The 142,509-nt window shown below is 32.4% G+C and overlaps 1 protein-coding gene across 1 annotated transcript; it reads right to left on the bottom strand.

Annotated features, from left to right (window-relative positions):
• Positions 1-57,420: 57,420 nt before the first annotated feature.
• SI (sucrase-isomaltase) lies at positions 57,421-141,773 on the bottom strand. Its single transcript, XM_073232134.1, has 48 exons — positions 141,709-141,773; positions 139,122-139,239; positions 137,774-137,910; positions 133,992-134,109; positions 133,587-133,696; positions 132,534-132,685; positions 131,260-131,431; positions 129,789-129,888; positions 128,741-128,853; positions 125,898-126,023; positions 125,176-125,307; positions 124,970-125,089; positions 122,684-122,797; positions 118,939-119,023; positions 117,885-118,002; positions 116,153-116,324; positions 113,324-113,440; positions 110,590-110,744; positions 109,679-109,763; positions 108,817-108,873; positions 107,754-107,878; positions 106,065-106,153; positions 103,552-103,601; positions 102,592-102,762; positions 100,298-100,453; positions 94,803-95,009; positions 90,118-90,272; positions 88,489-88,657; positions 87,144-87,240; positions 86,930-87,042; positions 86,720-86,845; positions 85,104-85,232; positions 84,224-84,334; positions 82,503-82,565; positions 80,366-80,482; positions 77,448-77,535; positions 76,525-76,663; positions 71,143-71,276; positions 70,164-70,198; positions 69,959-70,075; positions 68,875-69,023; positions 66,971-67,055; positions 66,832-66,888; positions 66,111-66,235; positions 63,656-63,744; positions 60,738-60,787; positions 60,303-60,470; positions 57,421-57,941 (listed from the first exon to the last, which is right to left on the bottom strand). The coding sequence occupies exons 2-48, from the start codon at positions 139,237-139,239 to the stop codon at positions 57,873-57,875; spliced, it is 5,484 nt and encodes a 1,827-aa protein (XP_073088235.1). The 5' UTR covers positions 141,709-141,773; the 3' UTR covers positions 57,421-57,872.
• Positions 141,774-142,509: the final 736 nt, after the last annotated feature.

Genomic DNA, 142,509 nt, shown 5'->3' with positions numbered 1-142,509 from the left:
TTATTTTTTCCTTTCAGCACACATATACTATTCTGATCCAGAATAGTATATGAAAGGTCTCATATAGGATGAACATTAATTTTCTATTTTTTTTTTAGAATGAGTGATCCATGAATTTTAGAGACTGAGTAGAAGTTCCAAATAACAACAAACCTTACCTTTAAAATATTTTTCTAGCAGTTTTATTGAGGTATCTAACATATAAAAAAATTGTATATATTTAAGGTGTACAAGTTGATGTTTTGTCACATGTAAGTATTGCAAAAGTACTACTACAATTAAGCTAATTAACATCCATCACTGTTGGCAGCCGCGCTCAGAAAATAGCGCCCAATGCAGGGCAGCCGGAAGGCCCCGAACTTCCTAATGACAAATCATCCCACACCACTAAACTACATGCTAATTGCGCCTTGGCATAAGGACCAATGAGACCCACCAAATGGTTATGCTAATAAGGCATATGGAGCCGCACCAACCAGGTCAGAGCATGAGAACTATATAAGCAAGCCTCTCCTTCCCCTCTGGGTCCTGCCCAACTCATTTGTTTCACAAAGAGCTGAAGAATAAAGCTTTCTGCAGAAGAATCCTGCTGTTGTTGCATGCTGTTCTTGCCGGCGAGGACAGGGCACGCGACAAGTGGTGCCGAATCCCGGGAACCAGAACATCACCGGCACAGGGAGGACCCTTCAGACATCTGGAGAGGATTCAGAACTGCAGGTCAGAAGAAAGCCCGGAGGGGTAAGTTCCGAGAGGCCCCTGCTTTTTAGGATGATGGTTGATGGTTCTCTGTAAATAAGGAGGCACCATGGGGAATGCACCGTCATTAGTCACGGCACTGCAGACAGCTCTCAAAGAGCGAAACTTGAAGGTCTCCAGCAAAGTCTTAGGATCTTTTGTGAAGGAGATAGACCGTGTGGCCCCCTGGTTCATTTGTTCAGGGTCCCTCTCAATCCCGAGCTGGGACAAACTGGGGAAAGATCTTGATAGAGAGGAGGAGGAGGGTAGCCTGAGGGGAGGCACCAGGCCCCTCTGGAAACTGATTAGAGCTTGTCTGCAAGATGAGAGATGTGAAAAGGTAATAAAAGAAGGTCAGAGAGCATTGACAGATATCCAAGAGAGCATGTCAGAAACGGAACGGGAAACAGAGAGCGCGCGCGGCCGAAAAAAGGCCACAAAAACGAAGGTAAAGAAACCTCAGAGTGAGGGAGAAAGCCCGCCTAGGGCAAAAGCGAAAGAGCCCCGAGAAGCGAGTGACAATCGCCTCGGAGAAAATAGTAAATACCCCTGGAAAGAGTTGAGGGACCTCCAACTCTCCAATAGGGAATCTGAGGAGGAATTAACGTCCGCAGAGGAAGGGGAAGAAAATAAAACCGCAGAGTGTAGAAGTAAGGGAACCAGCAAAGTTGAAAAGCGGACCAAGGAAAAAATGAAAGCAGGGTGTCCCCCGACGCCCTTTGCCCCGCCACCTTACGTGAGTGGCGCACTCTCCTTTTGCCACCCAGATACTCTTCAGGCAATTAGACAAATGTTTCCTGTATTTGAGGATAACGGTGTACGCTCTCACCAGCCCCTGAGCCATAAACAAGTTAAGGAGTTAGCAGAATCCGTTCGGGCTTATGGAGTCAGTGCTAACTATACCATAGCACAAGTTGAGAGATTAACAGAGACAGCCATGACACCCGCAGACTGGCAATATGTAACTAAGGCATGCCTTTCTAGTATGGGGCAATACATAGAATGGAAGGCATTGTGGCATGATATCAGCATGACCCAGGCACGCGCAAACGCGGCCGAAGGACAGCCTGCGTGGTCATATGATATGCTGACGGACCAAGGACAGTGGGTAGCCAACCAGACCGCCTTCCCCTTACAGGTATACGCACAAATAAACACGTGCGCCGCCAAGGCATGGAAAGCCCTCACCAACAAAGGAGAAGTATCAGGCAATTTGACAAAAATTATTCAGGGGCTGAGCGAGCCATTTTCTGACTTTGTCGCTCGTATGATGGAGGCCGCAGGCAGAATATTTGGAGATCAGGAACAAGCAATGCCCCTAGTGGAGCAATTAGTATTTGAACAATGTACCAAGGAATGCAGACAGGCGATAACACCCTGGAAACAAAAAGGGATACATGCCTGGTTGAAAGCCTGTAGAGAAATAGGAGGGCCACTCACCAATGCGGGCCTAGCCGCGGCCATATTACAGAGCCACAAACAAGCCAGGATCACTAACAGAAGTATCAAATGCTTTCAATGCGGGAAATTAGGACATATAAAGAGAGAGTGTAGGAGCCCAGCTTCAGAACAAACAACCCAAAAGACCCCTGAGTTGTGCCCTAAGTGTAAGAAAGGCAGGCATTGGGCTAATGAGTGCCGGTCTATTAAAGATATAGAAGGGAAACCCTTAGAGTTGCCAAAAAACGCCCAGAGGGGCCCCCGTCACCAGGGCCCGCAAATATATGGGGCAACCAGCACGCAAGTGTCATTCGGGAACAACCAGGCCCCCCAAGGAGAGCCACTTCAGGTTCCGCGGGATTGGACATCCGTGCCACCACCAGAATAGTGTTGACTCCACAGATGGGAGTTCAGCCTATCCCTTCAGACTTTAAAGGCCCCCTACCACCAAATACCATTGGGTTACTCCTAGGGCGCTCTTCTGCTGCATTGAAAGGCCTGGTAGTTCATCCCGGAGTCATAGATCAAGATTATGAAGGACAGGTAAAAATCATGTGTTCGGCTCCCAGAGGAATCTATCCTATATCCCCGGGAGACCGCATAGCCCAGCTCTTAGTTTTACCTAGTCTCCACGCCAATTATCCTGCTACCAACACGGAGAGGGGAGAAAGGGGCTTCGGCTCCTCTGACTGGGATTCAGCCTTCATAGTATTAGATTTAGCAGACAGACCAAAATTAACTCTTCAAATAGAGGGAAAGAGCTTTGAGGGAATCCTAGACACTGGAGCAGATAAAAGTATTATCTCTGCAACCTGGTGGCCCTCCAAGTGGCCTGTGACCCAATCCTCACATTCATTACAAGGTTTAGGATATGAGTCAAGCCCTTCAATTAGTGCCAAACCATTGAAATGGCGAGCCCCTGAAGGACAAGAGGGTACAGTCACCCCTTATGTACTCCCTCTACCGGTCAATTTATGGGGGAGGGATGTCATGAGAGACTTAGGCCTCAAACTCATTAATGAATACTCCACCCCCGCCCAAGGCATGATGATGGACATGGGATACATCCCTGGCAAGGGGCTGGGGAAACACCAACAGGGACACATAGAGCCCATCCTGCCCAAAGTAAAGAATGACCGTCACGGCCTGGGTTTTTCATAGGGGCCATTGAAGATGCCATGCCCATACCTTGGCTCACAGAGGAGGCCGTATGGGTTCCTCAGTGGCCACTATCCTCTGAAAAATTAGAAGCAGCTCATTGCTTAGTGCAAGAGCAGCTCCAAGTGGGACACCTAGAACCCTCTGTGTCCCCATGGAACACACCCATATTTGTAATCAGGAAAAAGTCAGGATCATGGAGGTTGCTTCATGATCTGAGAGCAGTAAATGCTCAAATGAGAATGCTTGGACCCGTACAACAGGGACTGCCACTCCTCTCTGCCTTACCCAAAGAATGGAAAGTGCTCATAATAGATATTAAAGATTGTTTCTTTTCTATACCTCTAAGCTCCAAGGACAGGGAAAGATTTGCTTTTACTTTGCCAGCTATTAACCATGAACAACCCGATGCCAGATTTCAGTGGAAGGTCCTCCCTCAAGGAATGGCAAATAGCCCCACCATATGTCAACTGTACGTTCAGCGAGCGCTAGACCCAATTCGTAAGACCTATCCCACGCTAAAGATCATCCATTACATGGATGACATCCTTCTTTGCTCCCCACAACCAGCGGAAATAGAAGAAGCATATATAGATCTCACTAGATCCCTAGAAAATTGGAGACTGAATATAGCAAGCGAGAAGGTCCAAAAATCTAGTGTTAGCAAATTCCTAGGAGCAACCATTTACACAGATGTAATTTGCCCCCAAAAGCTTGAGATAAGACATAATCAATTGCGAAATTTGAATGACTTCCAAAAACTCCTAGGGGATATTAATTGGTTGCGCCCATACTTAAAGATACCCACCACTGAATTGACTCCACTATTTAAAACCCTAGAAGGAGACCCACAACTAACGTCACCGCGCTCCCTCACACCTGAGGCATTACAAGCCATTCGCAAAGTAGAACAGGCTTTGATGACAGCACAATTAAATAGAGTGCAATCGAATGAACCCTTTGAGTTGTGTGTCCTTCCCACCCCAGAGCTGCCAACAGCAGTCTTATGGCAGCACGGCCCACTGATCTGGATTCATCCCCAAGCCTCTCAGGCTAGGACAATAGAGTACTATCCAGCAGCCGTGGCCAAACTTGCTTTGAGAGGAGTAAAAACCTCCATGACACATTTCGGAGAGGCTCCAGCTAAAATTATAACCCCTTACAGCGTAGAACAGATACAAGTATTATGTGCTATGAACGATGATTGGGCCATACTTGCTTACAGTTTCTCAGGAACCTTTGATAATCATTTCCCTAAACATCCCCTCATCAACTTCACCAAAAATCATCTCCTAGTATTTCCTCGGGTCACTAGCCTAACCCCGCTGCCTCATGGAAAAACAGTTTACACGGACGGGTCTAAGACAGGCACAGGTGCCTATGTCCATGATGGCAAAGTTGTGACAAAAGGCTACACGCCTGACACTCCACAAATAGTGGAATGTCGCATAGTCTTAGAGGTCCTACAAATCTTTCCTGAACCTTTAAATATTGTGTCTGACTCCTGTTATGTAGTTAATGCAGTCAAATCTCTAGAAGTGGCCGGGCTAATCAAAGCGTCCAGCCCAGTAGCCACTTTGTTCAAACAGATACAATCAGCACTACTTCATAGGCAATCTCCTTTGTATATAACTCATATCAGAGCACATTCAGGCCTTCCCGGGCCTATGACCCAAGGAAACCACCTGGCAGACCTCGCAACCAGAAATATAGCTTTTCCCCTGCTAGACCCTATCACCACAGCTTCAAAATTCCATACACAATTTCATGTCACTGCCGAAACACTGCGCAAGCGGTTTAGCATAACCAGGGCCGAAGCTAGGAACATTGTCCTTAGCTGCCAACATTGCTGCAGCTTCCTTCCCACACCTCATGTTGGGATCAACCCCAGAGGTATTAGGCCTTTACAAGTTTGGCAAATGGATGTGACGCATATTTCGTCTTTTGGGAAACTGAAATATGTACACGTATCCGTGGATACTTGTTCAGGAGTCATCTTTGCCTCCCCATTGTCAGGAGAGAAAGCTTCCCATGTCATCCAGCACTGCCTTGAAGCTTGGAGCGCATGGGGGTTACCACAGATTCTGAAAACAGACAATGGCCCAGCCTATACCTCTACAAAATTTGCTCAATTTTGTCATCACATGGGGATAAAACATATCACTGGCCTTCCCTACAACCCACAGGGTCAAGGGATTGTGGAACGCGCGAACCGCACGCTCAAATCCTATTTACTTAAACAAAAAGGGGGAATTGAAGATATACCCCCCACACCAAAAACTGCCATAGCCCTAGCACTTTTCACTATAAATTTTTTGAATCTGGATGCTCAAGGCCATACAGCAGCGGATCGCCATAATCAGTGGCCAAAAGACCCACAAGAACTAGTAAAATGGAAGGACGTGTTATCTAACCAATGGAAGGGCCCGGATCCAATCATAATCAGATCCAGGGGAGCTGTGTGTGTTTTCCCCCAGGGTGAAGAAAATCCCTTCTGGATCCTGGAGCGCCTAACGAGGAAAGTCCTAAACAAAGGAGATGACTTCGCTATACCTCCTGACCCTGCTCCTGACACTGGAGACCCCGACTCAGGGAGTATTGAGATGGGGAATCCTGTCTGCCTTTCCTAAGCCTATGCCTGTCCGTTTCAATGCAGCCGTTTTTCCGCGCTTTTTCACTACCAATACTAGTATGAACTTGCCCTACTTAGTTAAAGACACCCTAGTAGCTCCCCTGGGAGAAAACCGATCCTTCGTAACTAATGGGTCATTATGCTTCACCACTCAGAATCTAGCTGGCTGTATCTCCCTGAAACGGAGGAAATACGGATGGTTCAGTGACATAATTCTAGAGGCCAGTAGCCTCCCCGTTATGTCAGCTAAATTTGAAGGGCCTAATAAGGAAGGGAGCCCGTCCTATAAGAACATGACTATCCACCAGATGGTTCTCTGGATCAATGGCACATTTGTACACTCTCCCAGGAACAATTCCACCGACAGGCCTCGTCAACCCAAATATGCCTCCCATTGTGTGGGCGACTATGAGGGAGAGCTGTGGCCCTGGACTGACTGTCAGTCAACTGTAGTAACGTGGGCAACTGAGAGGCAGGAGTTTACCATCTCCCCAGATATGGAGGGACGGCCAGCCAATGAGGCTTGGTGGCCAGTAAAGGTGCTCGAAGGCGAGTTTCGTCAGCAGCTGAGCATGAACCCCTTCCATAAATGGATGCTGTGTGGAGTCAATGGCTCGTGTACCGACCTCTCCCCCTTTTCCGCCCTCCAGCGTGGGGGAATCGGTGTAAAAAATATCACCTTTTGGTGCGAGAATAACCACATGCACGCACACTAGAACATGATCATGACCCATAACAACGAGAACTACACGTGTTCAGCAAAATCAGGTCCAGAGTCACCTAATTCCCTTTTTCCACCTTCTCCAGTATGCGTATACCCCCCATTTCTGTTTATCTTATCCAATAGTAGCTTTGACTCCTGCTCCAATGAAACCTGCTTTCTGTCTCAGTGTTGGGATGCGCCTAACTTTACCAATGCTTTGGTAGTCCGCATCCCCCGTTGGGTCCCTGTTCCCGTAGACGCCCCTAACACCATGACTCTGTTTCGAGAAAGGCGCGATTTCAGTGTTACAGCCGCCATAGTGCTCCTGATCTCTGCGACCGCGGTCGCAGCCACCGCCGCTGGTATAGCTTTAGACACCTCCATCAAATCGGCTACAGAGCTCAATAACCTTGCAGCCTCAGTAGCTTCTGCCCTGGACCAACAGTCCACACTTGATGGCAAACTGAAAGGAGGAATAATGATCCTCAATCAACGCATAGATCTCGTGGAGGAACAAATAGAGGTGCTCTGGCAAATGGCCCAATTGGGATGTGAGCGGAAATATCGTGCCCTCTGCATCACTAGCATTCAATATAAAAATTTTACACGGGCAGCTAATCTGTCACGAGACCTGTCCCAGTATCTTTCAGGAAACTGGTCCCAAGACTTCGATGGGACACTAGAAGAGCTGCGGCGAGAAATTATCCACATCAACTCCACCCGTCTAGATATCTCCGTAGCGGAAGGACTCTCTTCCTGGTTCCTCAGAGCTCTCTCCCACGTCAAGGAGTGGGCGGGCATGGCTGGGATGGGCGTGTTCCTGCTTGGAGGTCTCATGCTCTTACTCTGGTTGTTATGCAGACTCCGCAACCAACATAAGCAGGACAAGGTGATCCTTGCTCAAGCCCTAATGGCGATAGACGTTGGCGCCTCTCCCCAAGTGTGGCTCAACATGCTTAAGAAGGAAGCTCGGCTTTAGCTTGAGGTAGCTCTTGCACCCTGAGCCCATGTGGCACTGCACCAGGCCCGAGTACCTCAATGCTTAATCACAGCTTTCTTTAAGAAGCTCATGGTGCAAGAGGGTTGAGAAAAAGGGTCCAAACCCTTTGTACCAAGCGGTCCCAACGCCAGCCAGAGGATGCGAGGCAAAGCACTGCAAGAGGTCTTGGACCCCTCTGAGAGGCATGCCTGACTGCATAGGGGTAGATGCCCAGAACCCCTCTCCAAAAAGGGGGCATCAGGAAGTATGATGGAGGTCAGGCCTCTGTCTCCGCCTCTGCTGGCAAGTTCCGCCTTGAGCTTCTGTTAGACAAAAAAGGGGGAGATGTTGGCAGCCGCGCTCAGAAAATAGCGCCCAATGCAGGGCAGCCAGAAGGCCCCGAACTTCCTAATGACAAATCATCCCACACCACTAAACTACATGCTAATTGCGCCTTGGCATAAGGACCAATGAGACCCACCAAATGGTTATGCTAATAAGGCATATGGAGCCGCACCAACCAGGTCAGAGCATGAGAACTATATAAGCAAGCCTCTCCTTCCCCTCTGGGTCCTGCCCAACTCATTTGTTTCACAAAGAGCTGAAGAATAAAGCTTTCTGCAGAAGAATCCTGCTGTTGTTGCATGCTGTTCTTGCCGGCGAGGACAGGGCACGCGACACATCACCCCTGCATAGTTACCATTTTGATGTGTGAATGTGTTTGTATAGATTGATTTCAACTCTACCTTTGCCATCTTCAGGTATACAAGACATTAACTATTATCACAAAAATATAGAATGCTTCATTAATTTGTGGGTCAATATTGACGACATGTAAGGTCCTGTTCCATACTTGGTTTCTGCATATTTTTAAAGGATAAAATATAATCTTTTTATATATTTATATATGTGCTAACAGTGATTAATAACCCATACTATTAATTCCAATCAGTGGTTCTCATCCCTTGCTGAACATTAGAATCTCCTAGGGAGCTTTTGAACACCACCATTCCAGCATATCATCCAGACCAAATCAATCAGAATCTCTGGGACTGGGTCCTCGGCAGTACTACTTTTTAAACCTCCCCAGGGGGTGATAATGCGCAGGCAGGGGTGAGAAATCCTACTTTAACTATTGATAGTGACTGCTAAGCAGAATTTTACTTTACATTTGTAGATTTTGCCAATATGTTTTTACATTATTTATTAATATCCCTAAGTACAAATGCTTTCTGATGAAAGATGAGTGCTGTGCATGTAAAACATTCAAAGACCTTAATTTGAAATTAATAATAAGTCCTGATTTGAACATTTGGGGCATCAGATTTATTCTTGCCATTTTCTTAATTTTGGTTTTGTTTTTTTAAACAGAACTTTCCCCATTACATATCTAATTATTCTTGGGTATAAGGCAATTTTGCATGATCAAATAGTTATTATAATTGAACAAAGGCAGTTAGCGTGTTTCAGATCCTCTGTTATTTTACCTGCATCGTCAATCTTCAACATGATAAAATGTATAAAAGTAGATATATTCAATAAAACAATCTTTCATAATGCTAAAATATGGTAGACCTCTTTTAGTATCTTTTATATAGGTAACTATTTTGTTCACTATTATCATTATGAAGTAAATATTGTGTGTAAGATTTGATTTCAACAATTCTGCCAGTATCTTTAATCCAGGTGATACAAAATATCTGATATCCAATAATTTCAGTTATCCCTTATTAGACATTTTTATCCAATACATTAAAATGATAAACATACTTTCTCCTAGTATTGTTCAGTGAAAAGCATGTTGCTAATCTGAGACTCCTTCATATGAATGAACTCTGAGGATTCTCCTTTTACCCTGAAATTTTTAATTTCAGAAAGACATACACAAGGAAGATTCAGTAATTCTGCTTAGGATTCCTAGAACTAAACTAAAATCTTTTGGGTTTTTTCAACTCAGAGAAATATTTTCTATTATTTTTTTATTTGTTTTCCTCTGTTCTCTCTGCTTTCCTTGTGGATGTTTATATTCACACAGAAATATAGCTTTTGAATTTTCTTTATTAATATTGAGTATTCATATCTTTGCCTTTGTGTGAAGGCATTCTGAGACTTTTTGAAAAGACATGTTTGAGAATTTTAGAGACTATTTTTCTCAAAAATGTACCACCTCTTCCCTAGCTTACTCATTCAATCGTTTCTGTCTCTCTTTTTAAAGACATTTGCCTTTAGAAAAGGTATCTCAATTCCCAAGTATTCCAGTTTGATTTTTTGCATATGGAAGAGATTCTTTCTGATAATTTGATAATCTTCTGTAGGTTTAATATCATTTAGATTAAAATCTTACTGCAGCTGATTGGTAATAATGGTCTTTAGAAACTATTCCTCTATTAAGTGTTTCATTGAGATCTTTTCTACACTTCTGAGAGTTTACTCTCTCTCCTCTTTGTATTGTTTTCTTCAAATGTTTGCTCAGTCTTGTTTATGTGTGAGGAATTTTTTTTTCATATTCATAGTCAGGGGCAGGGAATCAGAGCAGTCATGGACAACTGGAATATATGTTGTCACCCAAATGAAAACCCAGGTGTATCAGTAGTGAAAGAGCTCCTCATTTCAAGAGCACACAGCTGGTATGGATGTGTGGATAGTGGGGTGTGAGGTGAGGGGGCAGGTTATAAATGTAGCTGACTTATGGTTGTCAACGTCTATTACTGTCCAGGTGATCCTGTGGCTCCATCACTTTTCTCTTCCTACCTCACCACTACTTGTTTGGGCTACACCCTGTGTTACAATCACTTCATTATCCAAAGGGACAATATCTAGGCTAATCATTTTTCAATTTTCATTCTTCCCCCCATATACACAATGGAATGTTACTCAACCATAAAAAACAGTGAAATCTTGCCATTTTTAACAACATGAATTGTCCTAGAGAGTATTATGCTAAATGAAACAAGTCAGAGAACACCAAATGCTATATGATTCCACTTATATATGGAATCTAAGAAACAAAACAAATGAACAAGCAAACAAGCAAAAGAGAAATAGACTCATAAATACAGAGAAAAAACTGGTGGTTTCCACAGGGTTGTGGGGATGGAGGGGTGAAATAGGTAAAGGGAATAAGAAGGTAAAAACTTACAATTATTAAGTCATAGCTTCACAGTGAAAAAAAGCAAATTATGTCATTTTTAAAAGAAGGGTTCATTGACTCAGATTGATCTTATCTACAGGCAGATACTTTCAGTGCAGTTCCACTCAACAGATTCAAATCTGGAAGAACAAAGTTTAGGAATAAGGCAATTATTCAAGTTGATTCTACCTGAAAACCATTAATTGAGAACTTAGTATATATATATATATATATATATATATATATATATATATATATATAAAGTATAATTGTTAATGAAAGGAACTTCTATATGGAGATGAATATAGAAATAGATATAAGGTCAACAGAGTGAGAATAGTTCAAAAAAGATCAGGATCTAAGTTAAAAATGTGTCCACACTTCAAAGGAAGGGTAAAAGAAGAGAAACTATCAAAAAATACAAAGCAAAATTAAGCTAATTGCGAAAAGAATTTCAAGCTAACAGTCTTAGAGTCAAATGCAGTGGAAAGGCTCCCAGGAAAAAATCTTGAGAGGTTTGTGATTGATAAATCAATCTTTTCTGAGAAACATTTTAGGGAGGGCTATTGGCAGAGGCCACATTAGTTGATGGAATGGGTTGTAAAATAGTAAAGAGTATAGTCTGTGCTTTCAAAGCATTAAATATAGAAGGTCAAGAAAGGAGATCAGAGTCAAAGACTGAATTTCTCTTGGGTTCATGGAAGCTGAGTGGGAGGAATAAGAAGAAAAGGGAGAAGCTAAAGGGACAAAAGGACATCCTGGTAGGGGTGGGCAGAGATGAGACCAGTTGTCCGAATTGCTAAGACATACACGATGTTTCTCTGAAGAGTTCCTCTGAAGCTGGTGAGAATAAAATGATCTAAAATAAATCTAGATGAGAAAATCTAAAATAATCTAAAATAAAATAATCTAAAATAAGTAGAAATTTCAAAGAATTCTCATTGGACAGTTTCTATTATTTTATTGATGTAGGAAACCAATGCCACAGGATGAAAGCGAGGCCTTTATTTACTCCCTCACTAAACCAATCAACCTTGAGATTCAGTCATAGTGCTGATCACCGAGGATTTGTTGAAAATGAAATATGCATGATTTCTGCTTCAGAACAGAAGACCAAAGATAAGAAAACAGATAAACACCATAGCTATAAACCGAGATGATACGCTTTGGAAAAAAGATGTACTTGGCTGAGATAGCCAGTTGAAAGAAGGGATGAGGCTTTAGGATAAATTTCATTGTATATTTTCATCTCCTAAATTCTATATTTAAGTGTCAAATAACCTAAGCTTGATATCTGAATATGAAAAATAAGATAAATAGACATCTGGTAACTAACTACCTTTAGTGTCTTAACTCCTCCAACCAATCTTTGAATTGTATCTGGTCTCTTTGAATTGTTGTTCTAATTCCTTGAAAATCCTTCCTTTTCTTTTCTATTTAAATTCTATGTATTTTATAGTCTAGGGAAAAAAATCCTCATATGTGCATATCATATATCTTAATATTTGTTATGTGTTTATAGCATTAGATTCCATCTATTCATCTAACATTTATCTGTGGATCCATCTATTCATCATCTTTATATTCTCTTTATCTATATATAAAAATAAAAAGTAATTACCACCTAGAAATGATTTCAAGTGGTTATGGTATCACACTCCTACCAATATTACAATAAATCATACTATTTAAGAAAAATAACTTTGGAATCATTTAGTTCAAACACTTAATTTGGTAGAAGAGTAAAGCAAGACTGAAAATAAAGAAATAATTTGCTAATAGACATGTGATTACTGAGTTGTTTCCTAAATCATTTTAAGTAACTTTGGTGACCTGGAAAAAGTCACTTAGAAAAATTACATTTTAGAGGTCCTTGAATTACAACTAATAATTTAGTAACTAGACACTCCAGAAAATGGAATATGGCAACTAAAGGCATTAGAATTGTTTTCAAAACACCAGTGTTCTAGAAACAAATTTGACTTTCACTTGAAGTGGGGTTTACATAATATAATAAACAATAGAAAGCAAGTTATATATTTGCGGGTAAAATTGAAACATTTCCAGAATATCTCGCCTGGCTTTAGTATATCTGCATATCAATAGGCGTTCAGAGGTGGAAAGACTTATGGCTTTAGTGCATTTGCATCCTTCCTCAGGGGTGGAGAAGTTCATCTCCATATCAGTGGGTGATTACCTGGGCAACAGAGGGCTTATCTGTACCTGAGAGGTGAGGGGGAGGGCTGGTGTGTTGTTGCTGCTGGAGCAGAGAAGAAAGATGGCCTGGGACTGCAGTTTGTGAGAAATAAACGGCTTTTAAATTTTATTTCTCCCTCTGACTGATTTTGGTTTTTAGGGGTATTTTTCCCCGGGATTTCCTTTCCCCGGACTGACAATATTATAGATTTTACTGTGTTCTAAATGGACAGAAAGTGAATTAGGGTCCAGCAATTGTCCTTTACTGAGTGAAAATTACTCTGACTTAACCCTTCAGAAAAAAAATGTAATTAGCTATCTAATGGGCCTAGATGCAAACTCTGTCTCTGACAACTGTCACGACATGAGTTAGGGCTAGTTACCAATAGCTTTTTTCAATCTTAGTTTTCTCATCTATAATGTGAGGGTAATAGGCCTTTTTAAAAATATTTTTTGTACAGTTAAATAAGATAAGTATTGTGGAATATCTGGTATAAATAAGTAGTATGTGTTATAACTCCTACAACTATTACTATAGTTGTTGTCTGTCCTACATTATCCATGACTTACTAAATGGGGGGCTAAGTAAACAAGTACCACAAGTTTGCTCCTGACACATATTTTTGAAATGTTGGTTGGACATAATTCCAACATAATTCACTAGGATTTTTATACAGTAGAGATTTAGGGCTTCGAGGAGATTTTTTCACAAAGTGAATGATTTTACGAACTTAATACTTCAGAAAATATATCGAATGATACCAAACAAGATGGAGTATAGATTCAAAGAGACTGATTAGGATGCTATTGGTAGAGTCTAGGAGTGATTTAACAATTAATAGAAGGAGTATTGAAAGAAAGGATGACCATATTAACTGAACTGAATATAAATAAGTAGAAATTAGCTTAATTAAAACTGTAGAAACAAATACTTAGAGTATTCTTTATGTGTCTGTCTAAGCAGTGAATCTAGGCAGCCCAGGACTGTATTTTAGATATAAAATATTTAATTAGGTTTTAGTCACCTTTTTCATATCATTATAATTAAATGAAGAAGCAGGTGTGCTTTCTTGATTTTCATTGACTGCAATTGATATAAATCTGGTGTCTTTTCCAAGAACTTTAATATCAGAAGGGCTTAAATTTGTTCCTGTAGGTATTGTGAATGGGGTACAAGTCAATGGTAAGTGATTCCCAAAGAAAAGAAAAAAAAAGAATTTAAGCATTAGTTATTACATTATCTGTTGGGAACCTAAAGAAAAGGGAGAAATATTCCTTTAAGAAGTGGTGCTCCCCAATGTTAAAATGCTTAAATATTCTTAAACACACACATTCCCCTCAAAGTTCCCCTCAAAAATCGACAATGTTCTCATAAATATTTCAATCATGATACGTCTCTGCTCTTTATTTATCCAATTTCCTTGAGAGCTAACCCAAAGAGGTCTACACTTATTTTTGTTTGCTTTACCACAGTGAAGATAAAAGAATAGTTAGTTACTACCTATTAATTTACAAAAATGCATTGAGAATTTCATATATGTCTAAAAGTTGTTATATAATTTGTTTCATTATAAGCCTTTTCTTTTTACCTCCTTTTATAATCTTTGCCTCTCATGGATTAATCTTTTAAGAGCTCATCTTTTTCTAAGTATCAAGCTGAAAATACATAATGCCTTAAGGAATAAATAAAATCTATTAATAAAATGATAAGGAAAATGTTTACTGATTTTGCTTCAATGAACATAAATAACCCATCTTAATATTTATTTTATATGTGATTTGAAGAAAAATTTAGTATATTTTTAATAGCAAGGCAAACATAGCATGAAATATGAAACATTTCAATATAAGATTATACAATTTTATCCAAAGATAATTCTTACCTTAGATATTGAAAATTCATAGAAAATGTAGTTGCAGTTCTCTACACTATCTGGAAAAAAAACAACAACTACTTTTTTAAAAAATAGGGTTAGAGCATTTCTAGAAAACTTTTAATTTTTGTTTAATAAGATGTGTATTGCTTTATGAGGGAAGTTAACTGAAACAAGACAGGAAAGGTCTACTAAGTGCATTTTGTCCAAAACTAAAGCTACCCGATGGTAAAAGGAAACAACAGGCCCCAAATGGAGGCACTTTGCTAAGGCTCACAAAGACCTAATATCTTAGCTAACTGCAGCTTCAGCCTCTCCCAGGAGTGGAATAAACCAATCAGTCTGAAATTTCCTGATCAGCAGTAGCGAGTGCCTTTCTCCCGAATAGAATATAACTGCCTGAAGTAAACTTTTCTTTTCTTTTCCTAATAACTTCCTGCCCTGTTTCTGCCTATAAAATCCTTCCATTTTATACAACTCCTCAAACTCCTTTTTACTTGCTAAATGGGATGCTGCCAGATTCATGAATCCTTGAATAAAGCCAATTGGGTCTTCAAGTTTACTGAGTTGATTTTTTTTTAACAGTTGTTATTCTTAATCTAAATAAACTCACAGATCTTAGTTTCTTCCCCCTTTTCTCCTCAAGACAAAACTATGGTACTATGGTAGGTGAAGAAGAGTCAGGGTCTCCCTCTCTCTCCTCACATCATAACTAAGTATTTAAACAAACAATACTTCTATTGTTTAACTCTACTCAAAATAACCTCACAACCCTCAGTTTAACTCTTACTATACTAAAGATGATGATAATGGTTATAGCTATACCTTAGAGCATATTTACTACATATGCTAAGAGACTTCTTTGTAATAACTATGTGAGTCTTTTTTTAAAAAGCATTACATAGAAGAAAGATGAATAATGTAAAAGTTACAATTTACCAGTAGTCACCTAACTAGTTTGAATCAGATCTTGATTTTGTGACTCAGTCTGCTTGGTTCCAAAGTGGGTACCTAGAACTAAGCATTGTGCTGATGCATTTAATTATGGGAACCAGGCCAAAGCATGGAAAATAGAGGTGGGAATTCAATTGGGAAAAAAGAAAAAGAAAAAAAGGAATCCTTCATGTCTTATGCAGTTGACCACTTTTCCTGGCATTCATTTAAATGTGTCTTATATTCTGTTGAAAAAGAAGTTCTGAATCAGACCCTACATACATCTTGACTAGCAAATCACTTGTAAATTCAAAGACAAGTGCACCATTCATTAATTTTCAAAAAGTGTTACATTTTAGTAATATTATATGTAAATGATGAATTATGACAGTAATCCTTTCAACCTGTTTTCACAGTGTTTCTTATGTGACCTCTTAAATTGGCAATAGGATTTTTTAAAGATAGAGAGGAAATAACTTCTTAGTGAAAATTTTCCATTCAGCATACACTGTTTAATGAGGGATTTTTTTCATAATAACAGGCATATATAATAACTACTAATAGTTCTTACTTTCATTAAAATAACTATTAACAATTCTCACTATTAATATAACAACTTATTAAAAGTACTTGCTATTATTCTAACTACTTATACTACTATAGATTTTTTATAATAAAAATAAAAAATGTATGTTTACCACCACATTCATGTATCTTACATAAAGCAAATTAAATATATTTTATTCCTGAGTAGCCAATTTTGGTGAGTTGCCAATTGATATTACCCATGACACAAACTTTATAACAGCAAATGAACTGAATGCTAGAATACTTGGATAACTAACTTCGGTCATGATAATGACTAGTATTTTATTTCAGGTATATACTGTGAATTCTGGTTGAGTGGAAATTAAATCTTTATATGTTTATATGATTTTCTACCTCACAGATCATAATTCGAACAAACCTATTTTTAATAAATGTTTATTTAATAAATGACTCAACCAATAGATTAAATTGCTATGATATTGAAAATGATAGGTTAATAAAAAATGCTTAATTTGGTTTAAAAATCATTGAATATGAATTGCTTCCTACAATTTATTAGTCATGAGAGTCTGGAAAACCTCATCACTCTCTGATTCATTCTCATCTAACAAATGGGATCAACAATGCTGCATCTTGCTATGAGTATCAAATGAGACAATGAATACAAAATTATTTTACTAACTTTGAAATTATGATTGTGAATTCTTTTCTTCTGTGATAGAGTTTTTTTATTAAAGTATCGACATACAATATTATATTAGTTTCAGGTGTACAACACAGTGAGTCGACAATTAGTCCTCATTTATTTTGATAACGCACAGGAATAATGCAAGCTATTATATCACATATTATTGTCTAAATGAATGTGTCAGATTCTCCTGGTGCATACATAACAGTGATGGCATGATACAACAAAAACCAGAATTAAGGAATTTATGTTTTTGTTTGATTTTTTCATTGTAATTTTTATTTTTACTAACACTTACTATTCTGAAACTTAGGTTCTTCATTTGTAGAACAGAATGTACTACCACAATATTTCTTTATTTTCTCAGTTCTGCTAGGCTCATAAGGATTCTTCGGTGGCACAGTAATATTAAATTATGTGAAGTACATTCTTTTATAAATTTGCATACATATTTGTAAATGTATAATATTGAAAAGTTTTTTATAACATTAAAATACAAATATAACTAAATTGTTTTTCACCACAAAAACTTTCTTGCAGAACAGCACTTTTCTTCCTTCCTTCTTTTTTTTCTTTCTTTCTCTCTTTGTCTCTTCCTTTCTCTCATTCTCTCTCTCTTTCCTTCTGTTTCCTTAATAAATGGAAATTTCTTTTCTCACCATTCTGGAGGCTGAAAGTCTAAGTCCAATGCGCTGGTGGATTGGTTTCTTCTGAGGCATCTCTCCTAGGCTTGCAGAGGGACAGTTTGTAGCTGTGCCCTCACATGGTCTTTTTTTGTAGCCTTTCATCCTTGATGTATCATTGTCCAAATTTCTTCTGTCTTTTTTTAAATTGAGATATCTTTGACATATAACATTATATTAGTTTCAGGTGTACAACATAATGGTTCGATGTGCACATATATTGTGAAATAACCACCACAATAAGTCTAGTTAACATCCATCACCACACAGAGTTAACAAATTTTTCTTGTAATAAAGACATTATGATCTACTCTCTACAAATTTCTTTGGTTGCTACCACAATGGCCCAATGCTCTCACCTTTAATATGGGGCACTTTAAATGCCACCCACATGAAACTCATTGTGGTATTTACTGTGGTGATGCAACCAAATATATTGTCTTACACATCTTTCAATGTCCATTTTATGAGACACTATGTCTCCAGGGACAGGAAGAACTGCTTCTTATAAACAATTGACAATAATTTTTAAAACAATCTTATATCTGATAATGGACTCCCCTTTCCTTTAGCTGCTAAAACATCATAGTCAAATATTTAGTCTGCATTCAATAAATATAAGGAAAAAATGAAGCACATTTTTTAAAACAAATAGTTTCTTGTTTCCAGATTATTTTCTTTCCTTCTTTTTTCTTCTCTGTTTTTCTTCTTTTATCTTCGTGTATATGGATGTACTCACTATAAATTCTTCCTTAAGTTCTACTGCCTATTTATTCTCTGTTACTTTTATCTGCATTTCATGAATGTTTATACATGAAAACATGGTAAACTATCATTTCTCTTTTATGATTTTCCAACTTGACTTACATAAACCATATGTGAAAATCAGCCTTAGTTCTATTTAGTCTCCGTTAATTTTAGATCAAAACAAAGGGATTGTGCTTAGATACTAATTTTATTAAACTGTTTGGGAGTTTAACAACATATACCGCTCATCTATGGGTGTTTATATGTAATATGTCACCCTTTAGATGTTCCATAATCCCAACGGTCTCTTTTTGCTGAATTCTTGTCATTTACAACAATTATGAGTCCCATGGAATTCTGATGTTTAATAAATTTAAGTAGGCAAATTATTAAACATTTGTTTATGGCATCAAGTATTTTTAGAAAAAAATTTTATTTCCCTATTTGCTTAATTTTTTCTAAATGTAAGAATAAACTATTAAGTAAATACTATGGTTATACGGAGGACAGAAATGAGGTTTAGGAAACAGAAGTTACACTTCCTCAAATACAGTCTGTTTTGTGTATTTGACATTGGAATTATATAAAAAGTTTGCAACTAAAAAAGCAAACTGAAATCAAAGTAAGGGGAAAAAAGTAATACCGAAAAACCTTGAGCAAAATAGAACAAATAAGCTTGAGTTGTTGGATTCATCATGCAGAGAGGAAATATTTTAAGCAACCTTAAAGCACAGTAATTTGATTATGGATAAAAATAGCTGGGGGAGGGAAAATCCTTAAATTACATTTAGTAATACCATTAGAGGTGACATTAATATCTTTATTCTGAAATATGCATACCAAATAATTACATTAATGTTTAGGAACTAAAATTTTTAGTGTAGGGAGAAAAATTAGGAGGTATTTTAAGGAAGATAAGCAAAACCCTGCATTCCAAAAATTAAACTGAAATATCAATACAATTCCTTATATACTCCCTCTTTTCAATCATGTGTACTTCCTAGCTCTGTTCATTGCAAAAGCTTTGGAACAGTGACCAATTCTATGAGCAAATGAGCACCCTATCATCCATATGTCAGACTCTAAATATTATTTCTCACTAATAAGAATTATAAATACTACTACTTGGAGAAATGCAAAATTCCAGGTCCAGAGCAGAAAATGTAGAATGAGCCCAGCAGGATTTTTTTTGTTTTAAATCCCTAAAACCTAAGAATGTTATCAAGGTTTCTGGGGTGATGTCAAATAGATATACAAATCAAACTGAGGAGGATGACAGGAGAATTGTGGCAAACATTCATTGCAATGTGAACTTCATCATTAAGTACTTCATCCCAAACCTCTGTTCCCAGAAACCACATTCAGAAAACAAATACATATTAATCTGGCCAAATTTCCAATTTTTAGTCTTACTGTTGTTACAGTCCATTTATACCAGAACTGCGTGTGCTGTAATCACATATGAAATCTTACTTCACTGAAGAGCAATGTCTGTGATTATATTCAAATATAATTTTTAAGAACTCTTACAAGTGAAGTTTTATTTAGACATATTTTCAACCAATGACTCCCCGTAAAATTGTTATTCATTAAGAAAACATCAAATGAATTTCCACTATCATCTTCCAGACATAAGAAGACAATGTGATGAATTTATGAACTGGGATTATTCCATAAGGAATGCAGAGTTTTAGAAATACAAATATTCAAAAACATCATTTTTAGTTGAACATTTAAAAAAGTGGTCAGATTCTAGCACTCATGACTTTATATTTTTTATATAGTTTCTCTATTTCACACTATTCATGATATTCAATCATATAATGCATAAAACAAACTAAACTGTTTCAGAAAGTCATTTTAACAAGGCAATTCATTTTCTAATTGAATGTGTCCTAATGTGATTGTAATGATGTCTTCTTTGTCTACACTTACCCTAAACTTTGGTCCCCAAACATCTTTAAATGGTTTTAAAATATATAATAATACAAGATAAAATAAGGGCAAAACATTTAGCAAGTAAAAATCAAAATGGAGAGAAATTTCTGGAAGAATATGTGACATTATCATGAATGTGTAATACCTGATACAATCTATTCAATAAGTTCTACTATCTTTGAATTGTAATAGCAATTAATTTTTGTTACTGCTAATATTATATTAGATATTCAACATGCCTTACATTTGCAAAGTAATGTCAGAATAATTGTACTTTTAGGGCTTAAAAAAGCCCAATGTAATATGAAAAACAGAAGCAATCATCCAATGCTAATATTGATATTAACAACAAGTAATTTTTGACATATTCAAAAGAAGAAACTGCATATGAAGTTAATTGATTTGTTCAAAATCACTTGCCATTTAACAGAAAAAGTTTTGGAACAAATGATATTTGTCCTATTATTTATAATATCAGACAATGGGAACCATATGCAGCCACTAATAACAATGCTTATAGAAACCAAATAATTACATGGGAAAATTCTTAAGTCAATTTTAAGTGAAAAAATATCATGTTAAAAAATTAAGATGTATCATTATTACTCAATGTAGTGGACTAGTGGAAAAAGATATGAAATGCAACAAAATTTTTATAAAACCAAATAATGCTCCCCAAATTTATTTTTCTTAGAATAATAGTATCTATAGATATTTCATAATTTACTTTAATCAGAATGTTATTGTATGTAATAACAATATAATACATCTATACAGTGATTTCATATACTATTAATTTTAAGATAAAAAGGTCCTGATTACAAAATAAAGTGACTACTTAAAATATGTCAGACACTTATAAGTGCTTTTAATAATAACTTCATTAATATAATTAAATAATAATTTCATCAATTATTGACTTAAGATACTACATAGTTTTAATGGTAAACAAAACTGAAACTCGTGAAAAATCAGTATGTCTTATATCAATTACTTTTGTAGCAAATGTATTGTATTGTAGGTCATCAGCCAACTCATTTCCAATAAAGATGCACCAGTTTCCTCTTTGTGTCATGACAAAAAAAATTTGTGAATGTGTTTCCTAAAGTCATAAAAGTTATCATTGTGAAGTTAAGCTGTGATTCATAAATACTGATCAGAAAAAACTAAATGCTCAAGGATAGGGTCAAATCTAAATCACAAAATAAATTTAAGAAATAACACACAGCATACATACAATTGTTCATCTTTATCTTATGTAAAGTTTCTTCATATAACATATTTAAAAATCCATAATTACAGAAGGCTGTCTGCCAAAGATAAATCCACCTCTTACATTATGAAAACCTGTCCTGGGAGGCAGCTGTTCAGCTGGTGACTACATTTTCCTGCAGCCAGCTATGAACACGTGACTGGAGATTGGTAACCCAGTATTTGATGAAATGATGTGTGTGTTTCCAGACTGGATTTTTTTTAAAGAAATGGGTGTGCCTTTCTCACTTGTATTTTTTTCAACCAGAATTCTGTTTCCATTTTAAGTCCATAGACTGGTCCAATTAGATACAGCAATACTATCCATTGTAGAAAAAGTTGGTGACTTAAGACAATTTGTTTCTTGCTCTCCTTACATTCTGATAGGATATTCCTTCTCTGTCTTCTTTTCTGGATCCTTGCCCTCTTCCTGATCTATAAATGCTGGAGTTCACTAAATGGAGCCCCAGGGAGCACTGATTTCTCAGATGATCTCACAGCAGCATCATGCCTGAGAATCATCTATTCTCTGATGATTCCCAAGGGATACCTCTAGTCATCATCCTCTGGTCTCCAGACTGAAAAAGCCAACTGCCTATTCTACATCATCTCTTATATTTCTAATAGACCACTGAGGCATAACATGTCCAAAAACTAACTTTAGATTTCTGTTCCTACACAGCTACACACCCAAATCTACTTTGCAAATCATCCACAACTCAGTGGCTGATATTGTTACTTAGGCCAGAAGAGTTCCAGGAATCCTCTCTTGTTTTATAATCCACATCCATATATCAGCAATTATTTCTTTCTAGCTATACTTTCTTTAAATATATCCATATTTCAACTTCCAACACTGTCACCTTAATCCAATGAACTTCAATAATTGCAACAGGAGCCTACCGTTCTGCTGCTTGTACCCCACTCCATTGAAGTACTTTCTCACATAGCTCTCAGAGATCACCACGTTGCCCACAAACAATAGTACCAGCCCCTGAGGTCAGAGAAAAAGTCAAAGACTGAAAATGGCTTCCACTGACCAGCACAACCTGCCCGTGACTCCTTTTCTTTATTACCTCATTTCCCAATCCTTATCAAGCACACTAGCCAAGATTGTCCCAAACTCTTCTTTGTTCTTGGCAGTCCCTCTGTCTGGAAATTCTCTTCCCCAGATGCTCAAACATCACATTTCTCCAGGTCACTGTGCAGATGTCACCTTACCAGAAAATCCTTCCCTGCCACTTTACACCATAGTATGCTAATGGAAAAAGGCATTTTTAGGTGACTGGTTCACTTCAACCTGAGTCACAATCTGAAAAAGACACAGCCTCCATTTATGTCATGATTGCCGTAAGTAAGTCTGGAGGAAGGATCCAGCAGAATGATTTAAATGAGAATATTCTTTAAATGTAAGTAGCTCTGTGGGTATTGCCACAATATGAATTTTTATAACTGAGAGCAACACTTTGGAAGAAAGACAAATGCAGTATTTGTGTTTAAAGTCAATATAAGTGAAATCATAGTATTTGGAAGTAGTAATCTCTAATGAAAAAAAAATCAGGTTTCACTATTTGTGAATTTGTTAATCTCTAGAAGGTGTTTTAGAGTAGGGAAATGCCATATTCAAATGCATTTATAATTTTAAAGAAATTATTTTATGCTTTAGTATATTATTCCTGCCTCTTTGTTCAATGTCAGTGATGATTTAGATAGTCATTATCATGATAAACTTTCACTACTTGCCCACTTCCTACAGGGTGCATTCATATTTTTAAAAACAGACATGGTTAAAAAATAAAGTTTAATCTCTGATAGTTTCCAGATACAATTTCTGATGCATTAATCTCTGATATTTTGCTAAATATAATTCTGTACTGTTACAATTATTTTTATCTCTTCCTCAATCTTCCATCTCTACTTTGTCTTTTTTATTTGTTTCTCTAGCAACATTTATCAAGTTTTACATGACACATTGTGAATAACGTAGAACTTTCATATTTTTTCTTTTTTTTTAAATTGTAGTATCATTGATATAAAATCCTATATTGGTTTCAAGCATACAACACAGTGGTTCAGCAGTAACCTACCACATTATTAAATCTTCACCCGCTCTAGTGAGGTTGCTGTCTATCAACATAGAAAGATGTTGCAGAATCATTAGCTATATTCTCCATGCTGTACTACTATCCTCATGACCAACTCATATTATGATTGAGAATTTTTATGCTCCTTTAACTCTCCCCTTCCCCAAAAAATGAAAAAAATAGAACTTTCATATTTTATATAGAAGTGTCTGCCCCCATTGTTCTAATTCTGAATTTCCAGGTTTCGATTCTAAATGAAGTTCATAAACTCGCTCTGTTTTAAAATACTATTATTATCAAAGAATATAAATGAGCCTCTTATAAATAATTTGCACATGTAAGGAAAATATAATTTAATTACCTTGAGAATCAAACCTTGAACTGGAAATGATTGTATCTCTTCATGCTGTAAGAAGAACACTGTTAATATCATTTCCAGAGTAGGTGAAGTTATCCTGCTAAATGTGGCTTCTAGCCATTAAAAGAAATAGAGGTGGGGAAAAAAACAGAAAGAAATAGAGAAAGAGTATCATTATAGGTCTACGTAATTAAGGAGCATGTTGTTTGTGCAGAAAAGTGTGCCTCACCAGCATTTGTTGTCTTTCTTAACTTTTTCGCCATGATTGTCTGCTAGGAAGTACCAGGGAAGGAAAGACATTCAGCAGATGCCAGGAGGAGCCTGCTGTTCACATACTGCCTGCTCAAGCCTCACAAAGAATGGCATTATTTACATTTCCCATTATGTCAATCTCAAATTTTCACATAGAGCTTCATTTGGTCCATGTGAATGAAAATTCTCATTGCTCTTTTCCAGAAAATATGCTTTATCGTGAAACACAGTAGGATGTAGTGGAAAAAAGATACCTTTATGTCAAAGAGCCAAGGACTGGAACTGCAAATCTGCCACACTAGCAAAGAAGTAGCTGAAGTAAAATACCTCCACCTCCAAGCTTTACCATATCTGAGTCTCCACCACTACATCTAAACGGGTTATCATTTTACCTAGCTTAAACGGTCAGAATGAATATTAACTGTGATGATACATGTAAATGTTGGCATGGTACATGGCATGTAATAAATGATTAACAAATTGGTATCAAAATATACCATACATACAGCTGGAAATTAGAAACTTACTGCAGTTTATTATAAAACTCTGAACTAAGGTGTCTATGTTTATTATCTTTGGATATATGTAACTAATAATAAAGTAAGCTGCTAGTAACTCATCTTTGCAAATCACTTGCTTTTAAGGGGAAATACATTCAGAGCCAGATTCTCAGGTGTACACAACCTGTGATATGTTTACATATTTACAGACCATAATGTAATGAGCAGTAAGATCTTTACCAAATTAATGACCTTTATCAAATACAGTAAAATGATTTTACAGGAGAGAAATTTATTTAAATATGCATTGATACTATATCCAAGATAAATCACAAATGTTGAAAAATGATATTTTTTAGCACTTTAAAAGTCCTCTAAAGATGAAAAAAAAGAATAAAATACATCAGATTTGGTGGTTATCATTTTAAACATCTGGTAAATTTTTCTTTTATATATCACCTAGGTTTCAATTGAAACTAATCCACTATCTAACATTTTAGTAGTGTGTGTGTGTGTGTGTTGTGGAGGGCAGGGCAGTGAAATGTCTGAGTAACTATGTCAAACTCTGGCATTCTGTCTTTTATCGCATTCCTCAAGATAGTGTAAAAAATTTTGGACATACCAAATTGCATTATTTCAAAATAAGTATGATGTCTTACTTTCTTTTATAATAATAAAAATGATTATTTAATTTCACTAGATATATAAATCTTGATATCTTCTGATTTATCTTCTACTTCTGGTAATTTGTCTGGCAAGACATGTTCCCTAATTTATTTCTCAGTATTTTTTTTATTGTTGTTCCTTTAAGTGTCTTTGACCCTAAGGCTGTTTTACCAATTAGATTATGTTAAGGGCATTTTTTATAAATCAAATAAACTACATTTTTTTGTGAAAGTATATCTGAATCACCTATTAAAATTATGTACAAAATGAAGACTGGGCTTAAGACTTCTCTGAGCAGCCAAAACCATTTAAGCCATGTAAGCAAAACTAAATCTAGCTTATTTCATGGGCATAAGCAAAACAGTTTATTTCTTGTAAGTGTCTCTGATAATCAATAAAGAAATTTAAGTCACTTTCCTAAAAATGGTATGAGATCATAATTTTAAGCCAATTCCCTGCCATCTGAAAGTCCCCTTGTAATAACCAATCATTGTAAAGGTTAAGTGACTTTCTCATTTTCACTTTATAAGCCATCTTGTAATATCATGTCTTCTAGATTCACATCAGTCCTTCTTGAAAAGAACACTCCCACTTTGTGAAATGTTCTTATACGTACAATCAGCTCTTACTAAATACTATATTTATGTGTATTTATACTTTGCTACACGTGGATTTTTGACATGTTATAAGATACATTATAAAAAACAGTTTTTTCGTAAGATTTATTGAAGCTACTGTTATTTTCTTTTTTTTAACACTGTCTAAGAATATTCTATTAAGCCAGGTAAATCAAAATGAAAGTGCAGTTTGCTAAATCTTGGCCAAATATTATTAGTACTCAGACTTTTATAGTCTGAATAATTCTAATGAATAAGTAACAAGTTCTTTTCAAAGTTGTATGTTTCCAATTATTTGCTTTCAAAAACAAAAAGAAAAAAAGAAATAACAGTGTTTTTGATTAATATACATTTTTTTAAATAACTCTCCTGATAGTAAAAAATCATGTGTTTTGTTCAAGACATAACTCAGAAAAATTTAAAGAACAGAGTGATCAATGTTGTCACAAAACTGCTAGCTTCTTTATTTATGTGAACAAGGTTTATCAATTCAAATAATAGTTAAAGGTGAAAAAAACAGTATCATCAACACTAAATTCTACCTCATTCTATCAATAATTTATGTTCACTCACAGATACAAAAATTGAAAACAAAATGTAAGTCCAGGGAAAGGAAATCCAAGGGCAAAATACCTATAAAAACCAAAATCAGTCAAAGGGAGAAATAAAATGTAAAACCCGTTTATTGCTTAAAAAACAGCAGTCTGGCCCATCTCTCTCCCTCTCAAGCAGCCACAACATGGGCCCTCCCTTCACCTCTCATGTACAGATAAGCCCTCTTTGCCCAGGTAATTACCCATTGATAAGGAGATGAACTTCTCCACCCCTGAGGAAAGATGCAAATGCACTAAAGCCTACTTGTTTACACCTCTGAACCCTTGTTGATAATGCAGATGTACCAAAGCCAGGTGGGAAATTCTGGAAATGTTTCAATTTTATGCACAGTCCACACCTCCAGAAATCTTGCCTTACAATTTACTCGATCCCCTTCTTCCGACCAATCTAGTAACAGCAATAAAATCTTGATAATCCTCAAGCCAGAGGATTCAGCCTATGCAGATTAAGCAAATGTACTTTACAGCACAATCTCTCACTAAGCACAAAATACGTTTCTACACGTGTTTACTCATTCCTAACAATCATGCTAGATTGCTCACAAAACTTTTACCAAACATTAGACAAAGTCAAGCCTCTCTTTGAACATTATTTTCTTAACAACAGCAGCACAGTTATAATTCTCAAGCCAGAGGATTCAGGGAGGTTCAAAGTCCCATGCAAATTAAGTCCAAAGCTTGTCTATTCCAGCCATCATGTGGCAGCTGCAGCCAGGGGGCACATTCAGGACACAAAGATCGTAGAAGCAAATAACCGTGGTTGTCGGGGGCCAATTTGCTGTTATTACAGGAATACACAGGAGGCCAGCTTCCAGGCCTTTTCCCTAAAGTGCCAGAAGAGCCAGCCATCACCGATCCATGTGTTGAAATGTCCAGTGCCATGTGCATTTTACTCCTAATTGCTGTACCCATCCTTGCAACACATGTCCAATAAAGTGGGTACCTCGATTGCTCTCTGTAACTGGCGACTGACCATAGGCTGAAGAGAGATGCTCTAGGCCCCTCTTGGTGGTTTGCTGATCTGCACAATGTACAGGGCACTCCTTCTGGGCTCGGCTGACTTCTTCAAAGGTGAAAGACAAGTCACACCGATGGGCCCACATTGTCTTTTGAGGTGTCTGTGCCATGCCACTCCATGGCCTTTGGGTCCAGGCTCGCACCCACCCTGTGATGGGTTAGGAAGTTATTACCTTGTTCAGGGCTGTTCCGGTGATGGGCTCTGTAGCCAGCAAGGTGTGGTACACAGCAGCCAGTTGCTTCAAGGTGACCCGTACCTCTGCTCCTTTCCATGGTTGTGGCCAGGCTCTGGCCAGCAGCAAGAGCAGCAGCAGTGGCAGAAGCAGTAGCCTTAGAATCAGGACATGGGACATGGTCGTCATGGCCAGCAGTGGTGGTGGTGCCTCCACGACCACACGAGTGTACATGCATGTCCCTTGGCATAATTGCCGCTTCTCCCCATCATTTCTAGAGGCAGCCCTCCCAAAGGTCACACCCATTATGACAGGTTTCAGGTTCACAGGAATCCTGCCGACTATGCCAATTGTAAGTCTGGGGAAAGGAAATCCAAGGGCAAAATACCTCTAAAAACCAAAATCAGTCAAAGGGAGAAATAAAGTTTAAAACCCATTTATTGCTTACAAAACTGCAGTCCAGCCCATCTCTCGCTCTCCCTCTCAAGCAGTCACTACACCGGCCCTCCCCCTCACCTCTCAGGTACAGATAAGCCCTCTGTTGCCCAGGTAATAACCCACTGATATGGAGACCCTGAGGAGACCCTGAGGAAAGATGCAAATGCACTAAAGCCTACTTCTTTACACCTCTGAATGCCTATTGATAAGCAGATGACCAAAGCCAGGTGAGAAATTCTGGAAATGTTTCAATTTTACCTACATAAAATTTATTAAGTTCATTAAGAGATGTATGTTCAATAACATTTTACTTTTCGTAAAATGTGTAATATACCTAAGGTATTTTGAGAAATTTTGTATTAATTATAGTTGAAATATTTTCCTAACTGGAAGAAATACTTCTAACATTTGGAGACTTAATAGTAAGTAAAATAAATTTTTAATTTCAATTTATTCATACAATTTTGATGCTGAAAATCATGATCTGTTGGTCAACACAGGACACCCAGGCATAAAAATAGATAAAATTTCCATGGCAAAGGTAAAGGAATGATGGGGTATAAATACAAGCTCAATAAGTAAACAGTAAAACTTCCAACTGATAAAGAACACCTTGTTCATGCATTTTTTTGGATGGTTTGTTATGAAAAAATATTTTAATAGAAATATTTTACTATGTGGGTATAATATTTTCATTATGGGGAAATTTTTAAATCTACAACTATTTAAACTTTGATAAAAATTTTTAGATTTCAACTAAAAAGAGTTGGAAGAAATATATGTGGCTTTTCACATTCCTTGTTGGAAGAGGTTCGGGCAGACTGCTCTTGTCTACTCAGTACTCGTTTCAATGGAAGGGCTTCATAAACAACAAACATTTTATTGGATTGTTAAGAGATGTGATTAACAAATTAATTTATGCTTGTTCTCCCATAGTTTTCTCATTTCCTCCTCAAAAAGGAGCCAGTTCTTCTCTCTCACTTACCAACTTTACATTTCCCTGTATGGCCCCAGAAGATGAATGGTTAGCCAGAGACGGGTAAGATTCCTCAAGGGAGGAACAACCTAAGACAGGCACAGTAGCAGGGGGGCCATCAGGTGAGAATTGGGGGATCAATAGAGGTGAGGCTCAGAACCTCACCCCCCCCTGCTTTGAGAGAAATCTTCTGCATCCGTGGATGTTTTGCTGCCCTTGTCTAGCCTGGATTAATACTTAGTCCATAGGCACACACCTGATCATCTGATCATCTACATTTGCCCTCTTACAGTGCTAAACTATGTTTTCTACCTTTATCTTGCATCTACCTAACACTTCAGCATTTTATTAAAAATAAAAATAATAATAATAATAAAGGGAGAAATGTGGAATCAACATATAAATCAAGTACAAAAATCAAACAAATATTCATATTTGACCTGATCTCTTTTTTTTGTAAAGGTTGATAATATTTCATGATATTGACGTCCTGTATTTTATTTAACCATTCACCTATTGAATAATGTTGACATGGTTTTAATATACTACATTACTTTACAAACACTGCTACCATGAGCATCTTTCATGGGCATCTTTGTTCACACATGTAAGCACTTCTATAGTGCACATTTTTAAAGATATTACTAGAACAAAGTTTGAGCATTTTAAGTTTTGATAGATATTTCTGAACACCATCAAGAAAAGTGCCATAATTTACAAATTTGCCTGTAATTTCCAGTAAAGTTTTATAACAAGACCAGAATTTCCACAAACAATACCAAATGAAAATAAAATCCACATTTGCTCTTCTTTCAAACTGTAGCTATATCCTTTCCTGAATTTATATACATACATGCATATATATAGCCAAATTTTTTTAATTTTATTTTTTAATTAAATTATCATTAATATATGATCTTATGGTGGTTTCAAATGTACATCACAGTGGTTCAACAGTCCCCCGTGTCGGTGATCCCATGACTATGATATTAAAGTACTGGAACCCCTGTAGTGAGGAAGCCTGCAGGTGAAAAAAGAGTCTGCGGGCAGCCAGGCTGGTTTTTTCAGTATTTCTTTGGAAATTTTATAATAGAGCCTGAGGTATGGTTTATCTTTCGTCCAAGTGTAAAACTACCTTTTCACAATTAAGCTACATTTTAGAATTTGGAAAGAGGTAAGAAAAACAGCCATGTGAGGAAGGAGGAAAAGGGGATGCAGGAAAGTGAAGTACAGGGAGGGAAAGGGGAGAAAAAACGTGAAAACAAGTATTAACCAAATGTGTAGAAAAGATTGCAGGAAACAGCATATAGGAAAAGTAGCAATAAGGAGAAATTTTTATGAGTGTGGAGAATGCAGTGACAGACACATAATGTTGACATGGTTTTAATATACTACATTACTTTACAAACACTGCTACCATGAGCATCTTTCATGGGCATCTTTGTTCACACACGTAAGCACTTCTATAGTGTACATTTTTAAAGACATTACTAGAAAATCTTGGTTTCACACAGCAGGGAGAAATTGTGTCTATTCTATTTATCTCTCTTTAGGTTGATGACGTAATACCACAGCATAGTTTCGAAAATTCCCTCTGTGAATAGTCAAAATACAGGCCCAGGTATGCAGCATTTCACGGAATGGCCTAATTCAGCCTTACAGACATAGAGAGATTGTATATGCTTCAAGTATTTCTTTATAAGTATTATTTTTCTCATCTGAGGACAGGTATGTTATTGTTCCAGCAGTACATGTTATGTTTTTAAGGCTCAAAGGAGCTAGACCTTGGGGTGACACCTTCTTATGAAAACTGAGGAGGCTACAATGAGCTCTACCTAAATCTAGGTCTATCCCACATCTACTTAGAAGTAAGTGAAGTAGTTCATGGTTCAGAACATGCAAAGATTTCCCTCAGAACAATTTTGCATCCTCTTGAACTTACAGAAAGGGCTAAAGTCCCAAAGTTGTATACCTCAAAGTATGGTGACAATAGTAACAACCAGAAATATTTTTAAAGGCCTTACCAAATTATTCCCTTGCCCACTGAAAAAGATTTTAATAAATCACTGACAGAAAATTTAAGCAGTTATATGAAACTGTACCCTTAATTAACTGAACCTTGTGAGACTTCTAGTTATAATTCATTTAAATGTAGAGCAACATCTTACAATTTTATCTGTGTATTTTAAAGAGGTAATCTGAAAAGAGTCTTTGTGGCAGTAATGAAACAGCATTAACTTGCTTATTAGTTAGCTCTATGTAAAATTTCAAGAAAAGTTACATTGTACTATACCAGGTTTGCTCAAATTCAGCACTAAATTGTCCCTGAAGAACAAAATTTTCCCCAGTTGAGAACTCCTGTATTATATCAATCTGTGCTTGCAATAAAATGTTATGATTTACTTATAATTTTGATTATAACAATTTAATTGCCCTCCAAAGATTTTATACAGTTGTTTTTCACATTATAGACACTCAGTGAATGTGTGGAGTCAATAAATGCATAGTAATTTAAGAAAAACTGATCAGCAACATATGTCCCAATTCTTTCAGAAAATATTTTTTTGAAAAGGGTGGATTTATTCCTACTACTCTATTAACTTCGTACAGCAATTTAAATTTATAAATAAGGTTTGACCCATGCCAGTTTGATGGGCCCAAACTTCTATTAGTCTATTAAAGTGTATTAAGGAAATACAGAATTTAAGTGTTCTTAGAACTACAAAAGAACAAACTAAAAAGTGAAAAACTTAACTCATAGTTAGGCTTTTCCAATATTTTGTCAAGTGATCAAGTACGTGCATATGTTAGCAGTTAGCAGAGATTCATTACTGTTACCAAACCTATCAATAGAAAGTATTTTCATCATAAAGATTAAAAGTTTATCATAACACCAAGTAAGCCTGCCACAGACAAAGCAGTCAGAAAGTCTAGTTAATTGTTAACTTTGTAATGGTTTTCCTTACTAATTTTTTTTTAGTTAGGTTTTAGATGTTGATTTATTAAAACAACTGTGGTTAAAACACAGAAAATGTTTTCACATGCTTGCCTTTCAAAAACAATAAAACGGTATTACTATAAAATCTCATTTTGCAATCACAAATGCATACATGAATTCAATGTAAGACGATATCTTTAAGAAAAAATATTCTACTTAAAAAAATTTGTAACTAAATTGAGTAGTCAACTCAAATTCACTTTAGTGCAAACTGCGAGAAAATACAGTAATCTCCTCTATTTGGAATCTTAACAATTAAAGAACTCAAAGAACTAGAAACATGTTTACCCCCTATTGTCTTAAGCTAGCTGGCTAGAACAGACATCCTCTCATACAGGGTGGGAACTGGTGTTTGTTGACTGAAGGCCCGAGTGATCTATTTTCCTTTTATAATCTCTTTCAAGATCTGTAAAGAGAACACAGGTACTTTCTAATCACAGTTCAGAATTGGCAGTATCTATTCTTTTAGCTGCTATTCACATTTAGTATATGGTCAGATCCCTAAATCTTCTGTCTACATTGTTGACACAGAAGCATGATTATATCCTGAAGAGTCTTCAACACTGATTAGTTAATTAACTCAATTGACATGAAATGTGTCCTCGCCATGTGACTGGTAGTGAATAGTTACAGATTTCTGGTCTTAACATATTTCTCACTCAATATTAGGAAATTCACTTGTTCTTTCTTCAACAATGCAAAAATCTTATATTTATACAAGGCCTACTTTTAAAAACAAGTTTGACTAACCCTTTTAGTTAAATATATTTAGAAGCTCTCCAGTGTTTTAGGATAAAGCACAAAGTTCCTAATTCCATGCACAAAATCTTAATGATCTAACTTTCCTGCCATGCCTTCGGCTGCTCTCCTACATGTTCTCTTCACTATAGTTACACAAACTTACATATTTGTTGGTTTATTAATATTTGTCACTTGGTAGCTTTACTTTATACATGATTTCAGTGTAGATATATAAAATACAGTGTAGAAATATAAATAGTAAATACACAAAATAGCATAAATAGAAGTTTAAATACTTAAGAAAAACTAGGTTGAGGACAAAGCAGAGTCAGGTCTGAGTCTAAAAAATGTACAGTGTTCTATGCTTCTTCCTTTCATTAGGTGTACATTTTGTACAATCTGTCCTTTTGCCAGCCAACTTAGAAAAGCAGGACTTTGCAACAATACAAGTCCCATTTTCACCGAGATAAAACTGTATTAACTGTGTAGAAGAAATGTTGGATCGCAACACAGAAGATACATCCCCAGGGATCCACACAGAAGGCATAATGTGGGGAAGTGAAAAGAGATCTCAGTATCTTTGAAACAGACACAGCTGCTTTCATGGTGCTTTTTTAAAAAATAATTGAATTCAATATCAGCTAGTCTTATTCCCCAGGGTACATTTCAGAAGAGCTATTCTGACAGGTATAGTAATGCTATACGCCTATTTATCTTGTTCCATAGCATCTTGTTCATCAGACATTTTTATGAATCCACAATACTATATTATAGTCATTGCCACCCTTGACTGGGTATTCCATTAGACTGCAAGCTTCTTGCAGGAAGTTACTGGTATAATAGCATATTTGATACCACAGTGACATGGACAGAGTTGAAAAGGTATTTAAAAAATCTTCAGAAGGTATAGACTCTTTGATATTTAATTTCTTAATATATCAACTTTATAATCACAACAGACTATGGGTTAAAACAGGTTCTTAGTTAATTTAATAACTTGTTTCTATGCCTTGAATTTAAACTTCCCAATTCACCAATCCGGAAATAATTCTCTTTTCCTGATAGAACAAGATACACAGATACACCCTCTCCATAATTCAAAGTTCAACCAATCTTTGTATTGTGACTTAATCAAAAAGCTACCTTCTCTCTTATCACATTTAACAGCCATCACCTGGCCTTTACTATCAAAAGAACCAGTATAAAACATTTTAGTCACTTGGTCAATGAAATTATAATCTTTGCTTAGGGGATACTTCCTCATCCCATTCCGCCTACTGTTAAGATAATTCAGTTTCAGATTAAAGGTCCCACACTGGCTCCTAGTTACCCTAGTTACACTGAGACAATAAGGAAAACTCTATAATGTCATACCCTTGACTAAATGCTACATCTATGAACTTAAGTACACTTTTTACAAACTTAGTTTTCAATAATATTTACAGTCTCTTTATTCTTTCATGCTTTATCAAATTCAAATTTTATTTTTATATAGTTTTACTTTTCAAGCGAATTTAGAACGATGTGTTATGTATTAAAAACAGTGAACATAAGAATTTATTTGGGAACCCACACATTTATTCAAATTTCATGCCCACCACCCTAGTAAGGGATACCACAAGCTGCCATTATGATTTCTCAGGGTTCTTCTGAAGACAATACGACTCGCTGAAGGTAAATAGACTTTAGCTGACTGGTCTTGAAGTTAAGCTAGGAAAAAATAAAACATGTCTTGGATAGTAGGTTTGCTATATGTTTAAAAACGTTTTTAGCAATTTTACAATTATTTACTAGGGAAGATGAGATTTGAGCATCATTGCATCACCTTGTTTTCCTTTATCTCACCTGTTTGATTACAAGATTTTGGTTATTCCAAGATTAGTCTTTCCCACGGCATGTCCTCTCCATCACCCTATCTCCTAACCCTGCTTTAATTTTCTTCTTAACAATTAACACTACCTGATATTGCTTTATGTAGTAATTTGGATATTTGTTCATCTTCTGTCTTTCATTCTTACAATAAGTTCCATGAGGGCAGTGATTATCTTCTTCCCTCCTCTATCTCCAGCTCTGAGCCATACCTAGAACATAACACTCAGTAGCATTTTTTTGAAGGAATAAATATAGTTCAATGGAAATAAATAACAATAAATAACTAAAGGAGCTAGATCTCTATATGATTTAAATTTCATTTTCATTATAACATTTTTCCTTGAATATAATGTATTCTAATATTTTATGGAGTCAATAATGCTTTGTTCCCCATTTTGTTAATTGATTAGACACTTACCAAGAATTGTTCCTAAACTCTCCAGTAGACCTATAAAAGCCCATTCAGTAGGTGCTTGACATGGCTCTTACAATGCCCATCCTGATGCTCCTGTTCTCACCTCTTGGTCTGACCTGATTTCTCAGGATGCCAGGTGTGCCTCTGCTGTTCTGGTCTTACTGGGAATTCCCTTTGCCGATTCCCTGTGTCGTGTCTCTTGTTTCCAAGCCAGACACATTCATCTTTATTCCCTTGTTTTGAGGAGCACACATTGCATTTCTCCTTGGAAAATAGCCACGGTAAGCATGGTGACCACACTTTAGGGTGTCTCCCAGACCTACTGCCACCTGTTATTCATGCCTTTGAGTAATCTTCCCTTGATAGTGAGCAAGACTTCTGACTTGCTTCTAACCAATGGAATCCAGAAAGTATGTAGGATAGGATGTACATTATTATATATAATTGAAGCACCAGTCTTACTGGAATGTTTCTCTCTCCTTGCTGATTTGATGAAGTAAGCAGCCATGTTGGAGAAGGCCACGTGGAAGGGAACTATGGGCAGCTTCTAGTGGCTGAGGTCAACCAGGACCTCTGACTAACCACTAATTCTGGTAGCTAGCCAGGGGAAAAAAAAAAAACTATTGTTTTCAATACTACAGCTTCAGGGCTAAATGCTGTCAGTAACCACATGACAGAGGAAGCAGATACTTCCCTAGCTCAGCACTGGCCATCACCTTAATTGGAGACTTGTGATACCCTGAAAAGATGTAGCTCAGCTGTGCTTGAACTTCTGACCCCAAAAAACGTGAGATAATTAACCTGCATTGTTGTAAGCTGGTATATTTATGGCAATTTGTCACAAGACCTGGAAAACTAATACAGTAGGAAACTTTGTGAGTCTGTATGCATCTGAAAATTTCTTTTTCTACTCTAATATTATATATGGGTTATGTGAGCTTCAATTCCATAAAAATATGTATTAGAATTTTGAATACATTTCTTCATTATCTTTTAGCATCCATTCTTGTTAAGTGAAATTCCATTCTAATATCCAATAATGACTTTATGCTTTACTGTCTGTAGAGATTATGTCACGTCTTAAAAAATGCTTTTATGCCTCTCATCTGATGTCTCCTATGTTCTGCTTGTTCTTGTATGTTTATAAATTTTTGAACTTCACTGTTGGATTAGAGTAGAAAAAATTACATGTGTTATAATTCCTTTGTTCAACAAGTTATTTTAGATATTTTATTTTTTGACCTATCTGGGTCCTATTGGATACTGTCAGTAACTTCATTTTACTTAACCACTTTCTAAAGAAATTTCTTACAAACAAGAGAAAGTCAGAGGGCTCCTTCTGGGAGATAAAGAGGAAATTTTAATGCCTCAGGTTAACTGGCAGTGTATCACCTGGATCATTTCCTTCTTTTATGCCTCTGTCATTGCCCACCTGCTCATTGTCGTGTACATGTTTTCTTTCTTTCTTTTTCTGTTTTATTTATTGAATGTATCTTCCTTGCCTGTAAGAGAAATAAGGGTGTAACTGAAAATAAAGAATCTTATCAAGTCAGGAAAAGAAACTTGGCACAGGGTAAAGAGAACACACTCCTCCTGACATTCTCAAAGGCCAGTCTACCTCAGTAGCTACACTTCCAAATTTCAGTATAATTTGTAAGGTAAGAAACTCAAATAAATCAGTTGTGGAGAAAATGGAGCTTTCTGACCAGGATTCCCACCTGGCCATAATAGTGCCCACTGTGTATATAATAAGAGCATGTTTTCACTTTTATGGGATGTTTACTGGTGATAGAGTGGCTGATCATGTAGGGGAGTACCTACCCAAGGGAAAGGTAGAGAGGAAACAACCATTCTCTTCTCTGTGTTCCTGGAATGTAATTGGTCAGGCATCTGCCAGTAACCAGGAACCTACCCACAGAGTTGCCCCCTAGAGTGGGAGCAGGGAACTGGCTGATGCCAGGAGAGCAGAGAGCGAGCCATGGATCCCCAGTGCTCCCGGGAGCAGGGAGCTTGGAGGGCGGGGAGTGAGGAGAGACTGAGGCCTACTGCCTAGAGGATTGAGCTCATGCTGGCGAGCAGACCTGTAGCCAGCCTGGGCAGCACGTTTGGGCCAGCAGCGTGTACCGAGTGGCCTGTGACTGCAGTGAGAAGAAACATGGTAACCTGCTTTCCCCACAGCTTTTTGCCCTTGCCTTTCTTTGATCTCACTGAATTAATAGAGAACTTGCCCCAGGCCTCCTCCCAGAGCTACATCAACAGAAAGGGATTTTACAGTTGCTTATTCTGGTAGAAGAACATACTGAATTTTTTTCATTTTTGAGTCTTGAAGTTTTGAATATTTGAATGACAGTGTCCATTTTCAATTAATCTTATTAAAAGAAATAATGCTATGGCTCCTCTAAATGAAAATGCCAGGCAATTCAAAAAAATATTACACATACACATAGCTTGGGGATATCCTAGGATTAACAATTAATTTGTTTTGTGCATGCTCTGAAGGTAAATATACCATAATAAAGAAATGAAGATATTTATCCTTCAGTGTCAGGTAGTTTACTGAGGGAATATTGGTGGAGTAGAAGTAAGACATAAAAAATTCACATATATATCCTCAAAAAACTCAAAATAGAAATATCATTTGACCCAAGAATTCCACTCTTAGGAATTTACCCTAAGAATGCAGCAGCCCAGTTTGAAAAAGACAGATGCACCCCTATATTTATTGCAGCAATATTTACAATAGCCAAGAAATGGAAGCAACCTAAGTGTCCATCAGTAGGTGAATGGATAAAAAAAGGTGTGGTACATATACACAATGGAATATTATTTAGCCATAAGAAGAAAACAAATCCTACTATTTACAACAACATAGATGGAGCTAGAGGGTATTATGCTCAGTGATATAAGCCAGGCAGAGAAAGACAAGTATCAAATGATTTCACTCATCTGTGGAGTATAACAACAAAGAAAAAGCTGAAGGAACAAAACAGCAGCAGACTCACAGAACCCAAGAATTGACTAACAATTACCAAAGGGAAAGGGACTGGGGAGTGTGGGTGGGAAGGGAGAGATAAAGGGTATAAGGGGCATTATGATTAGCACACATAATGTAGGGGGTTGGGGACATGGGGAAGGCAGTAAATACAGAGAAGACAAGTAATGATTCTATAGCATCTTACTACACTGATGGACAGTGACTGTAATGGGGTATGTGAGGGGGACTTGATAATAGGGGGAGTCTAGTAACCATAATGGTATTTATGTAATTGTACATTAATGATATCAAAAAAATTCACATATATAAAGCCCAGAATATTAAATTAATGAATATTAAATTAATCACATATTCAAGAAAATAAGTTGACATTATCTCAAGTGGTTGTAGGAATAATTACCATTACATTTTTGGTCTATTTTTCTGAAGTTATTTAAAGGCTGAATGGAAAATCTCTAATCCTTTGGTTCTTTTTATAAAAAATGTATTCTGAGTTGTCAACAATCATCCTATTTTTATACTTGAATAACAATTGATATAATGTGTGACATTCAAATAACAAAACTTGAGATCCTAAGAAATGACTCTTGCTTATTAAATTTTGATATTTAAAATCCCCCTACCTCTAATGTATCATATTTTAGTTCCATGTATGTTCATTTTAGTCATCAGCTTTCCTCATGTTAGATTTTTTTTTTTTTACTGTCAGTCTAGATTCCATCACAAAACAATTTCAATATGTGGGTCCTAAAACACTCTTATTATTCCATCTCCCCAACTTATTTTCCCAAAGAGTTAAATAAATATATGAAAGTATTTACACAAGTCAACAAGTGAATTAGTGAAGCAGACCTAAATCTATGAGTCACATCACTGATTCATTTTATCTAACCTTTTAAGCAGCACTTAAATACTTTAAACTTTTTTTAATGTTCCATTCTTTATCAGAGCATTCTACCACTTATCTTTCCCAAATGTTATCTGTTCCCTATCATTAAGCTCTGTAGCTAATGACTACTATCTGCAAAGCTATGTTTTACTGTTTTTAAGAGAATTCCATTTGTGCTTCTATTTGATTTTTACTTCTGTGATCTTGTCTTTTCACCACAAATGTGTAGAGATGTCAGAGGTCACTCTATAGCCTTTCTCACCAAATGTGGTGCTGTCTTTCTAATTTCATTCTTTGTCAAGGTATCTCTGAATGTCCTCAACATTAATGAACAGACCATGTAAATAAAGTGTATACAAATAAATCCTTTTACTTTCAGAATTTGTGAATAGTAAGAAGACACAAAAGCTGATTTTAAGCTGTGCATATTATTATCTTAATGCTTTCCATTTCATGTTTATATATTGAGTAAAGTATATGAATGCTCTCCTAATATTTTAGTGTATAACTTACTAAATTTTAACAAAAACAAAATGTATAGACATAAGCAAATATTCTTCAATCAATATGAAAGAGAGAATGGGATCAAGGAAGTTAGGAAACTGGAATTTATCCTGTACCCTTTTGCTCAGTTCAATACTGCTGCCCCTGCCAGCCAATTTGTGTAATAGCCAGTTAGGCTCTGACCCATGTAATGTCATGCAAGATGCATGAAATCCAAGATGCCTTTGGGAAATTGCAGGGTAGGGGTGTATGAAACACGTCCTAGAAACAGAGGCTCAGAGTTCAGCTGTTGAAAGCATGAAAAGTTAATCTGAACATTCTTCATACGATGTTTATCGTCTATAAGGATTTATTTTATTACAGAATACTTTAAACAAAAGAAGTAACAATGGTGCAAAATGCTTGTTGACAGAAAAATTCTACTCTGATTTTACAGAATCTAGACTTGTCACTCAATGCAAATATGAATCAAGAAAACTGAAGAAAACCATTCAGTGGGGACAAAAATAGTGCCTGTAGAAATATCTGAGCTAAAATATTTGTACACTTCAATACAGAATAATAGAATTAGGTATATCCTTCATTTAGCAGAATTGGCTCTGAGTTTACCAAGTTCCTTAGAATCTGTCCTGAGAGTACTTTATTAATTAGAAGTATTATTCTCTATAGAAAAGAGCCTATGAAAGGTATGAACAATTTAAAATTTAGAAAAAAAAAGTAACAGGTAAAAATATTATAGAAAACTTTAGGAAGAATTATAATAATGAGGCTTTGATGATTAAATTTATGTGAAAACTTGACTAGGCTGTGGTGTACAGTTCTTTGAGCAAACACTTCACAGTCTACCCTAGATGTCTCTGTAAAAGTATTTTATAGATGTGATTGACATTTACAACTAGTTGACATTATGTAAGGAAGACACCCTTAGTAATGCAGACAGACCTCATCCAATAATTCAAAAGCCTTAAGATCTAAAACAGATCTACTGGAAAAAAAAGGTATTCTGTCTTAAGACTGCAACATAGAAACCTTGCCGTAATTCCCAGTCTCAGGGCATGCGTTAGAGATTCTCAAGAAAAATTCAAAGAAGCAGCTGTCTATAATGAGGTTCAAGAAGACTTCATAGACAATTCTGTGCCCCAGTGTAAACTGAAAGGAGCAGAATAATTCCTATGTCCTTAAGCATAGCGGGCCATAGTAGAGACTGGCTAGACCTCAACAGGCCAAAAGAGACGAATAAGGATATTTAGGGAAATGTCCCCAACCAAGACTAGGGGAAGGTAGATGACTGAGCTGACAGCTAAAGGGACAGATGGCATCTATTTCCAAACTGAGCTAACTCCAAATGTCTTCATACTGAGAAAGCCCTCAAAACGTAGACCTTATATGAATATGACATTACCTACAGTTTTTTTCTTTTAGATGTTCCTTATGAGGTTGAAGATGTTTCCCTATATTACTAGTTCTCTAAGAGTTTTATCATAAATAGGTGGTGGATAACATACAGTTTCTACATAAATTCTGTCTATAAATACATGTAAACATATAAAAATGTTTTACCTCTAAGTTAAATTTCTGCTTTGAGTTATAACTCTGGCTGTCAATTGAGAACAGTCATCTCAGCAATTTCAGTTTTCTGCCCTTTGCCATGTTATGATACAATTATATTTTTAGCTCTTTGAGAACATAAGAAAATATTTCCCATCTTTCTATTCTCTCATCCCTTACCTAATAAAGGAAAAAAAAAGCCCAAAGAATATACTAAAATAACTTTGGAAAAAAACAAGTTACAATGTTTGACTGCACCATTAGGCCCCAATTCCTTTTCTTTTAGTATTTACCTCCAGGTTTCTGATCTTCAGCTGCCTACTGTCCTCCAGATTTCCAGAACCAAAGGTGCGTGATTGCTTTTCTGCTTTTCACTGGCATAATGTATGCTAAATGAAAGAAATGCCATGCAAAACTATAGGAAACTATCTTATGGTAAAAGACAAAAATATGATCCAATTCAGAAAACATTTCTGATATGCTTTCCACAAAATTAAAATGCATTAATTCTTGCCTACAACCAAATTAAAAAAAAAAAGAGGTAGGCTGAATGGGTGCAGATCACTCCATTGAGATGAATTTCTGGTACGTTGTAAGTAGTTCCTGGGAATAGTGTGAAATTTCTAGGGTGGAAAGTGATTCCTTGTCACTGTTTTGATGAATCATTTGCATAAATATAAGTGGTTCAGACATTGTACCCTGTCCCATTTCTATTAAAAGAAGAGGAATATTTTGCCATTCCAACTTTTAATACAATGCTGAACATAGTAAATCAGAGTATATTTTGATAGCTGAATAATATTGCAGGAATAAAACATGTAGACAGTAATAATGAAACATTAGTAATTAACATGTTCTTATGACATTATCTTTAATGATTTATGGAAGCTACTAAAAGCCACTGATTTGCAGATCATATCTCTAAAATATTCAAAATGTAATTAAAGGCTATGATCTAGATGGTGAATACAGGCTTGGAAATGGGACTGAAATAACTTGTTAGTGACTAATGTCATGGTGCCTAGTCACTTGCTCTTAGAAACATACTGTATTCGTTTCCTAGGGCTACTGTCACACATACCACAAACTAGCTTAGGCCAATGTTTTGTCTCAATTCTGGAGGCTAGAAGTCTAAGAGCATGGTATCTATAGGATTAGTTCCTTCTGAGGGCTGGGATGCAGGATCTGTTCCACGCCTCTCTCCTGACTTCTGGTCATTTGCTGGCAGGCTTTGCTATTCCTCAGCTTGTAGAGGCATCGCTTCATTCCCCTCCTTCATCATCACATCTCCTTCTCCTTGCGTCTCCACAAAGACTTCCCTCTGTGCACACCTGTCTCTGTGCCCAATTTCTCCTTTTGACAAGGATACCTGTCATATTGGACTAAGGCTCACCCTAAGGACCTCATTTTATTGTGATTACCTCTGTAAAGACCATATTTCCAAATAAGGTCCCAGTCTCAGGCACTGGGGGCTAATACTTTAACCCATAATAATATCATTTATTGAATCTTTATATTTGAAGAAACAAAGTTAAAAGAGCTTGAAAGAGTGGAAAGGGTATTAACCTGGGGCCCATGGAAGGCATGCTGACTCCACTCCTGACCAGCCACGAACCGCAGCAGGAGCCGCTACTGGCAAAGTGTCATTGCAAAGGTTACTCTCCAATGGAAAAGCTAGTGATGGCAAGGGACGTCACGGATATCAAAGAACTGAGCAACTCAAGCTTTAATCAGGAGGGCCAGGAAGAACGGAACATCTATTTCTTATGGATAATTAGTCCTGGGCCGCCTCACTCAGCCGGTACGAGGCAGAGCCATCCCAGAAGTCACAGAACTGACTATTACTGGGGAGAAGAAAACCCTTGAACCCTTTCCTATGAATTATACATTTAAAGTTTTATGGCATATATGGTATCTTTTAATTTCCACACAGACCCTTTATGAAAATTATTTACATAAATCAAGCTCAATTACCACAGTTTCCTACAAATTTTGACATTTGTAAAGAAAATAACTTCAGATTACCATTATTTATACATTTTGAATATCAATGTTAGGTGTTCTGTATGTTCTAACCCTTTAGTCACTTGTATCCCTTACCTACAGTGTGATATTCTGCTTTGCCAAGAGGATCTGCATTCATGTCCAGTTCTGTAATTGCCGGCCATTCTTTCTGGATTTTATTTAGATTTTTATAGGTATATCACTTTATCACTTTCCTCCAAGTAACTATTCTTCATATTCTTTTACATACTTTTCACAAATAGTTATTGGATATCTATTATTTTTACCACAAAAAAAAGGAAAAAAATGTATATCACCATTTCAAAAGTCTATATACCCTTTTCCAGTTGTTATATTATACTTACCTTTGTTCTTTTGTGTTAATTTACACAGGCATTTCTAATTATCATTTTAATTAAAATGAGGACTTTTATAGACTACTCAGATATCTAATTGCTAAGAAGTATTTTTAGTTCAATTATAAGTTTTTTAACTAGGCATGAGAAAGTTACTTTTTTCCTTTTGAGTTGTATTTGTGAACCATATTGACTCTCAAGGAATTATTAGGCTACACACATATATATATATATATATATATAAAACAAAGAAAAGCCTACCAGTTCATATGTTCAAGTGAAAAATATTTCCTTCCTGCATCTATACATGACTTGAGTTACATTTTTGCTTTTTTAAAAAAGTAATTTTGCTTCCTTATTTGAAAAGATTTTTGTCATTGTGTACATTTTTTCAAATGTCTAATCAATGATCAAGAGTAGTCTTGCTATTTTAAATATAAATCAGATCAGATCACAGCTTTCTCCCATCAACCACTACAATTAGAACAAATACACTCTTGTGTACGAAACCAGAAACACCTTACCCAAAATGACCTGTACCTTTCCCACATCCTTCATGTTCTCTCTTCAATCATCTGTCACCAGACACACTGGCCTTTTTGCTCCTCAAACACTACATGCTGGTTCTTGTCTCAGGGCTCCTCCACATGCTGTTACATCTACTCCCAGGGTTTTGCATGTTGCCTCCTTCCTGTTGTTCATTTCTGAGCTCAAATGAGACATCATTCTCCTGATAGTTCGTCCTGTAGGAGTCAAATCTAGGTTCTAAAGCAGGGATTGGAAATAGACACCATATCACCTTCCATGTTCTCCACCTCTTCATTGTTCAACTGTTCTTTTACTCAAGGATTAGAGAACAAAACATACTTGTAGCAAGAATGCTGGGACCACCAGCTTGCCCTCTCAGAAAATAGGATGTTTTACAACATAATTAGGAGCAAGACAATGGACAAACTTAAATTTTTATTTGTGAAATAATGATTAAAAATGTTAGGCAGTCCCTGATCAGATTATTATAAAGTGAGAATTTCCAGTGAAACTGTAACATGGTAATCCCTATAAATACAAGTCTATACATTTTTCCAAGACACCAACAGTTATAAAATGTATAAAGAAGAATGAAAGGAAGAATATAAAAGCTATTGTTTGAATATAAAACAATATAAAAGATATTTATGTTTGAATACTAACACTGAAAATTAAATATTCTATAAAAATTTGGTTTCTGAATATAGAAATATTGAGAACTGGAATGGTTGTCATCAAATGTAAAAGTCATTCTGAGTGGCATGATTAGGGATGATTTTAAATTTTTTCCTCTTTGTAGTTTTCTGTTTTGCTTGATTTAAAAAAAAATGGCAATGACTGTGTTTGCTAAAATAAGAAGCAATTAAAAATTTAAAAATCCTACTAATACCTTTAAAGTGCACAATAGTTTTTGACTGGGGTAGAGATAGAGAGAAAATATTCTTCATGAATTATCTTTGTTAACATCCCCTTTCAAGAGAAAAAAAACTACACTTACAATGTAATTGCAAGCTCTGCTTCACAGTTCATGTATTTTTATTTACCTTATTTTGTTGATACACAAAGCAAATTAATTTATCTATATTCAGTTTAAACTTGTTTGTGATAATAATATTGATAATAACATTGACTTAAATTTGTTGATCATTTAATATTCCAGTCATGTGTTACCTCATAGGTGACTTATGTTGACATTTTACAGCTGAAGAAAGAAGGGTTAGAAAAAGCAAGTAGTTTGGGAAATGTATACAACCAGTAAGTGTTACAATAATCAAGATTTAATTTATGCTCACTGACCCTTGCTTATATTATTATTTTTGTATTTTCTTCTGAAATTAAAACAGTAATAGCTAAGCTCTGTTAAGCTCTTTCTGTGTATCAGACTTTCTTTACTTCCAAGAATCATTTCCTTTGATCCATGGATCTAAATAAGGTAGATCCTATCATTATTCTTTTTTATAGATGAAAATAATTACATAATTTGCCTAAGTCATACAGCTAATATTTCTAATAATGTCTGATATTCAATACCACACCTCTCTTTCTAAGCTCTCACCATAGGAACATTAGGCCTGTAAATATTCCCTGGACTTTCTTGACAAAGAATTCCTGTTATAGGAGCTTATGTTTAATACAGAATCAAGAGAAGAAGCTATTGTACAGTGCCAGGTTTGGGTTGATGTATGGACATCTTTAGAAAGTAGATATGGGACTTTGCCTGCATGATAGGACACTTCCTAGATCAAGTTACAGACTTAATTTTAGATACATACATTGTTATTATCTCTCTAAAATATTACTTACAGATTCAAAAGTTACGTATATCAAAACAGCAGTTTGGAGTGTCATTTTAGGTTATCTCTTAAATATCAATGCATTAGTTTCTATTGCTTCTGTAACAAAATATCACAAACAAACTTAGTGGCTTAAAATAACACAAATATATTATCTTACAGTTCTGGAGGTCAGAAGTCTTAAATGAGCCTCACCAGCTAAAATCAAGGTATTGGCAGAGCTGTATTCTCTTTGGAGGCTTCAGGTGAAATATATTTTCTTACTTTTTTCAGTTTCTAGAAGTTGCATGTATTTCTTGTGACTTGTGCCCCACTTCCATCTTCAAAGCCAAAAATGGCTAATCACATCACTCTAACACGGACTCTCTTCTGCCCCTTCTTCCATTTAACAAGGATCCTTGTGATTATATCAAGACTACTCAGATAATCTAGGATAATTTTCCCATCTCAAGATCAGTTGATTACAAATCTTGACTTCTTCTGTAACCTGAATTTTCTTTTGCTGTGTAACTTAACATTTTCATAGGTTCTGGGGATTGGGTTATGGACATCATCAAGGGACCATTATTCTGCCTACCATAAACCAAAGAGTAACATTTTAGATCACCAGCCTTTAACTGGATGGCTACCTGATTACTGTGGTCTTGTGTCTGAATAAATACAGCAAAGTTTTCCAAAGAAATAATACATTTGCTACGTACTTGTTGTGATGGTAACTGTAGCAATGTTTTGTGGGTATTTTACTATTATAAATATAGAATGTAACATGCAGTTTACAAAGTTTTGATTTCATAGCATTGTTCCTAGCAGGGAAAATTTTGTTCCTTTTAAGAAAAAGTCTATTGTAAAAGTTAATAATATTCGAAGAGATAAAACACATTTCTGCATCCCATTTTAAACCAATTTACACCTATTAGGATGTGTTGAACTGAAAAAGGAGGCGTCTGCATTTTCAGTGTGTCAAATGCAAATGTTTCCTGTATTTTGATGTTTCAGGGCTGAGAATGTTCCTGAGGTCAGCTAAATTTTACCACATACATAACTAATTAAATGCAAAAACCCATCGATGCCAAGGTAAATAATACTGATTTCTATTTCCTTATAATAGACATCATTTAAAATAGATAGAAACAAGGAAATGGAGTGCCCCAGGAACACCACGTGAAATAATAACCATTTTATTAGAGGAAACACTTCCTTTTCTGCCACCTGTGATTCATGCAAGTCCATGTGAGGGCATCAAACCAAAATACTTTGCAGCCAAACGGCTGAGACTTTAATACCTGCCCTGCCACTTTCTCCCTGCCTGACCTTAACAGTCAGTCAGCTTTCTCATTTTAAAAATAAAGGTAAAAATAGAAACTTCAAGTTGTCAGGAGAGTTAAATAAGATCGATTAATTGCTCCAAAAATATTTATTGAGGGCCTACTCACTGGTAAGCACTCTTCTAAGAGTTAAGGATAAGGCCATGAGCAAATGAGACAAAGTGCTGCTCTCAGCTCACATTCTAGGGGTGGAGAGGCAGGTAATACACCTGTAATACACAGGTAATGTGTAATTAAAATTACAGTGCCTCTTACGGTAATAGGTGCTGAAGACGGGATGCGGGTAGGGAGTACAGGGGTACGGGTACGGTCAGGGACAACCTCTCTGAGATGGTGGCAAAAACCCAAATGAGGTGAGGGAGTTAGATGCACTATTGCCTGGAGAACAAGAAGTGTCCAAAGGGAAAAGTACATTCACATGTCTCAAGTGGGAAGAAACATGGCATTTCTAGGCACACAAAGTGTAGCTGAATCAGGGAGAGCAAAGGAGAACTTGACACAAGGTTAAGTGCGGGGAACCAGCTCTACACCAGATCAGCAAGGCCCCTGGGCTTAACTTAAGTCTTTATTTCCACCTTAAGAATAAAGGGAAGATATTGATAAGTAAGCATGGTGGTAATATACTTGTATTTATGTTTTTGTTTAAAACTACTTTGTAAAGAGAATAGAAGGCCAAGAGCAAGAACTGAAAATATTGAGTAAAGTAGAGTAAATGGGAGCTATTATCCTGTTCTAGCTGAGCTATAACAATGGCTCATATACATGATGGTAGCAGGAAAGGTGAAGAGCAGGAGATAGAATAAAGAAGATTTAGGACCAAGAATCAACAGAATTTGGTGACACATTAGGAGACACCCCTGTCAAAGATGATCACCCAAATTTTGGCATGGCCTACAGGCTAAATGATGAGGTCATATTCTGAAATAAGAAGGAGTTGATGAAGAGCTAGTTTAGCAGTTAAACAGAGCTGGGGAGAAGGTAGGTAAGATCATGAGTTCAGTTTTGAAAAGCTCACCTTGGTGGTGTCTGTGAGATTTCTCCACAGGAACTGCTGAAAAGGAACTCCTAAAAGGGAAGGAGCTGAATGCCTGTGTGTGAAGCCCATGGTAGAGATCTGGCCTGGAGTTTAAGGTTGCTGAAGTTTGAAATAATAAAACAGCCAGAGAGCAGTGTCATCAGGTATCAGCTAGGCATCAGCTAAGGACAACAAAATGTATTGAGCTATTTGGAAGAGAAATTGAAAATCTAGGCATTAACTGACTAGGAAGCTGGAATGTTTGAAGGCTCTTAGAGGGGGTAAGAGGTGGAGAGGTAAAGATCTAGGACAGGGAAAGGGCACAGAAAGCCTTTGGGGATATGGAGTATCTTAAAGGTTAATTTGTACATTTCTGCTCTGAGATAATCATGTGGATTTTAGAGACAATTTTATTTCCATTCTCATGATTTGCCTTATTATTAACCCTTATGTATTGATAATAAATTTCACATTTTAACTAAATACATCAGATGAAATTTAAGTCTGAACATATGGTAAATGTTATTTAATCATATCATACTCCTAGATAATTATTTCCCCAAATAATTATATATTGTGACTTTTTTATAAATTACATAATATTCATATAATTCAAATAGGAATTTCATCTAGGTTAGCTTTAATTTTTTCCAGATTTGCTAATAGTAAATGAAATACCAGTTGATAATAAGTACAAATTCCACAATGATAATGGGACAGTAATATGTGCTTTTTTTTCTGTTTATCCTATTTTTTGAAGTCTCATTTTTGAAGTAAAATGGTGTTAGTAATTTTACTTAGGTAACATTAAAGAACCTGAATAACATGTCAAAGGAGGGAAAGCTTAACCAGACATGTGGCAGGAACATAAATTAGGAATAAAATGTGAAAACCCTGAGGAACTAAGGGAATAATTATTTCATTGAAAGACTAATAATTTCAAATTCTACATGATATATCAAGCTTAAATAGAACAAACCTATATCCAGCCACACAAAGAATTTCCAGAATTATTGAAATATGTAAGAATACAATGAGGAGCTATAAAAAGAGACTAGAAGCATAATAAAAGCATTTTATAAAATAACCTACTTCAAACAATTTCTCCAAATTTTAATTAGACTTGGAATAGAAAAGAGAACAATTTTATTAAAAGGAAATATAAAGAGAAAGATCTCTAAATTTTGAGAATACATGAAAGATATATTTTGGAGGATATAAAAATGAAGAAAAACATTAAGAATGAATAACTGCAAACCATAGATACTACACATGATCTCAAGAGAGACTGTGAGGATTTACTTATTGATTAGCTCCTCACTTCATTCAATCGGGAATCTCAGAGGTGTTATCTTGAAAAATAAAACTTATTATGGGCTAATAAAATAATATTCCATTGCCTCGAATGTTACTCGGTCTGTATTAATTTTGAAGCATGCATCTATAAAAAATTTAAGGACCAAAGACAAAAACACCACTATCTCCTCTGCAGTCTTTCATCTGCTCAAAAGATGAGTCTCAAAGTTGCCTACTTAGTTCAACAAAAAGATCTCCCAAGGAGAGAGTGCTCAGTGTGTAGTGTGCAGCTGCTCTCCCACCTTTGATATAAGTAAAAGTATTAACTTCAGACAGACTAAGTTAAGCATATTTTGTTTCCTGCAAAAAGCATGATGCCAGTTTGTGTCTCCCTCATTCTTGGTTGTCTCCTCACCTAACATGTCTTTCTCAAGTCTATACAAAAAAGCCACTTTCTCTTTTTAACTTATTAAAAATCGTATTTGTTAATAATCTATTATGTAGCCAAACACTGTTTCTATTTTTTTTTTCAAACAAAAATTTGTCATTTGGATGACCTAATAATCAGAGGAAAATACATGAGACATGACTTGATTTCATTTTGTGAACGGGGACAAATGAGGAGAAAACCAGAAATGTGAACAATACTTACACAACTCAGATTTAATTTCCACATCATTGCATCTTATATTTTTAACTTTTTGCTAGTTCTAATCTCAAATTAGTTTAACTTCAAATTATTGAGGGGAATGATTAATAGACAGAGTTTGAAGTAATTTGATAATGGTAGAATCTTGCTTAATATTCATAAGACAATTTGTCCTAATATAAATCCCACTGAAATTAATATGTGGAAAGTAATGAAGACTTTCAGTATCAACAATGAGGCAAATGACAGAAAAGGGAAGCTGGAGGGAAAGAATACAAAAGTCACAAATTTGGTAGCTTGTCTGCAAAGATGCTACTATCAATTTGCCACTCCTCAGAGAGAGTGTATTCCTTCACATCCTTGAATCTAGGTTGGTCTGTGACTACTACCACTGATTCTGTCACTTCCTGCCTCTTGGAGCTCTGAGCTCCCATGTAAGAAGTCCAAGCAACTCAACTACAATGAGAGGCAATGAGGATGAACAAGGAGACACCAAACGTAAATGAAGATACAATCCTTTATTCCCAGCCAACCGAGCCTGACTCTAGTTTCAACCTACATGTGAGGCACCACATGGCACACCCAAGGCAGGCTCAAAAAACCATGAACGATAATAAAATCATTGTTTTAAATTACAAAATTTTGAGGGGCTGTTTTACAGAACAACAGATGAATAAAACAACCATTTTTCTTTGGGACCAGAACCAAGAAATATAGAGAGAAGATGTAACTAGAAGTCATGAGTAAGCAGAGGCAAAAGTTAAAAAAGAAAAGACACTGGTCATGTCTGTAAAGGACAATCATTAAACAGGAAGGAGGAGTGACAGACGGGTAAAGCTGATCATTTTCTATTGAGCCTGCCTGTTTTCCTTTCTTTTCTCCTGTGTTTTCTTGTTTGCATCTCACTCCCCTTTATATACAAGAAACAAATTGCCTGAGTCTCTTGCAATCTGAAAGAATCTAAAGACCTAAGACAAAAAAATATATATATCTACGTTAATCAAAGTTGACAGCCAAAGCTGTTATAACAGGAGTCTATCAATCCCTTTTGGAAATGTCCAAAATCAAGTGTCTAGGAAATTTGGAAATATCTCTGTTCTCCTCATGCCCAATAATCAGTTCTCTGCAGTTCCCAGAGGCCCACATTCCAGTCATCCTGGCAATTACCAGAGTTCAAAAAGGGAAATGAGTAAAAACATATCAGCATTTCCCTAGATGGAAGAATTCACTAAATTTAGGGCCATGCTGGCATATGATATTTAGTGTTCTGAAATGAACCAGGTATAAAGAAATTTCCATTTACAAATATCAGCCCTAAAATACAATTGCAGAAACCTAAAAATGGGTCTTCTATATTCTTTTATATAAGTTAACATAAGAAATTCACTTCTCAGGCGTTGATATGCATTCTTCTGTTGCTTTCTGGATGGTCATGGTACACAGAGGAATATACAAAACATGTATTAAATAAAGTCTAGCAGTGGATATCAGTATGCTTGAAATCATTTCTAGCAACCAAAATGTAATGAAGTGCTGAACCACTTTATAACACTATTTTTAGTGCCGAAAAATAGAGTTTTCATGCAAATATGAAATTAAAATTATTTTTTAGTATTTGTAGCCTTATTGCTAAAATTTTATTTAAAAATTTTATTGGATAATTTAAACACCATTAATTAGTGAATTAACTAATTAATTTCAAGTCCGATTTTTCCTTTATTACCATCTGGACAAGTAGAAAACTTTACCATAACTGTACATGAGGAGTTTTTGTAATTTAATGTAATCACGTTTTTTACCTACAAACTAATAAAACAAAGCTAAATTTTAATAAGGCAAATATAGAGAAAAAAGCAAAAGAAAAATATTCTGAATAGATGACATGCATTCATGTAACTGATTAAATAGGCTCCATTCTAACTCCCATTGCTTATTCGATGAGAGAAATGAGGATCAGTAAGCTGAAGTGTGGCTATACAGTGTATTGGTAAGGACTGTAGTGTCTAGAGTCAGAAGAATTTTTATTTTCAATATTTACTAGATATATGATCTTGATCAGGTTATTTGACTCTCTGTTCCTTACTGTCCATCTTTATAAAATGGAGATGATGATGTTACAGACCTCACGCTGTGCCTATACTGAAAATTGGTTTCCTCCCTCAATTCCCAATGGGCAAAGAGTCAGGGATTCTTGAATTCTTTTTTTCCTCACCTCATAGTACAAAATGTAGTTTTCTTCACTCTGGGCTTTTGTGTACTGTAGTTGGGGAAATAGAGCACAAGATAGTCCACTTTTCACCCTTGTCTTTTTTACTGGAAATTTTCTAGATCTAGCAAAAAGCAAGACATCTATATTTGATCTTTTCTATCTATTCCCTTCTTTTCTGATGGCAGACACAGGAATAAGCCTTCATGGGTGATGTGTTTGTCTTCTCTACCATTAACCATTAAGAGCTTAATACAGTTTTGAACTTAATTCTTTTTTTCATTCACCACATTTTTAGTGCCTGCTACTGTGTCCTGAATTTGATACTGGACACTGGAAGAAATAAGGCATACCCTGTTCCTGGTCTTTGGCCTCAAAAGCCTGTAACTGAGTTGGAGGATTTGGAGGATAAAACTGCCAGTTTTAATTTCAGGTTAATGTAATACAGGAAATACATGGGAACATGGAGAAAGAGAAACTAGTTTTGTTTAAGGGGGTTAGAAAATCATGACCATTAAACTGACAGTGAAGCTTAATTATGATATGGCCATAAGAGTTTGTTGAAATAATAAGGCAGAAAGAAGCAGCATTTTAAGTAGCAAGGGGAGGAAAAAACAAAATGTGTGTGTGAGATGAAGTTAAAATTTAAACTCTTCATCAAAAATTAGATGTATCTTTCCAAATTATTCAATTTTATCATGTTATTCAGTAGAATTTTACAGTTTCTTTTTTTCACATTAAATTATAACCTTGTGCATGATGATAAGAGTTTTTATTTATTTTACTTGAGGGGAATCATTGAAGAAGTACAATCAAGAGAACAAAATGTTAAGTTATTATTCAATGATAATTATTATGCAGTAATTGGAAAGAATGATGGAGACGAGAGTGGAAGAAAAAATTATTTATGAAACTCTGAAAAATGTTTCCAGGTTAGAAACAATGGAAACCTGAGCAAGAACAGAGAAAAGATAATAGACTGGAGAGAAATTTAAACTATAAAATATAAGACTTTTTAACATATGGGTTATTTTATTTTGGATTACTGCAAAGTAAGTCTTTTGACATAATCATCAACAAATTAAACTTGTAGGCCCTTAAATCAAATTTGTCACATCAATTTTGTGATTTACTAGGGAAGACTGTGAATACCATACATTTCTTACTTTATAGAGATAACCTGTATTTTGAAATAACAGCCACTAGTCACTACTATGGACAATACCCAACATTGTGCAGGAGATACCACTCACTACATATTACACCACTAAATGTTAAAACTAGAACTCGAACTCAATTCTTTTGGCTCCCAATTTTATGCTCTTTGGTCAATCAAATGCATAAATCACATAAACTAGAGCTAACAAGGATGAAATGAAAATGGGGAGGGCACTTACCTTGCTAAGTCTCTCATTTATCTGAAGAAGGCTCTGAAGAAATGTTAGTTTGTAAGGTGGCAATATTTCTAATCCATTAGTCTGTACTATTCTGTATTTTGCCTACTATCTCACTGGCAAGAACATAAACTAAATAGATTTTAGGTATTTAAGATAAATAGAGCATCATAATTTGAACATATATGTTCAGTAAACTACTTTTTAATTGAAGAATACTCATTTCAAACATTTCCTTCAGTGTTGATAATGTGCATTGTCTCTTCAAGGAACGAGTGGCTGTCAACACAAGTTGAGATTCTGCTTCTGTCTCTGCTTGATATTTGATTCCAAGTTCCACATAATGTCTTATACATCTTTATGTATTGTTGGTTATACTTGCAGTTGTTAATACTTGTTAAGTGGCTCTTATGATGCTTATAGCATTTTGTCAGATACTGACATAACTTTTTTTGGCTGTTTTTTACAGTTGGGGGATCCTAATTCTGGCAGGGAGTTACTTTATCAGTTTGGTAGTGCTCTGTTTGGCACATGGGTAAGTTTGGGCTATAGAAGACAGATTTAAGAACGCTCCCATAATCATAATCTTCTGGTATTCACACCTTTGTGTGATTTTTCTCCCCCTAAATGTGGACAGGACCTGTCAAATACTCTAATCAAGAGAATATGGCAAAGTTGATGGGATGTGACTCCAGGAATCATGTTATGTTACATGAAATTCCAATTTACTAGCAGACTTGCTTCAGTTTGCCTGATTAAATGGCCATATTAAGGAAGCATACATGACAAGGAACTATGTGTGACCTCTTTGGAGGTAAGAGAAATATCTAGAAGCTAAGAGCAGCCTGTAGTTGACAACCATCAAGAAGGCAGGTATTTAGTCCCACTGATGTGATTAAATGAATTCTGCCAACTGCCTAAGCTTAGAAATAAATTTTTCACCATTCTGGACTCAAGATGAGAACATGAGAACATAACCCAGCAACGCTTTGATTTCAGCCTTGTGAGACCCTGAACAAAGGAGTTGGCTAAATGATGACCTACCTCCTGACTCTTGGAAACTGTGAAATAATGAATCTGAGTTGCTTTAAATTGCTAAATTTATGATAATTTGTTACATAGCAATAGAAAACTAATCTGGGAGAAGTTGTTTGATAGCCTGAAATTCCCCAACTTAAATAATTTTTTCCTTGTCCAGACAAGGGAAGGTTAATATGTTAGAGATACTATAAAGTAAAATAGCAGTGGCACAGGACACACGCATAGAAGGCCTCAAGTTGTATAGGAGACACAAGTGTAGTTATCTCATTTTTATGTGGATAACTAGAAGTAACTTATCATTTGCTCTTAAAATGTATACCCAGGAGCCTTCACAATCTTATATGTGACATATGACACTGAAAACTCGGTACAATTCCTGTTGTAATAATCACATTGTACCAGTTAGCTTTATATTTAAAAGTAACATATTTTAACTAACCTTGCCATGGGGACCAAAATTTGTTACAAGGTGACATAGGCCTCATAAAGGGCATTGTCATTAGGAACTCTGTCACAATATGTAATCTTCATTTCTTTGCTACTCTAGTCAAAGTTGATGATCTTTATATTGGCAATTTTCTTTCTCTAGGAGGTGGAAGGAATGGTATAGGACTAAATTTGCAATTGATTGAAAAAGCAAGGCACTTGTGTCAGTCCAGAGAAGTAGGTGTTTGGTATTTTGTGATTTGAAGAATGTTTTTATTGCTTTCTGTCTGAAAAATTATTTGAAGTGGTCTTGTTTTTGTATTACTCCATTGTAGTTACAGGATGATCCCATCTGATGTTGGTGAGAATGTTTATTTTCATCAGAAAAACATCATGGCCTAAATCTCAGAGCCAAGCCAACTCTAAGCTGACAACAAATAATGATTTTTTCTTTCTCAATAAAAGCAGTGAATATGCTTGTACATACCTCTCTGTGTACGGCCATTAAGGCATCTGAAGAGTGGAACTCTGGGTCAGAGTGAATACACAAATTCAGTTTTGCTGAGTACTACGTGATTGTCCTCCATCATTTATAATGCTGTCTTTAGTGATTGTAGATTCCCTGCCAACAGCTGTTTTTATAATTTATAATCTGCTTAATCACTTCAATTACTAAATATTTCTTAGAACCACACTTATTATTATTATTATTATTATTACTATTGGCTTTATTATCATTATTGTCCCTGATCTTTGTATTCTGAGTTATGAATTGCTTTAAAGATTACATTATAGCAATATTCTAATTTTTTTTTTTTTTTACCTATTGGCCTCCTTCACCCATTTATTTGTTCAACCCCTTTACCCCCTTATTTCTGGCAACCACCAATCTGTTCTTTGTATCTGTGAGCTTGGGTTTTTGTTTTGCTTTATTTTGTTTCTTTAGATTCAACATAACAAGAGAGATCATATGGTATTTGTCTTTCTCTGACTTATTTCACTTAGCATAGTGCTTTCAAGGTCCATCCATGTTGTTGCAAAGTGCAAGATTTTACTATGTTTTTATTCCTGAATAATATTCCAATACATAAATATATATACCATATTATCTTTATCCATTCATCCACTGATTGGCACTTATTCCACATCTTGACTGTTATAAACAGTGCTGCAATGAACATGGGATGCATGTGTCTTTCTGAGTTAGTGTTTTTGTTTTCTTCAGAGAAACATTCAGAAGTGGGATTACTAGATCATATGGTAGTTCTATTTTTAATTTTTTGAGGAATTGCATGCTGTTTTCCATAGTGTCTACACTAATTGACGTTCCCCAATCAGTACACTAGGATGCCCTTTTCCTCACATCCTTGTCAACACTTGTATTTCTTTTCTTTTTTATAGTAGTCATCATTATGGCTATTATTATGCCCACTGGTGATTGCATTCTGAGTTGTGAATTGTCTTAAATATTGCACTATATCAATATTCTAATTTATAATTGAAAATAATGATGTCAAGTTATAGATATTAGCTAAGTTCAAGGAAATCCAAGTGTTAAAAAATACCAGTAAATACTATTTTAAGAAATGATTTAGAAAGTCCTCTAACCTGAATGAATGAGCTAGGATGATTTATTCAACTAACCAGATAGAATAGACAGAATTATTTTTTTTTCCCATGTATAGAGCAGTGCTAGAAAAGGGAATTTGGATTTTTGCTATGGATGGAATGTGTCCTTTCTAAATTCATATGTTGAACCTTTAATCCCTAGTGTGATGGTATTTGGAGACAGTACCTTTGAGAGGTAATTTGGTCATGAGAATGGAGCCCTCAAGTGAGATTAGTACCTTATAAGAAAAGACCCCAGAGAGCTAATGCACTTTCTACTCTCAATTGTGTGAAGGTGCAATGAGAAGATGGCCACTCACTAAATTTGCTGGCACCTTGATCAGGCTTCTTAGCCTCCAGAAGTGTGAGAAATAAATGTTTATTGTTTAAGCCACTCACTGTATGGTAATTTGTAACAGCAGCCTAAAATAAGACAAATTCCTTTTGGAAAATAAAAAGAAACGTATATTTTATATATTTATATACATTTATTTTCTGTTTTCTAATTAAATGTGCATACTGAAAAATATTAAATCTGATGATAAATATTGGTACATGATTTAAAGTTACTAGGCAGTGAATAAAATATATACAATTACACAAAAATTTCACTTAATTTTAGAAAATTACCCATTTTAATTATATCTTTGGTTACATATATATATATATATATAGTAACTATTTTACAGTCTTAGCTTATACTTAGCAAGGGTAACTAGAACTATTTAAATCCTACTAAATATGTCTAAAAATTTGAAACCAGGCCACATTGATAAATAAAATGAGTATTAATATGATATACATTGTATTAAATTTTAGATATGTTAAAATCATATTTTATATAACACAAGAAACCAATGAAGATGAAAATTGTAAATCCGGTGAAGTTTAAATCCAGGGGTTAATTTCTCTTTCACAGCTGGAATTGACAATGATCTTCATAACCAAGAGATCTCTACTGGTTCACTTAGAATAACATTACTTGATGTAAGATTAATATTTAGTATCTGAAAAAAAAGTGAGATGGTAATTAATTGTTTAATCAGAACAGTGGGTTTTTTTAAACAGACTATTTCCATAAGTATATATTCTCTATGTAAATATGATATAACTTTTTTTTCTTCTACATTTTGATGAATTTTATTCCAGAGTTCAGAATCATTTCAGTAATAATCTCACCCAACCCGACCTGTAATACAGATAAATGAAAATAAATCTCCAAGAGGTGGAAGGGTTATCAAAAACTGAAAAACTAAGGCTATTAACCAATTATCTTGATTTCTATTATTTTATTCTTTCTACATGACTCCTAAATATGAAGTTATTTATAAGTGTACTAAATAAATCTGCTTCTTGCCCTCAAATATTATCCAGCCATCTATACATAAAATTAAGATTAGAAATTTGTTTTTCTTTTGTATGAATCTTAAAGTGTTTTAGGATGCTGAATTTATTGCTAATAATTTCAATTTTGTGTGTGTTACTTTCTTTCACTGGAGAGAGTTGCAATTAGCCCATATAGGGACTAATTGTGGAGGTGACCAATTAAGCAGCTGTAGTCAATCATTTGTGGTATTTTTATTATATGCTGATTTCATTAGACCTTAACAATTTTGTTTTTTCACTTACATGACTGTGCCTTAGCTCAGAAAGTTTGGATTCAATCATTAAATATGCAAGAGAAGACAAGCAACATTCCTTTACTGCTAACTGAATAACAGACACTCTCCTAGGGGCTTTATAAAATGTATTCTTCACTAAAGCTTAGTGTCTTAGTATTTATTTCCCACACACTATAATAGAAAAGTTTAAAATGTAAAAGTTAAATAATTTTCTTAATATCTGATAGCCAGGTTTGAAACTGACCTAGTTTAGTTTGAACCAAAACCTAACCTAGTTCTCATACATCAAAGGTGAAAAACTGCAAGTACATTATGTAGCTTTTAATACCTGTATGAAAGGCAAGTAAGCATAATTTTTGCTAGAAAAAATGTTTTAAATTTGTATTGATAGAACAATTAAATCATCCCTTGCATGCAATTCCCACACCCCTAGAGAAGGGTAACGGGAAAGGGAAAGAAATTGACTTCTGCCTCCTTTTCCCAGAAATCTATGAAAGTTTGGAAAAGAGTAGGTGCTCATAAATATTTGTTTTATATAAATGCACTTAGCAGAAATTGCTTCCTTGCTGGTAGTTAAACTGAGTATCTTCATTTGGAATCACTGAGGTAATAAAATACTGTAAAAATTTCTTCTTAATACTTAACATTCTTTGTGAAAGTGTTTGAAAGTAGTGGAATGGGCTTTTCTTTATAACGGTATGACTTGAAACAATACTTGATATGTTAAAATATCTTTTTTGACATTGTTCAGCTGGACTGTATTTAGTTTATTTTTATAATAAAAGTCGTGAGCTTTATTTTTCATTGTTTTAGTAAATAAACTATATACTATTATTTGAACATTGGGAAGTTAAAACACTGATTTCTAATTTATACTGAAAACCACTGACTATTTATATCTGAGGAATTAATTATCCTTTTCAGGGACTCAGTTTCTTGGTCTGCATGTAAGACTACTGGACTAAATCAGTCATTTCTTACTTTGGAATTTTATAAACTGGTAACATTCTTCCAAAAAAAGAAAATTGGAGTTGAGGCTCTTGGTTATCAACTTCTATTTTACCAAGAAAATACATTAAATATACAAAACTCTAATTTCCCAAACTTACTATAATTTAAAGAAATAAAAACATTTTAATGTCAATGTAGTAATTAAGACATCGTTTTATATTAAGGGTGAAATTTCACTTGCCTACAAAACAGCAAGAACAAGAGCGTAAGTGTTAAGCTCCAACTGGATGCAATTGCGTTTCAGGTGCTGTGCACTCTCACAACCCATGAAACCTGTGAGGACCTAAGACTGTATCCAAGACACCATGTTTTAAAGTTAAAGTTAGTGAAACAACTGGCTGTTCGGAAACTTAAGCCCATATGAAGGGACTGGCTGATCAACAGCTAATTGTTTTTATCCAACTTTAAACACAAATTGGTATGTGCACACACATATGGTTTCAGCAGTGCAGATGCAGCCTTAAACTCGAGGTACTTTCCCATTAGGATTAACATGGTTTTAGATATTCAATGTAAATTTAGTTTTCCTTTGATTATATCACAATTATAAAATAGATGCAGGTTACTAAGGATGATAGTATAGCAATAGATACGGCTGTCAAATGAAAATGAATAAACAAGAAAACTCATAACTGACCCATAATTTTGTTTCTTTAAGGCTGAGAAATAGAAGACATTCATATATATGTTTTGAATAACTCCACTGAAAAAAATACTTTTTCTTAAGTCATTTACCTCTTTGTCTGGTTCTTGAGTAAATTTAAGTGGCTCTTTATTTCCATTATAAATCAGATTAACCTCTTTAACAGAAGTTTTTCCTTTTCCCCATATATCAATGAATCCAAGTCTCATTTCATTTCTGTTTATGTACCCACTTTTCAAAATAGTGCTTGTCAAGGTGTTCTGTAAAGAAAAAGAAAAAGAAATAATTTAAACCCTTCATTTTCAAAAAATAAATAAATATATATATAAATATATATATAAATATGTATTTAAAAATACATATCTGTTATTCAAAATTTATTTCATGGTAGAGCAAATTTTTTATTCATATATATGAAATGAAGGACCCTATATAATAAACATAATAAACATAAAATATATAAAGTATGATACTAAACTTCAAATGTTTACACAATTGCATATAAATAATCTGGTATGAATACACACCTTGTTTAAATTAAATTGTACTGAGAAATATTGCTCTCTTTCATAGGTATCTGTAGAGAGAAAAAAAGTGAAATATTTATATTTCTAAAGAAGAATAGTAAATATTTGTATATTTTGTTTCTTTCCTAGTATAAAGGGTACCAAATACCATAGGTACATATTTAATTTTTCTTTATTTATCTTGTCCCAACACAGTTTAAGAAGCACTGAAATATGAAGTAGATTGGTGTGTGTGTTTGAAAGAGGGCAATGCTAAAGCAGTGACAGGTCTAAAATCACCTTAATATCAGTAAAAGAATGGTGAAACAAGTACAAGAATAAATAGGATTGAGTGATGATAATGTGGACACTTACGGGCCTCCCCAATGATGGACATTACAATGTAACATTTACAATGGAAAATGAACACGATGGCAATTTATTCTAAAGTGAGTCCCAGAGAACTAAAGTAAATGGCCAAAAATGTATCAACTAATTATTACCAATGCATGGAATAAAATCCATGACATTGATTTCTAAGATTGGGTTTATATGTAAAACCGAACAAGCATGGGTAAGACTGAGGGGGCAAAGTAGAGCCAGATGCATGATTGAAGCAAGTGTTAGGATAACATTTAAAAAGCAACAAATTTTAATTCCCTTTTCCACTTATACATTATTTCTATTAATCAGTCCTCTGAAAAATGGCTTAATTTGTGATTAATTTTGCCTATCTTAAATTAAATGATAGTCTGCGTAAAATTTTTTTCACCATAAATATAATGTATGCATGACTTAGTTAACATACATTTTGAGGCAAAATATTTTAATCTTAAGTTTTAAATATGTAAATGTAGCTTAAGCACATTTGAGAGAAATGTTTTAAGTATAGAACTGTGAGATAAAAAAATACAAAATGACAACTATTAGGAAGATATGAACAGTTTTTCTGTTGTTTTTAATGAATAAGAGAAAGATGACAGATGGTCTTAATCAAGGTATACATATATCTATTTCATTAAGTAGCATTTTACTAAGTTACAACTTCATTAGTTGGGACAGTTAAAATTTACTTAATGTACACAAGTTTCAAGATAAGTTTATTTTGATTTATCTTTTATTTTCTTTGAAAGAATATGTCAGCAAATAACAGTATTCCATAAAATTTGAATGTCCTTAAAAATGATGAAATCATTTAGATGGTGCCTATCAATTAGAGATTGCTGTGAGAGAAAATGTCCTTGGAGATACCGATCTAATAAATCAAATTAATCTCATCTAATAAATAAAAGACTCCAAGCACTTGTATATTATTACTGCTGTTTACTCAAGAAATTTTGGAGGATTATTTGAAATCTTTATACTTAATTATAAGAAATATATTGAGATTGTGAAATATAACCAAAGGAGCAAATATAATTGGCCAGAACAATTTTGAATGCTTTCATGAAGATATCATAAATATCTGAATTATGCTTAGTTACTTTCCACTGATTAAAAATAAAAATCTCTCACGGAACTTCAATAGTATAAATGTCACACCAAGTTCTTTCATCTGTATCTTAGTTTGATAGGAAGAGCTGGAGAAAAAAGTTCTAAGAGAAGCTTTGTCTGTCTTGCTGTTATAATGAATTAACTCAATTTGTCTAGTGGTAAGTTTAAAGATCCCAAGACAATGATGCAAATTATATATAACTCAACTTTACACCTCTGGAAATTGTAGGCAAATTCAAAGTGCATCCTTCTAGGCCTAGGTGAGAAAGAAAGGATGCAAACTTTGTAGAAATTTGTTAATGTGTTAATGAAGGTCAAGAACTTAAAAGCATAGGATTTTAACTAATAGTTGATTTTTTTCACCTAAATCACAAAATACTACCAAGAGATTTTTTTCAAGAGTCTTTTTTCCAAGTGTCTTGTTTACTTTCATATGATTCTTATATCAACTTTCCAACATACTTCATTTAGTAATAGATTCCTATTTCCTATGATTGCAGAATAATGAACTACGATTTACCTGAAAAAATGAATGATACATGTCAGTGATACTAATGAAAAAATCTCTTCTGCAGATAATTTTCTTAAATTGTAGTAAACTGCCACATGAGCACTTCAGCTTCACACAGATGTCATTGTTTATTACTAAGGTTTGTATCAAGAAAATGTTCATATCTCCCTTCTAGGAGAGCTGGCACTGTCAAGAACAGTTGGTAAACTTAATCTTCTACCAGTGTCTAGTTAATAGTATAAAAACCACCTGGGGGCATTTTACTCCAGATTTTTTTGGCTTCTCCCAAAATTAATACAATTTGAGTGGCCCCTGGAATCTGCATCCTTAACAAACTACCCTTGGTGATGCTGACAATAATGGTCAGCAGAGCACAAGTGGCTAGAAGCTTTGTAGTTCAGTCTGGTCTTGAGAAACATGGCGTAAACACAGATCTAAGTTTAAATTTTTAACTTTTCATGTAAAAACATACTGAATTAAAAAGAAAACCACAAAAGCAAGAGCCACAAAGTGTAGAGACCAAACCTAAGTTTGTTTATAGACTACTTAATGTTTTAGAGGTTTTCTTAGCATCAATATGTGCACATGGAATGTGGTTTTTCAGTAGACCTCACACATACTGAGAGTCTATTATGTGAACGGTGTAAGACTAGAGTATACAAAATTGATTGATATACATTCTCTGCTCATACAAATCTCTTAGTTATCCAGACATTTTCTATAGGGATTAACTATATTTAGGATAAAAGGAAAGTCTTTAAATGTTTAGAACACTATTTTTAAAAGGTGATTCAACTAATTAATAAGCTATTTTAGCATTGAATAATATTATTAGTTTTTTATTCAGCATCCAAGTTACAAAAGGTAACATAAAAGTAATATGAGATAATAGGTGTGTTTTCAGTTACATTTTTGTACTAAATGGAACACTCACCTATACTCTCTCCATCATCCCAAAACAGAGATCCTTGTGCCATTTGATAATCATCTGCAGCAACAATGAGCTTCATGTAATTTTTTCGACTATAAGAAAGAAGTACAATTTTATCCATATTTATAAAGTAGCATGTGTTTACTTGTGTTACGACATCATACAAGTACCCTCAAAAAACACAAATAAGACTATTAACTAAAGAGAGCACAAACTGTCCTAGACAAAGAAAATTAAAGGACTTTCCTTTTTTAATGAGTTAATGGGAATGATTTAAATATAAAAATAAAATTCTTCATATTTAATAGAAATTATAATGCATATCTTTTGATCTCAAGGGTTCACCTACTGTAGCAAATTGAAAGTGACCTCATTTATAATAATTTAAACCATATTAAGTTTATTGATATATTTATTTATCCTTCTCTATGGTAATCCTGTCCTTAGATATTAAACATGAAACCATAGTAATAGCATTTTAAAAGAATCTGTTATGAGTAAGTATTCCTCACATTTCCATATAAAAATCACTGAATTGTCATTACAATTGTTAATAAGAATATGGAGAGTAGCCGGCAAGTTATAAATCCTATCCTTGGAATGGACACTACCTCCCAAGCTTGTGCCTACAGAGGCCTATCTGTGAACTAAATATCTGCTTCCATGTTCACTGTACAAACAATTTGGTTTTTCTTGTCTATGTACCTAAACTTGATATCCCATATTTATGTAGACGACGAAGAGAATGGATACAGCATGAGAAAAGAAAAGAAATAGGATATGAATCCTCTAGAATCTGAATGCCTAAGCCAGGAATTGAGTAGAAATGACGACAGAGTGGGCCCATGAGCCCTGGTAGATTGGACACACCGCTGAGCAAGAGGAAGAGAATACCAGATAAAGGGTCCTGTGGCAAAGAAGGGAGAGTCTTGGGCAAACGATCAGTTGTGGATGGTAATGGAGAGTAGATCTGCGTTATCTTTCATCTTTATAAGGGACAAAATTGCTAAAACCAATAAACTAGAGTATACTGCCTATGTTTTCTTTTGGGAGTTTTATGGTTTCAGGTCTTACATTTAGTTCTTTAATACATATTGAGTTTATTTTAATTCATCTCCAGCTTTGTCTTTCTCAAGACTACTTTCACTATTTAGAGTAATCCCATACAAATTTTAGGATTATTTGTTCTAGATATGTGAAAAATGCCATTGGTATTTTAATAGGAATTGCACTGAATCTGTTTATTGTTTTGGATGCTATGGATATTTTAATAATACCACCATGAGTGTACTCTACTATTCCACTTACTTGTGTCTTCAATTCCTTTCTAAATGTCTCAAAGTTTTCATAGTACAGGTCTTTCACTTCTTTAGCAAAATTTATTCCTAGGTATTTTATTCTTTTTTGATGCAATTTTAAGTGAGGATTTTTTAAAATTTCTCTTTCTGCTAGTTCATTATTAGTACATAGAAATGCAACAGGTTTCTGTATATTTTTATATCCTCAACTTTACTGAATTCATTTACTATTTCTAGTAGTTATTTTGTTGAGTCTTCGGAGTTTTTCATGTATCTTATCTGCAAATAGTAACAATTTTTCATCTTCCTTACCAATTTGGGTGACTTTTATTTATTTTCCTTGTCTGATTGCTATGACTAGGATTTCCAGTGATGAACTTACTATATGGAATAAAAGAGGTGAGAATGGACATCCTTGTTTTGTGCCTGATATTGAAGGAAAAGCTTTCAACTTTGCACCTCTGAGTATTATGTTAGCTATGAGTTTTTATATATGGCCTTTATTATGTTGAGGTATGTTTCCTCTATACCCATTTTGTTTAGAGTTTTTATCATAAATGGATGTTGAATTTGTCAAATGCTTTTTCTGCATCTACTGAGATGATCATATGGTTTTTATCTTTCCTTTTGTTAATGTCATGTATCACAATGATTTGTGGATATCGAAACATCCTTGCACCCCTGTAATAAATCCCACTTGCTGTGGAAAATGATTCTTTTAATGTATTTTTGTATTTACTTTTTTATAATTAATTTTAAAAATTTACTGTCCAGTATAATAAAGGTAATGTCTTCCTTTAAAGCAAAAAATGGACAGGTTTGCTTATAGTCCACTATAAAAGATTGAGTTTTCTTATAAGGTTTGGAGTTTGTTAGCTATGCAGCATCTTACATGTAAACCTTTTACATGTGCAACATCCGCCTGAGCTACTCCATGTCACCCCATGGGACTTAGGGTACAGGGAAATAAGAAGGAAACATAAAGCTTTTGCTATTGCATGACTAAGAAATACCTTTGTTTGTGACAAAGCATCCATGAAACTGGCAGGCTAACTTGAGTGCTTTAAGTAGAGTAAAATCTCAGACCCTTCCCAGGTCTTGACAATTACAACATGATACATCCCCAAATTTAATCTGATCTCTATATAAACTTCACTTACCTGTAAAATGTGTTTTGAGCAGGCTCTTGACATGGTAGGATGTGACCACCACGGACATGTAGGTTTATTTTATCTAATGGGGCTTCAAATACTTTAAATGTTTCTCTAACACCAATATCTTGGCCCTGGAAATAAGAAGAATGGAAGGAAGCACAAAAGCAGCAAGAAGTGGAATCATCAGCAATATTGGTACTTGAGATGGCACAGTTATAAAATCAAATAATACACTTTCAATTTAAGAAATAATAAAAATTCAAATTTATGAAATCATGTTGTTTAAAGCCTTAGTCTTTTGTTCATTGATTATTTTGAAAGTAGTTTACCACTACTTGTTTTTGTGGTATTCTTATGCAGAAAATATATTGGTTTTTGAAAGGTCGCAAAAGCTATTTATGACTTGCCATATACATTATTCTTGGGAGGGCTACATTACCTTTAATGATCATTTTGGATATATGGACATATAAATAAAAGACAGTGACCTTTTTGTGAATAATGTGCACTTTCCATGTTCATTTGGTAAAATAAATCAATGACTACCTAACTAAGAGTAAATTAATTCTTTTCACTGAGTATTAATTGGATTCAGCTATAATTAGCAAGAAATATCTTATTCTTTTTAGGTGGAAAGTAAAGAAAATACATCATTAATAAAAAATCTATGACCAAACTATTATCCATTTCTGCTTAGTCAATTCCGTGGAATTCCTTAACTTCTTACCGTATGATAATCAAACCACCGAGCAGCAGGGACATAGCCTTTTACAGTGTAAGTATCCTGGAATTTAAAAATAGGGTTGTTAAAAATATATAAACCAAGGACAAAAATTTTGTTAACAAAAATATGTGATAAGACTTACAGATTCCAAAACAGGGGTAATCATAAATGCTGGACCCAGTAAGAACTGCTTGTATATATCCCAAGTTGGCTTTTCCTTAAAGAATCTTAAAAAAATATTTACAAATAGTTAAATGAAAGAATTCTATTTCATGAATACCATAAAATAATTATCCAAGTCACATTTTGCAGTGTGGAATTTTGTGGATTAAAATGAAAACCAAACTTTAAAAAAATTTAAAAAAAAAATTTGTCAATTGAAATTCAATGCGCTGTAGTACAATAGTTTATGATTAAATCTAGACTATGAGTGAAGTCCTGACCAAAAGCATAGAATTGTGATAGATACATAAGACCAACTGAATGAGAAATCTTCTTTGAAGAGAACTCAGAGAGGTATAAATATTAACTGTCAAGTAAAAGATCAGCAAACTTGGAAGCAAAATTTATAAACACTCAAAAAGAATTGTGAGACTTCAGGAATTGTGCTTCAGGAATCTTGATTCTGTAACTTTAAAAAGAGTTTGCTTAGCTTATCTTACTTAAATTTGAACTCAATGAATAGTGTATTTAAATGTCCTTAAAGGTTCTTCCTTATGTTAATAGATGTGAATTTCAGATATAAATGCCTGGAAAACCCAAAATCTGTTTTTTGTAGTTTGAGAATAGCCACTATTTTTCTAATTGCAATGGGAGTGCAAAATTTTGTTTGTTCTTTTGCGTGTGTTTTGTTTTGTTTTACTACAAACTGAAATTAATACCAAGTTGGACTGTTGGATTTACTCCTCTACGAACTTCCCATGGGAACAAAGGCATGGGTGTTCTCAAAAGGAGGAGAGTCTGCATAACCAATACTGTTTTTTGTTGGGGTCTCAGTTCAGGATTGATGTTTCAACTATTCTGGGAGGTTAATAGGGAGAAGACAATGGGGGTAAGTCTAGAAATGAAAGAAGCAAGAAATTAATAAATTTTTTTTCCAAAAATAAAGAAGAGATTATAGTAGACAAATAAATAAAACAACTAGAGAATAATTTGAATCTAGGAAGAGCTGTTTTTTTTTTTAAGAAAACTGTATTAGCCTATTATTAAAATAGAAGGCATATTGATGAACTTACTATTTTGGTAATATTATCTTGGGTACTATTGTTTAATATGAGTATTTACTGTTTACTTTTAATGGTTTATCAATAGTGCAATCTAATAAACCATCTCATTAAATTACTTTGGTAATACAGGGTGCATAGAAGTTAAGTATACCATGATTATTTCAAGTATTTTTTTAATTTTTCTTTGGATGTATGTTCTCTTTTTTATGACATCCACAATAAGAATTGGCACTTGTTTTAGAAATAGAAAAAACTAAAATTCTTGCAACTATGCTCCATAAAAGAGAATTTCCAGATTTGCTTATGTGTAAGTTTGAGCTTTAAGAAGTGAGTCCAAAACAGTTTTCTCAGGAGAATGTTAGAACTGTTCTGGGGTGCCCTGTTAGAGCACCTCCAGGAAGGGGTGGGATGGCCTTCCTCATTCAGGCATTTATGTATGGTAGACTTACTTAACTGCTGTAAACTTCATCTAATTCAATCAGAGATCTTATCTGCAATAATTTTTTTAAAATAATGTAATAAGGTAGGTAAATTATCTAATATCAACATTTGGTATACAGTTATTGTTAAGAAGTAATAAAATACTTCTTAATAACTTTTTAATAACTTTACTTTTTAATAAATGTCACATTTTTAATAGCATATATTAGCATTTACTAATAAATTGATTTATGCAAATGCTTATTGACCCAAAATGTACACTAAGATAACAATAAAAAAGTTTCCTATTTAAAATATTCTATATTGCACTATAAGAGATTATTGAATAAATTAAATGAAAGCACCCCTCTGTGGTAGGGAAAATAAACTTTGCACTTACTCATGTAAAAGGGGCCGGATAACAGTGCCGCCATAAGCATGAATTTCATGCATCTGTGTATAGAAATAGGGCAATAAAGTGTATCTAATATTTAGAATATTCCTTGACATTTCAGAAAAAGTTTTATTCCAGGAAGCAGGGTCTTGTCTCTGAAACAAAACAAAACAGTCATAAGCTTTGTCCTTGTTTAAATCATTTTCATAAAAATCTTATGAAATAGTATTTCTATTTCATACAGTGGAGATAGGAAGTGCAATGTTAATGTTTTAATAAGAAAAATACAAATAAAGCCATGGCTTAAGTTAGTTTAGGTAGTCATATGTAAAGAGCAGTTCACATGTGACTAGGTGACAAATACATTGTCACCTATGGTGATACTTAGTGTTAGGGTTAAAGTTTAGGATATAAATAGATTGTTATGCAAACTAGATTGAAATAAACAGAGACATGCAAAGACAATCATGGTGACCCTTTCTTCTGAATTTCACTGAAAGTCATATCCCAAATTTAGAGCTTAGTTAGATATTGCCTCTAGTTGTTTATACTTTTCCATATTTTTTACTCCAGAATATTCTCACTCCAGAATATTTAGCTTCTCTAATTTAGTCAGACGTATGGTTGTGCCACCACATAGGAATTAATTCTCATAATTACTTTTCTTTCTTTTCCCTCAATTTCACAACTCATTATTTTAAACTTTGCCTTTAAATCTGTCCACTTCATGAATTAAGAGTAGAATTTGCAATGATTTTTCACTTTTAATTATTTCATTGGAGGCTGATTTTTTAAAATTGTTCTGTCCCAGTTTGGAAGACAGTTTATTTGTTGTTTTTTGGTTTTCCCTGCTACTCCGAAATTATACAGAACAGTTAAGTATGCCAGTTAACCAAGTCTTGAACCCAAAAGTATAAAGAAAAGTAACCCACACCTGAATATTCTCAAAGTAATGAGCTGAGATACCCTCAGTAACTGTGAAGAGTTTCAAAGAATTCCTCTGGAAACCAGCCAGGGAAGATGAATTCTATTGAAAAACTTCTAAACTTATGGAGGGAAAGAAATGCAAGTAAATGTGTTAGTTACATACTTTAGTAAATGCAACGTTGTGATTTCTTGAATATGGATAAAATGCTCCAAGTTGCATCCAGCGGGCACAGAGCTGATATTCTGAATTGTTGAAGAAACCACAGATATCTGCTCCAGTCTAAAATATATTGTTATATTAATTAATTTCAATAGTTTGTTTCCTAATATTTACAAGCCATGAAGATAAAAGGAATAGAGCTACTTACATATGATATTCCAAAGAGACTAAATTCCATCATACCTAAAAACGTTAGGAAAAAAGTCTTAGTTACTATTTCATTTATTTTGATATTTTCTTTTTTGTATTTGAAAAATTTCCATTTCTAACATCACCTCTAATTCAATAAAATATTTCTCAGATTACATTTCTTCTTGTAATATTCATAAATTTTTTTGCTTTACAGTGTTGACCTTTATAAAAACAAGACTCTATATGTTTTGTTGACACTTTCAAGATGACATATTTAAAGCACAAAACTGTTATGAACACATGGAAGTATAAGAAGAAAGTGGCAGTGGTTTCCTTGGTCTCATTTTTTAAAATAAAATGTTGTCTCTGTAATTATTAACAATAGGTTTCACCATTTGAAACAAATTCCTTTTAAACTTCAGTGAAATAGAATGTATATGATTTCTCAGTTCTTCTTTTAAAGGAATGTTTCTAAACATTAAGTGCTTTCCTAGAATCCTAATATAAATAGTAAATAAATTTTAGGACTAGATCTGAAACAGAAAAGTATCTGTTTGCCCTTTAAAATGATAATGTTTTATTTACTTTTTCCAACCATGGTCAAAAACTCTGTCAAAATTTAGGTTGAAGTGCTTCTAATTCTTTATGATTTATAAGTGATTCTTATTCCATAGAATCAAGAATTTCCGTTCATTTCTATTCTTAGCTCTAAATGGCATCTTTCTGAACTCCTGCCATTTCTAGCCAGGAAGCTGTGACCAAAAGGGATGAAATTATTTCTCAAAATAAACTAGTTGTATACCATTAGTTTTTACACAGCACCCCAGATTCTGCTTCCTGCTACACTGCCTATTCATGACGCTCTTTGTCATAAAACATGATGCCAAAGACCTATTTCTGAGAAGAACTTATAAGGTATATGAACTAACACCAGCAAAAGTGAATAACTAATGGAAAACTCAAAAGTATAACGATAAAAATAGTGACTCACATACCAATGATCGATTTGTCCAAATTGTCCCATCGTGCATAGTTGTCTCCCAGCCAGTGGCCCCCCCATTGTCCTGAAGTAGGATATGTGGAACGAGAAATAACAATTCCTCTTTTGCCAGTTGTCTTCTGCAGTGCACTGAATTAGATGAAGAAGGATGTATGAGTTTTTACACAAGGTATTTTCTTCAGATATTTCTATTTATGACCAATTCATTAAAAAAGATATTTGATTCATGGTGTCTACATTTTCTCTTGTTACAGCTAGCTTTTTATGAGTCATACTCATTACACTACAAATTCCTCACAGGGATGAAGGACATCTTTTCTTCCAACATACACCAGTGACATGTGTAAGTGGCCTTTATCATTCTGCACAATGTATTTAACTATTGATATTATCATATCAACTAACTAATCATATTGTGAGTTTTTTAATAAATTCATTTTATTGTATGTAAATGTGTTACCTTAAATAAAAATCTGGGCTCTAACTATTGGTTGCTCCAACCATCTTAATTATAATTTGTCAATACTTATTCTCCATATTACTCTGCAGAGAATCTATGCTATAATATTCCCTGTTTTAGAGGGTAGTTCAAAGAGAGCAAGCCTTTCCAGGAGCTTAAAAATAAAAATAATTGTTCTATTTCAAGCACAGAATCTATCCAAAGCCAGATCTCAAGAGAACGGATTTTACAAATTAGGTCATATTTTTTTCATTTCTCCCCTCATCGGTCTTCAGAGAGTGACATAATGACTTATGCATTTTATAAGATATTCTAGTGTTAACAATAATATAATACATGCAGTGTTTTATGTTATCTGCATTTCTCTCTCTAATACTATAAGAGTATCTAAAATAGAAAAATATCATGTTAATTCTATATATAAAATATAATTATGCCAAGTATAATTTTATATACACTTAGACATAAATTATACTATATATAAAAATACATAATATAAAATCAAATAAATATAATACATATAATTTATAATTATATACAACATATAATTAAATATACATTAAAAGTATTTTTATATATTCCCTATAATTGATATTATATATAAAATTCCAGTTTATAAAATTGGGAATAAAATGTTTGATTTTATATTATTCAAAGTAAAATGTATATGAATTGATAGCTTTTTTCCAGAACTACATCAGGAAAAAATACTTCAAATACCTAGTTAAGATTTTACAATTCACTAAGATAATCATTACCCTATTACAGCATGGACCACAGTGTTCATACTGATTTGTTTATATATAAAGCTTTTTCAGTGAAACCATGAGATTCCTGAGATTGCTAAGGACAATATCTTAATCTACTTTGTATTACTTAAACCATATATTGTGCTTGGCCTATAAAAAAGTAGCTCAAGAAACTTATTATCAACTAACGAATATCTCAAATCAAAATGATAGGAAACTAAAAATGTTTTAAACAGACATAAATTGATATACTGAATTACCCATTGATAATAGAGACATTGTATTTGCTAACTCAAAATTTCTACTAGTATATATGTCTCTTGTTTAAAAAATCAATTAAGAAAATCATCTTTATTGCTTCCTATCCTGTAACAAATATAAAGGATCTAGTCAATTTAGGAACAATATACTTCATATACATGCCATATATTTTCTGACATTTAATAAGAAATGAATGCGTATTTATACAAAGGATAAAAGAATTGATCAACCTAGAAATTTAGATTAAAAATTCAAACTCAAATTTAAAATTTAAATCATTAAAAATTAAAATGTTTGTTTAATCTGCAAACATTAATTTTAGTTAACTAATATAAGGATTATTTACAAGGATGGATTGTCCCAATTTCTTAATTTATTCACATGCAAGAGGTACATATTTTTTAATGATTTTTTTTCTATTGTATTTATTATTTCTGCAAAACTTCTTTACTGAGCCTTTAAATTAATAACTGAATATGTGCCTTGTAATATTTTTGATGGAGAATTATGTATAAAGTATTTTCTCAATAATTTCCTTTTATGAGAAGTCTAATCTCTTGCATTAGAAGAATCTCCTCCATAACCATTCATAGAACATTTCCTGTGAGATATCATTTGATCATTTGTTGCCACTGAAAATATATAATTTAAAGTCCCATAAGTATAAATATTTTCTAAATATTTCTGATGTTTCATATTTTAGTTTAGTCACAGTGAACTTATTTTTAAAAAATACTTCTCAACCATAAAACAGTTTGTCCTCTGTTACCAGATTGCTGGAAAATTCAGCTTATAGATAGGATTTTAATGTGTTACAGAAATATTTTTGAATGTTTATAATTGTCTACATGAGCGTTTTTTTGGAGAGTAATTAGGAAATTATAAAAATATTTTAAATTACTGGAAAAAAGTCCTTCTAAAGGGAAAACTGTGTTTACAAGAGTGGATGATGTGAAAGGAGAACATTAAATTAAATTTTTAAAAATATTTAATAGTTTCTAACAACAAATAAATATCTTTACTTTGTCTTTGCTACTAAAGATAATTTCAAATTAATCCAATTTCCTATTTTTTTTTCAGAAGTCACATTTTGTTTCTTTTGGTATCATTAATATAAAATCACATGGTCAACATTGTGGTTACTAGATTTTCCCCATTATCAAGTCCCCACCAGATACCCCCTTTACAGTCACTGTCCATCAGCGTAGTAAGATGCTATAGAATCACTACTTGTCTTCTCTGTTCTATACTGTGCCCCCACTACATTATGTTATTGTTTTTAATTGATGGTAAAATCAAATGATAAGTATATACCAGATACTTCTATTTTTGATTTAATGGTATTAAATTATTTGAAGGTTATTACAAGATTGTTTTTCTCAATATTATTTAATAATTTTCTGAAGAGTAAAGATTTTATTGAATTAATCCATAGCAAAACATTCAGTATTATATATTCAATATCTATTAGAAACAGTAACTTGCCTATTTCACATCACAAAGACTCATATTAGATCAGAAGATATAATTTCAGTTTTAGTTGCAGGGTTGGAGAGCCAAGTTTTTTGTAACTGAAATATTTTCATTGTTTTTGAGTGCATAAAAATCCTTAAATTTGAAATTTCCTTTAGTGAGAAGATAGTGTGAAAGTAGTTTAATGGATTCAGGTCTCATTTTTTTAAAACAATATCAATATTAAACTCAGCTATATTAATCAGAAAGTAATATCTATGAGACATATGTTCAGTATTTGTTCAGAGGACTAACAGTTAATTAATAGAAAGTAAATCTGAAAACCATGAGAACTTCAAATTCCATTTATTTTTGTCTACACTAGTGTAATTTTTCATTTAAAAAGTTGTAAGAAGAGGCCACTTCCTATAGTGTACAATTCCTCACCTCAAGAATGCACTCTTAATTTTCCAGGCAGATACATTAAACCTAAAAAATCAATATTATTGGTCAACTCACTGGTGGTCAACTCACCAGTGTCTAGGAATAACCCAGAAAATAATTTATATCTATTGACCTTTTTATTCCATTCTAAATTATTATTATAAAAGTATTAGGCATTTAGTTAAAAATTATATATTTAAATTGAAAACTGAAAACTTTTTGAGTAGGATTGAATAAGAAACTTTTTCAATTTCCACTGGTATCCAAGGTTCTTTCTCTAAAATTGTTTTCAATTTTTCAAGCTGATTATTTTCTGTTTCTGAATCCACTCATTCTATTCTTTCCTTGGTTTGTTTGTCTCATGTTAAGTGAAAAGCACAGTAGCAAGAATAGTTGGATGTCAAACTTTCTTGAAAGAAAGTCACAAAGAAGATACAATGAAATGCTAGAGAATGGATGTCTTGAAGAAGAAAAGTGTTTAATCCTTTCAGGTTTCCCCAGTGATAAATAAAAAGTCTTTCCTCTGTGTTGTTTGCTTAAATATAAATATCATTTACTTTCAGTGCCTTTTAATATTTATCAGTGTCTTTAAGCATATGATGACTCTATTTAGTCTCTAAAATTTCTAAAGGAGAATTCAGCAACATTTTTTTGTATAACTAAAAAAATTAGATATCAAGAATCTTTTTTATCTAAAACATGAAAAATATATGACTATGTAAATCAGGCTATTTCTAAGTCAACATTTAAAACTTAGTAATCTGTTTAAATTTAAAATGTGATTGAAACTTCTACTGAAAAACGTTGTGGACAGAAGCAGAGTTAACATTATTAAAGAAAAGTATTATGCTTTTACATTAAGGGATGTTCTTCAGAAGATTGTACCAATATTTTCCATAATGTTATTTAAGAGTTAAAGTGGATTTTAAACATCTCCAAATACCTTTGTATATCAACTATTTAGAAATTTACCTATAATTCCCTACAACTTCTTAAATAATTCCCATATTTTAGGTTGAAAACGAGTCTGGTGCTAGAAATGAGATAAGCATGTTTCACTGAGTGAGGAAATATTTCCCATGGTCTTTACTCCAAAATGCTTTTCATTCTTCCACCAATTTCAGTCATATATTACAGCAGTGTTTCAACACTGAATGCTAATTAGAACAACCTGGGAAATTTTTAAAAAATTCAGATGCTTAAGCTATAGTACAGACCAATTAAATCAGCATTTACTGAAAATCTCCTGGTGGTTACAATGTGCAGTTAGGAACCAGTGATCTAGAGCTTCACTGTGTAATATGGCAGCTGCTAAGAACATGGGGCTATTTGAGTTTACCTTTGTTAAAATTAAACACAATTTAAAATTCCATCCTTGAATTATCAACTAGTCTCGTTGCTTACATGCTATATATGGCTAGTAGCTACCATATTGGACAACCCAGAATTAAATAACATTTCTATCATTGCAGGAAGATTTTTAGACAGTGCTAATAAACACGTGAAACTCAAAGACTCGCCTGTGTTCCATCATCACTGGCCTTACAGAAGAGTTTGTTTAATATAACATTGAAGTTTAAGCTCCAGATCATTCACACATACTCTAATTTGCTAATAATGGGTTTAAATAACAGTTAGCCAACTTTAATGTTTTAACTAATAATATCAAATTACATATTATTTACTCATTTCCTCATTAAAAACAATCCATTGAGCACCTACTATTTGCTAGGCACTTTGCTACTATGAGGTGGATACATGGTGGGGAACAAAATAAAAATCATTCAGTATTCTTTTTGGATTAGGGTAAAGACTTAAAACAATGATACATGAGAAAGTAAGGAGAGAGAGAAAAATGCAATTATTCTAAGTGGGATGGAACAAGTAAGTCACAGAGAATATTGAGAAGGAAAATGTTATCAGATAAAGGCAGTAGGGAAGAACACTTAAGGTAGGTATTATTAAATCTAATATCTCAAAGATACTAAGAGTAATTATGAGCATTGCTTACTCATAAGTAGGTTTCATTTGTGACCATCCATATAAATTATGAACATTGTAATGCAAAACTGATGATCCATCACTAAGAATTTGTTCAGTCTCCATACACATAGTTCTGAAATGTAATCCAGCACTTCTTTTTGTGATATCTGGAGAGAACCAATGAAAAATGAAAGGTCTGATTCAATTACAATCGTGACTGAAAAATAGGTGAAAAATTTTACTGAGTAAAAAAAATGTTATTGATGACATGAATTTAAAAACCCTGAAAAATGAGTGTACTCCTAAATGTTTACTATATTTTACACATTTAGACAAGAAATAAAGATTAAATAAATTTTTATTAAAAATATTCATTTGATAGCATGAAACCTTGGGGTTAAACACCAGGTGAATGTATAACAACACTATTTTTTGATTCACTTTTTCTCAGTCAAAAATTTGTTTCAGGGCTTTGCCATCACTTTAGATGTTAACAGTTTATGAGCTTTATTACCTATATAAGAGCATGAGAATATACATCGAAGGAATAGACCTTTCCCCCCTAGGTCAGGAACTAAAGAAATGTTGTTACATTCTTTCATTTTTTTCATAGTAAAGAAAAAGGTTTCAAAGTCTTTTATGAAAGCTTTTAGTTTTTTTGCCTTAAAGAATATTGAGAATTTTCAAACCTGGAAAGATACTTAAGGAAATCAAAATAACAATTTCTAGCAAACTTAAAAATGTGTTCACATGGATAAAGCATGTTTCTTGATTTTTCTTCTTTAAAGAGTATTAAATAATATTGGTAATGGGTTAAGGTGCAGTCTTGTGTATAGATAGGTAGTGAGAATTGGGGATGTGAGTCTTGTTCTCTACATCATAAAATATATAAATCTGGTTAATAATAAGTAATAACATGATAAGTTCAAAGACATAGCAACAATATTGTACCTGGTATATAAGGTGGATAATTTAGCTCTGTATTTCTGCATTGATAAGTAACTGTTCCACTTACAAAACTTGATGGTTCATTCATATCCTTTAAGAAAAAGAGAAAAGTAAACAAAAAACAAATTTAGAGAAAGAACAAAGCTGGAGGTATCATGAACCCTGATTTTAAACTATACTAAAAGCTACTGTAATCAAAACAGTATGCTACTGGAATAAAAATAGACACACAGATAAATGGAAGAGAATAAAAAGTCCAGTAAAAGAAAAAAAAAACCTCATGCTTATATGGCCAATAATCTGTGACACAGGAGGCAGGAATATACAATGGGAGAAAGGCACTCTCTTCAATAAATGGTGTGGGAAAAACTGACCAGCTACATGCAAAAAGATAAAACTGTATCAGTGTCTTATTATCATACACAAAAATGATCTCAAAAAAGACTAAAGACCTGAAAATATAAAGCTCCTAGAATAAAATACAGGCAGTAAACACCTGAACATCAACACTAGTCATTTTTTTCGAGTTATGTCTCCCTGAGCAAGGGAAGCAAAAGAAAAAATAAATAAGTGGGACTACATCAAACTAAAAAACTTCAGCATAGCCCAGGAAACATCAACAAAACAAAAAGACAACTTACTGAACAGAAAAAGATATCTGCCAATGATATATCTGATAATGGGCTAATATCTAAAATATATAAAGAACCCATACAACTCAACACCAAAAACAAACAATTTGATTAAAAAATGGGCAGCAGATGTAATTAGATGTTTTTCCAAAGAAGTCATACAGATGGCCAATAGGCACATGAAAGGTGATCAGCATCATTAATCACCAGAGAACTGCAAATTAAAACCACAACAAGATATCACCTCATACCATTCTAGAATGGCAATTATCAAAAAGATAAGAAATAACAAATGTTGGAGAGAATATAGAGAAAAGAGAAACTTGTGCACTGTTAGTGGGACTGTAAACTGGTGCAGCCACTATGGAAAACAATACCATATGACCCAGTAATTTTATTTCTGGGTATTTATATAAAGAAAACAAAATCATTAATTCAGAAAGATACATGCGCCCTTCCCTGTGTTACTGTAGCATTATTTACAATAGCTAAGACATAGAATCAACTTATTGACCACTGAAGATGAATGGATAAAGAAGATGTGTTACATATAGACAATAGATTATTATTCAGGCATAAAAAAGAATGAAATCTTGCCATTTGCAAGAACATGAATGGACCTAGAGAGTATTATATTAAATGAAATACCATCTGATTTCACTTATAACTAGAATATAAAAAAAAATGAACAAACAACAAAAGAGGAATATACTCATAAACAGAAGAGAATGGAGGTTTCCATATGAAAGGGTATGGGAATGGGTGAAATAGATAAAGGGGATGAAGGTATAACCTGCCAATTATAAAATATATTTTATAAAATTATAAAATCACAAGGATGAAAGTACAGACTAAGGCATATAATCAATAATATTGTAATATCTCTGTATTATGACAGATGTTAACTACACTTATTATGGTAAGCATTTAGTAATGCATATAACTATTATATCACAATTTTGTACCTGAGACCAATAATGTGTATCAACCATAATTCAATTTAAAAAATTAACTAGAAAAAACAAAAACAAATATGGAAAGTAATTGTCAAAAGGACTAAAAGAGCCAATAAATTAAAATAGCATATTTGAATAATAGCACATTTATTATTCTAAAAAGCAAAACAAAAACAGCATTTTAATAATATCAAAGAATTTAGTTTAGCTCAGTAATTCTTTTTTACAATTCATGCCTCCTTTGAAAAACACAAAAGACCCTATTTTTCTCTGTAGATATAATATACATATAAAAGTGAATAGTTTTCTGTTTTTCCAGACATAAAATTAAGTTACTATAATATATAGTCCCCCATATCTTTCTTTCCACCTCTACCCTGAAGCCTTGTATCTACTGCTTTTTTCCAAAAGCCATGGTCTGTGATTTTTCAAAACAAAAGATATAGTTTACAAATACAGAAACTTCAAAGATTATCTCTATTGAGCAAACATTTCATGATTTCAGTAGACATATAAAGGAGCCATCACCTAACTATATAAATTAGCTATTACTTAAAGGTGATACCTCCATGAGAAAAAAGGTTATCTTTTCTAGGTCAAGATAACATTCTTGGGAGTATATTTAATATAATCCCTTATAGTACATAACTTTATAAATAAATTAAACCTATATTTCTAATTAATTAAGAAACTATGCTTTATACAAATTTATGTATAAGGCTTGCACATAACAGTACCTCTATAAAGGTTTTCTCAATTAAAAAATGAGTAAATAAATGCATGATTATTGAAAAATCTACTGAGTAAGAAATGTCACCTCCAAAAAAATTGAGAAGTATTTTGTAAAATCTCCTGCATTAAATATTTACTTGTGTTAAATTCTTTTTTATGCAAAATTATATTACTAAAAATCTTTACACTAGTATTTTAAAGTTACCCTTAAATTTAGGAGGTTGTTTGAAGGATAATTTTGCTAAGCTTGTAAGATTATGATTTTTTATAACAAAGACTGACAATTGAATGTGAGATTTTTTCGTACATTAAATGAAAATAAAATAAATGTTTATGAGCATGTATGAATGGTAAAAAAAAGTGTTTATTTTCTTTTCTTTGTGAAGTTGAAAATATTCAATAGGAAATAACACATACATAAATTGAGTTGTTAAAACTGTATTTTAACAGTCCTTTGCATAAGAAAGTTCTACAGATAAAATGAGTGAGCTAATTTTCACAGAGTATACTTTGTTGATATTATTAGAATTTAGTAAGAAATTTTTCATAATCACTACACAATAAGCAACTTAAAATAAAAAATTGCTCAAAGTTTACTTACAATCCACAAACCATCAAATTTCATCTGGTTATTGTAGAAATCATTAATTTCCCTTGCCCACCACTCTACTGTGGAATTCCTGAAGAAATCTGGAAAAGCTACATGGGCTCTGGAAGCCTGTAAAAACAAAATTCAGACCCATATGTAGAAAGTGATAGAGAGACTACATGTGTCTAAGTCAGACATTTATTAATCTGTCAGATTCACAAATTGTGCACAAGTAAAAATGAAGGCAACCTGATCTCAACTTGAAGTATATGATGTATATTATTTTCCTCTAACTGTCCCAGCAGCAATGAAGATCCTCTAACTGCCCCAGCAGCAATGAAGAATAAAAAGAGGGAGAAACAAACAGGGGAGAGAAGAGAGCAGTCTTGGGGTCATATATGGATTGTAAAGAAACAGTTTAAAACACATAGAAATATATTTTCAGTGCTTCTTAGAGTCACAAGAAAGTTTTTCTCCTGATCTTTATAGAGTCCTATACTGCTGGCTTACTTTTGTGGAGTATGGCCGGGAAGGAAAGGACCTTGGTTTAGCATGTTTTCTGAAAAAATTTCCCCAGTTTTCTGCCCTTCCAGACCAACACATTATTCCACCACCCCCACCTCTTTGTCTTTCTCTCTCACAACTTGGCCTTCCCATCCAAGTGATTTACTCCTTTCCTTACCTATTCCCTACTTGCCAGACTGCCCAAATAACTGCCAAGGTAAGAATTTGTATGTTACACAGGATTGACCTTCTGCAGGTAGATCAATTACCTGAAAAACATTGCCACCTGCACACTTTCCTGTCATACTAAGACAATGTAGTAACTGCAAGATCAAGGCTTCTCTATGAACAGGATATGGAAGGGCACTGTGCATAGAGAAAATGCACAAAGTAGAAAATATAGGGATTTACAAAATACATATATCATTTTTTAGAGTTGGACTTCATTTTATCATTTTGTTCAATAATTACATTTACTCATAAGGTTAGAAGGCTCAATGGGTTTATAGTCAATGAATATTTTCTAGGCTAGGATGTCCCCTAGAGCACAGTGAGAAACAATAAGAAAAGTAACACCATATTTTGTTCGTTAACTTACATTGTTCTACTCTTTCAGCAATTCATTCATTTTTCTCTCTATTTTATTCTTTCAGGGGACTGCTTTTATTGCTTTAATACAAATCATTGGTTATATCCAGAAATTTCATCAGGAATGTGTGATCCAACAGTTTTAACACCTTTTTGGAAAATGATTCCAAGTGATTCTATATAAGCTACTGTAAATTCATGATGCTCTCCAAAATCTACGTAAAGAAGCCATGCCTTCTTCTCCAGTATATCGATATTCCAGAAGAGTAATGGGTAAAACATCAACTGAGAGAACACTGACTTTTATCAACAACATGGTTCAATAATTCTTTGAGTTTACTTTAGAAATAATTTGGTAAGTTTTAAGCATGAATGCACCTCGAAGTTTTCATGCTTACATAAACTTGTATGATTTAATGATTATAATTTGATGTACCTAAAAGATTTTGAATTTTTAGTTTCATTGATTTTTCTATGGTTTTGATGTTATTTAATTTATTTCTGGCCTACTCTTTATTATTTCCTTTTTTCTACTAGATTTTGGCTTAGTTTGTTTTTCTTTTCCTAGTTTCTAGAGGTGTAGTTAGGTCGTTTATTTGAAAATTTTCTTCATTTTTAAAGTAGGTGGTAATGTGATCAGCTTCCATTTTGGTATTGAATTGACTGCATCCCATAAGCTTTTGGTATGTTGTATTTTCATTTTTGTTTTTCCAAGATACTTTCCAATTTCCCTTTAGATTTCTTCTTAGACCCATTTGTTGTTCAAAAACATGTTGTTTAATTTCCACACAGTTTTAAATTTTCTGGTTTTCCTTCTGATAATGATTTTAGTTTCATTCCACTATGGTAAAAAACCATACTTTCTATGATTTTAACATTCTTAAATTTTATATATCTGAATAATTAAATAAATTGATTTAAATATGGTCCAATTAGAATATTAGAAAATAAGCCATCTAGTTTCTTAAGGAAAGTATTCTAATTGAATTATTGGTCAAAGTGATCATTAAATTAAGTGCTGAGTTTCTTTTAATTACACAATTACTGTAAAACTTACATTAACAGCTTCATCCTCAGATAGACTTTCATCTATTTTTACATTGGGCAAATCTGGCCAAACCTACAAAAAGAAAAGAAAAAGGGAAAACAGTTCAAAACAAATTCAGTATACTATGACTTTGTTATAAATAAAGTATAATAGAGTTTTAGGGGCATATTATAGACTCAAAATCCCCAGATCAGTAATTCATTCAACTAGTTTTTTTTGGTTTGTTTTCATATATATATACAATTTGTGGACTATTCTTTTTTTCTATATTAATTTCATCTTTAATATAGCAAATAAGAAAAAGAAAGCCAAACTTTGTAGTAAGTAGTGATTTGAAAGCAATGCATGTAAGCAAAGTGCGGATCAAGAAATAATATCAAAAGCATATTCTAAACTTAATTTAATGTGGTATATTAAAACTGTTTCTACAATTGCTCTAGTATTAAAACCTGAAAATAATGAATATATTTTTATTTGACAGGAATTGGAGACCTGAGTTGAATGGTGTCATGTAGGGACAAATATACTTTTCTGGTTTTCACAGTTAATACTGAATCTCCTCTCTCACCCTCCACTACTGCCCTTGCCTCCCTGCCTAGCAGTGTTTTCCTCAACCTCAAGCACAAACACGCGAAACAGAGCCCAGATTCAATCACACCAAAAGCTCTGGAATTTGAATCTATGTTGTAGAAATTAGAAAGTTCCATAGAAGATATAAATGATCCCCAAAGGACTAATTACCGACAAGGGATTAGTTACTGATACAGAGTAGTTTTCTAAAGGAAATAGGGTAGAAATTTGAGAAAATGTATATGAATATAGAATGAGAAGAAAGTAGAAAGTAAATAATCCCTTTCTATGGCCAATATGTCATACTCTATATTGCATTTTATTACAAGATCATGACTTTTCACTAAATTCATCATAGGATTTTTTCTATTTTATTTTTACCTTTTTATTTTGAAAGATTGTCAGACTTACAGAAAAGCTGCAAAAATTATACCTAAAGTTTTTCTATACCCTGCACACTACCTCTCCTAAAGTTAACAGATTTATAAATACTGTACAGTCTTCAAAAGCAAGAGATTAACATTAACACAATAGGCCATGTTTGAATTTAACCACTTCTATCACCAGTGTCCTATTTTGGTCCAAGATCCAAAAAAGATGCCACATTGCATTTAATTATGTCTCTAATTATGGGAATTTGTTATTATATTTTTTCATTCTATTATGATGTGAACATTTATTTTCCTTACTCTTTTAAATGTAAGCTAAATCAGGGTATTTTCTATAATATATTAATATACCCAGATCTGAATATTATTGCTTGAATGAAATACAGTGAATTATATTTTTTGTTCAAGTCAGTAATAGAAGAATAGCTTTTAAAACATTATTTATTTTATGAATGAGATATTTTTAAGAGAAGTACAAAAATTTAAGTGATTCCTTCAGTACAGAATAATAAATAGTCATCTTATATATGGTACTTTTATAATTAAGGAAATATAATGAATTACAATTTGAATGATAAAATAGACACATGAATTCCATGAATTAGTTTTGTTTCTAGTAATCTGAATTGAACCCAGAGTTTACTTATTAGCTATTAAATCATTACATTCCTGTATATTTCTCCCTCTGAGCATGTTTTAATAGTTTTTTAATTAAACAGAAACCTTCAACAAAATAGCACTTTATTTTATTTCAAAATATCAACTCAGTACCTTTGCCCAACAAATATCACTGGTATTAGGCCATTTAACAAAGACATCTTTCTCCTGTCCTCTTTTAAATGCAGGGTAAGGTTTTGTTTCATTTCCTGAAATTGCTGGATCCTAAAATTAAAATGAAATACAAACATGGTAACTATGGAATAAAAGTGTAGCCACTTCGGTAGCTGTTATGAAACATTATAATTATCCATTATTACTTTATCATTATACTGTTCTCTCTTATGCCCTGACAAATTGAGTGATGGTATAAACTTTAGTGTTCTAGCTAGACTGTCCTCTAAATTCCTTAGAAGAAAATTTTAAGAACTTTTGAAATTACATTAACTATGATTTCAAGCAAAATTACTAGAGTGTTTTTTTTTTTCTCCAGGGGGATTTCTGATTATCTAGCTTGCTTCCTGTAAGATATTGATAAAATATTCTCCCCACTGATTCACTAACTGGAAGGCAAATTTTAAAACATGACAACATAAGAAGCAATCCTAGAGAATGATTTGAGAACTATATAGGAATAGAAAATCTGGCATCACTTAGTGATAGCTTCTATAAATTGAGGCCAGTTTGGAGCTTGGATGATTCTAGAAAACAGCTTGCTTTTGTCTTCCAGCTTCAGTTTTAGGTCTCTAAGGTTAAGTGTAAAGGCAGCCTGGTGGCAACCCATGTAAATAAAATTAAGTGTTAAAGGAAGAAAGTTTTAGATTTGGGAGTGGGGTTCAAGGTTATCTACTTCCTACTTTGAAATAACCCCACACACACATGTACGTACACACACACTTACACACACACACACACACACACCACCAACTTTAGGCAGGAACTCTTAATAAAATCAAAATAAGACCCAGATAAAATATAAAATATAAATACTGACCAGGATAATAATGTATCTCATTCCTTCATTTCTGATTTTGTCAACAAACTGAGGAAGGTCATGGAATTCTTCACCAATTGTAAAATCTAATTGTCTTTCCATGTAATCAATGTCTGTGTATTGAACATCCTGAAAGATACAAGAATCGTGGTAGTGGGCTAAGAATCACTGCAATAAGTGCATCACATTGCCATACTTGAGGAAATAGTAGCAATATGAAAGTTACAATGCCTTCTTACATGATCTTAAAAGAGAATTGATCAAGTAATGCAGTTTTCAAAGAAAAAAACTAACATGTAAAGATGCAAAATAATCTAAGAACAAGTTCTGTTTTGTTAATGGATAATTTAGTATTTTTGATTTGGAAGTAAAAACTCCTTCAAGTCAGCATTTTTTGCTATGTAATTCCCAAAGACACAGCAGTAAAGGAATTATGAATCATGAAATTTTATTAAATGGCAATTTGGAATTTTGTAAATAATAGATGTTGCTATATTTCTAGAAACTTAAAGCAAATATAGGATGATTTAAAATAATCCCAAATTGCCAAAGGGGAAGAAATAATTATTAGTAAATCCAACAATCATTGTAAAATTCTTCTACTATCCACCAAAGTCATTTTTGGACTAGCACAAGCTTAAATAAGGAAAATATTGCTTACAACTTGGTATTTACAAATATGCTTAATCTAATACATGTTTGAATTTTATCATGAAATATTTAATTTAAGCCTAAATAACAAATTCATTAATTGTTTTCTCCTAATAGAAATAACTCAGTGTCTTCTTTTTGGTGTTATAAAACATATATAGCTGATACAATGAACCTAATAATGGAAAATCCCCCTTTTTTATAAAAAAAATTTCCACTTGCACATTTCTGTATCATCAACCTACATACTTAATTTCCCCATAGGATTGTAATCAGGAACCATATACTGGATTCTAACATAGATATTGATGTCTTTTAATGAGGTCCTTTTAGCTCTTTTTAGAATGAGTTCTTATATACCAAGCATTCTAGATTTCAAAGTGTGTTACCAGAAGGATCCCTGGGCTTTCTTATAATGCAGAAAATAAAATCACAGAGATTGACTATTTCTGGTTACATAGGAATATTTACTTCCTGAACATTGAGGGAAGAGGATATTCTGCAAACCTTCTAATTCCGTATCCTAACATTACGACTATTATCTATTTCAGGGCAAAACTCCCGAGTTACAATTCCAATTCATTCTCTGTAATTTGTTACATCAGTTGATGAAATAGATTCCTGTTTTCTTTGAGTCTCATTTAAAGAAAATACAGGGTATGTGTCTGTTTATCTATGTGACCCAAAGTTTATGAGGGAAAGTCAAGGGCACAATGACTTATTTAGCACAACTCAGAGTCATGAAACTGGGGAGAAATAAGGAAGGAAAAGGAAAGATATTATCTGTTTATCAATCTGATATAAATTTTTTATAAAAATCTCATATCCAGTTCATTCGGTGCTACTAAACAACAAAGTATTGATTATCACCAAATTCTTAAAATAATTTTAAAGTACATGTATTTATTTCTTTCTGCTTTTATAGCTGATACATTTAACACCATCTTAAAAATTGATATACATACATAGGGGATCTGAGCAGCCACCATATCATCATATACTTGCTGCACCTCTGAAGTATTTCTGTACCCATAGCGACATAACTGGAATCCCAAAGCCCAATAAGGTGGCATGACTGGTCGGCCAATTACCTTTGAAAAAAACATTATTTGTGAATTAAGAGAGTCATTTTATATTATAAAGAAAATTAATTTTTTTTAAATGTGCAATCATACTTCATGGTATTGCTTTGTTGCAACTTCTGGTGTTGGGCCCAAAAACATATAAAAATCCAAGATTCCTCCAATTACACGGTAGGTGAGAGCAGGAGTTGGCTGAAATGTAACATCTGTAAATCCAAAATATGATTAAGTTTTTATCTATATGTAAGATATTATTTTATTAAAGAGTCATATGAAATATGAGAAATTCAACAATAGATTGGTTTACCCATTGCATTGCTGTTAAGCAAGAGAACTCCATGAGCGTGATTCTCATCTTCCAGAGACATGTGGTAGGGATGAAATCCATAGGAAGTAAATTTATACTAAAATTAAAAAAGTAAGTATAATACACATTTAAATAATAACTGCATAGGAATTTTGTCAATGTAATGTTTAAATTCATTATAAAATTGAGCATAGAAATTTAAATATTCCTTCTTTGCATACAAAAACTATGCATGAATTAAAATAAATTTATTTCCCCTCAAAAACAACTTCATCATTATTTTAACAGTTACTGATTTAGAGCATGCAAAGGAATAGGCTACAAATTTGCAGCACCCACCCACAAACATAGCCACACTAATGTAAAAAAGCCATTGGTATTAGAGTACTTGTGTTTATTTCCACAGGCTATCCTAATTTATTAGTAAATTGGTGCTTCTTTTTAATAATAAAATGCCCTACACGTGATTAAAGTGATGAAAGTACTCAAACTCATTAAATACTTAGTAGGATAATATCTAAGTTTATATAGTATTATATAGTAATATTTTATATAGTATTTTAAATAATATCTTTTGTATACAATAACATATATATGAAACATTTAACCTCATTTTCTGCTAAATCTTTTCATTATTCAGAATAGAAAACCTATTCTCAGGATCATAAAATGACTTGTCAAAGGTCACAAAACTTGTAAGTTGATGATCCATTATAAACTGACTTCTTTGATCCACACTGAATCCCAATAATTGATCAGAATATGAAAAAAAATTGCATATTGAGAATCAAGATATGTTAACCATAAAATGTCAATACTAATGTTGAAGAAATTTACAGATGTAAATTTTGGTAAAACGTTCTTTCAAGTTGGTATAAATGTAAAACAGCCTTTAGAACCTTAGTTTGAACTATCGTGATACAAATAAAAGTTGTTTGAACACCTAACATTAAAAAGTGGTTAGCATCAAATCATTATTTAAAAAGTAGAAAAAAATTTCAAGGAGAACCCTAGTCAGCTATTTTGTAAAAGCTGAGAGTAAATGTGGACTTGGCAGGGAAAACTAAATCTCAACATTCTTTCTGTGCAATTGACAGGATAAGAAATTGGATCACAACCTCACTTCTCACTGTAGTCAGTGATGTCATCCATCAAATTTTTTAATTTCTCCTGTAATTTATGGTGACTATTTTGTTTGTTTTTCAGAAAATCATTGTAACAGCTCTTGAGGGTCCCTTGCCCCTTTGTCATTATTTCATTACCGAAGTACAAGCCTACAAAGAAAAGGCCTGCATCCTAGTCATGGTCTTAGTTGCTTCATGGGTAGTTAAATATTGGTACCTACACCAGGGGGTTGGTCTTTTGTGAACATTCCCCAAGTATGCCAATTCAGATCTTGCTTAAATGTTTTATGTTCCACTTCCCCAAAACCATAAATATATTCTGATGGCAGGCGAGTAGATATTTGAATGAACTGGTCATTAAAAGTAAATCCAGGTAGGTGAGAATCCCAACTGAAAAAAGAAAACAATTATATTACTGTAAATACATACAATGTAGTGTCAAAAAGAATAATGGTAATTCTTTCTTAGGTGATCTGAAAATCAATGTTTTTCTCTATACACCTTTTTGTACCCAGATACTAAATAGAAACAGATAATTGTTCCAAGATATTTTTCATTTGGCTAAGAAATGTCTGAAATATGTTTAATACATTCACTATTATTAACACTGAATCATACTCGATTATATATTTAAGTTTTGGAAAAATAATGCTTTTTAAAATAAAACTACTATGAAGTTATAAATAATATATGGCCTAGAAGTAATATATGTCCTAGAAATGCAAAGTCCTCCATTTTTCTGTCCCCTTGAGATAATCACAGTGAATTTTTTCTACATGTAGAATAAAAAGAAATCAATATTCAAAAGAACTATAAGGCATAATGGTTATTTTAACTTCAAACTCTCTTTACTACTCTTAATACTTTCCTTCTTTTTTTATTTTTTATTTATAAAATTTAGTGTTTACAAGGAAATCCAGAAAAAGTGTGTTACAGAGATTGCACTGTTTTTCTAGTTATTTCCAAGAAGAACAAATAGGAGGAAAAGTAATTAAAGTTGGGGAAAGGAAACATAATTATTACAAAGAATTTGGAACATATTAAGTAACATTAATATAATGAATAATGCTTTCCAAGTAACAACAACAAAAAAATATCTTTGCAGCAGGTTTTCTTTACAAAATGACTGAGTTTTTTATCCTTTTGGAAAAAAGTATTGCCATAACAACAAAAGTTTAAAGACAATACATATTTTTCTTCATTATTTGTATCCATCGTGACCCAACCTAAAAATGGCTTAACGTTTTCTAGAGGATACTATGGCAAATTTAATTGCATAAAATGTTACCTTTTCATATATCATATATAGGAATAGAGTGTGCAGAGCTTTTAACTAAAATAAAGCTAACAATTTTTGAAATTTATTCATTGTAACAAAAATATATTTAGATGTACATATCTTAATTTCCTTTCATCAGAACTAGGCAGAGAAAGTATTAACTTTATCATATTTCAGAACCAATAATCTCCAATTTCAATAGTTTTAATAAAATATTTATGTAACAGTTCAGATTACTTAGTTTGCCAACACTCATTATGTTTCTCAAGAGGAATCTTGATTCTTATTCTCAACTTGATTAGAAGAATGAGTATGACATTTAATAATGAAACCAATCACATCTAAAGTGTAAATGAAATTTTAGAGTTAATTGCTAATGATAGTCCCATGGTTGTGCTAATTGTTTGGTTTAAAAATGTTAAAACAGGCCAAGTTATTTAATAAGACTAACCAATTTTTATGTGATGAATGATACTCTAGCACAGTGAAGGCTGTGAAAACAATCATCTTACCTTACCCCTTCTAAATGAAAATAAAAATATCCTTCATATCAAATAAATCAGTCACTTACATAACTCTTCCTGTGCTTCTCCTTCGAATCTGGATGCCAAAAGGATTTTCCTTGATTTCAACATCATAAAGTCTATTTTCATAAGTACTTGCTGGCATAGTTGGAATGTTTAATGGAACTGGAACTTCATATCTCTTATTTTGGGGATCATAAATCTTTTGCCGAGAAATAATGAAAATAGATATATTTTGTTCTTATTTCTAATATATATAAATATCATTAACTAATTTATAGTTCAAACAAGACTATTTAAAATTCTTACTTAAGTGATTCTGAATTCTGTATCCTTAGCTCATATATCTACATGAAAAATCCTTATACATGCATATGATGGTACTATATCAAATGGGATGAAATTCTGTGTTTTATGTTTTTTAAATGCTTTGTAATTCAGTCATCCATACAATGAGAAAACTTTAAAAATAAAACGTTTAGGTCTAAATACTCTCTTATATGGAAATAAAAAGTTATTTACCACCTCATGGTTAGATAAAGAAGTTGTTCAATATTTTTTGTCATATATATGATTTTACAATGAATCTTAATGCTGATTTGTTTTTTCATGTCTTTATTTCCTCAGAGTATTTCCTAGAAGTGGTAGTATTAGTTTAGAGTGTACTAACATTTGTAGGGTCCTTGATGTCTATTTGTAAACTGTTTTCCAAATTAGTGTACTAATTAATATTCTCAACAGAATGTGTACTCTAACTTAAGTTAAACTAAAAGCATTTATTTTTAAATTATCATTTATTTCCTTGGTGATGAGGATTAGTCTTTTCCTACATGAGTATTCAATATTTAGGTTCTCATTCTTGAATTAGTCTTTTCATCCTTTGCTTTTTAATGAATGTATATATTTTAATATTTTTATTCCAATTTTTATTTCTTCTGTGAAATGTTTGCTTATTAGTCCTTAAAATTTTTCATGATTTTATGAGTTGAAATTGCTTCCATTTCTCATGTATGTGTTAGACATTTACCCATTTTTTGCTTGCTAATTTTTTATAGTGTTTGCTGATGTTGAAATATGTTAAATTTTTATTATGGAATTTATGCCTTTGGGTCTGTGGTTTGAAAGGCCTTTACTAGCCAGGTACAAAATAAATATGGAGCTATATATATATATATTTTCTGGTCTTATATTTGTTTATTGTTTTTATACAGATTCATACATATATCTTTATATATATATATATATACACACACAAACATATGCACATATATATCTTTCAACACATATCTGTATAGAAAGATATATATACATATAATTATATACACTTATTTATGCCATCTCTATTCAGTAAACTTTCAAGTAATATTACCTGTAGTTCCACAGTTCTAATTTTATAAATGATTATGAAATTTTAAACTTAATTCTATAATTTTTATTATTTTTTTTACATTTTTAACAATTACCATTGTCATGTGTTTATTTTTCCAGATGAGTTTAAAGTCTCAAAAGTTATTCTATTAAAATTTCCATGGAAATACTTTAAAAACATATATTGACCAACATTTGAAAATCCATGAACATCATCCACTACATCAATAAAAAGGACAAAAATCATATGATCACCTCCATAGATGCTAAAAAAAAGCATTTGACAAAATTCAACACCCATTCTGTACCAGCAAAAAGGTATAGAGGGCAAGTACCTCAACATAATAAAAGTCATACATGTCAAACCCACAGCCAACATCATACTTAACAGTGACAAGCTGAAAGCATTTCCTCTAAGATCGGAAACAAGACAAGGATGCCCACTCTCCCCACTTTTATTCAACATAGTACAGGAGGTCCTAGCCATGACAATCAAACACAAAGAAATAAAAGGTATTCAGACTGGTAAGGAAAAAGTTAAACTGTCACTGTTTGCAGATGACATGATATTGTACATAAAAATCCTAAAGAATCCACTCCAAAACTCCTAGATCTAATATCTGAGTTCAGCAAAGTTGCAGGATACAAAATTAATACACAGAAATCTGTTGCATTCCTAGACACTAACGATGAACCAGCAGAAAGAAAAATCAGGAAAACAATTCCATTCTAGGAATAAACCTAACAAAGAAAGTGAAAGACCTATACCCTGAAAACTAAAAGAAATTCTTGAGAGAAATTACAGAGGACACTAATAAATGGAAATTCATCCAATGCTCTTGGGTAGGAAGAATTAATATTGTCAAAATGGCCATCCTTCTTAAAGCAATCTACAGATTAAATGTAATCCCTATCACAACAACAACATTCTTCAATAAAATAGAACAAACAGTAGTAAAATTCATTTGGAACCACCAAAGACCCTGAATAGCCAAAGCAGTCCTGAGAAGGAAGAATAAAGTGGGGGGGGATCTCGCTCCCCGACTTCAAGCTCTACTACAAAGCCACAGTAATCAAGACAATTTGGTACTGGCATAAGAACAGATCCATAGATCAATGGAACAGACTAGAGAGCCCAGATATAAACCCACATATATATGGCCTATTAGTATATGATAAAGTAGCAATGGTTATACAATGGGGAAATGACAGCTGCTTCAACAGCTGGTGTTGGTAACACTGGACAGCTACACGCAAGAGAATGAAATTGGATTACTGTCTAACTCCTTACACAAAAGTAAACTCCAAATGGATCGAAGACCTGAATGTAAGTCATGAAAGCATAAAACTCTTAAAAGAAAATGTAGGCAAAACTCTCTTGAATGTAAACATGAGCAAATTTTTCATGAACATGTCTCCTCAGGCAAGGGAAATAACAGCAAAAATGAAAAAGTGGTACTATATCAAATTAAAAAGCTTCTTCTGTACAGCAAAGGACACTATCAGTAGAACAAAAAATCATCCTACAGTATGGGAGAATATATTCACAAATGACATATCTGATAAGGGGTTGACATCCAAAATATATAAAGAACTTACATACCTCAATAACCAAAAAACAAATAACCTGATAAAAGAATGGGCAGAGGATCTGAACAGATACTTCTTCAAACAAGAAATTTCAGTTAGCCAACAGGTACATTAAAAGGTGCTCCACATAGCTAATCATGAGAGAAATGCAAATTAAAACCACAATGAGATATCACGTCACACCAGTTAGGATGGCCAACATCCATAAAACAAGCAACAACAAATGCTGGCGAGGATGTGGAGAAAGGGGAACCCTCTTACACTGCTGGTGGGAATGTAAATTAGTTCAACCATTGTGGAAAGCCGTATGGAGGTCCCTCAAAAAATTAAAAATAGAAATACCAGTTGATCCAGGAATTCCACTCCTGAGAATTTACATTTAGAAAACAGGATAACAGATTCAAAAAGATATATGCATCCCTATGTTTATCACAGCACTATTTATAATAGCCAAGAAATACAAGCAACCTAAGTGTCCACCAGTAGATGAATGATAAAGAAGAGTGGTACATATACACAATGGAATATTATTCAGCCATAAGAAGAAAACAAATCCTACCAATTGCAACAACATGGATGGAGCTAGAGGGTTTTATGTTCAGTGAAATAAGCCAGGTGGAGAAATACAAGTACCAAATGATTTCAGTCATCTGTGGAGTATAACAACAAAGCAAAAATTGAAGGAAGAAAACAGCAGCAGACTCACAGAACCCAAGAATGGATTAACAGTTACCAAAGGGAAAGGGGTTGGGGAGAGTGGATGAGAAGGGAGGGATAAGGGGATTATGGAGCATTATGATTAGTGCAAATAATATAGGGCGGCACGGGGAAGAAAGTATAGTACAAAGACAAGTATTGACTGTAAAGGATCTTATTGCACCGATGGACAGTGACTGAAATGGGGTATGTAGTGGTGATGTGGTAATAGGGGGGAATGTAGTAACTACAATGCTGCTTATGTCAAACCTGAGTATAAGACTGTATATCAATGATACCTTAATTAAAAAGTAAACTAAATAAATAAAACTCATCAATTGATCTAAAATGTGTTAATATTTTTAAAAACTTAGTTTTATTTAGATATTTTAGTTCTTTTTAATGCCTACCATTGCTTTATAACAGTTTTTCTTAAAGATAGTCAACTTATCCCTATGATTTTTAATACTTTTGTTTATTTGATTGTACTTCTCATTTGATTTTGCTAATAGGATTTGCCTCAACTTCAGCTTCTAAACAGTGAATGACAGCATATAGGAAACAGTTTTTGAGATATTTTATATCCAGTTATTTTGCTGATCTTTTTTTATCATTTCTAGAAGTTTGCTTAATGGATTCTCTTGTAGCTCTCAAGTAAAAAGAAACTGCTAAATGTAACTGTTGAGAGAAACTGTTACTTTGTATGTCTTATTATAGTAGTAAGAAAATTAAGATCACTTTTTAAAAATAACAGAAATAGTAAGAGTTCTGTTTTATTTTTTCCATTTGTTTGTTTTAATGGGACTACCAGTATTGTCCAAATCTAAATAACTTACTTATTTAAAAAGAATTCAAATATTTTTAAAATCACCACTATATTATTATTCAAAATTTCAGCAAAAATCAGAATATTGTGCACCTATCCTATGAACTGTGTAGGGAAAAATATTTTTATAGAATCAAAATGTCATCAATCCAATTACTAATTGTTAAATTACATTAAAAATTCAAGAAACTAATCTTTTAAAAATCTCTTGACAGATGAGTTATCCATTGGGATAGTTTATGACTAACATACCTTAAACTGAAGCATATCATTTTTGTGATATTTCACCTCCACACGAAGAGTTGAGATGGGTTCAGAAGGTAGCTTTATTCGAGCATTTGCAGTACTCAGGTGGAGGTCAGCTGTTATACCCATTGATGAATATTGACTTGATGTAACTGAGTAAGAGTTGTGTTGTCTAGGAAAGTAACACTCAGGTGCTTGGGATCCAAAAGATTTCTAAAAACCAGTACATGTTCATTGTCAGAAACTGTAAGCACTGTAATATTTGAGTCAAAAAAAATGAGGTAGACATGTTTCATCACACGATTTACAAATTTTATTGCCAAATACTAATTAAATTGTAATCATGGCACAAAGTATCTATTATGCAACCTGAGACACCATATACTAAAATGTTAATGCAGAATATTTCTATTTTGACTCAAAAATATACCAGTAGAGCAGAAAGATAAAATGTCATAACTTTCCAACTCAGAAAATAGCATGAGTATGTTTGCATTTGCAAATTGAGTCAATATATTAGAGAAAAGTAAAATCCTATTTGGTTTTTGTAAGAGAAAAGTAAATCCTGTTTAACCAAATCAGATTGTTAGGTCTCTGATACTCTCAGCTTCAAGCAATCCTTAACTGATAGGATTACTACAGTACTCCTTCTAAATGCATGAAATTGAGTCCCAACAGAATCAGGTTTATGCTTGACTTTAAAAAACTGAAGTCTGTATACATCTCCCTCTTAGCTAACTTTCTGCCCAGTATCACTTCCCCTTTATCTTTCTGTAAGTGTTCTTGTTTATCTTTTTTATTAAAGGTTCATCAGCATTGCTATTTTTGTAGTTAAAATGGATATAATCTTACTACTCAATTTATACAAACTCTAAAAAGGACCTAGGCTAGGGATTCAACAGATCATTATTTAAAATGTTGGTTTACCCAAGTAATATTTAATAGATTATGTGTAAAATGTATCTTTTTGTAGTTTTTTTGTAAATTGTTTGTTTGGATGGGTTTTTTTTTTATATTAAAACCTGCCCTTTTCCACACATCTATGTTTTAGAAGTAAGGAAGTTACTTGGAGCATTACTTCTGAGATTTTTAAATCTGAGGTTTTCAGATGACATAAGAGCAACATGACTCTCAGGGTTAATATGATCTAATGTCAGCTTCATACAAATGTAAAATAAGATGAAAACAGGTGATTTTGTAGAATCAGAGAGGTACTTAGAAGTTCTAGATAAATTTTTTTTCTTAAATCATCAGTGATTTAGGATGTATCAAGAATTCTTTTTTATATTGTCTTAATAAAGGCTAACTTTTTTCCTTTAATGTTTAATTTCCTATTAAGTTAAGCAAATTAAGAGTTCATGCAGAGTGACCACAACCAGACTGAGCATACAATCCTACCATTATTTGTCCCTCACTACTTGATGTCTTCACTTCCTTCCTCAAAAAGCATATTTCTTTACTAAGTCATTCCTGTTCACATAATTTCAATCCTGGTGCCCCCTTATTTGCATTCCTGAAGTTAGTTGCAAAACAACAATTATAAGAAGAAAAAAAAAAACTCTATATTCTCAGTGCCTGGAGCTGTGTTTGAATGTGGTTTGAGAAATATACATAATCATGCAGACTTCTCTCCCTTTATATAATCATGTAAGTTAGAGGGGGTCTTAGTGATACAACCATACTATATTTCCCTAGTTTACTCACTATCACACTGCTCTGGCTGATATTTTCCTTCCTTCTCTGACCACCAACAAATCCTTCCCAATTATTGTCATCACCTAATGGTTTTCCTTGATGTTTAGATATAAGAAGAAAATCAATCACAACAAACATAAGACAGAAACACCACTTCTACCCATCACCTCTTAACCTCTTATCATAAGATTTATACTGCTTGTGCTTCTATTTCTATCTAAGGTGAACAATTTCATTTGGGCACCCAATTCCATGCCTCCTTGTCTACAAAGACATTTCTCTTGCATTTCTCAACTTTCTCCTGCATCATAACACTGCACTTATTATAGATTATTCTCAATTTTATTTATTCTTTTTAAAAAAGAAACTTTCACATGACTAATTTCTCTGATTACTGCCCTGTTTTTTTATACTTTTTCTAGAGCAAAACGTAAAGAGTTCAGAAAACTATACCAAATTTATCCCTTTATTCTCACATGAATTTTCATTCTCACTCTAAATAGGTTTTTCTCCCAGAACTCCATCAAAACTTCTTTTATAAAAGTTACTAAAGACTTCATTGCTATCAAACCCAAACGTCAGTTTCCAATTCTTACCTTGCTGATTTATAAGCCTAATTTGCACAGTTGATTATTTTCTCCAGCTTAAGATGCTTTATTCTCTCGGCCTCAAAGAACCAACATTTTCTTTGTTTTTAATCTAATTCTTTGCATTCTTTCTCAGTCTGTTTTCTGGTTCCTCATCTTTTCCCTGACTCTAAATTTTGGAATGGCTCAGGATTTAGATTTAGAACTCTTAATTTTCTATCCAAGGTCTATTTCTTGATGTCATCCCATCACCTGTCTTTATATACCATATATATGCTGACTCTAAATGTTATATCTTAATATATATATAGTGTTCATATGTATATGTGTGTGTATACACATCAAATGATCATTCCACAGTGTACACAAATATTGAATCATTTTGGTTGTACAACTGAAACCAATATATTGTTTTATGTCAATTAACTCTCAATTTATAAAACCTTAAATATATGCACAAATATCAGTCACTACTTGTTATTAATTCTACAATGACCACTCTGGCTCAAAACACCAGTGATATTTTACCTCTATTACTGAAACAGTTTATCTCCTGGTCTGGGTGTCTTGGTCCTCTAATGGTCTATTCTCAACACAGAAACTAATAAGGTGGAAGTTCATTGAGATGAAAGTTTAATCCTCTTCTTTGTCCATTCAAGACTATCCAGTAGCTAGGTATCTCAGAGTAAAAATTATAATCCTAAAAGTAGACTAAGTGATTGGTCCACAGTATCTGCTTCCACATGTCTGTATCAGATCCTGCTGCTATTTCCCTCACTCATTCTGTTTCAGAAAAAATGGTCTCCTGGCTGTCTGTGGACATACCAGGTACATTCTTGCTTCAGATGCACTTTAGGTTGAGGCTTTCTGAAATATTATTCCCTTCCTTCCTTCCTTTCTTTCTTTCTTTCATCTCTGTTGAGAAATGTCACCTTCTCAAAGAAACTTCCCGTGTCCAATCATTAAAATTATACCATCATCATTCTTCACCCCCTTCTCCTTTCCTACTTTATTTTTCTCCACAGTACTTATCTAACACAACACATAATTTTTTAGTTATTTGTTTATTTTCTGACACTAGACTATAAGTTCTATCAGGGAAGAGAGTTTTCTTTATTTTGTTCACCAAGAACAGTGCCTAGAACATAATAGGTCTCAGTAAGTCTTTGTTAAATAAGTCAATGAATAAATAGTATGGAAGTTATCTGTATCCTAAATTATCATATTTAATGGTCTTCTTATGCCTGACATTCTAATGTTAAAGCTTCACTTACTCAACATAAAAATCTGTAAGGTGTTAAAATACTAATAATCCTGGGAAAAGTAAAATTTTTACATATTCCTATTAGCAGTTATTTGTGCCTTAGTACTCATCCTTTACATTCATTTTTATATGAAAGTAAGTGAGTATTCACTAGGTGCAATGGGAAATGGGTATGGGTTGAAGAAGAGCTGCAATTTAAAGAGAAGGTACTGGGGACATGGGAAAATATTTTGTTATTAGACTTTGATTTCAGAATCTTTTCTTTTCCTCACTTCTTTTAATTCCTCTATATTCTTAAGGGTAAAGATTGTGTTGCTTTATCAAGCAAAATTGGGGAATACAGTGTGACCCTTCATGGTCACACTTTGGATCTCTCTGCAAGCTATGGAGAAAGAGAAACGTGTTTGACACCTGGAATTCGGCCTAGTGCTCACAATGAGGTCTTGGTTTTCTTCTGTTCAACATAAATAAGTTCACTGATGTCAACAATGGACAAGGTCCAGCTGTGACTTGATGGATCAAAACAAAAAAACACAACACTCTGTAATTATGTCTGAACATAATATAAAACAGAACACTGTAGTAACCACAAAAATAACTGCACATCCCTAATCTTGGCTAATATGAGTGGCTGCTGCTGTTTTGCCAATTATAGTTTCAGCATTTGACTAGTCCTCACTCTGTTAGATAAGATTTTTCAAGATACCAAATCATTGAATCATCCATGTTTCCGGAGTAAAGACCTGCTTGCATAAACTGCCCCAAATCACCTAACACAAACCCAAGCTTACAGTAATTCCTTTTAAGCACACTTACTGAAACATCCCCGTGGTGTTCAATGAGTAATAAACTCAACTACAGATATGGTCCTGCTGGTCTCCACTGGAGGATATCAACACTTCAAACTGTTACCTCACACCAGTGCTTCCGATGAACTGATAAGTGACTTAACAACTACTATGATTCTCAGAATCCTCATTCAGGGTTTAACTTTCCTGGCTTTCCACACTTTGGGGGAAAGTCTAATTCCTATAATGCCATCTGCTTTGTTGGCTAAACTCTGACTAATGAACTCCTAATGCATACATTTTGCCTACTAAAATTTTCTCAATTCTATCAACTTTCTGTTCATGCTTTTGTATTACAATATTTTTTTTATATTGATATATATACTTAATTGTTTGGCATCATTCTGAAATTTTCTTTGAAATAAGGTATGTTTTAAATAAAATCTTTTCTTTGGTAGCAGAGGTTCTCTGTATTTCCTCATAAAAACACAGACATCTTGGAAGTTACTGGCAGATGTGTCTTGACTATCTTCAGTGGTATAACACATGCATTTAATTTTCTGCTTATATGAAATGAATACTTTTTTTCTGACAAAATGCAATGATGTAACCAAAAACTAAGAATTTAAAAAATAAACATAGTAGGAGGGAATCCTTACCATATCCCTTCCTGTAATAATGTCTGCCATTAATAGCCACTATCATTCTGTTAAAAGGATGCCTAAAATGACTGGCTGGAAATTCTCACCCCTCAGTGGGACAGACATAGCCCACCAATTTCACAAGTTTTAATAACTTGAGATAGTGCTTTTGAAAGACTGTCCCCTACAGGCATAATTTCTTGTTCAATTAAGCTATTCATCCATAACCAACACGTAATAGAGTTCAACAAATAGAGCACTATTTTATTAAATAAAAGTTATACTATCATACTATCCAAAGTGGCTGGGAAGCAAATCACACATCCATTTAGTCTAGCATTTATGAAGCAATGTCTCTGGCTAATTATCAAGATAAAGATAAAATTCTCTACTGGAGGTACTAATTTCAAACTCCAAATGTTTCTCTAGATGAATTTAGTTCGTATGCTGTATGAAATTATATGTAAAGCTTACTTTGAAATGCTCAAATGAAAGCCTCATGAACCATAATTAAAATCCTTATTACCGTTTGCCATAAACAGCCACGTTGTTCACACATGTCTTTATTTGGAGTGTCTGCATCTAGATGACAAGAAAACCTTTCATTTTCTGAGAAATTTTGATTCCATTGAACTGTAAAGTTTCTTCCAAGGTTAAACTTGAGATTGTAAATTAGGAGAATCTTTGAAACAAAGAAAACATTAAAGAATATCTCTGACCATTGCATAATTTAAAAATAGTTAACATTTATAAAATGCAGCAACCACATAAATTATTAAAATCAAATCATTAATAATTTTAATATCATACCTAAAGGACAAAACAGAAAGGAGAAAACATATAATTTCACTGAAATAGCTAGAACCTCAAGACAGGAAAACAATGAGAAATTGTAGAATACTGATTCTTTATTTTTCCACCACTCATCTAATACTAAATTATTGGTAATATCAACATAAATACATTCTAAGTTATTTGAGACATAGAACATTTTCTTAGAGTGTTTTTGTCTAACTCTTAAAGACATCTTTAAATACAGACATGAGTCCAGTTCTCAGTTCTCCCATTTAATGCTCATGAGTCTTTGGGAAAATTGTGTATCCTGTATTGCCCTCAATTTCCTCCTCTTGTAAAATGGGGATAATGACTCCTACTCTTAAAGGGGTTTACAAAATAAATAATATTGAAATTTAAAGCACCTAAAACAATGACTAGGGAATACTAGATATGAAATAAGTGTTCCCTCAAGGAAGAAAATGTTGACCACCTTGGCTGATATGGAGGCCACAAAGTCAGTGAAGAGGTATGGATTACTTTAAGTCTGTCCCTGATTTTATCCATTGCTTACATTTTTGAGGAATAAGTTAGAAGGGAAATAATATGCCATTATGCAAAAAAGAGAAATATTTTTTATATTTACACACATATATATGCATATGTGTGTTTGTATGTCCACAGAACACACATACCTGCATATATATTCTAATACACAATTATTTCTATTATTGAGATATTGCTAAGATATGCTTGGTTTGGTTATTGTTTATATATGTAGGGAATAACATGGGCAAAATTTATTCCAGATTTTCATCTACATAGCTGACTTTCTTTTGACACTAACTTCCTTTCATCACTCTACATTTCAACATTCAGGAATGAAAACTCATTAAACTTGTCAAAGGACAGAAAAATTAGGAAGGTGTATCTTTTAGTGTCTGTGTAAATCTTTACATAAGCATAAATATAGAAACAGATATAAATTGAGATTGCATAAGCCAAATAAAATTATTTTTGTATTATGCCCTCTTGGTAATCTTTGTAGGAATCATAAAGGTCTCAATAACTCATTACTTAATTTATACTAATTCTTATATTTATTAATCATATTGATAATTGTTTATATTGATTAATTTCCAGGAATATATAAATTATATTTACTAAAAAAAGTTAACCGATATACATTTTTATGAAAATTGCTCAGTGAAAAGCTCTGGGTCAGAGGCTCAGGAGTTAGACAAAAACACTCTAAGAAAATGTTCTATGTCTCAAATAACTTAGAATGTATTTATGTTGATATTACCAATAATTTAGTATTAGATGAGTGGTGGAAAAATAAATGCCAATAAAAACCACTTTCAAGTTTTAAATTATTGTCTAACATTTTTAAATACTTTATTACCCAAAGCAGCATAATGATTTAAATATATTTTACAAATGAGGAAGCTAAGAGATTAATTTGTCTGTTGAAATGTACAGACTGCAGGGCCGGAATTCAAGCCCAATTCTGTTACTTCTTTTCACTCTCTAGTATACCTTTTAAAAGAGACAAAATTACAGGATAAGAAAGTGCTCATATTAGAAGAGAAGAGGGTAAACAAAAATTTGGAGAGAACAAGTACATGATATATTGAGGACAATGAGAGGGCATGAAAGAATAAGCAGGGAAAATGAAGAAATTGATTAAGTCAATATCTTAAAGAGTCTAAATGAGAAGCTAACACACTTAGAATTTTTATTGTATGCAACAGGTGAGTCAGTTAGAGCTCAGGGTAGGAAAATGATATGAAAAAATATTAAGAAGACATAAATAAGAGATATCCAAGGTAAAATGAAACGGAGAGGGAGAAGTAGCAAGGAGCACCCAATGTTGTTATCTAAATATAAATTGGAATAACCTAAGATAGAATATTGTCAGGAAAACAAAAAAGCAAAAAAAGCTATGTCATGAAGAAAACAAATCACAAAACCAAGAGCATGGAAAGTTATATATGTTAAAAGTGAGAGTATATAACAGCTAAAAATTTTAAGAGTTGTATTCACCTGGTCAGAAGCACTATAAGTAAAATTATAGTGAGCATTCATTGGCTGATTAGCTTCCATCACTTTAACTTCTGTAACAGTGTCTGTCAACCCAAGGATTTTAATAGTCTCAAATGCTAAGGTGGTTCCCTCTTGGTATGATGAATGTGTGCATGTAATATTTAATTTGTTCTGAAAAGAAGATTATAATACTATATATTAAAAAGGTCATTGGAACAAACCTGAAATAATAATAAAGATGTGAAATAAGAAAACAACCAACAGCTATTCCTCCATTCCCACCAGCTCTCCACATCCAAGTAGCATATACAAATATACTCATTTTACATATAAATTAAAAATTAATAAAATATAAAATAAAAAATTATATGTATATGTATCTAAACATGTCTTTTCAATTTTTTTATACATGACATAAAATTGATTTCCAGAGATAACCTAAACTACTGATGATGCAATTCATGTGTATCCCTTCTTATTCTAGCTCTAACACTGATGAAGAATAATTTAGCTTTCTTTGGCAAAAAAGAAAATATTAAGAAATCCAGCTTCTACAAAAAGCATTGCTCTTAATTATTCAAAATCTAACCTTCTGCTTAGATTTTTCATCTTCACTCAAAATACATGACATTTATTTCTGTGACTGATATATTAAAACATTTTCAATTTGTTGAATTATTTTCTTAGCCAAATTGCTTAAACCAAATGTAGTGCTTTAAGAAGTGTGAAGATTTCAGTGCTTCAATTTCATCACAAGCATACCTATTACATTTAAATATAATAATTTCAGATAACAATGTATTTATAACTTAACAATTTAAATTTAACAACATATTTATCAATTTATTCCATTGAAGTCTGGAGGTAAATGTAAACATTTTTAAAAAAATCTATAATAAAGGCATAACTCAGACAATAATATGGTATATATTTAACTGTGCATCCAAGGAGATTGCTTACATTAGAAACTGAAAATTCATAAAAAATGTAGATGCCTTTTTCTATGGTATCTGAAATGAAAAAAAGTTATGAGATCAAAATGTAACGTTAAATTCTCTGTTCTAATTTTTATAACCAAACAATACTTAAGATACTTGATAAAATTAGATACTGTTTATTAATGAAGGAAATAAAACAAATCATTCTTGTAAATTAAGACTTAATTGCATTTAAACAAAAGAAGTAGTTTATTTCGCAGTAAGTAAAGGTAATGAATGCATATTTACTTTGATTTTTCAAAGACTGTCAAAGTATTTCTGAAAATTCAGAGAAAGCAAAACTTACAGTAAAATTTACATAATTGTGAATTTTTATTTTGAATGATATTTTGCCTTTCTAGTAAGCCATTCATATTCAATTTATCTTGAGAAAACATGGTACACCATTTTATTTTGCATCTTTTAATTTTTTTTCATTATTTGAAGAAAGTGAATCTGGAGACATATTAAAGACTGAAATAAACTTTAATGAAGAAAATGGAAGAAAAAACTTTAATGAGGAAAACTGTTTTCTATACTATATATATAATAAATTCATCAGCCAGTTTCTTTAACAGAGAAACTGAAGATTATGACTAATTTGGAAGACACATAAAAAAAAGAAAAAGAATCTTAAGATTTATATATAATTCTTTCAATAACATTAATTTACTTATAGTTTTAATCCTAGGAAATAAATTTAGAATCAAACCTGAACTGAAGGTCATTTTATTGTTTCCAAGTTTAATTACAAACTGATTATTTAGAAAATTCTGACTTTGTCTTTTCAAAGCACATAACTATATAGATACCGTATTTGATGACAGATTAAATCATATTTCCATACTCAACCATCTTCTTATATGAAAATAAATTATCAATATAAATTTTTACAAAAGAAATGAATGCATTTTGGAATATTTATAAAAGTTGAAAAATAGGAATCACAATATCAAATCCCACATGTTATCAATAGAAGTGTTATCTCAACAACATTGTTGAATTGATTATTACAAATAATTTAGTTATACTGGAATCCACTTTACAGAACTTCTAGGTAATAAATGCTTGGAACCTATTTTTTTGGGAGAGCTCACTTTATCGTGCTTATACTCGAAAGTATTTGAGAAAGAGCAAGAATGCTGGTTTTCTGGAGTACAATGAGAAACAGAGAGCAATAGAGGAAGACTGTGTATGTGTGTGTGTGTGTGTGTGTGCGTGTGTGTGTGTGTGTGTGTGTGTGTGTGTGTGTGTGTGTGTGTGTACAAAAGTACAGATCACTTAAGTGCGCTAGGTCTTTGGTATAAAACTGTGACACTTAACTGCATAAAATGGAGAATCATTAGAGGGTTTTGAGCTGTGATGATTTGAATTATCTTTTAAAGCGTTACTCTGCCTGTGGATTGTACATAGAATGTAAAAGGGGACTGACAAGAGCTATAGACCTATAGACCAGTTGGGGACCTATTGCAGTAATTAAAATGAAAGACAGTGATGATAGAGGTGGAACTGCTGAGAACCCAGATCAAGGTAGAACCAAGAGAAATGCCTAGGTTGTGAGAAAGAAGAGTCAGCTCAGGTTTTTGGTATTTTGTAGAGATGAAATTAGTATCAAATGACAAGGTGACCCCTGTAGGTTATGTAGATATATTGTGGTTCTCTATATTTTCACTATAAGACAAAAAAGAACAGGAACATTTTTTATTGATTTCATATTTTCAAATTATAAGAGAGCACACCAATACATCAACTATTTCTCAGTTAAGTTAGAGATATTTGGATGTTTCATATGCATATAAAGGTATGTGGATACTCTTTCATACAACTGAGAAGTAATGAGCGAAGATAGAGGCTAAACTATAATTCCTTTTCTACAGATATATATAAAAAACATACCTAAAAGACATCTATTAAAAAAATGGGATTAAAACATACACTTATTAGAGCAGTTGTAATTTACTAATTTAATCTAAAAAAATACATTTACTATGGCATAATTAGATATTAGCAAAAATTGACTTAGTTTATGTTTGAGACTCATGAAATAAAATAAAAAACAATAACTGAGATAAACTTGGAACCATTTTATGATAACATTTTTACCTTAATAATTTGATGTTAATTAACTAAAGCGTTAAATGTTGGAGTTTTTATAGTAATAAATTTTAGTTTTAACCACTAAAATCATTAAGAATGTTGAAAATATCTGGAAATTTATTAGTTATTTTAATTAAAAATAATCATCTAATAAAGGTATCTACAGTTGTCAAAAAACAATGAACCAATAGACAAAACTAAATATTATAAATTTTAAATATATATAATTTAGATAACAATGTTAAATCTCATATAGTAACTTAAAACCTTAATATAAATAAAAAACAGGAATTAAAAGTTAAAGCAACAGGTTTTAAAAGGATGCAGCTTTCTATCAATAAAAGCAAAATTTCCCATCATCAGAATGAGCATTTTAAAGCATATTACTGTGACATTTACCTTTAGTTTCTCCATCGTCCCAGAAAAGATCTCCTTTTGCTGTGTTATCTTCATCTAATGTTACTATAAGTCCCAAAGGGTTCTTTCGGCTGTTAAGTAAGTTTGGGTGTGCATATAATTAAAAATAAATTTATAGTATTGAAATATTCCGTAAATAAGTCCATTTCAACCTAATGGATTTGCAGTTATCCATTCACATGAGAGAACTGACAGAAATAAAATTCATATCCACACTTAATACTTTTTTCAGTGAGAAAAACAATTTATATACTTAGAAAATAAATGAAAGGAATAAACATAATAAATATAATACAGAATTTCTTGTAGGCTAAGACATCAACAAAATTGAAACCATATTTATATTTCAATTCAAAGAAAAAAAACTAAATATATCTTTTAATGCTCAATTCAGCATGTCATGTATTTGTCACATAACAATTAACCTTAAATTGCAATGTATCAAGGTTATATTTTATATTTAAAATAATGAAAAGTACAATGTAATTTTTTAAATGCTTAGTGGAATTTCTAATCATCTTACAAATGGAGCTAATTCTATCATGAAAAATTAGACATATAATTTATAAAAAATGTTCTTAGTTATATATTACCATAGGTTTTAAAATTTTAAATAACACCCTTGAGGCTATACAGTCTATGTATCTGCTCTATACAGAATATATGGCAAAGTGTATGCTTTTCTTGGTCAGTATAGTTCTAGGGTATATTCTTTTTTTTTGAGATCAGAGTCATGAAAATAGCTATAGCATGAAAACAATAGGTTTGAAGATGTCAAAGTAACAGAATTACTAACACATGTTAATTCATTCATTAATTTGTTCCTCAACAAATATTTAAAGAAAATACAGAGCCTATTATGGGTCAGGCACTATTACTGGTTTTGGGATTAAAGCAGTGAAAGTCAAGTCCCTCCTTTCATGGAGTCTATAGTCTAGGGAAGTAGACGCACTACATATAAGAAAAGGTAATATAATCCCAGATCTTCTTAATATTATGAAGAAAATACAGAAGGATAAAAACAGAGAGTGGCTGTCAGGATGTTGCAGAATATTGGGAAATAGTGTGGATTGAATATAACATTTTCTGTGGCCTTGTCTCCAGAAAGAATGTTGTAAGATGGAGTACCAGGATTTTTAAGTTTCTTCTTTTATCCTAAATACATCTGGAATTTATTCTTACAGAACAACTTAGTTTCAAAATTGTTATTTACGTAAAGAGAAATGTCAGCCTCATTTATCAACTTAAACATTAAAAATTTTAGCAGAAAGAAAAATATTGTGAAATTTGTGTAATGAAAATCCAAATATGTAATAACTGACACTTTTAACAATTGTATAACTTACTTTAATAACAATTGGATGTTACTTTAATTCATATTTTTATTAAGAATCAGAATTAACATTATAAATATCTATAGAGAATGTCAATACATTTTTGGCACAGGAAATATATTTCTAATCTAATTATGTCCATTTTTTAATCAAAAAATTAATAATTGCATAATTTGATTCTTCTTTTTATACCATGGTGGTTGTATTTAAGAATTCCCCTCATATGTCAATATCTTCTGGTGAAAAAACTGAATGTTTATCTTTGATGCTTATAAAAATATGAAATAATAAAAATTGAATTATATTTCAGATTTCTGTTAATGATTGTTCATTTTACCTTGCAGTTGTAGTTACAGCAGGTTGTTGAATGGGAAAAATATAACCTCCTCTAAGATGTAATCCTATTTTGTCTCCTGGAAGATACATATTAACACGTTGTTTTCTCCATGGCCTCTTTGCACCCTAATATATGGAAGTTAAGAAAGTTTATTAGCAAAGACTTTAAATGTCATTTCACAAAATTTAAATTTACACATAGAAACAATTTTATTATGAGCAATTCATGTCACTGATATAATACTAATCTGTTGCTTTCTAACTTTAAAAGAAAACTTTTTTCTGGTTTGCAGAACAATGTTGGAAAATAATAAATTAACTTTTAAAAAATTAAAAAATCAATATAAAGAATCCATTTTCAGCTACAATAACTAATAATATTCTTAATTAGCTCTATGTTTTACTCTTTGTTTTAGTTGAATGTTAAGCATGTTTTTAGAAAGGGTTTTAATAAAATATTTAAAAGGATATAAAGTCCTATAATAAAATTCTTTTAAGGATTTTAATAAAATCCTTATAAAAATAAAAATAAAAGATCTGCTTAATAAATACAAGAGATATATAAAATAATGCCTTTTAAAATAATACGTCTCAAAAGGTCTGGGTCAGTTAAAAACAGGTTGTGTTTATGAATTTTGGTATGTTGACTTTTCAAGGTTGAAATGAAAATCTTTCCCAAATATACTGCATAAAAAAAACGTTTAAAATTAGGTCAATATTTGATTCTTCTGGCAATAAGATCAATATGTAAAGTAAGAAAAGTATTAAATAATTACCTCTTTGTAAAATTACAAAAACTTTTATTTCCACAACTTAAGTATGAGTAATATATATTTAAAGGATATAATTTCACACTATGTTCAACAAAACATATACTTGTTCATGTACATAAAATATACAACCTGTACAAATTTTATGTATTATTCAATTTGGAATTATTATTTGTTTATAATAATAACAAATACTGAAAACAGATATGCTGTGTGTTTGGAGTTAAGTTTCTATGTATAGATACTTGACAATATTAACACTTATCAGTCTATTATTATATTAAGGTTACTTACAGTTTCATAATCATACCAAGTAGCATTAGGTATGTATGCACTCACTGTATTTGCTCCCTAAAATAAAGCAAGATAATTTATATATATATATATATATACACACACATATACTTTTTTTTACTACAATACCTCAGAGAAGAGTATCATATCAAATATTGAGTTTTCATAGTCAAGGGAAAAAAACTGTCTTCATAGTATTATACTCTAATATTTCCTAAAAATAATAATTAAGCATATTTTATTAGTTTTAGACAATATCATTAGGTAAAAATATCCCAAAAGCAACACACACACCGGAATCAGGACGAGGGACCAAAAGGAGTTATATTATTGCTGTGTAAGAAAAAACACAAGTAAAAAATGCATGCTTGCATTTGTATTGTTACAATCTACATGGTAATTGTGAATTGTACAAATTCATTTCTGTATATTTTCATGGAAAGATACTTTTATATAAAAGATAAAAAAACAAATATCTCACTTCCACTATTTTTTCAACATCATTATATGATCAGCCAGTTTTCAAATTCTCCCTTATTTACAATTTTGCAAAATTTCAGTGGCTATCTTTGTTTACTTAAATGAGAGTTCATTGTTATTACTACAAGATTTGATTGTGAGTCCCTAAGTAAGGCTTTCTTTTTCAGAGGAAGGCAAATTTTATACAATTTCCCTTTCCTCAGTTATACATTATATATTTATATTTTTATTTTTATAATTTAAAAAGTTTCTTGTACATTTTAGAATTCAATTAGACATCAGGTTAAAACAGTCTACTGAGTAGATGTTTTGTAACTGAGTGTGGATTTGGCTATACAAAGTTCCCTTTAAGCAGTAAATTTATTAAAATTGTGAAACTTACCTGTTTCAAGACAGGGGTAATAAGTAATGACGGTCCCCATAAGAACTGAGTGTCCTCAATCCAGCTATTTGTATCCTCATAAAACCTATGAACAATGATAATGTTTACAATATAAAGATAAATAAGTTTATCCAAATTCCTTGTTTTGTTTAGCTTTCATTTTTTCCCTGGGAATGATATTGGCTTTAATTTTGTTTGTTTGATGTGTCATTTTAATCTATAGTTCTTACATCCTTTTGGTTCATTTGGCACTCAAGGAAGAAGAAAAGAAGGAAGGAAAGAAGAAATAGAAGACAAAAGAAAGGTAGGAAGAAGGGAAGAAATTATTTCATCTGAAACTCAAAAAGATCTATCATGTATGATGAGGTTGCTTATTATCTGTAATTAACAACTAGGCTGTTTAATTCATTTTCTTCTGTAACAGGTTTATAAAGTACCAGAAGCCTTTCATATTCTTTCTTCTTTTTAAATGTTTTCATTATAAATTCCCATTTTGATGTGGATTTGAAAGGGTCTTGCTTTGGTCAAGATATACAGAGACAAGCACGAATTGCTTTTTTATAAATTCTATGCTACAGTAACTCTTGATCTATATTTGGATGATATTTGTAATGTATATATGATATGCCTTCAACACTTCTGCATTTAATCTTACTGATATAATTTCCTTAATATATTCTACATATCTCTTTCTATTCTGTTCATTCAATTCTCACAATACTAGCTTAATCTTGTCCAATTTACCAAATTAATTATATTTATTATCATTTTACAGTTCATCAAATAATTTATGCAAAGATAAAAACAAGCAGCAGAAATCAACATGACATCCGGATTTACTGTCATTAATTTTTCAATATTTATCTGAATATAATTCAAAAGATATTAAAATGATTGAATGTAGTACTCACTCATGAAGAAATGGCCTGACTACTGTTTCTCCAAATTTATGGGCTTTATAAAACAGAGTATAGAGGTGAGGTAATAAGGTATAGCGAATATTCAAATAGTTCCTTGATGAATTAACTAAAAGAGAATTCTGTCCAAAAAATGCTGGATCCTGATGCTTGTGATAAAAAAAGAAATTGAAATACATTGAAATCCAAGTAAAAATTAAAACATAAGCATTTAATCTATTTTTGAAAAGCAAATTGTATATATTTCAGCTTGTTTATAAAAAGCTGAAATTACTTCTATTTCATCATCAAAGTACATGAATATTTCTAGTTTTTATGTTTCTTTTTGGATTTTTTTAATGGAGGTATAATTGATACACAGTATTATATTGTTTTCATACAACACAGTGGTTCAACAGTTACATTATTAAATCCTCATTCCAACTATTTCTGTTATTATATGTCAAAACAGAAAAATGTTACAGAACCATTGGCTATGTTCTTCATGTGCACATGACCAATTTACGATATGATTGAGATTTTTGTGCACCTTCATCCCCTTTATGCTTCCCACCCAGCCAGCCCATCTCCCTCCCCCATGGTATCCACCAGTCACTTCTCAGTGTCTCTGAGTCAAGTGCTGTTTTATTCACTTTTGTTTTTAGATCCAGTAAATAAGTGAAATCTTATGGCATTTGTCTGTCTCTGCCTGGCTTACTTCACTTAGCATAATAGCATAATACCCTTTAGGTCCATCCATGTTATCACATATGGAATAATTTCCTTCTTTTTATGGATGAATAATATTCCATTGTGTATATATACCACATCTTTTTTATCCATTCATCTACTGATGGACACTTTGGTTGCTCCCATATCTTGGCTATTGTAAATAATGTGTCAGTAACCATAGGAGTGCTTATATCTTTTCAAATTGGGGTTTTATTTTCTTTGGGTAAATTCCTAGAAGTACAATTACTGGGTAGTATGGTATTTCAATTTTTAGTTTTTTGATGAACCTCCATACTAGTTTCCACAGTGGCTGAACCAATTTACATTACTTCCAACATTATAGGACGTTTCCCTTTTTTTCCACATCCTCATCAACTCTTGTTTTAATTAAATTTTATTTTGAAGCACACATTTCCCATTTACATACAAACATTAAGAGAAATTAAGAAAACATTTTAACAGAATTTTTCACCTATGCTATTTGTAGTAGATTGAATTATTGGCTTCAATTTTCATGTTCCCTTGTGCCTATAACCTTTGCCCATAACTTTGCACTCCCTACCACTACAGGGACTGACTCATCACTTGACTTGGTGCTTAACTATGTGACATACTCTGGCCAATGGAGTCTTGGTACATGGGACACATTCAAGGAAGGGCTTGAAGTGTGCTTGCCTCAGGACTTTCTGCCTGTGCCTTGCCACTGCCATCAGAAGAATGAGGCCAGGTTTTCTTCTGGCCCACGATACAGGGTATACAGCTGCCTGGCCAGCTTGCAGGCTTATAACTTGAAGGACTCCCTTCCTGCTGAGCCCAAGAGAGATCAGCTGACTCTCTCAGCCAAAGTGCACTGATGTGAGCAAAGCTGCTTAGATGACCTGCTATGGGTAACAAAAGTGAGGGTACCAGCTACTGCTTCCCTGGGTTCACCATCATGTTTACCCTGAAGCCATGTTTCACTGGGGCTGTTTCCAGCTAACCAACGAGCATAGAGGGAAATACTATTTTGGCCTCCTTCCTTGTCTGCATCTTCACTAGAATCAGACCTGAATTGTGATCCAAAGGCTCTCTCCACTTTCTTCTGCTCCTTCATTTTTATCTCTAAAATGTCTAATTCTGTCTTGACATCTGCTTTTTGGAGGACAGAAATGAACAGAGTATAATGTAATTCATATCAGAATCTCCCATGAACACAAATTTCTTGAAAGCACCATTTAGGTAGATTAGGAAGTGACTAATCTCCATTTGATGCCTTATACTTCTCTATCATGTCTCTTCCCAAACTGAGCTCTCAGAGTCAGTCCCTCTTCTCAGACAGAGTTAATGCCCTATGTGTATCAATGTATGAACAGTGAATAATTTCTTAATCAATAATTACTTAACTGGCTTAATGGTTTCACCTAATCCCTTCATTCCCTATGAAAAATATGTCTATGAGAGCATGCAGCATATTGAATTCTCAGGGCTGGTGAAATAGCTCAGTATGTCTATGTACTTCTGTTACCATCATGTTTAAAAAGTTCAGATGCATGTTTAAAAAGTATTAGTTCTGTTTTTTACCAGCCTGTCATTGCAGTTTTACTTACAGAAAAAAGACTCTGACTTCAACATGCTTCACAAGTGTTTTTAATTTCTTGTTTCTTTAATGAAACAAAAACTACAAATTCTTAATAGTGTACTTTTTATGAAAGAACAGTTGCGTTGAACTTACACTGTTAGAATGCAATAAATCCAGATTTATAAAGTTTTGGTTTTAATGTAAAAGATTGTGATTTAACACACTTGCATATGTTTTAGGCTTGAATAAAGAATTTATGTTCTGACTATACTGTATTCTGATTTTCTATTTGACCCTTTCTTATAGATAAAATATTTAGGCCTTGAATAGAGGACTTCTTTTCTTTATGAATTATGCTATGAACTTTAAGGCCATATATTCATTAGATATAAAATTAAGTACATCACTAAAAATAGGATAAAGTTTTATTTTGAAACACAGAGAACAAGTGGCAAGTACCTGATATCCTTCTGCATTATGGTTTCTGGAAAATGGATAAAATGCCCCAAGCTGCATCCATCTTCTGCAAAGTTCTTCCGTGGTTTCAACCACAAATCCACAGATATCTGCTCCAATCTAATAAAATATACATCGATTATTTATAGTGTAAAGATTCTCAAATTTCCACATTTTATGGCTCTACTGATTAATTTGCCATACAAACTTTGTGTTTACCCTCTTCATATACTCTTCCTTAATCTAGTTTATTTTCCATTTTTGCTACAAACTTACCTTTATTTGTATTGTTTTTACACTCTTTCATTGTCTCTATGTATTTTCTTAGCCTTATGTATTTATTTTCTCCTTTGATCTAATCACTGTTGATTCAATGTAAAAGGTAAAATTATATTATTAAAATGTGTTGGTTCTGAATATAAAAGTCATGTTCTAGGATTTAATTTTTCCCATTTATAATATGTTACTGTAGGAATAAAATAGTAAAAAATATTGCCTGGTAAGTACCCATATCAAATTGCATTCCTCTTCCTTTGAGGATCCTCCAGTAAAAAACTACTGTTCTTTATTTAGTATTTACTGTTAATAAGCACTTCTTTATTATGTATCAACTGATTATTTTTTAGGTTTATTGGAAGCTTACACTGATCAAAATTGGTTGTACCCATTTGTAAGCATAGTGACAAAATAGGAAAATTCTCATTGCTCCACCTTCTTAACAATTCCTGACATTTTCAGACTTTTCATTTTTACCACCTATATACGAAATGTATCTCACCAAAATTTTTACTTGTATTTCTCTGTTTACCAGGGAAGTTGAGGCTTCTTAATATTTTTAGTGAATCTAAAAGTGTTTTTAATTCTATTAATTGCCTATTTATATTCTTGGTTAATTTTTCTATTGTTTTTACCTTCTACAGATTTAATAGGCACTTTAAATTGAGTATTAACCATGTATTGGTTATATGAATTAGAAATATCATTTCCAAGTACATAAGTAACTTTTTATTTTTAGCCTTTTAATATAGTCTTTTGATGGACAGTTTTCATTTTTTGTAATCAAATTTACATGTTTCTTTATTTATGCCTCCTATTTTCTGTTTAAGAAATTATCCACTGACTTAATGTCATGAAGTTACCCACTGATATTTTCTTCAAAAATGTTTAAAGTTTATCTTTCACATATGGGTATGTAATCCATCTGGGATTGATTTTTGTGTATGGTATGAGACATAGGCTCACTTTACTTATTTTTTTAAGTGGGCCATCAATTGTCAATATGAATATTTGATACTTTTCTCACTGATCTATAGTGATAGTGGTATCATTTAACATTATTTCCATTAGTACAGGGGCCTGTGTCTTATTTTACCATATTAGTCTATTTGAACATCCACAGTCAAGTATCATTGTGTTATATTACTGTTTTATCTGGCAGGGCAAATCCTTACAGTCTTTTCTACTTCTTTAAATTATAATATGTTTCACATGAAGTTTAGAATAATCTTTATGTGCCCCAAATTCCCTTCAGATAAACGAATATCACTCAATTTTGTTAAAAGCTTAGGAAATATGCTTATTTCAAATATATTAAGCCTTCTTACCCTATGAATGATATATCTTTAGTTATTTAAAATGTTCTCAAAAAAGTCTTACAATTAGTTTCAATATTTATTTATTGTTTATTAATTTGTTGCTATAATAAATAATATCTTGTAAAATACAATGCAACATTGTTTTTTTGCAAAACTTGCCATAAATTAGTCTACTTTCTTTAAATTTTCAGTCACCTTTGTACATTGTTCATTTTTCTCTAGAGACTTGGCTTTCATTACATTAATTTTTTTTTCTTATTTACATTATCTATATCTTTCTTTAGGTTTACCCTGTTTTTCCCTTTTCCATTTCCTTCATTCATTTCACTCATTAATAGTCTTTCTTTGTTCATTTGGTTTTAATCTAGGTATTTAAGCCTATAAGTTTTCCTTTAAATGCTGATTTAACTAATACCCCACAGTTTTGATATGAAGCATAAGTTAATATTCAGTTCTAAGGGGTCTTCCCACCATTTCCATTCAGTTTATATTATTAATTCATGAATCACTTGATCATGTTCTTTTTAATTTCCAAATTCAAGACATGTGTACGTGTGTGTGTATGTGTGTATGTGTGCATATGTATTTTAGCTTTTTTATTTAGTTGGTTTTTGGTTTTGATTTTGTTCAGTGCACGTGATAAGAATAAATGAATCACTATTGTTTCCTATATTTGACATTTATTTTTGTTTGGTAGTGGTCCTTTTTAGTGCTGAATATCAACAGTGCATACTTCTTTTTTTGCTTGATATAAACAGAGACTTACCAGATTTCCTATGTTTGGAATTGCCTAGTATACATTTTCCCTGATTTAAAATTTTCAGTTTCACCATCATTATATTTTACCTTTTAAATAGAGAAAATACCTTTGTTTTTTAGCCTCAACTGACAACCTAGTATTTCAAATATATTTAGACTTTTGACATTTACTTTTATTACCAATATATTTGGATTTTTCCCTACCATCGTATCAGTTGTTTTATTATATAAGACTTCTTTTGCTTGGTTTATGTTGATATTCGCTTCGTGAATTATTTTTATTTAATTAAATTTTGTCATCCTATTTTCCTACTTGAATGGCTTGAATGTTACAGACATCATCCATATTCTTATTTTTCTTCTAACTTTCCTAAGAATAAAGATGGAATATTTCTGACATGTCTTTAATGATTTTAGATATTACAAAATTAAGTGTAATTCACAGCTTTTATAAATCACATTGTATGAAAGTAGTTACCATAGGCATTCCAAACAAACTAAACTCCAGCATCCCTGTGATAGACCATTCCATTTGTTCCCACGAAGCAGTGTTGTCTCCTAACCAATGTGCAGCATGCCTTCCAGATCCAGCAAAAGTTGACCGGGTGAGAATAAAGCTTCTCTTATTAGGAAAAACTGTTTCTAGAGCTCTAAAAATAAAATAAAATTCATAAATAAGATTTATTTAAAAATAATAGTGATATAGGTAAAAATTAGTGAGAATATTTGATATCTTGATCTGGATGATAGTTACGTGAGAGTTTATGAATGTCAAAATTCATCAAACTGTACACTAAAGTTTGGGCATTTTATGTATGTACCTTAATTTTTAGAAAGTCGAGAAGTCAGTGATATTTATAAATTCTAAATTCTTAAGTGCATATGTAATAGTTCCTAGAGCTAAGCCATAATATTTACAACTAGTTTGTCAATCTTTTATACTGATTTTGTACCTAGCTATTTTCTAATTTAAATATATTCTGATCAAACATAGAAAAGGAAATCTAAAGATGATTCACTCTTTGACTTCCTTTACCAAATTAAACAAACATGTGCTTTCTGCATCCATTCAACATTTGTTTTTGAAAGACATTGTTTAAACTCACTGAAATTCCTTTATCAGATAAAATGTAGTTATCTGAATTTGAATCCAGTATACATTTTTGTGGCCCAGGAATGATAACCATGTGTTAATGTCTGCATTTTCAAATATTAGCAAGCAATATTGGGATAAATTTACATATCTGAGAAGGATTTTATTTTGTTTGTTTCCTGAAGTTCACAATCCATAACTACTAGCATTTTCATATCTATTAATACTTGAGTATTATTGACAATTTTTGTTTCGTAAATGAGAAATAATGAGAGAAAGATACAAATGTTTAAATTCAGCATATAAAGTTATCCAAACTTCCCTAGTAAAAATACAATAGTATTCTTAGGTGTCTTCTCTATATTATTACCCTTATAATATTGATATTATATACCCTTCTTCTTTCTAGAATTTATTTATACAGTATGTTTAAAAAGTGAAGTAAACAAACACTATGAAGACAGTGTATAAAAGTTTTGATTTCATGGTAGGAGTTTGGACCAGACAAACATGAGTTTAAATTAAAACTCAATCATATTTTATAATGAGAAAATTAAAAACGTATTGAGGCCAAGGTCTAGGTCATATTGACTATTGCCTTATAGGTCTTTATACAATGGTCAGAAAGTAGTAGGCAATCAAATGACTGTCTGCTTCTTTTGTTTTGTACATGTTCCTTTCTTATATACAGGGAACATATTTCATTAGAAAATTGGGAACTACTACACAGAAAACCAAATTTTAATTGAAACCCTTGTTTTTTAAAAACAGTTAAAGATATTCTCACAGCACCATTCTCCCAGGTCAACTGTGAAGTTCATGCTTAGAACACAATTATTCAGACATAGCAAACTGAATAGAAATTTTGTAGGATATTTTAAATCTACGAATTCAAAATAATCACAGTTTAATCAATATACCTTGTAGTATATGTATAACTAATTTACAAATTTGTGAATATTAGTAAAAAGTGATGTTTTTAATGTCCTAAATTTTAATAGTAAAACATTATCTTTCTTTGCTTTCTTAGTCTTGCTATTTTCCAACTATATTAGTAAATTATCAAATATATTTCTAGATAATAAATATGAAAGAGATTAAGTGAAATTGCACTTACTTCTCTGTGGCTATAGCCATGCTGTATCCATAGAGGCTATGAACATCATACTGTTTTCCCCAGTATTGCACAGCATCCATGCAAATTGTTTTGGAATACATGAGTTTGTCAAGAATATCTTAGAGAAAATACATAAGAACTTTTCCTTAAAAAATACTTTGCCATTTTAAATGTAATCCTTAAATGATATGCTATGTAATACCATACTTCATTTAAAAACGATGAAAGAGGACAATTTAAGCTAAGTCCATTTACTTCTGTTTATTAACCATTAAATTTGCACTTACACTATTGAGTAAGCAAATTACTCAAAATAATTTATTAATTATTTGTTAATAAACAAATCCATAGAATAAAATAGCCTTTAGTAATGAATAAGACATATACACACTGTATTGTATATTGCATAACTATAGGCCTATTTTAAAGTTTTATAGTAGATTAGCTAATTTAAATATAATCTAATTTTACACATGTAGACCTATTACTCAATTACAAAACATTTAAATCTCTGCTTTTCAATTTTTTATTGTGCCTTAATTTGTAGGCTTATATAGGGATACAGTAATTATCATCTTTCTTTATATATCCTTAGAGCAATCTACTCCTCTAAGAGCACACCTTTTTCTATAGCTAAATTTGTTCACTAACTTTAAATGTTAGGAAACATCTTTTAGAATATGTGAGATATGATTATTCATATTAGGTACATTTTAATAACTGCGCAGAGTTATAACAGAGTGCTCATGGAAAAAATTTGATCACTTAAATTATGATAGCAAAACAACTTTTGTTTATTTTCATTCATTATTTAAACATGGGCAGTTTAATAGTGGTAAAGATAAATCAATATCCTATACGTAGATTGGAAATCAAGTTCCTTTTCTTATGCATCAATATTTTAGCCAAAGTTAAAACAAACAAAAAACACAGTGATTTCAGTGTTGTAAAATTAGAACAAAGTTTGCAATGTAGAAATATATGTTGGAATTTATCCTTCAACAAGGAAAATTATTCTCAGTTAATGGTAAGTAGATAACCAAATGAAATTTACCAGGAGTGTAAGGTGGATAGTTCAGTTTGTTGTCACTGCATCCTTTCTGTGAACCTTGTACAAAACTGGAAACTTCATTCATATCCTAAATGGATATAAAAATGAAAAGTGGCACATTTTAAGTAATTCTAAGCCATATTAACAGAACTCTTTAGTTGTTTACAATATTTTATCTAAGGCAGCCATGATATTCTTTTACTCCTATGTTTACCTGCCTAAAATGAAACTTGCTTAACTATGCTTTCTACTTGGTTTTCCCTCCAGGTATGGACAAGTCATTGTACTGAGAAAAATTATATGATTTTCTCTTGCATAAATGTATATGCCAGGTATCTTAAATGGGATTCAGGGATTATATACAACCACAATGTGCTTAATTTACCTAGTTTTAAACATACATATAAAATATTAATCACATTATACATATTAAGCAATTCTTTTCTAAATAGTTATATCAATCTTCTCATTGTAAGCCTATCACTGTACACTTTTCTGTCATATTTCATTTACTCAACATAGTTTGTTCATTTCAGCTGGCATTTATCTTGTTTCTGTGATGGGCACTGCCAGCAGCTAGGCACAGCCTTCTTTACCTAGCCCACCACTCCTATATTTCCATGAAAGAATGAAAGTGAGAAAAGCAAGTAGCTGTTTACTGTTCTAATGAAAATATTTATGACCTTACTGAATCCCTAGAAGAGTCTCAGGGAACCCTAGGGCTGCTGGACCACATTATGAGAAAAGGCAACCTAAATATCTCCGGAAACAGAGTTGTGGGGTATTGTATTTACAGACTTTTATGCCTTATAAAATTAGGCACCAATCTTGTCTTGCCACTTACTAGATCTATGACCATAGCCAGTTAATTAAAGTCTTTGGGTTAAAAAAAAGTAGTGTATATAAAATTATATGTCACTCTACACATGCTCAAGATGTGTATTTTTCTCCTGTTCATTGCACTGATAGACTTCCACACATTTTGGGGCTTTATTTCCCACATCTCTATATGTTGCCTTTGCTGTCACAAAGGTATCACACTCAGTCAAGTTCCTTGTTAATTTTGTTTTCCACAAAAGTATATTTTCTTTATTCTCTTCCCTCTTCCCTCCATGTCACACTTAGATGGAATTAATGGGAGATATTTAAGGATGCTCATGGGAGGAAAAGACCAAATTTCTCCCTGTTGCATAGATTTTAAAAAACGTTTACATTTCTCAAACTTTTTTAATAGCCATAAATAAGGAAAAGTGTGTAATTATTCTAAATAAAGTATACATTGGGTTTATTTTATTGAGATTCCCTGGATATTATATTCAATTTTGTTTTCCTATGCCCAGGAATATTAATGCAAAGGAACATTTTGCATTAACAGTTACACAGCCAACAATTTTAGATAAACCTATGTAATTTTTCTTCATGAATCCATCAATTAAATTCAAAATAACTTCAATTGCCAAAATTCACATTGAGGACAGAATTGAATTATTTTAAATTTTAAGTCTTTTTCTAGACTATGTTAACACCTCCTGCATATAATATTCAATGAAGAAATGCAAGGGCAATACATTTAGCTATGGAATTAGTGTTGGTCTATTTGAATTACATATTTGCAAACATGAAATAAAATTCACAAGACCCTCCAGCATTCACTCAAAATATACATTATTTATGTAATTTAAGAATAAACATGATTTTTAAAGAAAAACAGTATTTGATTTCATGTGAAAGAATAGATTAAAAACATTTAGAAGTTTTATCATGCACCCATGTACATGATTAAATCAGATGTAATATTTTTCACTGGTTCACAATATTAGGGAAAAGAGTCTTCTGTACTCAAGAAGATAAATTATTAACCTTCTAAAGGAAAAAAAAACATAACACTTTAACATGATTTTAATCATATTTTATAATAAGTACAGCATTTGCTATTTATCATTTATTGAAATATCTTGTTTCATTGGTAAGATAGGTTAGAGTTACTACACACAATTTAATAGAAATTATTTGTATTTTTATGTATTTTGTATATCTGCCCTCTTGGAAATTATTTTTCACTAACTTAACCAAATAATTTAAGTAATGCTACCTTTCCCTAATGCCATGTAAAAATAAATTTGATTAGCACATACATTTTACAATCAGTAGATTCAAAGCACCGTAAATGATGGGGCAAAGATCTCAGTGGATTTATAGTAACTAGTGTACCTAGAGATATTTAAGTCACGTTCAAATCATCTGAAGTCAAGCAATGGCTATTTCTAGGAATTGTCAATACTGTTTATAGAGAGATTTCTGAATGTTCTTTTCTTAAGATCCATTGAAAATTGTGTAGAAAAAAAAATCTAGTGTTTTTTATAATTTCATATTTAAAGTAAATCTAAATTTAAATAGCCCCATTTTTCTCATATTTTTTAAATAATTCAATTTTTATAGGAACTATATAAAATGTGGAGAGAATATAACCAAATGAGCCCTCAGTTATTTCGATATGGAATGTGTTTGGATATTTCTTCTCAATGCATTTTAAGTTTCCTAATACTATACTTTAAATTATTAGACTTCTTTACAAAAGAATGCTGCTTATTAGATTTTAAGAATGAAATAAATGTAAGCAACATGACTACAAAGAGACACCTATTTGTTCAGAAAGTGGAAATGGTCTTTGAATTTTAAAATATTAACTAATGCTTTTATTTTGAAAGCACAGTTTTGATCTTAATTATACCAAATGCAGTAGGCTCTTATTTCTTAATTATTAAATTATCTCAAGAGTGATGCAGAAAAAGAGAATTCAAGTGCATTATATGTTTATATGCAACAATCTATTTTTCAAACTAATGTACTTTTCTAAAGTGATTTTGACATTTAAACTTAAAATTCAAAAACAGCATGGAATCTATATTAGAAATCTATTAAATTATAAAACTATTTTTAAATTTGACATAAAAATAAAAATTTGTCAGTTAAATAACAACACTACTTTTTACTGTATATCCATGCCATCAGAAAAATAATCTGAAGAAAGTGAAACAATTAAAGAAACAATTTAGCAGTAGGATTTGGCAATAATTCAAATACAAATAAAAGCTGGAATTATTCATATAGTAATTCAATGTATAAGCTGTATATCCACAACTTATACACTCTATGTGTTACTTCAGTGATATTAAATGTCCTTTGGAAGCTTATATGGATTATTAGTTGTGCATGTGTTTAAGCATCTGTATTATATCAGAACAACTCTTTTTCAGATGCTCTTCTTTCTCCCCTTCCCTCCCTTTCTTTGGATGGATCAGATATTTCAGCCTTCAATGGATGTAGGAAATGGATCTCTTCCTATAGCACGACCAAATTCTCTTTCACTATTTCTAAAGTGTCATTTATACTTGTAATTCTACTCTAATGGAGTCTAATTCTTTCCTAGCAAGAAAAAATAAAGAAACTTTTAATTTATATTAAGTAATTATTTGTCAAAGAAGAGATACCTTTGTGACATACATTAAATTTATTCTATAAAATGTATTATTGGAGAAGAAAAATCTCAGTTTTAAGTTTTTAGTTTGTATTCTAACTCATGAACATGACAAGTATAATATTTATACATCTAGAGAAGTATTTTAAAAGCTTTTAACTTTGTGTTTGACACAACACAAAACATATCTTGTCAGACTTAATAATTATTTTATAGAAAAATAATTCTATGTTCATTGTCCAGTATCACTGGCTTAAAATAGGTACTTACAATCCAAAGTCCATCATATTGCAGTTGTTTATGGAAAATGCTGCATTCATTTGCCCACCAATCTATGCAGTTTGGATTTGTGAAATCAGGGTATACTGTTGGTCCTGGCCATACCTGGAAGTATAGATCATTCACATACACGCATACATAAATAAAAAAGATAAATAAATAAATAAGGATTCAATCTAATTGAATGAAGAATAGTAAAAAAAATATTATAGTTATAATTTTGTATTTCTTGAGGTATATGTGATCGATTCACCATCTATGTTTACAATAATCTCAGTCCTAATTTAAAGTAAAGGGCAAGTATGTTAATGAAGCATTTAGAAAGGAAAAAATATAAGAACATGGTATAAGGCTGCTATTTACACTGTAACTAAATTTATCTCCTAGCATTTTAATAGGTTAGGTTGCAAAACAAAGGAAAACTATTTTTTGATAGTTTGATATCTATCTTTGGTGGTAGATAGAAATTGCCTGATAAAATAACTTACTTTCATTCATTAAACATTACTTCATTCCCGAAAACATTTGCTTTAAAAAATATATAAGTAAAAAGCTTCTTGTCACAAGAAGAAAACAAATCCTACCATTTGCAACAACACGGAAGGGGCTAGAGGGTATAAATAAGCCAGGCAGAGAAAGACAAACACCAAATGATTTCACTCATATGTGGAGTATAGGAACAAAAAAAGACTGAAGGAACAAAACAGCAGCAGAATCACAAAACCTAAGAATGGACTAACAGTTACCAAAGGGAAAGGGACTGGGGAGAATGGGAGGGAAGAGAGGGATAAGGGTGGGGAAAAAGAAAGGAGGTATTACGATTAGCACGTATAATGTCAGGGGGTCATGGAGAGGGCTGTGCAACACAGAGAAGACAAGTAGTGATTCTACAGCATCTTACTACACTGATGGACAGTGACTGTAATGGGGTTTGTGGGGGGGACTTGGTGAAGGGGGGACCCTAGTCATATAATTGTAGATTAATGACAACAAAATCTTTAAAAAAAGTTTCTTGTATACATATTTTTTTAACAAAAATAAATATGACACATATGCTGGGCCCTCTTCCAAGCATTTTAAATTGTTTGAATCTTTACTAAAATTTTAGGAGATAGGAACTTAATTTCATCACTTTTACAGAAGTGGTAGGTACTATAAATAAACCCATTTTACAGAGGAGAGAATTGATGAACAAAGTTACGTGAGTTACTGAAGGCCACACAACTAATGAGTGCCGCAGAAAGAATTCCAACCTGGGCAATACCTGAATTCATGCTTTAAAATACACTGTACATCTATGCTGTTTATGTTTTATGCCTCTTTAAATTATTTTACTTATTATTTAAAATAACGATGTTAGGCAAGATGAATTCAATTTCAGATAGGTGGGTGAAATAATACTGTTTTATACCCAAATTATACATACTGACTATATGATCTCTCCACATCCAACAGAACAGATATTAACAAACTGTATTGTATGAGAGTAAGTATAGGGTTGTTGTGAGGAAGTTCTGTTTTTGTTTCCTTATGGAGCTCATAATCATTTGAAGAAGCATTTCAAACAGAAATTTTAACTTTCATGAATATGATAAAAGATGGTAGTTAGAATATTCATTATTCTAAATAATGCCAAAATAAACATGTTTTTATAAATGATATATTTATAAACTTCTCCTATTTCTTTTGATTAAATTATAAAAATGGAATTATTAAGTCAGTGTATCTAGACATGGTTTTTGATATGTTTTACAAAGTTGTCTCTGAAAAAATATCTAGATTGGTTAAAAATTATGCATTTGGAAGCTAGTCAGCTTTCTGACTCTGCTCCTTATTAGCTCTATGATATTAGAAAAGTTACCTCACCTCTCTCAAATTCACTTTTTTTCACCTGTAGAGTAAGAATTTAATCATAGCTATTTCATTGTTTTATTGTTAGGATTAAATGTGCAAAATAAAACTTAATACTTGGCAGAAAATAATCAATTTATATATGCAATTATTTGACATCGACATCAAATTATCAGAATTTTTAAATAATTTTAATTATATTTGTTAGCTTTAGTTGTGTATATAACATTGAAAATTATGTCTTCTTAAAATAACTGTTTTATTAGAACTATTGGAATATTTCTAAAATTTCTCCATGCAATCAAAATATCAAATCCAGATTTGAAAACAAATATACACAAATGTACACACACACCTATACAAAAACTTTATTGTTGCACAATAGAAAACCTGAGCAACACAACTTTAATGAATATCATAATTTACCTCTCCAATAATTGGTGTAGTCCCATCTGACTCATTTACCCACACATGTTGTGCATTTCCCCTCTCATAGGATTCATATGCTGTTCCACTAGTACGTTTATTTATGGAAATTGCAGGGTCCTAATAATAGAAAGAAAAAATTGAAGAAAATTAACTTTCAATGATATAAACACTAAAAATATATTAATATTATAATCAGTCATTACCAAAAGGATGACATATTTCTGTCCATGATCATGCAAATCTTGAACAAATTCAGGGAGCCCTTGATATGCAACATCATCATAAGTGAAGTCCTTTTTTTCTTCCATATAGTCAACATCGGTGATCTGTGTATCCTGAAAATTAACAGAGTACATTTCAATAAACAGTACTGAAAAAACTTTCCAATCACTTCAATCTTTAAGTTCAATGAATGTATATACAAATATAATTAAGAAGTAAATGAACTTATGTCCCCTTTATTTCACTAAAGATGCAGTGATTCTGTTTATAAAACTAGTTTTTCCAATTCTTAAGTACAAAAGCATTAAATGATTATATATGCATAATATATCTACACAATGAATCCCATACACATTACCTACACATTGCATAAAATACATTTTTATAAAATTTAAAAGTCCATACGCTTCAAAAAATAGTCTGTTAGAAAAATTAAATTAAAAACAAATGATTTTTTTCACAGTTAAATATGTATTCTGTTCTAGTATGACTCAATCATTTCTCAAAATTTTAGACAGAATTGGGTATTACGTACGGAAATAAAATAAAATTCACTTTGTCATTAAAAAACAGTTTAATAATCCTTATATAGGTAAGATATGGACATAGATATAGATGATAACCCAGATAATTTCCTAATTGTTTTATTATATGGTAATATTTAAGTTGTTACATAGTCCCACAAACACTTCATCCCACTTACAAATGGTATGCCAGCTTCCCGATTTCTTTTTACCACTTCTTTCACTACATCAAGTGTCTTATAATTCCAGCGACTCAGTTGGAATCCAAGACTCCAATATGGGGGCATTGCTGGTCGTCCAATGAGCTTGAAGTAAACGGATATTTAATTAGTTGCAATAAAGAGCATTAGATACTAATACTAAATATGCTTCTTATGCTGTTATATCTCTAGCATTCATATAGCTAACTTAAAATTAAACTTCATATTTAAAACATTTAGTGTTACCCATATTTTGAAATGTGTCCTGTATATTCTGTTAGAATTTCATTATGAGACACTTAACCAGTTAATGTTTTGTCACTCACTTTTATTTATTTTGTGTTAAAAATTAGAAAATTAACACTTAAAAAACTAGCATTTGTATAGGTATATTTTGCCTAGCATGATAGATTAAAAAGAATAGGATAGCATCAAAGAGATAAAAGAAAAAGGAAATTGTTCTACCACGCTCCCACTTACCATAGCAAGAAAATGAATGAATAAATGATCATCTATAAGAAAAAAGATGTTTTAAAGTATGCAATTACTATTCCCTTACACTTTGGCACTTATTTTTCTCCTGTTTTTCAAAACTATTAATAAAATATATGTTATACAAGGCTTTCACCTGTTTTTTTCATAAGGTAATTATCTCATTCACCTACAGACTTTGACTTCTTCCCTTCTTACGGGTGCCAATAGAACCTCCTATTTCCACTCCCTCAGTGGCCCAAGAAGGCTCAGTGCATAACCATAACAGATTTTTAATGTCTCATTACAACAAACAAAGGGCATGCTTTTTCACATAATTGATAGTCAATTATTTTTATTAAGGTATCATTGATATACACTCTTATGAAGGTTTCACAAGAATAACTGCGGTTATTACATTCACCCTTATTAGTCAATTTTTTTCACCAAAAACCAAGTATTATGTTACATTAAGACAAATAACTTTATTTGGTATGACGGCTTTTCTTTGGTTTAGCCATATATACATATTTTGGATCTGTGATTTCTCTGTCATCTAAAAAGCTACTATGTTGATTTTTGTTTAATTACTCACGTTGAGCTATTATATTCAATTTAAGCATTGAATTTATTTTTAATATAACTTGGTATCAAATAAAACACTAAAAATATCAGTACTTTAAACTATTCAAAAACATCATGAATTTTCTTTTAAGATTTAGATGTGGTATTTCTGTGTATGTGTAACATATATATATATATATGTGACATAACTTATTTTTCACAAAACTATATAAAATATATTAATAGTATGCTATATATATTTATATATCATTTATCTTATACTTTATATATATTCATTGTCTTTAAAACTTATAAAAACTATTTGGCCACTCAAATGAATTGTTTTAAATTTTTACATATGAGACCACTAATAGATTACCTAATACAGGAAGGAATTTGTTTTTCTTCAAATAAAAATAAAGTTTCTTTTGCTTACTCTCTACATAATTTGACTCTTGTTCAAGCACAGTAGTGATTAACAGTGTTATATTCTACATTCTACATGTTTTATTACTTAATCTTTTATTACTTAAATTCAAGCCTCTGCAAGTCTACCCATAAAATGATATAAACAAGTACATTACTACGTGTATGATGCATTCACATGTCAAATGTGATTCAAACTTAACCGCTGATGACCACAGACTTTACTCAGCAAGTAACCGACAACTATCACAAGTAATATTTCACTTTCACAAATCAAATGTCAAATCATTTAAAAAAAATGTGCTGTCCCATTTAGATGGTGTGATACCCATACACAAAGTCTGTATATGGCCATCCTAGCATCCTAATTATGATTTCATGTTACAGAAAATTTAAATTTGTGTGCTTTTCTGAAATTCACATTTATGAATGGCAATTTGGGAACTGTAGACACTAAAAATTATTCAATTGTATCAAAGCCTAGCTACTCTCATTTTGGATTTTTGCTTCCTAATTAAAGTTTTTATAGTAATTACTTCTCCTTTGAGATCATTTTAGGAAGTAGAAACTATATGTCAAAAGATTTATCAATAAAACAAGATTTTAAAAATAGGCATGATCTTTAAATCTTACACCAATAAAAATAATGTACTTTTCCCATGATAACACAAAGAATTATACATGAAACAGTCATAGGAGAACAATTATATGGAATAAAGTTTTAGAAGCAGGCTCAGGGCATGCTCTGGAGTCTTTACCTCTCTAAGGTCCATCCTGAACTCAGGTACATTAGGATTTTGTTTAATAGGTAAGCAGAAGCTGCTTAGACACTAACCTTAAGATGTAAGACTGACTATGTTTCAATATTTGCCCTTTTAAGCCTCAGTGTCAGAGCCAATTTTCCTGGAATTTACCTATTATATGTCAACAAGGTCCATTAGCTTTTCTCATAACTCGGTTAACTCTAGCATATTTATCAAAGGAATACATGGCCTGTACTTCCATTGCCTATCCTCAGTCTTGATTAAGACACTTCCTTTTACATTTTCCCACCAAAGTAGGTCATGAACAAGTAAAGATTTAATATGTAATGTTTCAATGAAATCTAACCCCTGAGCTCAGCAGCCTAGAAGAAATGATTTGATATCAGAAATATAGAAATTTAAATATACATAGGCTACATTGTATAGTTAAAACAAAAATAGAAACTACCTAACTCATGTCTTAAAAATGGTAAAATTTGAAAATACATTTAGTGAAGAGGCGCCAGATATCACAAATAAAATTACTTAAGCATGTAGACATGCTAGATGAAAGCAAATATGGTAGAAAGAATTTAATAAAATAAACATCAATCATACCTCTTGATACTGTTGAACTACTTGTTCTGGTGTATCTCCTAGAAAGATGTAAAAGTCCAGAATGCCACCTATAACTCTATAAGTTACTATCGGAGTAGGCTGGATAAAAACCTCTACAAAATAAAAATTGGAAAAGCATATGCAAATTATAAAAAGGGAGGTACATAATGATAAAGTAATTGCAGTGTCCACTTAAAATACTTCAGATTAACCGCATATTTTTTACAGTTTTTAAAAAATTATAAGAAAATAAGATACTGAATATACAAAGAATAGAAGAGAGAAGTAGAATGCCAAATGTGTATGAGGTTTATGATAAGATATCTCAGGTGTATATTTTTACAGATATTGGCAAAAGCACCCTTAGGAACCACACAGCAAGAGACAGATACTCAGTTCTTTTTCAACAAGAAGATTTCACTCTGAAATTTCATTTCAATTAGTTATTTCAGTTGAAGATTTTCTGAAAGATCATATTATGGCATGTTAATTTCTAAGATAAATACACAGAGGTTTTCAGTTTTTCTATATGTAAGACATAATAATTGCCTGGATCACTATACTGCCTTTGCTAGAATATTAATTTTTGTAGCTTTTTAATATCAATATTTACTTCCTAAATATAGGTATTTGACTAACAACATTAAAAAAATGATAAATTACTTGAATTATGATAAACTAAAAATTTTTCCTTCTTTCTATCCTTTTACAGACCTTTCTCCTTTTTATTTATAGTGACATGTAAATTAACAAATGAAGCTGAATGAATGGGAACATTAATTTATATGAATGTGTTTCCATGATGCTCTGAAGGGAAAAGAAAGTGCCTGAATATCAAAATACAGCATACTCTTGCCAAAAATAGAAGCACTAATATGCAAAACTTTGTCTCACTAACAACAAAACTTGCTTATAATAATCTCACATATGAAATGATAAGCAATAGAGTTTACTCTGGTATACCATACCTATGATTGGAATAAAGAGAGCAGTTAAAACATTTCAAGTTAAATCACATTTAAACATATTATCAGATAAATACTCTTACCCATTGCATTGCTGTTCATTAAGAAAACACCAAATGACTTTCCGGAAATATCTTCAATGCACATGAAGAATGTTTGATGGCCATATAAGTTGTTATTATTCTATGAAACAAAGTTTGGAAAATTAAAATTTTAAGTATATTTAAAATAAAAGATAATATGACTAAAAGTGGCCTTTACAAATTCTAGTTTGTTTCTGTCATTTAATACTGAAATCTCTATCCCAATTTTCCTACTATATGTACCATCTGAAACAGTGTAGTGCAAAAGACATCTAACATGTATTAATTATTAATATGTTAAGATAAAATATATAGCTAACATACACATTATACTACTAATAGGTGGCTTAACTTCCCTTTATGTTTTATTACAATTAAATGTTTTAATATGCTATTTCTATTTTCACAAGGCATTTTACCCATTATGCCTCCCATATGCTGAAGACACAGCAGTGAATTTTAAGATGATGCCCACCTTCAGAGAACTTTGGTTGTACATTTGTTGAGAGCTGATAAATAGATGAAATGGTGGAAGCAAGTTGAAAATACATTTTTATGGCCAAAGAAAAGAGATTTCTTGCCTGATTAAATATGGAGATTCAAAGGAAAGAATGTATAGAAAATAGTTACGAGGTTCTCCACCTAGTGTTTATTACAGATAATGATGCTATAAGTAAAGATTAGCAGAATTTATTAGTAGATCTGTACCAAATGAGGCTTTTTAAAACAAGTTACTCTCTTTTGGGAATGAAATACTTAGCATTGTCATTTAAAAAATCACTAACATTTGATTAAAGCAGTCATGAACCAATCAAAAATAATTTTTTTAAATGATATAGTCTTTGTCCTAAATAATATAATCTAGAAGTATAAACAATATATATGTAAGTAATACACCATGATAATTGTCATACTAAGATATGAATAAAGGGTTAGAAAATAAAGACTAATCATGTATGGGGGAGTTTAAGGGAAATTCTTGAGGTAAAACTTTAAATAAGTTCTCAATGTCCTATTTTATGAATAATAAAAAACTTTGTTTCCATACTTAGAAAGAAAACTAACCCCCTGTGCAAATGTGTGTACTTCTGGAAGATTATCATATGTTATGGAAGAAGAAAAAGTAGGCAGATATGTATGATATGCTGTCCAAAAGATAGGCAGGCACCATATAGTACAAAACCACGTAGAACATGTTAAATGTTTAGTATTAGTCTAGTACAATGACTAGCCAAGGAGAGGTTTAAATACAGGAGTGATTAGAAAGGGAATAATAAAATCTATTTAAACATTTATAAAATCTGTCAGTTACTTATTGAGTTAATTTAGGACATTGCTATCAATCCTCACCCCTTAAGTAAACAATCTTCTGGATTGGGTACCACTGACATCAGTTAAAAGATGGTTTCAAATAGGGTAACATTATTGTCTGCCCTAATATGGTTTTACTTTTAACAAGGAAGTTCCTTACATCACCAGGAAGTTGATCCCTAGTAAAAATTGGCCATGTTTTCCAATACAAATCATGACGAAATCTCTTATGAATATGTTCCCCCAAGCCGTACATATATTCACTGGGAAGTTTGGTTGAGATCTGTAAGTACTGGTCAGAGTATACCAGGGGACCGATACTGGTGTCAAATCTGTACCATGAAAAAAAGAAATAAATGATCTGAAAAACATAAAATATTCTATCAAATATGGTTCTATGTTATTATCCAGAATGTTTCATTTCAAATATGTCATTCTTTAGCCATGATTACTTCTTTGGAACACATGAATTACACCCTAACCAGAAATTGTTGATTCCATCAACACAATTTGCTTCATCATCACTAATATGATTCTTCACAGGCATCTGTCCTTTAAATCTTCATCACAGCTCTTTTTTCTTTATTTTTTTAGCATAACTAACAAATTCCAGTTCAAAAATAACAAAAATTGACTAAGTTAATTCATTTTTTCTAAGGTGAGAAACTGGTAAACAGCTGAGCCAGATTTCAAACCCAGTTCTGCCTTGCTCAAGAGACAGGATTTGAAAACACAGAGATGTATTGGCTTCCATACCCCAAATATATATATTAAAATTAAGTTCACAATCATTTTTCCAAAAAGAAAAAGGTTTGTTTTATGCATATCAAATACATAATACAAGAAATGTTAAATGTCATTTGACACTTCTGTGATTTAACCTAAAATCAATCACAAATTATTAAAATATATTGAAGAGAAGTAGTATTGATCAGATTCAGTCTTGACAATTGCTTAATCTATCTACAAAAATGCAAGGAAATTTATCTTGAAAATTACTAAATTCCTTGCTATGAATATTACTTGAAATACATTCTTAATGAAGTTATTTACACAATACTTTATACATATAGTCCTATTTGATCCTATACAAATTGGCAACAATGTGATAAATGATGGAGAAAGGACACAATTCTTTGTATGCAAAAATATAGGCAAGGCAAAAATTTTGTCAGTGATGTTCTTCCCCTTCATCTTTGGTTGGTCCAAATTTGTGTATTTTCATTCACATTCTCACACCTTCCTTCCATCCACAGGGAATAAAATCCTGTTAACCATTATAATCTTTACAAAGATGTACACCCACCCTCTTTTGGGGGACCTTTATTCTTTCTGAAGATGTCTTAAAGTTAAGACTTTCTTAATTCTATGATAATAGAATAAAATTGACCACTTATTTAAACTTATCTAAATGTAGAAAAGATAATGACTTACAAAATTTTGTTATTGCTTTTTCTGATAACTTTGATACTAAATGGATTTTCTTTAACCTGCACATCATACAATGTTTCAGAAGCTACAGTTCCAGTAAATTCTTTTACAAATTGATGAGGAACTTCATATCTGGTATTATTTGCATCAGTAATCTGTAAAGATTTAAACAAATTAACATACGTGATTCAAAACTATTTTTTAATTTTCCACTTCTGCATTAAGTATTAAATGCAAGTTACAATAAAAATTACATCTAATAATATAATAGATGAGTTATTAATCTAGTGATAAACTTAATTTAAACATTGTTGAATGGCTATGCAAAGAATAAATTGTATAAATTCTTAAGGAATATGGTTATAAAAGTACTATATATAAAATTTTTTTCATCGATAAAATTAATGATAGCATTACTAAATGTTGATTCTCAAAAATTAAATTTTTGTGGATTTAATTATCCTTATTGCTTTTCTGTGTTCACCCCCCTAAAAATCCTATAAAGATTCTGAATTTTAAGAATCTCTTATTTCTTGTGAAATTGTTGCTAAAAAAGGTAATATACAAGGGATACGGTATTTTCACTTCCAAATCCAGACGACCATACTAGTGAACTACTTGCTAAAAAGTAGCTAGTTTTTTTTTTCTTCTTGAGTACAACTGATACCAGTAAAAAGAACTAGTGAGTGGAAGTCACTTTTATATAGTAACTTAACATCTTCTCAAATTAAATTTTGAACTATTCCCTCTTCATAGTCTGTAGTTGAAATAGTAAAAAAACTACTAAAGTTTATTGAGTATTTATTCTTCTTTAGACTATGTGTCAAATACTTTACCATGACTATACAGTCATGGTAATTCTCCAAAAATAACTGCTGGAGATTTCTTCTGTTATTTGGAGTAGACAACAGGATCAGAATAGAGTAACTAGTCCAATTAGAACTTGGATTTGCAATAAATATATCTCAAGAGGTAAAATATCTTGGTTAGGATGAAGGGTGTGCTCATAACATGTCTTTTATTATTAACTCTTCTTTACAATCTCAAAAACCAAACCTTGAACCGGAAACGATTGGCTGTCTGATTTTGAGTTGTGAAGAGAACACTGTTAATGTCACTGCCAAATAGTGTAGGAGAAGGTATCCTGTTCAATTTGGCTTCAAGTCCTTAAAGAAAGGAAAAAGTTGGCATGGGTGATGACTTTGTTTATAAAGATTAATAATTACTAAATATTTTTCATGTTTTTATAATTTTATTCCTTTATCACAAATAATGACTCTTCAAGTTGGAAGATACAATCATATAAAAAATAATCCTTAATATAATCAATTTGACCATTCTTGTGTACAGACTTCCCATTTGATTCTACTTGAGTGTTTTTCCAAAGAAAAATGTAAAACATTTTTTTCATTACATCTAAAATATATTACATAGGATCCCATGATAGAAAACACTTCTCACCAGTATTTGTACTTTTCATTCCCTCAACATAATAGCCATGGTTATCTACGAAGAAGCACCAAGGAATAAGAGAGTTATTCCACGGACTCCAGCAGCAACCTCGCTTTGCACAAACTTCCTGATAAAACATTTATAAGAATCATGTGATTAGTACTGTTATCAAATGTGTCAATCTCTATTTTAAAAACACCATTTATTCCAACAAATGCTGAATGAATGCTTGAAAAGCAAGCTTATTTCTTCAAATACATATGTTAAAATATCATTTATTCTTTTTGTTCCTGCCACTTGGAAGAAATATAAATATTCGGTTAATTGAATTAATTGCACCATATCAGAGAATAATGCTCAGAATGGTGATTTATCAAATTTACATATTAATACATATTATTGTAAGCACAAGTATGTTAAAGGTTCTAGAACTATGGATAATTATAATCTATTCTGTTGTCATGTAGTAAAGACAGAAGAACTAAGTATTTGTTGAATACCAATTATGTATCTAACTGCAAGCAAGGATATAAAGATTAATATATAGACCTGAATTTAAGCTTACATAAAATGTTTAAGATAGTTATTTCCAGCTATTAGTTCAATGTTCAATTAAACTCTCTAAACTAGTTTATGTGTCAGGTGTTCAACTAGTTATACCTAATGAATTAAGCAAAATATTGAATTCTCAGTAGTTTTATAATCTATATGGAAAGATTATGTGAAGTGGAAAAAAATGATATATGCTTAGATGAAAAGTTGAGCCACATGATGATGTCTGTTAATGTTATAATTAAAAATCTACTTAATATTTAAATTTAATAATATGACACACTTTCCTAAGTTGAACACCTGTGGGGGGGTGGGGGTTTCTTGGCTATTTGCCTTGAAAAAAAGTAAAATGTCTCTACTTTTAGTAGCTGATGTTATACATGTTAACTTCTCTCCTATAACATAAAATTAAAATGGCATCAGATACACATACACACCTATATACAGACACATACATGTATGTTTTAAATAGGAGTACAACTGAATCTGATATATTGGAGAGTGATTATCTATCAGAATCTAAAGTATGTTTGACTTTGATCAAGCAACTTTCCTTCTAATTATTGTATTTATAGACTTACTTTCAGAAATATAAAGAAATACTTGTACAAGCTGACATTAAGAATTTTTTAAATTAAAAGTCAGTATTTTTAAAATGATCAAAAATAAAATTAAAAGTATTTTTTAAATGGTACAAAACAAGAAAGTAGAATTAGATATAGATAAACTGATTTAGAAATATGGAAAGGTCCTAAATTTTAAAAACAAGGGAAAAGCAAATTATAGTCACACCTTACTAAAATAAAAAATATACAGTAAAATGGAGTTACATGAAGTTTCTACAAACATTAGTATTTTAGGGCTATCATAATAACCATGAAAAGGGTAGGTGAATCAACATGAATTTATTCTCTCACAGTTCTGAAGTCTGGAAGTCCCAATTCAAGGTGTTTGCAGAATGTTCTCCTGAAGCTTAGGGATGAATTCTTCCTCATTTGTTCTTAACTTCTCATGGTCTGGCAATCATAAGCCTTCCTTGGTTTGAAGATACCTTACTTACTCCAATCTCTACTTCCATCGTCACATGACCTTCTTCCCTGTAGCTCTCTGTGTATCATTCCAACCCTTTAATAGGATACCTGTCATTGGATTTATGGTTAACCTTAACTGAATATGACTTCATATAACTAATTCTGAGAGACCCTATGTTCAACCTAGGTCATGTTCAAACCTAAGTTTTTGGAGGATCTCATTAAACCCATTGCATATATACACCAAAATATTAGTTTAGAAACATGTATTTCCATTATTGCTTTTGAAGTATTAATAATTTTGGTTTATTTTGCATAAATTTGATAAATGTTTATGTATGTTTCATCATTCTTCCTATTTGTCAGGTTTTCAGGCATTTTCCCCTTTTACTTTTAATTCCTAATTTAACTTCAATTTTCTTTCTGATTCCTTTGAAAAACTAAAAAGTTAAAAGACATAAATATTCCATCAATAGGCATAAAGTTTAACAGTAAAACACAATAAATTTGTTATGTTCTTATTTTGTATTATTATTATTATTTTTTGTGTGTAGAGAGAATTAAATCTAATAATGTACAGTGGGTTGACTCTATACTGTGGACTTATTGAGGCCCCACAATTTATACGTAGGAACCCTTGATTTGATGGTATTTGGAGAGAGTGCCTTTAAGGATGTAATTAAAGTTGAAAAGGTCCTAAGTACAAGGCTCTAATCTGATAGGAGATATTTTACAAGATGAAGAAGAGATATACAGATGCTGTCTCTCTGCCCCACCCCCTCTCTCACAGAGGGAAGGCCATGCGAAGATGCTAGAATACAGATATCTGCACTCCAGGAAAAGAAATCTCACAAAAACCAATCGTGATGGCACTTTGACTTTTGGTGTCCAGAACTGTGAGAAAATAAATATCTGTTGTTAAAGCCACCTAGTCTGTGTCATTTTATTATGGAAGCCTGCGCTGACTGATACATTCTGGGTAGAATTATAACTGTCTCTTAAATTGCTATTTTAAGTTCATTCTCCTTTTTTAAATGACAAATAGAAAATATATTGCTGAAATCTGTTTAATTTATGTTTGTTTCACATTGAAAGCCGTCTTTAGAAACCTAACAGGCCGACATTAAAGATGAAGAGTAGGCATCAAAACCTTGATCCATTAGCTTTTCAATGTTAAGATCCTAGTAGCCCATTTGTTTTGAACAGACTTCTGTGATAAACTTCAGTCATTCCCTAAGCAGAATATTAGCTAAAAAGAGTATCTGGCCAATTTACCTAGCCTGTCACAGCTAACACTTTATTACCCAGTTTTATCAGTAGGTAGACTCTAAGGACCCACTATTTCTAATTTCAGTCATTTAGTTCATTAGTTATTTTGTGAGCAGTGAAGAGAATGGGTGATGTCAGATTCAGAAATGCATATTATAGATAATAATTTTAATATACCATCTCATAGCTATGAATATTATATGCATACAAAGGATATATATTAGACATATGAATATTATGATAGATATGTAATATACTATGATTGATATATGCTATCATGTTTACATTATTTAGATGCTGTAATATGTTACAGAACTGCATATAATATACAGATGTTGAAAAATGTGAACACACACACACACACACACACACACACACATATGCACTCGTTGACCTTTATTCACACGTAGGTTATGAAGACAAAGGAAGACTCAACTTAGGGTTACATGAATCCATTCAACTATTCTTTTTTTCCATTTAAGCTTCTTTTCCCCAATTACAAAATAATAAAAAATAAATACTAATCATTTTCAAAAAATCAGTGTTACTTTATTTTCCACAAATACTTTTTAAAACCATCATTACAAATACTCCAATGGAGCATAGTTATTTTCTACCAAACGTTCTATATTGTCAAAGATTATATGTGTTTTTTTAAGTAGATTTGAGAGGCTAGAATTTCACAAAAGTTTACAAAATTAACATTAGGTTGTTAAACATAGAAAATATTAACTTGTTAATTTGAAGTACAGAAAAGCAAGCTCAATATTTTCTATTATTGATCATCTGTCTATGCAGGACTACAATAAAAAGATAAAGGCTGCCTAACTGATGGCTAGATCTTTAAAAATATGAGATTGATTCAATATTAAAGAATTGTCTTAAAATTATTATAATGTGTATCTATTCGTAACAAATACTAAGGGCTTTTTTGGAGACCTGTGTTGGAAATTGTCCTGGAATGCAGTTTATTCTTTCATTGATAGGATCATTTGGGTTACTTGGACATTTTCCAGAACCAGGATACACAGTGGTTGTATGAGTAGTAGGTGCAGCTGAAATAGCATCACTAGTTTCTGGAAAAGATCAATAAAATAAAATATGGTATTAAATTAATATTTCCAGATTTTAAAGTAATTGATACAGTAAAAGGACATATAAATCTACATATAATGAAAATAAAAGTAAATTTCCCATTAAAAAAGGACCCACAAATTAGTCTTAGTCATCAAAAGATCCAAATGATATTTAAAAATAGGCTATGCAGAGCCTTGCTTACTGTTTATTCAGAAAAACCAAATATTTTCACATAAGGTCTTGAGGTAGATTCAAAAGAAACAAAATGCACATTCCCCTAGCAACTTGTAATGTGTGTTTTAGAAATGAAGAAAAAAGATGGAGACACATGGATGGGAAAAAGATGTAGAGAGGAGACAAGAATTAGAGAAGAAAAGAGAAAACTAGGAGGAAAAAGATACTTGGAAGTGAATAGAAGAGAAAGCAAGGGATAGAATGGAAAATAAATCCCAACTGAATAATAAAGAGGAACTTTCTAGTGATCAGATATGGGTAAGATAAAATTGATTGCTTCACAATATAGAGAACTTTCAATTTACTGGAGAAAGGTAAAACAAAAGACTGACAGCAGTAGAAAATGTTAACTAAGGTTAGACTAAAAGATAATTTTCCAATTCTGGGTTGGCCAACAGAGAATGATGGAAAAAAACAGATTACGCAGACCAGAGTAGTTTACATCGACTTTAAATTAGGTTAGAAATATTCAGAAAAAAAGATAAAATGTTCATTCACGGTTCAAGCCTTGTTTCACCTTTCCTATCTATTTTTCTCACACAACCTCTCTCCTTAAAAAAAAAAAAAGAGAGTCTAGGACAAAGAGGGTCTAATATTCCAACCCCTCTTTGCAAGTGTCTGGAAGCCAGAACAAAAACCCAAGTCATCCCACTAAGTAGAAGAACCTTACTGGTAACAGTAGACAACTATTCCACCTTCCATTAACACCTTGACCCCTTGGCCCCTCTGCTATTTCTCAAGCAACACAATGACAGGAAGGCCATTAATGTCAAAAGCATATAAATTGTTTAATTACCAGCACTCCTCACTGAAATAACTGGAACAGAATGGATAAAAATGTTGGAGTAATTATGTAAATTACCCAATATATTTCTTCACATGTTTCATCTCACATAGATTACTTTTCAAAAATCCTAACTATTAAGGCATAAACTTTATCTTAACCCCACTATAATGTATAAGTATTTTCACATACCTTCAACAGCAGGTGTCTGAGTTGCTAAAACAACAACAAGGGCAATAGCTACAATAGTAACTATAACAAAAAGGACAATCAGAGAGATTTCTAATCCAGTAAATTTCTTCCTTGCCATCTAAAGAAAGAAGAGGAATGTATGTTTAAAATTTTAAATATACAACTATAATAAGCCACCATCATTATCACGGAATTATATACATTCCTTTTTTTTCTTTTACTAAGCACAACATAAGTAGAGCTACAGACCTTATCAGTTTGTAATCTAAAATAATATACAGTGGCAAAAATGTAAACAACACATGCAATTTTCAATAAAGGGAACGAATTAGTGAGGCACATTATAGAAATGCAGGAAGACAAAAATATAAAGGGAAGAAAAATCTCCAAAAAGGTGTGCCTTGCTCTCATTTTTAGAGCATTTTTCAAGTCAAAGAAACCTCAAACTGGCACTATGTTCCTTAATTCTCATAATTTTCTATGCAGGAGATACCATTATTCACATTTTACTTATTAGGAACTTTAAGCTAAGAGAAAATAAATTATTTTCTCAAAATCAAAAAATACCACTTCTTCTCTATTGTCTCTCCAATTCTAACACTGTTTTCCTATAATTGTATTATTGAAAAGAATACAAATATGTGAAAATGAAAATAAATACATAAAATAATATGAGCATAAAATATTGTACAAAAAAACATAAATGTATATATGCCAGATTTGCTTTAAGAAAAAAAAGATTTGAACTACATAATCTCCAAGTTCCTCCCTCAAATTGGAAATAAAATATACCAAACTCTCATATCTAAAATACGTATTTATTTTTCAGGGAACATTACATATTTGAGTTAGCATACAGAGGGTACTTTAATGTAGACTTGGAAAAGCTCCCTCAAAATCATCCAAAAGCTAATTTGTTTACTTTAGTTTCAATCATCTCTCTCTCTTCTTTCTTAGTCTTCATGTTCCCATGACTTTTCTGTATTCTGTGATTTTTATGTAAATATTAATTTAATGGCATATTTCTAGATAGGAATGTAGAATTTCCATGGTGAATTTATTAATATATTGTTGAGTTTAAAATAGTTTTTTTTTGGTCTCTCACACTTGTTCTCCTTCCTCTGTACCTATGTCATTTTATATACCCAGTTGTCCAAACCTAAGAACTTTTTTCCCTTTTCCATATCTTTCTACCACAGTAAATCATTCACAAATCCTATTGATTCTACCACCAAAATATTTTCAGAATTATAATTTCATCCTAACCCCACCACTGCAACATCTTTTTTGGATAACATGTCATTTTAGTGCACATGATTTGATCTTTCTTCAATCCTTCCACATCTGCTCTTCTAGATTAGTTTCAATTTATGTCCAGGTCAAATGCCATGTCCTTTGTGAGTTCTTTCCTACTCTTCGAGGCAGAGTTAATCCAAACTTTTTCCATTTTACCATAGCACACTGCATATCTGTTGCAATTATTTACACATATATTAACTTTCTCCACTGTATTGTTAGATTCTTAATAGCAAGAATCATGAGAGCAGTTCAGAGCCTGACATCAAGGAAGTACAAGCTAAATTTTTAAAAACTTATTTATGAATTTTAAAGATCAGCATTCAGTTTTAGCATATTATTCTCTGTTACAAATATATAAGCTATTTATTGCATTGTTAATCTTGAGGGAAACCAAATGTAAGCTAAATTTAACCAAGTGATAAATGAAGCCATTTAGGAAACGAAACCAGTTGCTCAATGTTAGGTGAGAAATGACACAGTGTGTTTAGTATTTAACTTTAAATAAGTTTAAGCATCACTTAAAGTTACATCCTGCTTTGGTATCAAGAAGGCAATAAAAAGGACTGTGCTTTTGTTAAGGGAAGTCTAAACAACATACATATTGTTATGAAGCAAACCCTCAAGAATCAGAACAAAATTTATGTACCAAATTAAATTACTCATATAAGTACTCATAAATAATGAGTACTAAAATTATTCATATGCTATTGGCGGTAATTAAAGTGATCATGTTTTAGATCATAGTAATTTTAAGCAAAATATTTTGGTGGAAATTATATATTGATGCCCTTTTTCTGTATATTTACTTTCAAAATGAGTAATACTTTTATTAGATGGTAGGTTGATGACTGATCTTTAAGAGATACTCTAGATAAGGTTAAATGTTTTATAAACATAGCATTCTTCTCTGCATACTTATATTTTCTCAAATAAAATACATTTAATCATACTAAATTAGAGCACTTCTCTATGTTTCAAAGTATTTTTATCTTTATTTTCTTTTATATGAAGTAATTAAGCTAAGCCTGCTATGATTCTACTTAAGTCTGACAAAAATTATATATAGTGAAAGGCTGGGCAAAGGAAATATTCTCCAATCTTAAAAAAATCAGAAATGTTCCCTCCATTTTTAGTACAAGGAGCTATATATTTAAGATGGCAAAAAATACGTTATATTTGCTATTTTAAACAAATGCAAATAGATAGAAATGTTGGTAACATAACTAAGGGAACACATAACTACTCGGAAAGATGAGAGTAAAAAAAGAAATACGATCCATAAGCTTACCTTATTTCATGGCCTGTTCTGCTTGGCACGTTGTACTAGAGTTGGGTAGGGCTGTGAAAGTAAGGATCAGGGAAAACTGCTCAGTTATATATTGAGCTGCTCATAAATTTTAATTGCACTCTCACCAGCCTATCAGTATTTAATAAACTCCTTTTCAACATGAGATTGTAAAAACCCTGAAAACTGTTTGCATAAATATTTCTCTCTAGGAATCTAACAACTAATAATTGTGCTCTCAAATAGTCTTTGATTTCTGGAAGTTATGAACTAGCCTAAACATAAAAATATTTATTTATATTGTTTTCTTCTCTTTTCAAATTTTATTTCTTTCATTATTTATTTGGATTTTTAAATAACTGTTTTATTTTACTGTGTAGAATTTAAATTCTCACAGGAAAGCAGAAACATATTTAAAAGCTTGGGTTTGGAAGACATTTGCAGGAACTAACAATTAGAAAATGATGTTTCACAAAAAAACCAATGATTAAATAAAAATTATCTCCTTTGTCTCATTACCAAACTTAAGATCTTAAGATTGAAGAACTAACCAAACCATAAGGGTAAAATGTAAAAGTAGAAATACATAGATAAGGAATTATGAAATAAATTAATTTTATTTAACTATTTATTATTTATAGAACTAGTTTATGAGAAACTATACTGTAACTATAATTTCAAACAGTGCAAATTATAGTATCAATTACACTACTGGTTTAAGCTAGTATAGTGTTTAAGAGCAAAAAATATGACTAAGAGATCTGGTTATAAATATCAAACTGTACTACATATACCTGAGGAACC

This window comes from Manis javanica, chromosome 3, assembly GCF_040802235.1.
Source record: "Manis javanica isolate MJ-LG chromosome 3, MJ_LKY, whole genome shotgun sequence".
In the NCBI taxonomy this organism is placed as follows: Eukaryota; Metazoa; Chordata; class Mammalia; order Pholidota; family Manidae; genus Manis; species Manis javanica.
The sequence above is the reverse complement of the archived record's forward strand: the minus strand, read 5'-3'. Positions and strand labels throughout refer to the sequence as shown.

Coding starts and splice junctions, on each gene's coding strand:
- SI (XM_073232134.1), bottom strand. CDS start 139,239: ATGGCAAGGAAGAAATTTACTGGATTAGAAATCTCTCTGATTGTCCTT. Junction 131,432..132,533: donor AAAAGCAATAACAAAATTTT/GTAAGTCATTAT, acceptor TTCATGGTACAG/ATTTGACACCAGTATCGGTC. Junction 118,003..118,938: donor CTATCCACCTTACACTCCTG/GTAAATTTCATT, acceptor ATTTTCTCTAAG/ATATTCTTGACAAACTCATG.